At 39.1% G+C, this 144,179-nt stretch overlaps 2 protein-coding genes across 2 annotated transcripts; one reads left to right on the top strand and one right to left on the bottom strand.

Annotated features, from left to right (window-relative positions):
• Positions 1–28,367: 28,367 nt before the first annotated feature.
• Positions 28,368–105,826, bottom strand: HS2ST1 (heparan sulfate 2-O-sulfotransferase 1). Its single transcript, XM_038143780.1, has 7 exons — positions 105,480–105,826; positions 49,184–49,422; positions 42,953–43,038; positions 39,300–39,438; positions 35,756–35,853; positions 34,529–34,686; positions 28,368–32,984 (listed from the first exon to the last, which is right to left on the bottom strand). The coding sequence occupies exons 1-7, from the start codon at positions 105,601–105,603 to the stop codon at positions 32,758–32,760; spliced, it is 1,071 nt and encodes a 356-aa protein (XP_037999708.1). The 5' UTR covers positions 105,604–105,826; the 3' UTR covers positions 28,368–32,757.
• A 420-nt stretch (positions 105,827–106,246) lies between these two features.
• On the top strand, positions 106,247–130,822 carry SELENOF (selenoprotein F). The gene is made up of 5 exons (XM_038144077.1): positions 106,247–106,567; positions 109,498–109,665; positions 120,473–120,536; positions 128,098–128,147; positions 129,823–130,822. The coding sequence occupies exons 1-5, from the start codon at positions 106,403–106,405 to the stop codon at positions 129,952–129,954; spliced, it is 579 nt and encodes a 192-aa protein (XP_038000005.1). The 5' UTR covers positions 106,247–106,402; the 3' UTR covers positions 129,955–130,822.
• Positions 130,823–144,179: the final 13,357 nt, after the last annotated feature.

The following is a 144,179-nucleotide window of genomic DNA, read 5'->3' as shown; positions in this document are numbered from 1 at the left end:
GCTTGGCCCAAGATGTTATTTGTTAAAATTAACTTTCAGATCAGGCTGGAGTCAGTGTACTTGGCAAGGAGGAGAGGAAGGAAGACTGCAAGGGAGGGAACAGCTTCAGGAGGCAAAGAGGGAAGCTGTAGCCCAAGAAGGGTTTTGGGGAGCAGAACAGGCCACAGCAGCACTGCAGCAGGACACAGAACTGAAGCCAATTTTGCCCCCAGTTTTGTCACTGCCACTTCAGCATTATGCTGTCCCCAAGTCCCTTGTTCAGGGCCACACAAAGGTTTCTCTTACACCTGCCCCCAGCGCCCTGGGCTGCAGCCAGGCAGGGCTGAGCTCTGCTCCTGCCTTGGTGGGGGCACCCAACATGACTGCTCCCATGACATGCTTTGTTTCAGCAAAATTCTTCTGAAGTTCAGCTGTGGGCAATGCTGAACAGCCACACATTGCAAAATGAATGGAGTCACGCTGAGGGAAGATGGATAGACTATGGTAATAATGCAAGACATTTTTTTCCCCTCATAAACCAAATTTCCCATACATTTCTGGAAGATTAATTTAGATTTAGGGAGGTTTCAACTGAAATACTGGAAAAAAGACTCTAAATGCAAGGTTGGTTTCTACCTGACCTTAACTACTACAACAGCTACCACTGCTCCAGCACATTTATATATAAAATAGTCTGGCATTTCAGCTTAATTACTTAAGGACTCTATGAAAGAAAGCCTTTAAAATGCTTTAATTGCAAATTTAGTCTTTCTGAGTACACAGCAGTGGTATCATCCATTGAATAATTAACCACGTATTTAAAGAAAAAATAAAATAACTCTCAGCTACATGGACACAGTCCTGCTTGTCTTAAGTAGATGATGCATGTAAATATGTGCACATACAGAATTAAGTAGTAATTTCAGTTTGCTGGATTTTGTTTTTCCTTTGAGACTGGTGTAAATGTAACATTAGATTTATTTTCAAGTTTATCCTCAAACTCTATTGTAACAAGGAAGGGATTGTAGAGTGGGGTGAAAATCCTAAAAGAAAAAGTTTGTGAAGCTTTCTTACTGCTGTAGCACAAAAGGACTGCTATGTTTCCAAGTGGGAGGGTCAGCTGACTCTTCCATTTGGACACAAATCTCCTCTCCCTCTCTCTCATTCCTTTAACCTTCATTTGCACTCACCTACTAAATGCAGCACGGACTCTCTCCTCCTCTGTTGCAGCCTGCAGATTGCCTCTGATGGGACCTTGCTGCTGAGGTGCAAGTGGGTGGTGCCAGCTGCTGGCAGGGCAGTTTGCTGTGCTGGCACTGCAGCCCCAGTGGGACCACAGAGCAACACACAATAAGAGCAGAGCTGCTTCAGCTCAGCAGCACGCTGGCCATCCAGCAAGGGTGCTTACATAAAAGCCAAGGGTTTGGGAAGTCTTTCATCTTTCCAGAATCAAACCCTTTTTTACACACACTCATGACAGCTGGTTATGATGAACAAATTAAAACTAATTTAAAAGTTACTCTCGGGCACAATTGTCAGGCTTTCATTCAGGAAACTCTCTAAACAAGCACTTAAGTTTAAGCAGGTGCTTAAATCCCACTGAACACGGCAGGATTTATACACCTGTTTTAGTGCTTTCCGGGGCAGGGACGGCCCTCAGCAAGCAGTATGTTTATTCCACGAGTCCCAAAGTCCAGGTGTCTTATTCTCATCCAGGTTTAATTGCCAGTGCCCAGGCAGCATTGGGATAACACCACTCCTAACCGGATTTTTATTTTAGTGCACATCCTGCTATACTACAAACCTGCTGCAGCCCCACAGGCAGCTCTCCTGTTAATGAGCTGCAGCACAGAAATCTGAGCATGAGAGCCATCTAAGAAGGTTCACAGCCACAAACTGCCACTCTGGATGGCAATGCTGTTCTTTCAAGCCATGAATAGTGCATTGAGCCATTCCTTGAAGTTGCAGCTGGGGCTTTTCTTCCTTTTTTACTCTTCTGAGGACCATCATTGCAATCAGCCGGGATAGCACTGGGAGCACCAGAAGTCCTCTCCTACCAGAGAAGCAGAGTGTGGTGAGGGTGCTCCTTTTTACAATATACAAATGACCCTGCTCAGTGGCAAGATTAGCATGCTGGGAACAACTCTTCTCACCCTAAAGAAGCAAACTGCAGAGCTGGTGGGAGGAGAAGGGAAAGGAAAACAGGAGTCTGGCAATATGACAAGTACTGTGAAGTATTTTTTTTGAGCATTAACACTGACCTAGGCAAGACACAAAGTTGAAAAGTTGCAAGCATTTTCAATGAAAACCCCACCACGTATCCTAAACTTTGAGTTATTCTTGTTACTTAATTGAAAAACAAACCCTGAGTTTTCATTTCTCTTTCTCTCTCTCCATGCTGGCAAGAGGAGGATGGGAAAGGAAACAGAGAAAGAAAGGGTCACCACTAAGATTTCTAAGGTCTTTCCTTTTGATACTGTGACTTGGTTTTGGTTATTTTTTCATTACTTATTTTCACTGAAGTAGAAGGTCTCCAGGAAAGCATTTGCTTCGGTTAAAATCAAAATTAAATCTGACCTATCATTGAGAGAAAAAACCAACTGAATCTAAAGAAGACAAACTCTGTATCAGTGTGCTCATATATTAAAGGGGGCATGTGCGAGTCAAATTGCACTGACAGACCAGCATAGGTCAGATCTGTGGGAAAAAAAAAGGAAGAAAAAAGAGGATTTTTAACAATCTTTCAGCCCTCTCTTTATTAGACCTTAATTAAATCAATGGGTCAAAGCAACAGAGGGAAAAAATAGTTCAGCTAGGGGACACTAATCAACCCCTTTCAGTGGACTGAAAAATATCTTAAGCAAGAAGTAAGCTTTAAATCAACATCTGCCTTATGTAACACATAAATATAGACATTACTGCTTAAGAAAAGAAGCATTTGTAGGACCTTTTCTTGAAAATAGAAAACATGTATAAAAGAAAATATTGCTCATAACCACTAGGTAGATCAGTGAGCATGCTTGAATGCGGACAGCCAGGCGAATCCTTTGGGGTTTGGCTGAACAGCATCCTTACACATGTTGTGAATTTTAGGGAACGCAGAACTGAACTGAGGAGCAGCTCCTGAGTCATCGGTTGGTGCTCTTGCAATCAGACAATGACATGGCTGTGTTGACCATCAGACCTCTGAGTAGCAACTGAACCATTTAACTTGATTAATACCAAGTCTGGACTTGCCCTTTTTTATCCCCACAAATTTTGGCTAGAAACCTGAACACTAAGACCCCACTCACATGCATGGCAGACGGTACAAATTCAGTTACATCAATGCAACCTCAGTAGCATTAGGAAAACAAAAGGGCTTCATCCCTGTTACTGACGCTGGCTCTTGAGCCACCATGGCCAACATGACTGACAGAGTGAATGCTGGCAATGCTCAGCAACAGAGTCTGGTCTCCAAACTAGCATGGAACCCCCTGCAAGAGCTGTACTGCAAACAGACAACGCAGAGAATATACTAAAAGAAAAGGCTAAGATGAGCATTCTTCCTTGAAGACATAAATTATTATATTTAAGGATATTCAGCACAAAACCACATTTCCTGATCTTCACAGAATATGTACTGTGTGCTTGCACTGCAGGAGCCAAGCCAAGTGGTGAGACTGAGCCAGCATGCAGCATGGCTGTATCCCTCTGTCCCAGCACAAGCCCAGGGGAAGGAAATATGACTCAGAGCTGGAGGTTTTTCCCCTACTCACTCCTGGCCGGGGAAGCTGAATTCCCGCGTGCTTGGGTTGTGGCTGGGGATGAGGAACACCTCCCTGCTTCTCACCCTTCTGCTAGGTTTTGCGCAGATTGGGTCATCTTGAATACGTTTCTTGTCTGGTTTCAGGAAGCTTCTGTTATGGCCCCACAAAAGACAAGATAGATTTTGCCATCTTGATCTATGCTACATTAAGACATAATCTTACATTCTAAAGATGAAATAGTAGTTTCAACTAAAGTATAGCAAACAGTAATGAACAAAGTCTGATTTGCAATATTTACCTATTAAATAACATATAATACTTCAAATTAGCTTAAAATTGCAAATATGCTGGTTCAGATTTTATTGGTCATAGCTGAGTAGGTAACATTACTAAGGGAATCACTTTACCTGAAGAGTGTTTGGAGCCACACTCCCTGTACCATTTAGCCAAGGAGAGTGATCTCTCCAAACATGACTGGCTCTGTGCAGTTTTCATGACAGGCTGCATCCAAGAACTACCACCGAGTTGCTATATAATATCTTGCTTATTATAATAATTATTCGTCTCTACTGCTTAAACCACTGTTGCATGAGAAAGTTAATATTTCCAAGGCTCTGGGTGGAATACCTTTCCCAGAAAACATGCTCTCAACAGGAAACCCAAACACAGTGCTAGAGAGTTATCTTAAGCAGATTTAAATAATTAAATCCAAAATTCTCAAACCACTTGCTGTTTCAAATTTATTTCTTTAATAACATGCTTGTTTCAGCAACACACTGGATTAGGGTTTCATTTATTTAAAATTTAAAGTCTGTCCCATTCTGAGTGTTATTTTAAGTATTTAGGGGAATTTTGTGCTTGTGAAAACGAAGAGATTGTTGCATTATAAATTCATTTCCTCTGTTATTGCACAGGCCATGCACAGTGCAGCTGTGAAAGCGCTGTAAGAGCCCCGGTAATGTCCTCAAGCTCATAGTAGATGGCCGAGCCTTTGTTTTTGCACAAAGAGGAGCTGGTCCTTTCTTATGTCGTCAGCTACAGGTACTTCCTAAACAGCATTGCTGACTCTGGCAGCCGTGCCAAACAAAGAGAAGGCGTTCAGTGACAGCAATGACTATCCACGTTGCCCACGGGCCAGCTGCCAAGAGCCATTTTTGTGCAGGACTTGCAAAAGAGGTTGAGCCCAGTGGCCACAGCCCCGCACCAATCAGTGCAAGCAGCTCCTGTAGCAGGTGTTACCTCTTAAGGAAGGGCTCGGTGGCGGTTGCTGTCCACACCAGCAATTTTACAAACAAGCAAGTTTCTTATGTGTTCTCCATCACCTCCAGGCATTCATATTCTTTTTAAGTACAGGAACATTAATTAGATTTTGACCACAGACCCCAGATTTGACTTACGCTGACAGGGTTTCCATTAGTGTAATCTGTAGGGGAATTCACTGTTTCAACATCTGTGTGCCTAAGGCCTATCTCACATTTACTGCCGCTGCCTGAAAAGCCTCCCTTGTACGGCTGTGTGTTTCTTCATGCTCCCAATTTCACAGAAGTCATTTCAGCACCAAACGGTAATTAGCAAAGGGATGGGCCTCGGCTGACATGAATGCAATTTATTGTTTTCCACAAGGCCCTGAACAGAGCAAACAAAGAACGCAGTCTTGCTGTCTGGCATTTTATTAACTTGTATTGTGTGATGTACCTTACTGAAGGGAGATCTCCCACTAAATGCAGCAGCGAGGATCCAGTAACATGCGTGCTTTTGAAGAATATTAATTTTGGTTCAATTAGGCAAGTTTTGTGGGACCTCAGCCTCTAAAATAGGACAGCCACTTTTATAATTATCTTCTGTATTAACTTTATCACCACCCGACTTTTTACATAAATGCAACCTTTCATCTTTAAAATGCCAACACTTCTTCAATTTTGGCAACCGTACAGCATTGCTAATTATTTGCTCATTATGTGTGGTTAACTGATGAATCATTAATAAATGAATGAATGGCTAATATATTTTTATGGTAATTGGAGATATAACTGATTGCAGACTTCCTTTGCTTCTCAGAACTGCCCTGAATGAGCAGTAGCTGCTTAATTGTTTACAGATGATATTTATGCCACTGACAAGCTCTTCCTATAGCCCTGTGTCTGAGAGGTGAGCCCTCCCTGTGCCCCACGGTGGGCATGGCGGGGTGATGCTCTCTCTCCCCCACAGGCACAGTGGATGGGCAGGCACACGCATTTCGGACAGGTTTCCCAGCAGCTCCCTACAATGGCTGGGAGCAGGACTACTGACACTTCCCAGTTACTGCAGGCATTCCCCAGTAACACCAGACCCTGACATGGAAATGACACCTTTCTGCAAGTGTTCTCCTGCAGTCTGGGTGTCTGCAGTGAGTACCACAGATAGCAAAGGGAAATCAGGCTCCAGTGACATTTTGTTTAACTCCATACTGTGCATTACAGTAAATGGCTTACACAACCTCTCGCTGCCAGTGCACAGTTAATGAATTCAGAGATAATTGCAGGGTTGATTTCTTTCTTTCTGCTTTTTTTTTTAATAACCTATCTTTCCATAAATCATTCTATAGGGTGCACAGTTCCAAAACACATAAATTACATCTGCTTGACAATTCAAATCAAAAACAAAAGAAGTAAGATGTCCAAACAAGGCTCCTTTAGCTATGCACACGCATCCTGAAGATCAAGTTAAAAATGCAAAGGAGATTACCAATTCTTAATTATAATTATTTAACCAGGTGGGTAGTTTCTCTAATGAACATTTCTATGAAAACAGAATAACTAATGATGGTCTTAAAGAAGTCTTTGTCTTCCCATGTACTAATGATCACATTTATAAATATGCAGGAAGGCCCCCATGTACATTGCTAATGATAAGTAATTAAGCACCAGGCGTCAAAAGCTATAGAAAAGGGTCAGGGTAATGCAAGAGAAAATTAAAAATGCAATAAAATAAGTTGTGGAGCAAAATTAAATTTCTGGCTTCAGCAGACCTGGCTGTAAAGAAATCTTTTCCCTTTCAGTATAAACCATGGCTGCTGTGGGGTATCCAAACAAAATCTACTAAGCACTTTCATTAGATTTTACTTGCCTCTGTGCTTGTTCTCATATTAAAACCAAGTGAACCACCAGCCATTTAAAACAGACGCTATATTCAGTAAAGCTGCAGTTTCTCTCAATGTTTATGAGAAATCTCTGTGGCTGAGATTATGACTATCACCAGCCTCCTCAGAAGCATTTCAGAGCTTCCGATGAAAGAAAACAGGGATGTGTTAAACTTGAAACCTGCTTTTGTGATTATATTTTTAATGTGGAGGTCAATTCATGAAGGGCCTTCAATTCAATCCCTGTCAGGATCTCCACCAAGACGACTCAGACCCAGGAGGCCCAGAGGGCTGGCTCAAGCCCACACCTTCAGTTCAGCTGTGGAACCCACATCATAGACCATTGCAAAGCATTAAAGGCAGTGTCCAAATTAAATGAAATGGGTTGTCTTTGGTAGGAAAGACATGTTATTCTCTCTAAATAAAAATTGTTAAATTAGTTCATCCTGACACTCTTTCCTGGAGCCTCAGCACAGGGCCGTGGGAGCCTGGAGGTCCCTATGCTCCTGCTGGCTGCCGCATTGCCCCTCGCTGACCTCCCACCAGCATCCCACACCATGGACCCATGCCATGGCTAATGCCCCTGCACCAAAATCCCACTTTCTGCTGCTGCAGTTTGGAGTTCAGTAAGACAAAGCTTGGGTCTGACGGGAATAATAATATATTATTATTATTATTATTATTATTATTATTATTACTTCTCACTGAAAGCTGGATTACACTTGTTTGTAAAATCATGGTGAGGAAACAGTAAAAAGTAGAGAGAGGGAGTGACAGAGTAGGGGGACACAAACAAGTGCCATCCCTCTACCTCACAAAATGGTGTTTCAGTGGCTGATGGAACCCTGCCGCGCTGCAGAGCCATGGCCTGCCTCAGGGCAGCAAATACAAAGATTTCTTGGCCTGATTTCAAGTTTTACCAACAGGTTAGATCAAAGCACACACAGTTTTTGTATTTAGAGATTGTGGGCATTGTGGCACTAATTGCAAATAATGCTGTGGCATTCTTTTCAGGTGAAACCAGTGACTCTCCTACATTTCTAGCCTTTCAGGACTTTTTGAAAACGATTTTAACATTTACTTCCAAACTGACCTTTCATTGCCTCACACTGGCTATTTCCACCACCACCTTTAGCTCAGCCATGGCCCTGGCTCTCACACGAAGCACCAGGAGCGTAAGCCCCGCCGGGCCAGGCGACGCCCGCTGACAAGGCAGCACGGTTTCCACTTTTATGGGCCGTGCAGCCAGCCTGCCTGCTCGAGCTGTTTCATTTTGTCTGCAGCCGAAACTCAAATAACCTGGAGTAAAGCTGTGACGGTGAGACACTGGTGTAGTGAACACATTTGGCCCTGACAGTGGAGCGTGTGCTGCTGAGTGGCGGCGGGCGGCCAAGCCCCACCGGGGGCCCAAATCCACCCTCCAGGGGTAACTTTTCCTGCAAAATACCTAAGGGGACATCTCTGAAAGAGACAGTCTTAGGGAGTTTATGTCTGCCACCTTGTCCCTCGGGTTGGTGAGCCCATGCCTGGGGCTGCACTCGCTCTCTGGATGCTGTGTGGCCCCAGATGGCTCCGCATGCCTGGGACAGCCCACGAGGGACAGCCTGCACCACCGTAGGACTGCTGCCATGGCCAGGTTCTGGGGACAAGGGATGAGTGTCTGTGTTGCTGCTTGCAACAACTAAAATAAAAGAAGGGTAGGAAAAGCAGGTATTGGGTTACAGTTATCTTCAATTAAAAAACTGTTTATCTTTGAAAATACGTATCTGTTACTGACAAGCTCTGAAAACTACCACTCCAAGTCTGTCAGTAAAACCAAATGTTAAATGGAAAATATTTGCCAGGATTTAAAATTAGACCTACACATTACTTACAGATGTTTCAATGAAAAACACTTGAAACTCAACCACATAGAGTAATAAACCCCACAATGGTCTATTTTTTTTATGCTCCAAGTTAATTTTTATTATATAAGTAGCCATACGAAGAAGCCATTGCATACTGCTTAAATTAAATGTGGAGGAATGAAATCAGCAGTATCCCTTTACAGCATATGGTCCAGCAAATCAAATTATAAAGCTTTCCACATCTCATTAACTGCAATGAGTAGAGTGAGATTTCTAATAAGTCACTTCTTTTTCATGTGAGAGGTGAGCAGTGACTTATTGTAACTATTCTCACAGGATGACCCTTGTGCTGAAATTAAGAACTAATCTAAAATGGGAAAGGTCATTTGGTCAAGTCTGATCATAACATTTCCTCGTTATTGTTTTAGTTGGCATTGAAGCACATGCTTTCCCAGTGCATCAGCTGAAAAATGCCTTTGATAATTTCACTGACAGCAAGTAACCCACACACTGCCATTTAATGAGTTTGGGCTGGATTAGCTGACAATAAAGAATACAGTATAAATGCTTTTATAGAATGAGTTTTTCAGCAGGAAAATTTCATGCATGCGTACTTAACTAATTTATTTGCATTTACCACTGAGATGTCAGTCCAAGTACCACTCTGGTGAAAATTTCTGGTCCCCAGTTAGACAGCAGCCTCACCAATCTCTGCCTCTCCTTGGAAGGAACCTGCTCCAGGCCCCCTCTCACGGGCCACCTGTAGCCACAGCTTCAGTTGCAGCAAGCATGCCAAGGAGAGAACTGCATTCAAAGGCTCACTTCCTCCTCTGCACAGAAAATCAAATCAACATACAATTGTTCATCATGTGGCTTTGCTTTATGTGGATTCCTGATTTAGTGGCAGATCTGATTCAGGAACTGAGGCATTCCTGGCTCCCTGTCCTGGGCTCAAATCTCTAACCTGAATCCAATCTCCCTTCCGCCATCAGCCTGAAATTGTTTGCTAGAGGATATATTGACCATAAAAATACAGTACAGTGCACAATGAGAGAAACATCTCAAGACAGTGGAAAAGAGAAAGCTCAGCCAGGCCAGCTGAAACACTTGGGAGGAAAATCAACAGGCTGTTTTTAGCAATTACAAAGTTGTTGGCTGATCTGATCTAGCTGGGCAGGAAATTCCATAGTTTTTGGAAACCATTGACAAAAATGTTCTGGCAGTTCTATTCTCCATTTTGTACTTCAAGAAGAGTTAATGCACTTTGCCCAAGAAGTTCAGTTTGCAAAGCAAAATGGGAGAAAGCTTTGCAACTGAATATGGAGACACATTGTCTTCCACAGTAGCAGAAAAATCGTGTGATTTACTTGAAATCTACTGATGCACCATTGTAATGACTGGGCAGTAGTAAGAATGTGATCATTCCTGCCAGGACATTTCACTTGGTTATTAACCTCACGGAAAAATCTGGAGGACTGTAAACCAATCCTCAAAGGATGTATTTCTTATTTGCTCTAAAAACACTGCCTTACTTTTGTGCAGCCACTACTGAGAAGTCTGAAACCTAGCTACTGTTTAGATTAATTTAATTTCCCCTTAATGTTCATTAAATACTAAGTTGTTAGTTTAGGGCACCTCAAGAGGAGTTGTTAGAGCTAATTTTCGGAAAAAGTAGTGTTTGAGTGCAAAACACAGCATGCAGGGGATGTTCATGTCATTTCCTTTGGGCTATTTTAAGCATTTTAGCAATGAATCAGTCCAGAAGACCTGATGTCCTCTGGCCCATGAGAGGGGACCAGCAGGCACCTGAAGCCATCCCAAGCCCCAGGAAGAAGGGGACAAGGTCTCTGAGCACCTCCATCAGATGGCAGCCAGCCATGGGCTTGCCTGCGTGGGTGCTAGGCCTGGGATCAGCAGCAGCAAGGAGACCAGGAGAGGGAGGATGGGCACCATGAGGCTGTCTGGTCCCACTGCCCCACAGCCACACTGTGAGGCACCAGCTCCACTGTCAGCCTGTGCTTTCCATGTCCCCTGTGCAACAGCCAAGCCTGCTCTCACTCTGCTTCCTAAAACATTCTCTGGGTTGGATAGTATTTTTTTTCAATTGCATATGAAAATTCAGAGGGTGGAGAAACCTTAAAAACACAAGTTGGAACAGTGACACTCAGACTGCAGAATGCTTGAAATAACAATTTTTTTTGGCAAACATGGAGAACTCTCACATCTCACTAGAATTAACTTTTGACCTCCAGACCTTAGAGAGTCGGAGTTTCAAAAAATGCAGCTTTGCACAATGTGCACTGAATTACTACAGTTCTCATGTGCATACAATCGGGTAATTATGTATGCAAAAGTTTAAATTAAGGCCAGAAGAGACAATGTACTTTAAAATACTCCGAATTTAAAAAGTGCGTGTTGCTTTGTTGCAGTGAGTTAACCTGAATGCAACAAAGGGTTTACCAAATAAAAGCTCTGCCTCTTCCTTTGTGCAATGATTACACTGTCCAAAGTACAGTCCTTGACACCCCCAGTAATACACCGCTGCCTTTAGCATCTGATGAAGATCCACTGCAGAAGGAGGGCAGTGCATTTTGGGACAGTTGCAGGGCCTTCAGTGAAAAAGGATCTCATTTAAGAGGGCATTTGCAACTCCCCACTGGATTCATCAGATTCTCTTGATAATGCCTAGTTACTAGATTTATCTAACCACACATTGATATTCTGGGTATATGGGAAAAAACCTGGGAAAAGCCAAAGTGATGATACACTTAAGCACAGCACCCTGCAGCTGTTCTGGAGGGATTAATTTTCAAAATATGGAGTGAGGCCTTAGAAACTTGTAATTCCTACTTTGAGAACTTGGACAGGCTGGTCTGGATGAAGGTTCAGGGTGTATGGCACAGACATGAGGTCACCCTCCCAGGCTCATTAGACCCACGACTAAGCAAAGCTATCACTTTTCAAACAGCAAATGTGGGCAATTGCTATTAGCATTTCCATGCATGTTTTACTTTAAATAGTCACTACTTGCTCATCCTTCTCTTAGCTGAAAATTACCTATTTACCTAAATGCATATACTTGTTATGTGTCTGTATATATTTATTTTAAAATAGCTTATGCATATATAACACAAAGACACAAAAGTTCTCTGATGCTTGCTCCTGGAGGGGTAATAACACAGAAATATTTAAGATGATTCAACAGTGGACGGCTCAGCAGATGTCTCCAGCATGGTGCAAGACATTAACGTCTGCTGACTCATCATAGCAGTTAATTCATCCCTGGCTCATGTTCCCGTCATCTCAGCAGCAATTTAGTACTTGGTGAATTTTCTCTCATCAGGAGTAAATGTTATCACAGACTTGTGATTATGTGCTATTTGAAACTGGTAGAGCTAAAGCCATGTGTGATAATAAAAGGTAATTGTTTACCTTTGAAGTTGATATCTATGGCCTTCTCAGCACTCTGCAGGAAATTGGGCCAGTCCATGACTGCTCGGGCAGTCAGGCTGCGTCTGACACCCCTCTCCAGGGCGTGAAAATGAGGTGGGTGTGCATGCAGAAGTTAAAACAAGCTAGTGGCACTTTTATAGACTTGTTTTCCCCTACTGAGTGAAGCTGAACACACTGAAGAATTCAGTAAGGGAAAGGTTCCCCTTCTATTTAATGTGATGACATTGCTGGCTAGAGTGGAGTAATCGAATTTCCTTCCAGTGGAAGGACAAGCAATGCAATGCCAGCTATGTGCCCGTAAGCACACCTGAGCATAGGCCCAGGTGTCGCAGACACAGTGGAAGGCAGGGGAGTGTGTCAGCCTGGGGGTGCTCAGTGGCTCGAGGCCAGCCCTCAGCCAGCAGCACAGCCGCCCGCACGGGGCTGGCCACACTCTCTGCAAGCAGCGCCTGAACACCTGAGGCCACCACGCCCTGGGACATGGCACAGCCAGCACCACCTCCATGTCTGGGACTTGATGCACATCAGCTGATGGATAACCTGCAGAAGACAGCATTTTGGGTGCTTCAGGGGCAATTTTTCCTTCAGCAGCCAGAAGCTGGGTGCAATTTCATGCCGTCCTTAGGAAGCAGATCCATAAGTGCCCAAACCTGATTCTGCAGTTACTGGCTTGGCAGACACAAACTGCATTTACCATGAATTCCCTGATCTAAGAAATAGAGAAAGGTGTAAATCAGGAGTACCAGTTGGAGGGATTTAGTGTTTGTAACATATGCTTTTTACATACTGTTAGCTTTCACTACTCATTTTCAGTGGATTATAACTACCCCTAACAGAAATGGCCAGAGAGATGAAGAGGTCTCAACATTTTTGCCTGCTTTTCCTTTTTCCATCTTATCCTCCCAAACAATCCACATTGGAATTCATAAATAAAGACATATGCACATTTGGAGCATATTCAGATCAATTATCCCACATAATATTTTTGGAGCTGGGAAGAAGGTATATTGCCTAAACGGTAATGCCTATGGATCTTTAATATTAATGCGATGCTCAAGAGATAATTACTTCTCATGAACCGGAATGAGTCTGGCCAAAAAGGTTGAACACATCCAAAATTCAGCTGATTTGAGTGCAGCTAATTCTGGCTGAGTTTTTTCCCCCCCTTTCTGGACACACTGCCAGATGTAATAGAAATAAACCCCATTGAAACTGGCTGAGGATACGTATCATATTCTGATTGGTAACAGATTTGCAGATTATGGGACAGGGGAGGAGAATTTACTAAAATACAAAAGTCAGTTAAAATACCATCATGGTTCAAGTATAGCCCCTCCAAAAAGTAAGAGTCTTTCCCAAGTGGAATCCTCACATGGAACCATAGCTTCTGCCCTGGCACAGGGTCCCAGAAGGAAGAGAAAGGAAACCATTTGCTGCAACCCTGCCCATGGACAAATGCGAGAAAACTCTGGTGCCAATATGATGGAAATGGACTTCTGGAAAAAGAAGAAAAGATTAGGTTTGGATTGAACTACAACCTAGGAGTGTCAGACCTGCGGCAGGATGCTTAGTGGGTAACCTATAGAGAATGGCAAGATTCAAAGCCTGAGTAAATAAAAGCTGCCTCCGTCACTTTACAGAAGGAAAAGCATCTCTGTCTCTTGTATGGGAAAGGTATGAGAGCCCTTGCATACCTGCCCTGCAAAGCAACTCTGAGCCCAGCTGACACAAGCACAAGTTAATTCCTGCAGCCTGGAGAACTGCTCCTCTGCATAGGACTGCCTTCCAGAAAGCTGCCCGAAACAGGGCTGGCGAGTAAGGAAAGCAGCTCCTGGGCAGCCCAGCTCTGCCCTGGCTCCTCCGTCCTGCTGCGGATGAGTCATGTACAGAGCCGGAAAGGAAATAAATGCAAACACATGGCAGTCAAAATGGCTTTCACAGAAAAGAAAACATTGGGCTGGAGCTGCTGTGGGTGTGCAGCATGGAGCTGGCCCTTGTGGGACGGGCACCTCTCAGTGTGCAGCTTTGTGCAGCCATCTGCCATGGCACAGGCAGCTACCAACATTTCCCAACTTGCTAAAGCTGTTCGCCAAGGTCAGGTTAAATACATAATTTCTTCATAACTGAGTTTTAAATGTTTAATTTATGTGGTACTGTTTGACATAAAAAAGCCTGGAAGAGGGAAAAAGGGGCAGCAGAGCAAAGGAAAAAGCCAGCAACCCTGGATACAGCAGGAATGGAGGGACGTAAGGGGAAAAATCTATCTGGAAAGAATACATCTGACTACTTCTAGTATTAAATACAAGCATACTCTTAAACATATAGGTTACACATTCAAATATAGAAATACCATATATTTATCCCATGCCACTTTTATTTTACTTCCTCACACAAGGACTGTTTAATGGTTTTTAATTGCACTACCATGTCCTCACCTCTCCATAGCACCTCCTTGCAAAGGCAGGTGACAGATGAACGGTGGTGTAGCAGATCCCTCCTGCAGGAACCCCTTTTCTTTGCTTTGGAAGAAGGATTTTAGCTGTGCTTTTTTTATGGCTGGTACTTCTCCTCAAGAAGCTCTTGCAGCTCTTGCTGAGCTTTCTGCTCTAACAGGAGTGTAAAAGAATCTATTAAACACCCCCATCATTTTTATTTTGGTGGTCTGACAGAATTTTCCAAATAAATTAAAGGCAAAAGACAACTACATTTTTAAGAAAAGGTCCCAAAATTTGATAATGGGAAAAAAAAAAAAAAGTACTGTCCTGGCAAACTTTGTCTAGTCTTGCACCCAGAATGATGTGACTTTTTACAAACCATGTGTCAGTACTTCAGCTTCCTAAGAAGTTTATCTCTAAACACAGTCAACATAATGATTTTTACCAGTCTCCTCTACCAACACAGAATGGACCTTGCTATGTGTTCTTGGGCCTTTTTCCTTTTACCATCTGGGAAGACCTTTCCATAAAGAAAGAAGATGCTCTGTTTTAACAACACAATGTGTCTCCAAAGTTTGAGAAAACACTCATGATTAAAGATGCTCACAGATAAGGGCCATGACTTTTTAAATGCCTGAGAAACAACATAATTCAACCCATTAATATTACTGCTACAAAATTGAGAGGATTTCAGTAGTTCTCACCAGAAACACTTTTCATGTATATCATGGATCTCAGGTTCCTATTTTCCAATGAATACCCACATACATGTCAGGTGTAAAGGCATAAGAGAACAGCCAGCCATGGCATGTTTTGTTAGCATGAGGCGAGACGCTCGGCTCAGCTTTTGCATAACTATCCAGCCATGATTTTAAGGATTCAATTCTACTTGTATGACTTCTTAAAATTCCCTGCAATATAATTATACTGATGGGAATGCAGAAAGATAATTGCTTTTAGAGAAAAGTTTCTCTTTTGTTTCACATTCATCTGGCTTCCATAAATAGAACAGGAGACCTTGAACAGCAGCAATATGCATTCATGTGTCTCTAGCTATTTATTTACAAAGCTAGACCTTGACAAATCTAATTTGTTCAATAAAATTATAAAGTATGCACAATAATTCATTTAGACAAAAAGGCTTGAAAAGGAATGTCACTGGGAGCATGTCTCATCACTGGAAGTGATCAGCTGATTCCTGAAGAATTGGCAGGTGCTCTCCTTTTGGAAAGCAGCAGCGAGGTAGTACTTAGGAGAGGAAAAAAGTGAGCTAGGAATCAGAGTAGTTCTTTATTCAGACAATAATTATACAAATTAGATCCATGAAAGCCAGAGAATGACTGTGCCTTGAACCCTGTCTGTGTGCATAGAACAATGGAGAAATTAATAATTAAATCTATTACATATGCTCAAAACTCAGCACAAAAGATACTTCACTGGCTCAAACAATTTTGCATTTTCATTTGAATAAAGCTTTCACACATTTTTTCTCATTATATATATGTATTATATTTTAAATTTAACAGCTTATTTTGTTGCCTTTATGCCTTAAATTAATAAGGCTACACTTTAATGCACTAATGTTGAATAGCATTAGCATGCTTTACAGTCATTACTTGGGGGGGGGCAAAAAAAATCCCAAGTTTCCCAGTGGTGAAATCAATTTGCCCATAACTTCCTGTCTCTCATAACCTCTGCTAGCATAGCTTGAAACTTTGCGCTGCTTTTCGTACCAGAAGACTTGTTTATATGTTCTGGCTGCGGCTGGGGCAGGATCTGAAGGTAACACTATTCCGTTAAGTTTGCACAAACAGCTCAGGAACAGACTGAAATCTTTTCAGCCAGTTAAAGCAATTAGCAGCCCGATACACCGACCTAATGCTATTTCCTTTGTAAGAAATAATTTAGCCTCAGAAACACAGATGGCTCAGTGAGTTTTGACCCAGAATTATTTTCCTTTGGCCGGGCGGGGGGACGCAGACACACAAGGGGGGCTGGTGGGGGCGCAGAGCAGGGCGGCGGCTGGAGGACCAGCCGACTTCACCCTTCCCAGCTGGAAAGAAGGACTGGCTGCGGCATCTGAATGCCGAGGGTGGAGGGAAGAGGATATGGGGGAGAGAAACCACTGAGAGACTTCAGATGTAAAAATTACTGAGAGTTCCTCCAAAGTCCTCTTCCTAGATGGAGGCTGACTCCGGGCCCTCACAGCCTACAGCCCACGCAGGCCCTCCGACGGCTGCCAAGTCAAATAACGCTAATTGCATTACAGATTGCAAGCAGAATTCGCTGTTCTTTTCAGCTAAACCCAAGACTTTCCATTTCCACTTTGTTTGGGGAATTTAAGTGGAGTGCATATTCCTACTGCCAGCCAGGATATGGGGTTAGGAAAGGGGTGGCAATCGCTCACTCAGAGACCAAAAGCAGATCTGTAAAGTTGAGAAACCAGAGAGAGTAACTGAAGGCGCAGGCTAGAGACTGACAGCTGTGGGAACTGGAGCCTTGGTGGAGGCTGGCTGCCCCTCACACACCCTGGGCAGCGCCGCCCGACGGGAGTGGTTGGACCCTGGTCCAGTGTGGGGAGAGCAGACGCTGCTGTGCCTTGCCACAGGGGCCCACAAACCTCCTGCTCTCCAACAAGGGGCACCCACACCCACGCTCCCTGTGCCACTACTATGGGGGGCATCAGTGGAGTCATCCTGTGGGGGACACTGAGCCACAGATTATCCCTCAGCCATCTCCCAGAAACAGGAATGTGGGACAAGCAGTGCTGAGGCTGCTCCCTGAGCACCAGAAGGGAAACAACCCATCTCAGGGGGCAGAACCACAGCTAGTGGTGCTTCCCATAGCAGTACACAGGGGAGCGACTTTCAGCATCACAGCATAAAATCCTCCCACTTCTCCATAACTTTTTGAGTAAATTTAAAAAGGTTAAAAAACTTCTGTAGGAAAACCAGATGCCCATATTTAACTTAAAAACCTTACATCATCCTATTATTTCCTTAGAAATCTGTAATACAAAAATGCATGCATGTGTCCTGTCTCTTTTTGCTTAGTTGCACATTGCATTCAAGATCCCTAACACTACTCAGTAATAAAGTACTTTGCAATTATTAGGATGGCTCCCATTGTCTGGCAGCCTCCAAGGAGAAATGAACTCCAATTTTTGGAGTGAACAGAAATTCTGACAAACCCTCCCATCAGTCATTGAACATGGGAAGACTCCAGTCCTCTTGAAAACCTCCTCAGGATTGGTCACCCAGTCCATCAGCTGCAATGTAATACACATTTCACACTGCAGCATCCTTCTCAGTGGCATTTCAGCTGAACAGAGATGTTAGACTGTCATGCCTATTTAAGCAGAAGGGTTATCACTGTTCCTTCACACAATACTATATAGCTCAAAGGTGCCATAAGAAGCCCCAGATATATACCAAAAAGGTTTGTGAAAATAAACAACGTAAATTTGCTCCTTTAAGTATCATCATGACAAATTTACCGGGAGGCTGGAGAGATAAAATGCAGCACTTTAAATACCTAAACTAATCAATAGAGAGAGCCAAGCATGCAATCCATTTTCTGAGAAGGGCAACCTTTTAAGGTTAATTCTTCATTCATATAAATACAATGCCAGGATCATTATTTAACTTGAAGCAGCCCTTCATTAAACTATAATATTGGGCTCAATTTAGCACTGAAATGAGCCACCCCAAGCAGCCGCCTTCCTGCAAACGCGGGCCGAGCGCGGGAAGGCCGCCCGAGGGCCGCGCTGTGGCGGAGCTGCGGCGGGCGGCCCGGCGCGGCATGCCCGCTCCTCGGGCGCCATCTCGCGGCCGTTGGGGTTAGGGGTCGGCTCAGGATTAGGCTTGGGCCCTTAGGGTTAGAGTTAGGGTCAGGGTTAGGGTTATGGTTAGGGGTTAGGCTCAGGATTAGGGTTAGGCCCTTAGGGTTAGAGTTAGGGTCAGGGTTAGGGTTAGGATTAGGCTCAGGATTAGGGTTAGGCCCTTAGGGTTAGGGTTAGAGTTAGGGTCAGGGTTAGGTCCTTAGGGTCTAAACATTTTTGAACGTTTCCAGGGAGGGTGGTTCTACCACTTCAGAGCCTCACCACCATTGAATTCAGCAGCTACTGGTTAATCTGTCCTCAGATTCGCCTCAGAGCCTCATATGGTTAAAGACTAGGCTTTTTCACGATACAAGTGATAAAAAGCACAAATGATCTTTGTGATTACCAGCCATGTCACCACCACTTTGCAACTGCCACGTCCTAACTCGGGCAGGGGGACGGCGAGCGGCCTGCTCACACAGCAGCCGGCTTCCACACGGCCTCTGCCCACGGCCCGAGCTCGCTCTGCAGCTCAGCACGGACACTGCCCCGGCTCCTGCTGCTGCCCGGCCTCGGGCGGCCGGTCCAAGTCCCTGTTGGCAGAGGGGGTGTGAGCTGGGAGGCCAGGGCCACATCCTGCTCAGACACCACCCTCCAGGGCTCTCTGGCAGCACAGGACTTCAGTCATTTGTTTCCCAGATCATTCCATACGTTAGCGCTAACAAAAATATTTCCTGTCACACCTTGAGGAAGCCGCTGGATCTTGCCATGCCTTACTTTCCCCCTTTATAAACCAGAGCTACATACTTCTTTTAACTGCATAGTAGTACTGTAAAAACCCAGTGCTGTTTCCATCTCTGAATATCCCTCCTTTTGTAACACATTATCTAATTTCTGTCCCCTAATTAACTCTACTGCTACTCCATCACTCTTTGAATATTGCTTGAAGAAGGAAACAAAGCCTCTCTGACTAAACAAGTAAGCTTTTCTCTCATCTTTCTCTCAAAAATTGTCCACTGTGATCAAAGTGACACTGAGGAGCACTGGTATCATCACCATCTGCTGAGGTAGAGCACCCAAACGGGGACAGCTACAACCACCCCCACAGTCCTGGGACAGATACTGCTTTGGCAGCCACTGGCCTGCCACACAGTCGGTGTTCAGGCACAGTCAACTTCACAAGAAGGAAAAGGATTAGCAGCACTTCTGGTCAAAGCAAAGGAGATAGCACGAGTTCAAAATGACTTTCCCGTGACCACACAGGAAATCTGCAGTGAGATGGAGGGTATGACCGGAGACTTGTGACCACGGCTCATGCTGGGCACGGCAAGGGGCCGCCCCTTCAGCACTGGTGGAAAGGCACACGCACATGCTTCTGAGATATGGATACAGAGTGAGCTTAAAGCCTTTCCTTGGCATAATCCATCTGCAATGTGCTGCAACTGGCCTAAGAGGGGAATTAAAAGTGCACTCTCTCTCGGCACTTGCATGGGATTTCTTTGCTTTGGACTTCATTTTTCAGAGGCAGAGCATTACTTAAATCTAGTGAACTGAATTTTAAAAAGAAAATAAATCCTTATACCTATTAGAGAAAAAAACCAACCCAAACATGAAACGGGTCTTCTGCCTTTTGTGAGAGTCATCTGCAACACACAGCCACGGAGGGTCTGTCCCCTGTGTGTACTGAGCACTGGTGGCAGCCAGCAGCAGCTCCTGGCAGGAACTGATTTCACTGGTTTCCCAAAGGTAAGTGCATTAGCACAGATCTCTGCCTAAGACAACAGAGGGCAAACACAGGAGACACACATCTTCAACAAGAAGGCCAAAGGTGGCAGCAGAGCCGTGGGACTCGGCTGGGTTGGCAGGGTGGGGATTACTCAGAAGTGGGGGTAATGGCAGCATGTTCCTGGTGAGCACCACAGATGTCACATGCCCTGGACACAAAGATACTTCCATCCCCATAAAAATGGAAATACTTATTTTGAACGTCGGGGGAGGGGAGCAGAGAGATGTAGAAACAAACGGGTTCACACAAAGTTTTATGAGGAGAGCTGGAGTGCACTCAGCCTGTAAAACAGCCCATGGTAGTGTCAGGCCACCACTGGGCAAAGGTACTTCATGATGGTGTATAACCAGGTTTTATGAGAGGGATACCACTGTTAACAGGTGATTGAATGGCTTTTTGCATGATGGGCCTTGCCAGGGATCAGGAGGGGGAAGGACAGAGACGGTCATTTACCTTGACATGCTTCTTCCACACAAGCCAAACTAATTGCACACGTCAAAAGGAAAAGGCAATGCATGGCTTTCATCCGCTCCTGATAACGATCAGATAGGGCTCTTCCTGTCTTCTCCAGCAGCCCTTCCTCCAGCATAGCATGCAGAGGAGGAACAAAATACAGCTTTGAAGGTCAGGTAATGGCCTAATTAAAGCAGAATTCCAACTCCAACGCTGTGGCCCTGCCCTTTTAAAGCACAGCGCTGGGTCAGGCTGTCAGTTGTGGTTTAGTGCACTGGTGCTGTTAGCACACCCCTAGTAATATGCTCTTTGGCTTAACGTGGGTCATTTGACAAGGAGGTTTCTAAATAATTGCAGCAAGTGCAAAAAGACATGTGTTAATTTTAAAGCAGTTACTGCCCTGTGAAGGGTGCCTACCCCCAGCCCTGCTGGAGATGGGGAGAGTTTTCAGAGGCCATGAGAGCAGGTCTCACCTTCAAAAACCGAAGCACAGAGTGGGTAGTCAGGGATGGGGAGGTGGCTACAGAGGCCTTCGCAGCAATAGTCGGTCAGTGTTTAAATCTGTTACATGCCTAGAGCTCCAAAAAAGTGTGCAGTGGTCCTGCAAGTATGGAAAGCCCGAGGAGCTCTGCTCTCTAAAAAAGATATGATGTTCTACCCCTCAATTTGCACAGGCATGAATTTATGGCCCGCTGGTATTTCTTTGGAGTGTAGGGGGAAGTAATATTCCTTTTGACAGCATTACTGCCTGGCAAGGGCACAGGTGGGCTTGCTTTTTTCTTGGGCTTGTTTTCAGTTAGACACAGACCTGAATGTATAGTGAAAAGTGAAAAGGTTTTTTTGGCATGATCTCAATCCAATATCCTCATGCTTTCATTTTGTATGACTAGTCCTTGCTAGGGCAGGGAAAGATGCTTGCTTTCTTTTCAAAATGAAGTAAAATAACCTCTTTTTACCCTATTAACTATTAATGGAGTTTGGGCAAGAGGGATGTCGATCTGGGAACAAAGTGTGCAAGTTCTATATAGTAAGCTGCTTTCTGTGTCTCCCGAATTCCTTCCACCAGCTGCATACTTCACCACAAGGCTAGCCCAAGACAGGGCTCTGAAACACCACTGTTTCCAACAGCTACAGCTGTCCAAAAGGATCAGATCACCTTCTCTGATATTTTTCTCCTTGTTTTTTAAAGTGGTTAATACAGCAGGCAAACAAAGAAGGTAATCGTGACATTTCTTTTCAAATCTTCAGAAGCAAGAATCAGACCTAGGGTGAGAAAAGCAGGTGCAATTGCTGCTCCGTAATTCACTAATGCTGCCAGCACAGACAGCTTTTCCTGTTCTGACTCTTTTCCAAATCAATCAAACAAGTTAGTTGCAACTTTCAAAACATAGTTTTATGTTGCTTTATTTCCCACTTCAGGGCCTAGGATTAATTCTGGAGTCCCAAATAATACCTTGTTTTCCTGTTACGGCCAACAACAGCAAGTTTGAGGGATTCATAACTCATGAGCAGTGCTGCAAATACAGCGCTCCCTGACACCTACACCTGTTTTTTGACCCTTCATGGTGCCTGAAACATGACAGGCAAGTACAAAAATTAAATTCTGTATTAAGACATAAATTATTACTTTATTATATGAAAATGCTAGAGGTTAGTACACATTAATTGGGAACATTAGTCATGCCAAGGTAGAAAGTCATACGGGAAGATTAACGAAAAGGCACAGGAGCAGCCTGTGCAGGGCTCAGGAGGTCTGAATTCCTGGCTCCTCCACAATGTTCTTGCCTAGCTGTAGGCAACCCACATATATCAACACCAGTGCTATATTTGCAGACACCACACTCTTGGCTTAGGAGTGCAGTGAAAAACCCAATCTTGCTGTTATCTCAGCACACATCAGTATCAAAACAGCTCAGCAGGCAGACCCACCAGGCCTAGTCCTCGTTCCTCCAAACTGTTCCAGGCTGCTGTACCTGACAGCTGGCAGCAGAGACGGGAATCCAGCGAGCCATTCCCTCCCAGGCACAGGGCAGCCCTGCTGAGGCACCAGCCCACCAAGCTGTAGGTGGGCGAGGCTGCACATAGGCAGCAGCAGCCATCATCAGAAGATGCAGCTTCTCAAGACAGGTGAACCTCACGAGAGTTTCAGTGCCTTACTTCTGACACAGGACAACAGTACCAGATTTTCTAACCAAAACATTGTAAAGGATAAGGGGACTTTATTCAGTACTATCCAGTAATAAACAGATATTCTGGCAGCCACATGGCAATACCTCTGACCAACACAGGCTTCCTTTGGATCTGCAGCACTACTGCTGTATGTGCCAATAAAAATATTTCTGTGCAGTAATACTAACACAGCTCTTTATCTAATTTATCTAATTGATCTACAAAGAACAAGCATCTATACTGCCCCAAAACAGTTAAAGAAAGCACTTACCTGATGGAGGGACTTTTCTCTGCTGGACAGATGATGATTACAACAGGTGCCCAGAGATGAGTGGGAAGATGAGATGTGCCAGATGCAGCAATTCATCTCTGGGACCTGTGTTTGTCTACTTGCTTTGCACGTGCAGGGTGAAACATCTGTCTCTGATGAGTAACTGTGGGGAAGTTACTGAAACTTCTCAGTTATGCTCTGTGTCATCTAAAAGACTGGAAAATCGTAATTCCTAAAACCTGACACCAATATCCACAACTAACCCTTCTCCTGCCTTTCAACAGCCAAGTCTTCAGCCAGCAGTTTTTACCATCTCTTGGATATTCTACACAGGGATTAGAGACACCAACAAATGCTAATAAATCTCATTATTTGATGCATTTATTGAGAGTTGATGCATCAGCAGAGGAAGCCTAGAAAACAATCTGCAGAACCCTAAGAAACTAAAACTAAAAAACCCTCCACAGCTGAAAGGACATTCAGAGTGGAATCGTATCAATTTTGAAGTGATGTGGGTAAGGATTTGTACCAGCTTTAGGCACGCTGAAAATTTGGCTTTGTTTTTAATTTACATTGTTTAAACTTTGTTTCTCAAAAATCCTTTAAGATTCTATTGATGGCCTGTTTTTTGTGGTGGCAACATCACATGAAAACCAGCTATTTATTCCTCGAGGGTTCTCCCTGCCCCCACCTGATTTGGGAAGAACAGCAGTATGGGGTTTTTTGATTTATATGGAAAGAGGAAACCACCCTGGGCAAAAAAGTCTACAGTCAGCAGAAGCAGCACTTTGTCTTCAAAGACTTAGACACAAGGCTCCCAAATGATTAATGTTTCTAACTCACATTTTTCTTGCAGATGTGATTACAGAAGAGAATATGAAGAGGAAATTATTTTTAAAAAAATTGTTAGAAATGTATATATGTATTTTCATAACAAGGCATGAAACAACAGAAACCAATTTTCTGGCTGGTTTTAAAAGAATTAAGTCAACAATTACAAACTCAGATGCCAGAGTGTTGCAATGTCAACACCTTGTCACAAACATAGATATTATGCTTTCCTAGAAAGTTACAATACTTGCTCAACCTGAAAGAAAACAACCCATGAACAATTTATTACATAACTACATATTAACATAAATAGCTAAAGTCAGGCTCCACACTTGAAAAAATTGACAAATATTGTCAAATATTACAACATTTAGTTTGCATTGCTTTTAGTTATGGAGTATCACAGACTTCAAGAAACTTTAGAACATCCAGTATGGCTGTGGTACCCAGGTCCCCATTTCCTACTCTTCTGCAGTACTGTTGGAACTTGACAGGAAGACTTCCAGTCTTCAATCATTATTTGAATTTGGATAAACAAAATGAGATTGGCATAGGAGAGAGTCTATTTTGGATTTTAAACACATCTTTTTCATGCATATGATAAAGGACAAAAGGGTTTAAATTACCACACACAAAGCAGACATGAAATGATGCAATTTGAACAATCCTCTGTGAACATCTATGATAAACCATGATGACATCAGGGTTTCGCCCTCCTCTCTCAGTCACAAGGTATACAATTGCCTGGGAAAACATAATTATCAAAGGAGCAACAAGCTTTAACATTAGGATCTTTAATTGCAGAAAACTCTTTTAAACTTGTTTCCTAGGTACTTGAACTGAGTACAGCCCCAACTGTACTCAGATGCTGAGACACACAAGGAAGCTGGGTTTTGAAAGCACATTCACGCATCTGCCTGTGCCTCTGACTACTTACAAGGTTTTCAACCTTGTCTTCAAAAGCTGCCTTTGGCCTTGTAATTCACTCTTCATTTGTCTCGAACATTCCTGGTTGGGTGAGCTGGGGAGGAGGGAGTATAGAACCAAAGATAGACATAAGCTTACTGCAAAGCTTTGCTCAATAAAACCTGTCGATTGCAGCCCTGATTCTCATCTTGTCAGGCACTTTTCCTGCACAAAGTTTAAAATAAGAAAAAATATCCCCCCCAGGTTAAGTATCCTTGCCAGATAAAGGGGTAGATGTATCCAAAGTGTCCTAGGCACTGGCAGCAGCACACAAAAGCACTGCCCCCACACACAGGACAGGGACCTTCACTGCCACCAGGCTCTCAAAGGTGACCCTGAGTAAACACCAAGTTTGATAAACTCCACACTGGAGTGTGATCTCATGTCCCACAACAATACCTGCAAGATAAGACTTGTCCTTTTGAAGGCTTGTGAAGGAACAAAAACTAGCACGCTATCTCATAGAGCCAGCTGAGAAAAGGGAGAGAATGAACACAGATGTCATACACTCAGACTTATTTTTCCACACACTTGGGGGATAAAAAAATAAAAGGACACTAACAAAGAATGTTTGCTGATGTGGGGAGGGCACTGACATGTTCCTGTTTTGCTCTGTTTTAAGGGGAAAACTCCCTGTTTGCATTAAAAAAAACCCTCAAAAACCTTGTTGAAAAGTTTTGTGGAAAACATTTACAGCCATTTATGCTGACAGTAAAACTCATGTTTCCAACCATCTCTCTGAAGTAGCCTTTAGTATTAACAGATGTCTTGCTGGAGTCTGCCTGAGCCAGTGAACTCATTCTGACTGGACCAAAAAAAAAGTGCAGCATTTTTGCTCCACATATCCTGAACATTAATTTGCTTTCTCACAGATTTTATGGATTTGACTTCTACCATGCAATTATTATTTTATCTTCAAGAAGCAAAGACCTCAGATGCAGAGCACATGAGCCTACCAGTCAATGTAATTTACTTTTCCAGATCTATAGCTTAGCTGTCAGTAGCACTGGAGCAAAGTGTGGGAAGTAGGTATATGGTCTGGGCTATAAATAGGAGACATTTCATTTGGTGGTGTACAGGCCTTGCTTATAATAGCAGCAGCTTCGATGGCTGCAGCTTTAAGTTCATTAATTCAGTCAGGAGAAGGCACTGAAGATTCAAATCAGATAATTAGGCCAGAGACAGCCATCATAGCTGTTAATTTAAGCAATTACTGCAATATATAGTGGTTTATATTTCTGCCTGTACTTTCCTCTGTTCTTTACAGACTGCCTTCACAGATATAAATACACCCTTCCTTCCATATCGACCGCTTTGCGTGATGTTTGTCTGTATTTACACCCATTGTTACACACTGCTGCGAGGCAGTCTTGACAAAGCCAGCCTGTAACAGCACAAGTCTCTAGCATTCCTTCTCCTCTTGCCAATTCTCCAAGTCATACAACATTTTTAAAGTTATTAAATTCTAAATAAAGAAGATTAAGGATTCCAAATTCTATTCTGTGCTAAAAACAGCAATCAATAATTGTCAAGACTGTAATAGTGCCTTTAGGCCCTCTAGGCCATTATTCTCTACACTAGCTTTTCTCTTTTTTTGGTAAAGAGTCAGTTTGTAATATTTTCCAGTAACTGCTGCATCAAACTCAGAGTTCTCGTAGAGTTAGAGCACTCAAGTTATCATACCAAATTAGGTATGTTTCTCTTTCAAAACAGAACAAGGTTTTTCATTATTAATAATGAAACTCTGTTTGAAATAACACATACATGTATACAGCACAGTAGTGAATAATTTCTTAAATCATCAGAGGAATGTAATACCTTGAACTATAACCACAATTCCCATGAATCACCATTTTAACCTATTTTGTTCCCAGATCTTAATTTTTTTTCAATAGGAAGATTATTCTCTGTGCAATTATTTTGACAGTCATATTTATTACGAAAGGTTAATGTCTGTGTGTAGCAAATGTGAGAATGGAATCAGGATCAGCCTTGTAAGTGTGCAGAAAAGGGGCAGAGAATGTTTATCACAGTATTTTCCATTTTTATGAGGATGCAGTTGGTTATTATGACAAGGTTAAAGGTCTCAAAGCCTTCATTTTTAGGCCACAGGTGTTCTTTGTAGAGGTTTTTTTTAATAAAGAAAATTATTAGTCCTTTAAATTAGCTCTTATTGAAAGTTACCACATCTGCGTTATGTGGTAATGAAGCTGGGGGAGGAGGTCATAGCAGGGGACTTGTGCTTGAAGAAAACATCTGGGTATTGCTTTGACATTCACTAGCAACTTTTTTTATTTTATTAAAAAGTAAGGAAATTATACTGAAATCAATTGCAAGATGCAAACAATAAATAAAATGAAAATACAGGATCTGAAAAAAAAAAATTGGCTGGAACAAAAACCACCTTTCTCTTCTATTGCTCCCCTCCCATGAATTCCAACTGCTGAGATTAATTACCTGGGCGAATAGCAGCATCAGTTAAAAAATGGTTCAACCAATACCTACCACATACACTAGTCATTCTGTCTTTCAGAGGAGGAGCTACTGTCATTTTAAATAAAGCTTTTTGTTGTATTGCAACTTACTTTGGCTGTCATTCTATTTACTACATCATTTCAGAAACAGGTACAGTGACCTTAGGAAGTCCTCTATACAGGCATTTTTTTCCTCCACTTCCCCCAGCTGATAAAAGCAGAGAGACTCCTGTGCACAATTACACCTATCACTTCCATTCACAGGAGGAAGGAAAAGTCTATTTTCAACAAAAGGGGGATTAAAAGCCATCAAAATCCTCGAGTGGAAGTTGCTGAGTAATTCCACGATGGTTCTTAATCGTCAAGGCTGATAACTACATATTTAGGAACTCTGCATTAAGAAACTTGCCAGGGTCAGATGATATTCAGCTCCATAGCACACACAGCCAGAGATGTTTATAGGGCAGTGGTTACAGTATGCCTCAGAAATCCTAAACAGCAGCATACCCATGCTCACTGTTTTTTCTTGTTCTAAGTCCTTGCTTACAAATGCAAATGACATTTCTAGTCTGCTCAAGTCCTTACACCACTGTCAGCACTGCAGTAACTGAGGCTGTTCCCATACCACAGCAATTGGTAAGTCATTTTTTTCCTCAGGCAGGGAAGCACAAAGGTATAAATCCTCTGTTTTAATGCCAGTTTTCTGTTCTTACAAATCTTGGCTTTGATATCAAGAACTTTTCATTGACACCTTCAAGCACAGTCTATAGCCCCTACAAACTTAAAACCTATCTGGTCACAAAGCCCATGCAAGTTCTAAGGGCCTCTAGATATGTTTGGTTATAGCTGTATGAAATTATTACAGACGAGCTACACTCCAGCTTGTCTCTCCCCGCCAAAATCACAATAGCTGCCAACAAAGTTCACAATACTGTATAACAACATGCTCCAGAAAAAAAAGCATTTGATGTGAATGTGACATGCAAATATTAAGACAGGACACCAGACTTCTTTTCTTTCCCCTTCCCAATGGGTGTTTTATTTTATAGCATTTGCATTAGGTAATCAACTGAAACACTTAAACAACAGAAAGCTGGCAGCACAGTGAGGAAAAATGGAGATTATTTCTCAAACAGCTGTGACAAAATTGTTTCAAGTTGGAATAGTATTGCACAAATGAATCAATTTACAGAGGGTGAGTGGGAGCAAGCATCTTCAACATGGATTGTGAGGAAAAAAGGCACTATTTAGCTGTGTGTGTGTTTAAAAATAAAAAGGTCATGAAGCACAATCCATGTTTTTCAAAATTACATTCAGTACTGCTTTAGAAATGCTCACAAACCTGTCTCTTTTGCAGAAGCTACGGAAAGCTGCTGATGTAAGTATCAGACAGTACAAGTGTACGAACATTTATAATTATGCTCCAGAAAAGTCTCAGGAAGAGAGGCTCTTTCTATAAATACTGCTGCACAGGTTACACAGTTGCATAGGCTTACAGTAAAGGAAGCATCCATCCAACTAAGCAGCCTTAAACTTTCTTTAAGTTTAATCTCTAGTAGTCATAAAATATGCTCTAATTTTGAAGAGCTAGATTGGCAGTGCACTTGAATCAGGCTTTTCCACTGACTGCTTAAGCAGCACAGTTCAGACAGTATCATCCACACACCTTTTTGTCACATACTCCTTTAAGTATACATATACACATTAAGCCAAGTAAGCTTAATGGAAAATTTTAACAGAAGTGTAAAAGAAAATAACTGAATTTTTCCCAGTATAAGATAGAATTACTCTGAGATCATCAATAAGCAAAAGTTTATTCTGGTAATGTAAAAATAGCTAGGTATCTTCAGAAAAACTAAATACCCAGAAAAGGCATTTCAAATGATCAGGATGGGCTGGCTCTCCATCGCCTATATTGTATAGCTATAAATTTTAATGTGTGTTTGAAAATGAAGCCATGATCAGCATACCAATAAAAGAGAGACTGCTAGAAAATCCACCCTGAACAAGCAGGAATGTGCATAGAGAACATTCTGCATTCTAGCCTTGGGTCTGCTTATAGATGCACTAACAAAATAAAAGTGAAATTCTTGTTGTGTGGCTGCAGAATCATTAAGGGAAGGAGCTAAAAGCACTGTTGCTCTCCTGCCAGCACTGCCCAGAGTATCACAAGTGCCTCAGGCATGCTGTGGGCACGGCTGTGTAATCACCTGTACAGCAGGACATTGCACCACAGGCTGACATCAGGAGCTTCAACAGGGCTGGAGTTTTGCACAAAATCTGGGTGGTACTTTTGTACAGAAAGTACAGAACAGTGTCACAAAATCTACTCTCAAGTATATGTAGATATATGAGCATTTCAGCACCTTTCAAAAGAACTTAGCCCTGCAAAAAGCCAATCTCACTCTACAGAGTACAGTGACTCTAGTTAAAAGATCTGTGTTCAGGAGGCTGCATAATAGTTTACTGATCATACAACCTGCAAAAACAAAACTTCACATATTGCTGCTTTCCTCTATGAGTCATTAAGGGAAAATACATGAGATAAATCATATTTATATGCTGTAAAATATTTTTAATGGCAACATCTTAGATTGTTTCTGTTTCCAAACAGAAAACAAATAGAACAGGTTATTAAAAATCTGTAAAGCTCCTTTTCCTAACCTGTCTTTTAGGAAATCCAATTTGATAGCACTAAATTTAAATAATTTTAAGTTCACAGTTGTCCTTAATGGTTGCACTAGATATAAAAGTAGACAGTCTTGGTTCCTTCTGTGTTCAACAGATGATCACATTTTCTGAGTATATCTGAAATGAGTACCGCTCCAATTGTTGTTAGCATTTCTAAAAAGTATTCCTAAAATTCTTGTTTGTCTCAACCTTCACAGTTCACAGCAAAGAACAGGAAATGATATCTGATTAAATAAAATGTGTTATCTTACATGAACTATGAAAAATATATTGCTCTTTCAAAAGTAAAAAAAATTGCATTGTTCTATTGGTTTTGTTATTGGATACTCGTAAGTAAGAAATTCTAAGTCCTGGAAGGAAAAAAAAGAAACATAACTTTCAAAACTGCTTACAGAATAGAAGATGTTTCTGTAGACCCTACTGAAATCAGCAGAAGTTTTGTCTATTGTTTTCTTGCCAATAGAGAAGCATTTGTACATACCTACTTAGATGAATATTTTGCATTTTCACTTAGCAAGCTCTTCAGCTCTCTTGGAGGTGCTCTGCTGAAAATTCTGAAGGAGATTCAAGAAGATAAACTAATCTGAATTAGAACAACATAGTAAAAAAATCTAACATAAAACTATTACTGAGCGGAAATCCTTCCTGGGACTATAAATATTTATTTTAGTTTTTAAAAAAAGTGTCTGCTTTTCAATGAAAACTTTTAGATCTCCATTAACTACTTTTTGTGTATGACTCCTCAGTTCCTTTCATTAGCTAGGAAACATGTCTTCATGTGTGACCTAACACATCCTATATCCAAACATGTTGGCATTATAATTGATGTCAACAGACAAGAACAAGAACAGGAAGTCTTATGCATGGTTCATGGTATATAAATGGTAACTTATGAGAAGGAACTTCCCCGATTATTTGGGAAGAACAAAGAGAGATCTATTTTTAAAATCAGAAGGGAAAAATCTAAGAAAACAAAGAAACTGCAAGATGTACTTGATAGTCTCTCGTTATCCTCTCTGTAATTGGGCTGTTGCTTTTGGCTGCAGACATCCACTTTACAGACCATTTTCCATTTCCTTTGTTTTCATTACAAGAACAGGCTGGTTAAAGAAACTCCACTCGGTAATTTTAAACTAAACTTTCAGCATCATACCTGAAGAATTTAAACCTTTCCCACCATTCCTTTCTTTGTCTCCTCAGTGCCTTCCCAATCAAATCTTGTGAAAAGCACCTTTAAGAAAAGGCAGGTGGAAGTTATGTAAATACTCGTATCTTTAAGAAAATTCAATAGGAAAAGTTCTTCCACGGCCATTTGCCATAATGCAGTGGCCTCAAACATCTGTTCTCAAATTTCAATTTACTTCATTTGCCAGGTGTTTCACATTGTTAATAATTGCAACTCACAAGTTTACAACAGTCACGTAAGGCAGGTACATAAATACAATTACGTCAATCAAGCTCACTGCACCTTCCCCAACCAGACTGCATATGACAACTTTCTTCTTGTTCTCTTACCCTAAAAAAAGAATGAAGACTACTCTTCTGAAAAGAGAATCCCTGGAAAACATTCTGGTATTGAAGTCAGAGAGGTCACTGAAGTGTGTTTCAGCAATGTCCAACAGTTAACTCAACCAAGAAGTAGATGTGATGTTTTTCACTTCACACGTAACAGAACTGGTGCAAAAAACCCAACTTTAAACTAATCACTTTCAACCTTTTGGTCCAAATACATAAAATAAGCAGTATTTACAGCATTTTACTCCTTTTGTAAATGTAATGCTTTAAAACACGTTATAAAGCACCTCAGTAAAAATATTCTACAGATAAAAGTATTGAAGTAGTAGGAAAACCCTAGCCATACCACAGCTCACTAGTAGAGTCATAATATGGATTCACCAATACCTCAGTTAACAATTATTACAAAGAATCCATGGAGAAACTTACTGAATTTACATTTTATACCACTGTGTAAGGATCAACTAGAATTGCAGACAAGAACAAATCTCTTTGTAGTTTTCCCAACCTCAGTCAGTGGTGGTGATGATCAAAAAAAACCAAAAATAAAAAACCCACTGCTCTGATTCTTTGACTTTTTACAATGTTAATGTGAAAATGACATTTTAACACCAATGAGTAGTTGTAATTTTTTAATAAAACCACATATATAAATATGGGCAATTCCAGCAGCAGCAGCATTTCTCAGCAGAACATGAGTAACCATCCCAATTAATATCATGTGACATGATTCACTAAAACAAAGCACAGATGTCAACCAGTTATTAGGACTACTCATACTGTATACAACCAAAATTTCCATGTTGAAAGCTGGGGAAAAATTATTTCCTCTTCACAGAAGTATAAATGAAAATAAATTGCTCTGAAAATTAAAAAGAGCATCAACAGAAGTGGGTTTTTGATTGTTTACATTTCCCAATAGAACTGTTGTGTATTAATTGCTCTGAATTACAGTGTAGATTTCTTCAGGTTAAGGATATTGACTCCCTCTGAAAATATTAGTTAGATAAAAGAAATGAAGCCTTTGCTTCTGGATTACCAACACAGCTATATCCAAAGCCCTGGAGGTGATCCACAACCCACTTTTCTCGTATAAAGAAATGTCTTGGAGGTCTACAAGCAATCTAGTTTCCATGGCTGAGGACTAAGATGATGATGTGGCCAAGGATTTAGGTCCATAAATCTAACAGTATAGCATTCTTAGATTGATTTAGGGTAAATCTTTTCATAGAAAAAGTTTTGAGCCAGAATATACAATTCTCCATCTTTTTCCCGAACTGCATGTGCTCTGACAAACTGAAATTGCTCCAGTGCAAATTCATAGAACTCATTCTCCATTTTCCAGATTTCAGACTGCTGTAGCTTGGCAATAGTTTCTTTTGTGGGAAGTTTTTTCTCAGTTGTTTTTCTAAGGTGCGACTTCTTTCCTAGATGCAAAATGAAAGCAATAACTTCACTTTCAAGTTCACGTGCTCAAAAAATATTTACAGTCCTTTGCTATTTACAGAGTTTTTATACTCTCAGTGTGCTGATAAACTGCATTAGAAGGAGCAGGCTTTAATCCAAAATTTATTAACACAACATGAAGAGTTGGAAAACTGCAGCCTCTCTCACTAAATGTTTATGAATTTTGCACCCATTCTTTCAATTCTTTCTGTTTGCTCTAATAAACCCAGGGAATGAACATTCATTTAAGGAATAAGATTACTCCATCTAATCTGCCTGGAGCAAAACTGGTCTTTCCAAATTAATTTTTTAGGTGTTAATCTGGTATCAAATGTTAAGAATTTTAGAAATTGCAGAGACTTCTTTCATAGAATCATAGAAACATTTATGTTGGAAAAGACATTTAAGATCATTGAGTCCAACCACAAACCTAACACTGCCAAGTCCCAGTCAGCCATGTCTCCGAGGGCCACACCTACACGTCTTTTAAATACCTCCACCACTTCTACACATCTTTTAAATACCTCCAGGGAAGGTTATATTCAATTCAGACTACCAAGAACCTCCCTGTTCTGGTGTAGCTCTCTGTAGCTCTCCATAAAAGAGAAAAAAAATCTTGGTTTTGCATGATTTCAATTGTCTATTTCTAATCAAAATATAATCTCTACTAATAGCATTTAAACCATTATGCTCCCATCTAAATAGGACACTGTAGTTTTGTCATAAACGATACATAAGCCACATCCCTGTTGCAGAGTTTCTGAAACAAAGATGACCAAAATGATGACCAGGTTTTCCCCAAGGACTGTTGTTGCTTTGTAATTAACTTGTTAATACTACATATCTAGGCTCTGTATATCAGATCCTTTTCTCCCTTTATTTGCAGTTAGAAGCCCTGCTAAGATAGATCTTTTCTTCATCATAAATTGCATGGCCAGCTCCTAGAAACTGAGCTACTTCTTGTAGCTAGGAGCCCAGGAAGATAAACATCTACTTGGGTCTCTGCATCCCTCAGGCTTTATTGCTCAGCCAACCAGCTGCATTGAGCACAGTTAATTCCAGCACGGCTTCTGAGGAAATGGAAATCTGCCACATCAGCCACTTTAAAAAACTGAACCCACTGTAAAACCTTAAAAAAATATTCTGTTACAAATCCATCACAATGTTACATGCAGTATACCTCCACACCTACATTTACCCCAGCCTTAAATATTTATAAGTTGTGTAAGGCAGAAGGATACTTGGACTAACATCACCCCCGAGAGAGAGAAAGAGAGAAAGAGAGCAAGAGAGAGAGCAAGAGAGAGAGAAAGAGAGAGAGAAAGAGAGCAAGAGAGAGAGCAAGAGAGAGAGCAAGAGAGAGAGAAAGAGAGAGAGAAAAGAAGTTGGTTTCTTCTATAGGAGCATCATCCAGCTGAGAGGCAAACCTGGTAGAGATTCAAAACTATTCATCTAGATCTAAAGAATTCACACTAAAAAAGGCAAAAAATGGTTGAAAACTCCATGAAATCAACTATTTTAATACCTGTCCGGTACAGTTCTGTGGCACCCCTGAAGAACCGGGGCAAAGCTGCCTCCAATAACATGATAAAGTCTTCAAGCTCTTCAGTAACTCCCACTAGGAAGTATTCATTAATCAGATTGTATTTGGCTTGTTCCAAAGCCCATCTGCTTCCCACATTCCTAAAATGACAGAGAACAATTATATCAAGTTCTGATGTCAGCCAACAATCCTTAGTCCCTAGATGGAGATTACTTCACAACAGGACATTTGTATAGGAAAGGCAAGACTTATTCCAAGTTATAACCATTCCTAACTTCATTTCCCTTTCCAGTTCCTCTCATTTGTGTTCTTACCTAAAAATGTGACTCCTCTACTTATAAAATAGTCTAAACAAAAATACCCAGTGTGTGTGTAATATGATTAATGGCTCTATTCAAGCAATTTTTTGAGGATTTACATTGTCTCAATATTAACACTCTGTCTCTACTTTCACATTAGATACCAGAAATCTGGCAAGAACATACCTTCCCTTTTGCACCTTCTTTCTTTCTCTGCTTCTCCACATAGCCAGAGAGTAGACAGGTCTGAACAACAGGCACTGAAAGAGGAGCTCCCAAGTGGCCATTTACTTTGCTTATGTTTGAATGAACAAAACCTTTGACAAATAATTGCCCTTGCTATCACTCAGAATCTTTCAAAAACTCTATGGGATTTTTTTTGGTTTTGTTTTTTTTTGCTAAAGAGCTTTTTAAACACCTTTGCCATTATTATAAAGTATTTTGCATTGACAGATGGACACTATTTGCTTTTGTTTCAGTTTCTGCTAAGTAGCATTGACTACTGGATATCTGGCAAATGTTAAAAAGATAAATTTATCATGATCTCAATTATTGTGTACTTCCCAGGAACTTTAGGAGCTTGAACTAGAATATCTCCATTCCAAAAGGACGATACTGTAGTCTGACATAAAAGAAAAATGTCAAGACTCTAAATCTGCAAAAATGATTTTTAAAACTGAAGACATGTTTTCCCTCATAGCACTGCTGATACAGTGTTGTAACATACTGCTAGTTTAAAGAACTGCAGAACTGTTTCAGTAAATCCATCTTCAACAGAAAACACTCAAGTATCCACTGCTTCCTGTTCAGTCCCTCACACTTCTATCAACAGAACTACATATTGAAATTTGTTAATGTTTAGATTTCAGCACTGATGTACTTGACAAAAAAGCTGCATTTATCTCCCTACCAGCATTCTGAGCTGTGGCCACAGAAGAATGGAATTTGAAGCCAAAGTTTCTCTGGAGCACAGTCGGAACCTCCAGCTGCCACACATTCATCAAAGGTCTGGAACAAAGACAAAATTGAGCTGAGCTTTAAAATCTCATATATGTATCAAACACCTCAAACTGGTTAGTTGCTAAATGTAGTGGGGACAGAAAAACACACACATGATGTTCTAGAAAAGAAATGTCAAGCCTTGCTTTCACAGTGTTATTAGGATGATCTGCTGTCTCAGCTACATAGTACTTGGACAGTCCTTAATGGTTACAACTAACGAAGAATTGATCTTACCTGATACATTGATAGACCTTACATATAACTTTAGCAAAGACTATTTGTCAAAACAAGCAAAAATAGTCAGTAAGTGTTGGAGTGTTGGTATAATTATTTTCCCCTATAAAAGAAGTCACTAAAGATCCAGTATTAAATGCCATAAGGAGTTGTATGATCCTGCGACAGCTGGATCCTTTCTAACACAGAACATTGTGCATTTTGTGTTTTAAATTAAACAAGCTTCTATTACATTTGAATAATGACAAATAACTGCCACTTCAGAGGGTAATTTTGTTTTGGCAATCAGAAGAACTGAAAAGAAGCTTTCCACAGTGTAACAGAATACTCCATACAATATTGCTCTCGATGTGGATACACTGCTGTAGGAACAGAGTTTCAACTGCAGTAACACAGTTACAATAGGAACTCCATTAGCACTGCAGGGAATTTGTAAATGCTTTACTGTGTCGCCATAAAGGAAGTATTTATGGTATTTCTAATCAAGATATAAGGTCTGTATCTAGGATATATGAAAAAAATAATAGATTCCATGGACAACTTTTTAGATTGCTTCTTCAGTATAATTACAAGTTTCTGTTCAAAGCAACTATGTAAAAACATTTGTGTAATTATTTGGGGTTAAGAACAAGGACAACATAATTTGCTTCTATTTTGAGGTAAAGTTTATGAGATAATCTCAAAAAATTATTGATACTATGCCAAAGCAGGGAGTAAACTGTGGTGCCTTGGTTCACATTGAACTCTGAGTTTAGAATAGCTTGTACATGTTAAACATCATAGATAAAAATGCAGCTTAAGCAGGAAAACAAGACATTGGTATGCTTTCCCTAGCATAGTTCTCTAGGGAAATTCTGCTCTGATCTATTGTTAAATGCACCTCCTAAATTATGAATGTTTATAATAAAAATGAACTGGCATCTGTGCAAAGAAAGATTTCTTTGCTTATACCTGCAGGTTTTTTACAGTTAATAAGCAAGAGGAAGCAAGCCATTTTCTAAGTAAGCTGAAATAGGACAGACTTCCTTCCACACTTCCTCTTATGCACCTACCTTGGCTGCTCCATCCAGAGATTTTATTATAAGAAACCCCTGCCTCTACAGACTCTGCATTTGGAGACAAGCTAACTATGACTGGAAGCACAGGGATACAGAAAACAACCTAGTTTAGAATTCTTCAATACAGATGTCATGAAATGGACTAGGAGGGGACAGGAATATAAAATACACTGAGATTCCTTTCCACTAATGAAGAAACAATTGAGTTTCACTAGAGGTAATTTCTGATCTTCCCTACTTTTCACCTGAAAAGCTTTTCATCAAGCTACTGTAACACACACTAGAATAAAGACACTGCAATTGGCTCAATCCATTTTTGAGCTTACTGAATTTTATAACTAATATATGCAAAACTTACATCATCTATACCTGGACAGTTTCCCAAGAGACACTTTAGAAAAATAGTACTACCTGACTTACATGAAAGAAGCCAGAAACTTGATACAGCAAATCAATTTCACTTCAAATGAAATGCTTACAGAACATGTTAAATCTGTACAACAACAACAAAGTCTCTCAGACCTAAAGAAAGTAGTATCGTAGTGACAAAATAGAAAAAAGCACTTTCAATAGAAAAACATAAAATTAATAATCCAATATATTGCAAGCATTAAAAACAGAAATGCATATGACCTTTTCCCCAGCAAATCAAAGCTTATAGTGCAGTCTACCAAGCAGCAACACTAAGGATTTTTGGCATGTTTCCCAGTGAGTACCTAACCATGTTGTTTGGATTATAATTCAAAATTAAACAACACTGTTAAATTTCACTCTTTTTAGTGAGTTTTATGTCCTAGAAGCAGCTCAGACTTAGCAGCATGCTCAGCTTTCCAAGTCACTGATCTCCAACAGGAAAGAGGAAGACAGGCTACAAAAGATGATATCCTATCTCTCTTTTTTAAAAGGCCTTCATGATATCATATCATATCACCTGTTCACCTGTTTAGCCAGTTCTATAAAGACAATTTTTAAGCTTCATTTCAATTTATTCTTGAAGCTTTCCTCTTCCTATGCTGCTGTGCTTCAGGATACCTGGACAAACTGAAATGCAGGAACTGAAGATGGCGCTAAAGCCTAAATAACAGGACCAGTTAGTTCCCAACTGGAAAGAAAAGAGGAATGGTTTGCTCTGAATATTTAAGAAGCACTATTTGGATGGGGGCAGCACACACAATGATTACTCACGATTATTCGTTGTTATGGTGTTTATACACTAAGCTTTATATTTTGTGCGACTTTTGCTTGTTTTTTCAATGTCTCTTGGTACCCACACAGCACTACACTAAATTGTCAACATTATAGAAAAACAGCATCAGCTTAAGAAAATATCATCACTGAAACAGTATAAAGTGTTTGGCTCTGAAAAGTACAAAAATTCCTTACATTTTATAGGATTACACACTGTTCAAGCTACAGTTTTGGAAAGCATACTCATATATTTAATATCCTGCTTTTCTTCCCAATGTAAGAAAAATCCAAACCAGCATGCCCAGAAAGGTCATACTGCAAACCATGACAGTGGATGTATAGATTCTTTCCTGAACAAATCCATTATGGAGCCTGAATGATGCTGCCATCCTGAAACTGTATTAGTAGTCAATGTTTCAATGTGCTAACCTGAACTTGTCTACAGCCACCATAGGGCAAGGAGGAAGTACAGAAATTTATGTGTCATATCCCACAGTTGCCAAAAAGACATTGCAATGTTTACATTTTTAAAAAATAGAATAAATTGGGTTGTTAATTATATGAAAATAATCAACAAAATAATCAACAAACTACTGATGCCAAAGCATCAGCAGTTCTACAGCTTTTGCTGAAAAAATATATCTCAGTCTTCAACAAGAAAAGGTGTAGCCTCTTACAAAGGAGGATAAGCCTAATGTGATAATTATAATTCTGGATACCTAATAACAATTAAAGAATATTTTATTTAATTTTTTAACAAACTGCAACATACAGTGAATTTATAAGGGTACAGAGAACCTAATAATGTCATGCTCTGTTCCAGTATGAACAGGAAATGGAGACTATAACTTACAAAGCCACCATTATCACCAAGGCTGATAAAATAATAATTTGGCTTTTATCAGGGCATTTAAAAAATTGTTTTCACATTGATTTTTGTAAGTTCAGCATATATTATTAGGTATACTTTACCTTTTTATCCCCCTGCTTTCGCCTCCGTAGCCCTGGTCTGTAATCATCTCCAAAGCGCAGAAAGTAATAATAAGAAACTAGGCGTTCTATAGGGTCTCTTATGACATTTATGTAAATTGGTTTCTTTTTAACACCAAATCTGAAGTAAAAGAGGAAAAAACATCTTTCAAAGGACAAATCAAGGCTTCTCATCTAATTTGTAAAAGCCTGTCTTTATTGCTACAACTGAAATCCATACACAGAATACATGATACTGAGAGGAAGCGTAATGATCACTTCTTTTCATTCTCACACTCAGTGCATTACATGGATGTGAAAGTAAGTTCAATTTCAGTCTGCCTAAGATTATGATTTTATGGGCTTATTATTAAAGAAACAAACAAAACAGACATATTGTCACAGAAATAGATACTAAAAATGTTTACACAACCATCCTGACTCTAGAAATGCTTTAACTAGTTTAGCAGCCACATACATGTTTATAGTAAGTACAAGGAAGTTTGATATTGAGTTCCTGCCCTTGTGAACTGGGCTTGGCAATGCTGTGAGTGGTTTTACTGGCAGGTCTCCAGCTGTCAGAGACATTAACTCTAACAGCAGGAAGACAGAGCTCAGAGCCCATCCATTGCCTGGGCTGAATGCATACAGCTATGCTTATTAAATAGAAGTCTAAGATAGTATCTGTAACCATATTAACTTTTCTATCTAAAGATATTAAATTTTTCATAGGCATTTACCCTAAGCAAATTTTGATGCACTCCACTACAAACAGAAGCCTGATGAAATGAGGTGGTAAGCTCATATGACACAGGAGAAAAATTTAAACCACCAAACTGTTTCGTGCAAATGCTACCTTTCAGTGATCTATGTTCAAGTCTGCTTTTACAATACATTTCTCAGTTTTATTTTCTTTTCCATATGAGACATGCTGTGGCAAATAATTATGGTCTCAAAATATTAAAGAGTTTATATCACAATGGAAACTGCAAGTGTGTCAAGTGCCCTGAAGTAAAGTAGAAGCTGGAAAAAAAAGTTCTCTTCTGTTCCTATGCAAACTGGGAAAGTGTTCTCTATCAAAAGAGGGCCATTCATGCCTCCTAGCTTGGCTAAAACATAGCTTTAAGATGCAGTACCATGATTTTTAAAGGAGTAAATTTTACTGCCAGATACTGTGCATATGAGGAATGTTAAGTTGAAAAGCTGAAGAACAGAAATGTAGCAAAAGTAGCAGAAAGGAGGGAGTTAGAAAAAAACCCAATTAACAGGCATCGCTTTTGCCAAAAACAAGCACTACAGACAGAGAAATTGTTAAAGGCTACAGAAAGAGCAATTGATTCTCCAGTGCTGCCAGTAGAGTACCAATGATTCAGACTGGAGCACTCTAAGGCAGAACTGCTGACATCTGTCTGCATGCCAGCTCTGACTGCCCAGAGTCTGCAGAGTACAGAGGGGGTGAATATTTCAACCATTCTGACGCCAAGGCCAGGCTTTGAACTTCACCCTCTTTAAGCTCCACTGAAGTGCCTGAGACACGCAGGTGTCCCCTTCCACAGACTACTGCAAATGCTGAGGAAGCTGCAACAAACCATTTCCACAGAGCAGCAGGCTCAGCCAATGAACAGCGCACATCTGTGGGTTCAATGCAGATGTCCAAGTCCTTAGAAATGCTAGTGCTGGATTGTACAATCGAAGCTTGAAGAACTAGTTTCAGTTACAGTAACATAAACCTACCAGTAACCTAAGTTATTACTGTAACTTTATTAATAATGAAAATGAATTGGCAATTGCATTGTCAAAGAACTTTTTTCCCAACTATTTAACAGAGAAAATAGAGAATAATAAGTGGATAAGTAACTTTAAAGACAAAAAGAAAAGGGAAAAAATTTAAACTTTTATTAGCATAATTTCTACATGGATGGATTACAATAACCTGTCCTTAATACTGTGAGTTATCAATGGAATCCAGTACTTTAATTTTCAGCATATTTTAAGAGGTACTTCTGATATTTGAGAGTGGGCCTAAGTCTGAAGTCCATGTATAAGGAAGCATTGATTCTTCTGAACTATTTTACACTTCTTAACTACAAGAATGTTCATTACAAGAACATACCTCACAGCCTTAAAGGTGTGGGCCTTGCCAAGCACAACCAGCGTATTCAAGATATTATTTTAATAATGAAAACCCAAAGTATGAGAAAGCAGGCTGTTGTGGGGAAAAAAAAAATCACTCAGGTGAAAGGATAACAAACAACAAAGACAAGGATAACACAGTCCCGGAGGGAAGGTGCAGATGAAAGAAATCTGTGAAATTGCTTAGATGCTTTCTAGATGTAAAATATTTTAGTTTTAAGAATTCCAGTATCTGAAAATGTTTTCAGCTTTATGAACTAATGTATAAAATAACATTCAGCTTTACTGCACCAGCACGCTGTTACTCAGTTCAAGTATTTATTAATGTTGAAGCATTTTAATTTTAAAAAGGCAGAAAGGAAACTAATGAATTTTGATGTATTTTATTTGATTGACTGATTTGTCAGTAACATTTTTTGCCTGTTACTTTTTGTAAACTTGGTGCCACTGCTCATTTTCAGCAACTACTGTAGCTTTTAGCATTTTCTGATAATGTACTATATTGGGAATCTGCACAGGTCTCACTTCCCCATCTCATTCTTTGTAATAAAAAGTCCATATTAAAAATCAGTGTACATGACAGAATGAGTAATTAAAGGAATGACTAAACAAAAGGAATTATTACATACAAAAAAGAATTCAAATAAATACTTCAATGCACAGAAACATAGAAACACTGAGTGACCATCAGCAAGAGGTAAAAGTAGTGGTTACTATCATTTGTGCAGTCAAATGTAATGAGATCTGAAAATTCCACTTTCAATTTTAAATCATTTTCCACATGCTCCAAGTGCAAGATGAAGCACTGCCTAGTAAGCATCTTAAGCAAAACTGACTTGTCAGTTCAAGGGGAGGTTTCATAAGACTGAGCTACTGAGGATCACAGCTTTAGATCCAGAAGCAAAAATAAGACAAGAAAAGAAACATATGAAAGTGGGAATAAAGATATGATCCTGAACCTTTGAAGTCAGTGGGATGATTTTTAAGATATTTTATTTAATTTAATTTTAGAGGTAGCAGCATTTAACTTCACAAGAATTATTTCAATGCTTTTCCTAGCAAATCAAACTATTATAGACCAGAAAACTACTTCAAAAGATAACTTTTCGTATCTCGATAAAGTGTAAATGGATATTAAGGTAGAGAAGAATTACATCACTTAAGAGGCAGGCGGTGTTACTCTTTATACGAAGCATTTTTGAGAACAGGTATGTTAAACTTCCCCGAATGGGGAGCCAATCCTAAAATAGAACTGCCAATGTTTCAGAGAAAAGCCATGATTTTCAGCAAAAAAAAGCTAGGAATTTAGACAAGGAATACTAATCCCAGCATATAAACCTTTTCTTTTTAAAATGAGACTCGGCTACATTTTATCGTGCAAGAAAAGAAGAGAAATCGGTGAAGATCAACCCCAAATTCCGGCGCTCTGGGAAGGCAGGGCGCGCGTTTCCCCAGCTGCAGTTCCCAGGCTGCGAGCGCTAGAGGGCGCCGGCAGCCCGGCCGCAGCCGCCGCGGGAACGTACTTGGCGAAGTCCAGGTACGAGACGTGGCCGTGGTAAAAGCCCGGCTTCATCTCCTTCCACGAAGTCACGTTCTTCACAAACCGCACCTGTGAAAGCGGGCAACAAAAAGCGTTTCTGTACGGCTCGTGACATTGACCCATACAAGGTGTTTCCTGGCTTTTATCTTATAACGCATTAGATTAAAAAGTCTATTTTGAGTATATAAAAAAAAAATGTGCCCCCTAAAATAGATTTTCCTGCAGCATACAGATGACTGATTTCAGGTGATCAGAATTTAATGATCAGAAACTAACAACAGAGAAGGACAGTCCAAGGAAACCTATCACAAAAACATCAGCAAAACAGACATTTATATTTTTGTCAGTCCATTTTATTTAAAGTTGGAAAGGAATGCAGAATTCTTTCAGTAGAAATGCAAGTACATATTTTATAGAATTGTCTGATCTGTATTCAGTGCCTCAAATAAAAGTGTACCAGATTTACAGCATGTTCTTAGACCTATTTTATTGGGATATAAGAAACAAATCTGATGGTTCATTTGCTCCTCCATCCCAAAATACAACGCACAAGTAATCCAGGAATGTTATAAATGCATGCAATGTAAATCAGATCTATAGTTTGCTATTTTGAATAGTCATCTTAAGGCTAACATTTCAGTGAAACTTGCATGCTAAAGCATGAAGTAGCCCTTGAATGAGGGCTGATAGAGCACTTCTTGGCAAACTTCACAAAAATGGGAATAGCTTTACATTTCAAAGAACAAAATAAGACACATGCCCCAAACCAGAGACTGTGATCAAATTAAGTGGGACATGCAAATCCTGATAGAGCTTGGCTTTACTAGATGAACAGAATATTTTTAACATCAAAGCATGTAACTGAAAGTTATTCCAAAACTAGTGAATTGGATAATAAAGAGAGGATGATAAATTTGTACTGCCTGAGCTGTCTGACAAAGATATGCCATTTCTGAGGCTGTGAATTAAAAGATAGTGTTCTCTGCACATCTGTAATATCTTTTCTGTTAAACAGACAAACAGATAACCACAAAGACTCTAAGGTGAGATAAGAGAGACCAAAAAGCAAAGTTTGAGAGCTCAAGACAACACAGTAACTACCATTCTGTAAGGTCAAGTGTATTCAGAGTGTCCTGAAGCATAATATTTACTACTTATTACAACCTACCAGTTGAAGATTTTAGGAGGTGAGACTGGCCTGCTGCTGTTTCTTCCATTGTGCAAAACTCATGGTCTGATTTAAGAGGTTGGTAACCTTATTTCTTTAAACACTGGCTCTTGGACTCTCAGATAACAGAAATTTATACTAATTTTTAATAACAGGCAACATTAATTCTTTTAGTGTACAAGTTTCACAGTCTGTGGCATTACAAAATTTAAAGCATATACTGCACATTAAAATGGTGGCAAATCTAGCTGAGAAGCACTGCACAATGTTACACAACGGTGTTTCATAAACTGCACTGGATTTCTGGCTGGTTTTGTCCATAGCACACACTGATAAAATGGGACTTTGAATCCAGTCGAACAACCTTTACCTTTACAGCCACAGAAATAAACCACAATTCCATTCATTGTATCTTGCCAAGATTAATGCCAAGATATTTCCAGTGGAGAGCCTCAGCTATAAACAGTTCTTTACCTGGCAAAGATATTTCCTAAATACAAAATATCAGTCATCTTTCCTTCCTTCACCCACAAACCCCAAAATGTCATGGTTGGTTGATATAACTCTGCAAATAAACCAGTTATGCTATTTAGACTGTGGAGAGCAGCCCACGTATTAATGTGTACATTTATGTTTCCATGAATGAGCTTTTTGAAATCTTATATCATCTAGATTTCAGTTTCTAATAGACTTGTACTAGACATAAGGTAATGTTAAGCACAAAATCCCAAGTTTTTTGTTTTAGATCCCAATGCTAGGCATCTGGCATCAAATTCTAGATGTTTAAGTAACAGCTACAAAAATCCTTTATTGCCTTTGTCTTACAGAGTTATTGTCTGCTATGGAAATAATTTTTATGAACATAGGATGGATAGTCTAGCCTCTAACACCAGCCAAGCTAAGAGAAGGCTAGGAAGGTTTTATAATACACCTTTACATCTGTCTTAAGATGGACCTAAAACATGCTGAGCCCCTGAGAACTACAGATTTTAATACCTATAACTAGCCTGCAGGCAAAAGATTTTTTTTTTCTCCCACAATTTGCAGCATTCTAAAAGCCAGAATTGTTCCAGGTCACAGACAGCCTAATGAGTCTGGATTCATACATTTTAGGTCAGAGATGACTATTGCTCACTGCTTCATATTGTTAAATATGATCAATTTACTTTTCAGGGCTTAGCAGATACTGTAGCTTTCAAGAGACAGAGCAAGCTTCTCCATCTGAGCCCAATTGAATAAAATTTGAGGTGACTTTAAAAGTTCAGATAGACGTGAACGGAATTCCTGTGAAGTTGTTTCACATTGCTTTTATATAATCAGCTACAAAGTTGCTTCACAGCCTTCAGTAAGTGGGAAATCAGCTGAGGTTCACTGAATTAAAAAGCCCGATCAAAGGTACTCCAGGGGCATAAGATGTCCTGAAAGGTAAGTTAAACACATTCAGTTTCTAGGACAGTAGGAATTTAAAACAAGTCCCAGTGAGCCAAAAGAAGGAAAAACCCAACCAGCATACCTGGTCTGAGAAAAAGCCATGTGTGCAAACTAAAGTGATGCTGTAAGTTCTGATCTCTGTCCATTAACTGCAGCCATCAGTGCCTCTTCTGCAGAGTCTGACTGCACACTCTCACAAGAACTCACACACTCAGGCACACTGACAGTCACACACACACTCACACACGCACACAGCCGCATGCACACACACGTGTGCGTGCACAAGCGTGCATGTGTGATTGTGAGTGTGTCTGAGTGTATCTGACAGTGGGAGCATGTGACTGTGCTTGTGTTGCACTGGGAGAGTGTCTGAGTGTGCAAGAGCGTGTGCCTGTGCTAGTGTGCAAGAATGTGCCTGAGTGTGCGTGAGCGTGTCTGAGTTAGCTCTGAACCAGAGGGTTTGGAGTGCTGGAAACAGGCAAGCAGCACACCTTTGGCTGCATGCCATGAATAGTCATAAGCAAGCTCAAGGCAAGGACAGCTGAGAATCAATTTTGTGAGATGGTGAAACAATTGAGTTCACCAGTTCAGCCACAGTACAGCCAGGATACCTGCCTTGCAGTAAAAGCTCTTTCTCAGAAGGAAAAGTACAATTGGCACACATGCAGCACTTGTACTCAGTAGACCATCTAACTCCAAAAGAAAAATTCTTAAATGTTCACAAGCACATGACAGTACTTCCACTTCTAGCAGAGCTGCTGCAGGCTTTCCACTTGTTCCACTTTTGACAGCCACTGACACCTGCACTAGCAGAGGAAATAAGCACCACTAAAGCCACTATGACTGTGCTGTCCTCTGAGAGACCAACTGCTTTAGAATGCATTTGGAAGCAAGATAATATATTTTCATGTAGCTCTTTTGAGAAAAATTGAGAGAGAACCTGAAGGAGAAAAAACCCAAGAAACAGACACCAGCAAGCTGGGGGGCTGAAACACTGGATAATTGTAGCATTCATACCAGTACAGAGAATGTTCTCACACCACTTTTTAAATAATATATCCAGAATACATGCTGTAACGCAGAACAGTAATTTAATTTTAAGTGTTTTCAATGACAACTTCACCGTGTAACAAAAGCAATAAAGTTTGTGTGACTGGTATGCCATCCTGATAGCTGTAACACAGGCATTCTTGTATGGACAAAGTGTCACTGCTGAAACACGCAAGCAGCAAGTAAAACTCAACCAAACAACTACTTTGACTTAATTAAGAAAAGCACACAGGTCAGAAATGCAACATGAGCAACACGGCACTCAGCTTGCTGCAAAGAAAAGGCCCAACCTGGGGGAAGAGGGGCAGCTCCCAGAATCCTGCTGCCAGAGATGCTGCAAAAGAAAGGAGGGCTGCTGGAACAAGTTACACCTGAAACTAAAACGGGTGTTAGGAACTCTTATCGGATTATCTCACATCAGATACAGACTATATTCGGAGTAGATTTTAAATATCATTTTTTTCATACTGCATTCAAGAAGTAAAGGTTTCACATATGGGCTGAGAACTTAGAATCTGTTACAGAATTACAGTAGTTTGGAAAAGGTACAGCAGAAAAACTGCACAAAAGAACACTCACTAATTTACAAGTTTCTGCCCGGCCCGAAGCAATCTTCACCTTACCTAGGGAGATTTGCTTTAACAAACAGTATCACTAACAGAACAATTTTGTCTCTATGACATGTTTATGTATTTTACTACTGGCACATATACACCTAATGCACCCAAATTAGCTCTGCTGGTGAAGGTGACATATGAATATGTCATGCTAATCGAAGCCCACGCAAAGTAAACATCATCAGCTACCACTCAGCACCCCTGCCATCTCTTGAATGATGCACTACGACTTACAATGGCAAGGTGTTATCTCCATGTATTGAAGATGAATTATTATTTCTGCATCTTTGAACAATTCAGCAATATATGAAGTTCTTCACTGTCAGCATCCCCCAGTTGATAGCCACCAAGAAATAGTATGAAGTGTCTAATTAAGCTACATCATTTACCACCTTGGACAAGAGCATAGTATCAAATGAAGGTAGGACTGACAGTATTGTGGACATGCTCAGCACAGACAGATTTTCATTTTTCAATAGATTATTATTAGAAGGAAGATGAAGAGTTTCTATTTTATAAAACTAAGCCAACAAAGCACAAATTTTATTTGAATTAAGTTCAAACAGAAGTAGAAATTTAAGGTAGCCTGTGTTTAATTTATATCTACTCAATGACTAGCTCTCCTATCCTCTAGGACAGACCTCCATTTCAAGAGACACCTTGACAGAAAAGGAATTTGGTGGGAAGTGCAGTACTAGGTATACCTGACTTGAGTATGATTTTTAATTAATAATTAATAGGCTTATTAAATCTTTTGAAAAATCACACTGCTTTTAGTGCACAGGTCTTTAGTACTTGTTCTATGCAGTGGACAGGACTAGAGTGAGAACTACCAGACTTTATAATCAAAGTAAACATGTATGACAGTACCACCTTCATATGCAGGAAACAATTTTACAGCAGGAAATACTCCACAGTACACAACTCCACTATCACAAAACAGATTCCAGTATCACCCAAGTCCATTATCTCCTCTGCACAGAGATCCCTACCTCAACCACTCTCCCAATTACAGAACTGGAAGTGGAGGGCCTTTAGCATCTGCTTCCCCTGCCCCGGTCCAGCTGTGCTGAGCTGCTTCAGCCTGCAGACATGCACTTAGAGGAGCTGGAAGGCTCAGTGCTGACATGCTGCAATGCAGAGCAGCTCCTGCCTCTGCTGCATATCAACTTAAGTGATCAGCATACAACTGGCAGCAGAGAGTTCAGAAACATTTGTTCTACACGCAGGGATGGTGGCAGTGATGTTTCAGATCTATAACCTGGATTTTCTGCAAGTGCACTCATGACAGCCAAGGAAATAATAATGAAAATAAACCAATAAACCTACTTCCTCACCCAGCCTAATAAAAAACACAGCACTGAACCCTCACCATCTTTTTAAAATACAGTAGCCATGGTCATTTCTAGTCTGGTACTACAGTGATTTTAGTGAGAATTTTAATGGATGCAAAGTGACCCGTCCTTTGCAGAGCAAGCTATTTACAAGCACTTTTCTGTGTGTTTTTTATCACCTGTGAGACCTGACCAGCCCCAGTACCAAAGACACAAGTCTAGCCCTGACAGCATGGCATAGTGCCTGCACTACTCAGAGAGCAAATTGCCTAAGACTGCATTCACTGCAGATGGAGATGACAGGCAAGTTGTATTACACAGCCAAAACAGTTATAACAACAGAGGTCATTTCTACTCCAGTCATGCGCCTTTTTAGCTTTGTTTTTGTCCAATAAACAGACATTTACCAACTCCAGTAGCCAAGCAAAAACCTCAACCTATTAAGAAATAATATTAGTTCTCTACAAAGAAAATATGAAAACATTAGATTTTGTTTATATTGGAATATGTGACGAAGAAGTTAAATAGATCAGATCACCCAAGTTTACAATTGCAAACTTTTTTCCTGTGCTCTTGCCTGGTTTCATAAAGACATCCCGAATTCAGCAGCCTACCTGATCTTGCAGAGACATAACAGGGTTATTTTTGGTTGTATTGATATGTAGCACATGGTATTTGTTCTTTGCACAGAGATCATAAGCAATATTTGTGAAGGATGTGCTGGCAGTCTTGGGTACTCTGTTGTAAATAATCACCACATCATCTTCTTCATCCAGTGTCACATCTTGTCGGGGACCATCGACTGTGTGACGTTGCTCTATTTCTCTGACTTCATGCCTTGCAATAGCCCTTTCTGTTAAGGAAGAAAAACATAAAATTTCAGTCCAAGTCTCACCAGTTGTGAAGTTCAAACCTTAGAACACAATCTGGTGAAAAGCAGTAACTCCTGAGCAATAAAGGAAACACTAGCTGTACTATGTATTTCTGACATATCTGAACAAAACTTCATCAATAAAAATGAAGGGAAGATAGTCCAACACAGAACACAAAGCCTAAAAAACAATATGCTTAGGGAACATGGACCATACTCTGTGACTCACACTGATGTCATTGTCTTTAGAGCCATCCTCTCTAAAGGAAAGTCTATAATGCACTATGAAAATAGTGACATCCCTGAAATATCCCACATGGTTTCTACAATACTCCTAGTTTAAAATTATAATGGAAGAAGATTTTATTAATTTGAAGTTTGACAGGAATAGAAGCAAGAGGTGCTTACAAAACAGGTAACAGACTCAGGTTTTTTTCTGTTCCAGACAAGTATGTATTTTAGTACCATTTGTAATACAGATGTCAAAGCACTTTTTCTCATTCATGCATGGTGATACTGCCTTTAATAATGTATTCAAAGAAATCTGCATTTATCAACAGTGTAAGCTGAAGTTGATATCACAAGAGTAACCTGTAATTCTCTGTATTATTTTCTTTTACAGGGTATAGCTCTTTATGGATGACACAGTTTTAACAGCAGTAGCAGCTCTTGACCTTTACTTCCCTTGATTCTTTAGCCCAGCTTCTTCTATTCTCTTTCACCGAATCTCTTTAATTATAACATAATATCACTTCTAAAGCAGAATCATCAAGCTGTGAATAGCCTACCCTGTAATTCCATGTAAATTGTCTTAAACCACAAACTTCCATCTGTCTGAAATGCTTCAAAGCTTAAACTCACTCACTCTCTCATATGCTCATATCTCACACCCCATAACTAAGTTACATCAGTAAGAAAATGTTTGTAGGAAATGCTTATTGAGTGTATCTCAATTTTCCACATGACATCTGTTGCTCCCCACTACATCAGTCACAGTTTTTGCTCCTTCCTTTCTCATTTGCTACCTCTCCCATCAATGCTGGCAAATGTCCTATTTTGGAAAGAGATGAGGCAACAGACTCAGGTTTCATCTCTCTGAGATGGCTACAGAAGAATGGGGCTGGCAACTCTCCCCCGCCTGCCAGTAACAGATTAGGAAGGAAGCATTCACACAGTTAACCATGTGGCTCCCCAAGGCTACATGGAGAGTGAACACCACCTAGAGAGGCTGAAATGAAACACATTTCGTTGGTATTTTCTACACCAGAGTAGTAGATCTAAGCCATATTTAATCATAGCTGCACAGAACCCCAGGGCTGCTAAGGCTTACATGGAAGAGAGAAACATTTGTGAGAAAGAGACATGATTTGCAAGAGAATTGATGAGAAGTATTCTCTAATGAGGTATTTTAAACCTTGATGATTCAAGAATTAGTGTGATAAGGGCACTTTTAAAGACCATACATAAGATATAAAAGCTGCATGATTGGATGCAACTAGCAGAAAGGCTATTGCATCCAACCACCCTCAGCTTCCCATTGCAAGGGGAAAAGCAAGAACTCAGGTAAGGAGCAGAAGCTTCACAAGCCTGATGTATACAGACAGTCCTATTACGAAAAAAAGGAGGCTTTAAATTTCAAACTAAACCAAAAACTGATCTTTAAGATGAAGCACTGAAATCAGCTTTTTGAAATAACTGCAATAGTTAAAAAACATAATCTGAAATGAAGTGAAGGATATAAACTGCTGAAGTGCAAGAAGAAGCACCTGGAAGTGTCTAACCTGGTCAGCCATCCCGAGGGTCTAGTTCATTCTAGTCTATGAGTAATACAGTAATGAAAATTGCAAATTTTGTAGAAGTGCACATTTTTTCCCAATCACAAACAGTTGGCAGTTTTTCCTGTGAAGTCAAGAAGCTCTTCTGCTACTTACTGAAAGTCAGTTTAACTCCTAAAGTGATGCATATAATTTTTTTTTATTTATAAGGTTAGTTAATTTATTATTTGGAGAGGGAAAGAGGTCCAGTAATGGTAAGATGCAACTGAGAATAGTCTTTGGGATACCTATGTAATCAGAAGTTAGAGAATTTGAGGAGTTAATGGGTATTTGTTTAATTACTTCATTTGTCATTCTATAAAATTTAAATAATCTTGGAAGTAGAAGCCCTGTAATGGCTGAAAAATGAACAATACTTGTATGTGTTTAGAAATATGATAGAAAATGCAATGCTTTAAAGACATTTTACATGTGGAAGAAAGGGAGGTGTATTTACTAAATACATTGTGTTTACCAAAACATCTCCTTAGATGACAGCCCTGCAAATATAACTTTGATTACACGAACCTGTCTACATAAGGTTGGAATGGTTTCACCGAAAACTATTTTTTAAAATTCTAAAAATCAGGATGGGTGATTTCTTTCCTCTCAGAGATTCAGTGGACAAAATGTCCTACAGTCTCATTGCTTTCGATGCATACTATTTAAAAGTTGTGTTGAAGGAAAAATACTTATGCAAAATTATTAAGAGCCAAATGCTTAAACAGGGTTAAGATGATACACTCTATAAATTTCACATTACATAACTACACCCATTTTAAAAGATATGTGGCATTTAAGTAAGTGATACCTTTGAGTACAAGACACATTTTCATAAAACTATAATACGGGATAATTTTAAGGCATAAAATATTCTGTCTCACACTTTTTTATTATTGCTTGTTGAATTTTCCCAATTGTAATACACAATATAATTGCTATACCCTTGGGATAAATTCTGTCATCTGCAGCTGTCCTGCACGCAAACTTTCATCAACTGCAAGGACAGTCTGCACATAGCAGTACCGATATGATCAGTGTAATAACAACTGCTGAACTGATTATTTACCAGCAGACGAATTACTTGCAGAAAATCCTTAGTGGCTGAAGTAGCTGCTTTGTAAAGAAGCAGAACAAGTTTGTTTTCTCACCTATTTGTCTACATGTTCTTCTAAATCCTCCTTCATTCTATTTCTGTAACTCAGCCTCTTGGCATGACTTTCATTTCTTGAGCCATCCTCTTGTAGCAATAAACCACAAAATATCATGGCTAGCAACAAATTGGTTTGCCAGTCACATGCTACCAGAAAAACACATATAATGGGCAAGTTATGTCTTCTCCTTCAGCAGAAGCACTAATAGCAACATTTCATCCATATGCCATCACTTCAAGGTTACTGCCCTTTCAAGTCAAAGCAGTTTCTCAACAAGCTCAAAAGTTACTAACAAGAAACACTTGGAGAGAAATGGACAGGCCAAGGATCCCAACTAATAAAATCACTTGTGAAAATGCAGTGGATCTATACATACTTCTAAAATATTTGAAAACCCAGCTGAACCATATTTACATAATTACAGAAACAAATCACCCAAAGGAACAGTATTTAAATAATTGTAGAAACAAATGACTGGGATCATAAGCAGTTCTTAAGTCTACATTCCTTGCACATTCAAACAGATAAATGTCTTAGGTAAAACAAGCTTATTAGCATTTACTTCAAATCCAAGAATTAACTGCATAACTGCATACAAAATCTTCCCAAAGAAAATAGTGTGTCATGGATTCTAACAACTTAAAGATTAACAAAACCAAACATTTCAAATTCCTCACATTTTTCACAGAAGCATAAGAACCTCCTGGGATTTCTGAACAAAGAAATCTATCAAAATCAGAATTTCTTCTTCACCCTCTAACTTAGCACTTACCACTCTTGATGAAAGACACATTTAGAGCCTTGCTGGCTGTCAAAATCAAGTTCAAGTAACTGAAAGAATAATTCAGAGCATACAGCTCCACTGTCCCAAACTATGTACTTTGTCCTCTACATTTATTTTCCTTCTGTATGTATCTACAGATATTATTTACGCTCTCTCTTCAATCTGTCTTATGTGCCTGCCATGCCTCATTGTGAAAGCGCCCCCCCAGGTGAGGAAAGACTCAGTCTTAAAATAAATTTTAGCTCAGCAGCCTTTTAGTGTTGCCCAACAGAAGAAAAAGACGTGGATTCAAACTTCAATCACACTGGCTTGAAGTGAAGGAACTGGGCAGCTAGCCTTGATAGCACCACCCCTGAGCAAACTGTTGCTGTATATTTACACTACTGGACACACATTAAACCGATAGGCAGGCTTCTTGGAGTTGGGAGCAACAGGGAAGCCACCTGACTTGGTGTCTCAGCTTTCTTTCCACCGTTCTCCCAGGCCAATTAGGCAAGCAGCTGGTAGCCTGAGGCACAGAGCAGCTCTCAAGCTGTCTCCCTGCCCAAAAGCTTTGTTAAATGCATGATTGGCCTAAATGCTGAACCCGAGCAGGACTGCAAACCTACTCACTATGGACTACATGCTCCTCTCATGAAGAATGAAAACAACAGCTTAAAACCAAATCATAAATCTGTAGCAAAGTTGATGTTCAGAATCATTTTCAACACCCACCATATACACACAGCCTTTGCCCATCCCTGAAATGTGGTCTCCTCTGGGAGCTGCTTAGCAGCACTCGACTTACACACCAGAGTGCAGCTGTATGTAGATATCAATACTGCAGGGATGGAGAGAAGACGAGGAAGAATCAACGGTACTATGACAATTTATGGCCATGGAGGACTTGTGTCACTATACATCTCCAGCTCCAACTATAGCACTACCGCCATGACTCATGAATACTGCACACAATGCTAACTATAAAGTTAAAAACTTTAACTAAAAATCTATGGAAGCATAATGTTTAGGCACCATGATGTCGTCTATTTAAAAATAAGCATATGTCAAGCAGCTCCATAAGCTTTCCAACTTCAGATGTAACTGTTTTTCTTGACCCAAGTGTTGACTTCAAGCTGACGAATTAGCATGAGAACAAACACAACAGTCATCATTCATTTTTGTTTTCTCCCAGTCACTTGCAATTTCTTGTTTCCTTGGGACAAGTAAACAGATAGCTGTAAAGAGAAGGATGTAACCATACAAGGAAAAGGTTTGTGACTTTTCAGAATGCCAAAACTGTCAGTAAACTGTTACGAAGCAATGTGACTATGATAAGAGCAAAGAAAGATAAGTTGCAAACCAGGGATTTATTCTCTAAATAATAAACATCAGCTGAGTATATAACAGTAGGGTTTGCTGGTTTTTATAGTGCCTTAATGTCTTAATGCAGGTCTCCAGTGTTAGCAAGAGAAGTTAATGGAACTGTTTTCTACACACATACAGTTGTCACAAGCATTCCACTATACAAATATGCATGTCACTCCTTCAAGAAAAATCCAATTCAAATAGTGAAAAAAAGCACAATCAATAACGAGTGTCTGACTCTATTTAGTAAGGCAGCCTGGAGACTGGTGCTTATCTATATATATTTGTTATTTATATTACTACATGAGCTTTCTGCAGCCATACAATCATTTATTTTTTTAAAAGGGTATTGACTAGCAAAAAAGCAAAAACAATCACTAAACTACCTGTTAAAATCATTGGAAGGCCTATATGTAAGGACAATACTGTATTCCAGTACGTTGCATCAGGTTTAATAAAACTAATTGCTAAGACATACTGTTATTTGCAACATATTGCACTTATACCCCTGCTTGTCTTCACACATCTTGGCTAAACTAACCTAATCTGGAAAACAAGCTATTGCCATCTGGTCTAACAGCCAAAAAAAGGAAGACAGCAAACAGCACTGCCTTCTGATCAGAACGGCAGCTGACGTGGTTAAGGTAGAAGAGCTAAACATTTTACTAGGAATCTTAGGAAGTTAGAGTGCCAAGAATAACCCTACAAGAACTCTGTGTAGCACCAACAGATAGAGCGTGATATTTGCTGAATTGACACTGGCTATGTATAGATTAAGTATTTACAGTGATAAACATGATTTCTAACCTTAATGTTGTTATTGGAGTTCGTGTAAAACAGAAGTTTTGAAAGAAGTTTCAAAAAACCAGAAACGAGCCTGCGTGCTGCATAAGCCCCACGGTTGTTAAGTCATTACAGAATTAATTTTAATTACATTTTAAAAATACTGATTAGATAAGCTCTTGATTATATTTTTTGTTTTCTTTATGGAAACCATTTATCTTGGTCTTAGCTTAATTTAAGAACTTCAATTTAATTCTATACCCTGGTTGCTTTGTTCATAAATCAGAAGAAAGTTTTATTTTTCCCTCAAAAATGTGAATTGTTAATCAAGGTATTTCCTACTTCATGTAGCTACAATATCAACATAGATAAAAAATACTTTATCTTTTTTTCCAGTCTAAGGTTTGCAATCTAAAGACCTCATCTGCAAGATCAAAAAGATAAGCATGAATAAAGATAAGCTCTAACAACATGCAGACCACTTAAAAATTACATTTCAGGAACATCAAAGCCATTTTAAGTAAATGAAAGTACAAAAGCTCCCCTATTTTTAATTAAATGCTAGAATTACAACAAACACAAAATTAAAATGTTTTAATATCTCTGGAAAACTCTTTTTGCTGTATCCTTCCCCTCTTCACACTTAGGTCCAAGCCATTCTCAGGCCGAATTAGGAATAAAAATACAGGCAGTATCAACCTGGTTCCTTTATGAATAATCCACCTGCTTTAAGGGGAGCCCTTCCCCTTTGACTTTCAGAGGACTGAAAGGAGCAGAGGCCCTGTGCACTCAAGGAGTCCACAGAGAGACCATTACAAACTCCTCCCAACACATACCCCGCTGGCCGTAGCCTGAAGTTCAGCTGGACCTTCATGAGAGAAGCCCACATGAAATCCTCAGTATGAGTTTGAAACCAGCCTTGCATTATAGAGCATTTGTGACACAACTAGCAGCTAAGGCAAACCTTCCAGAATCATCTTCTCCATGCTAAGAAACAGTGGCAATCATATTTCAAATACTTGCATATCAACATCACAACTACAAATCTCATTGCAGAAGACATTGATTGGCAAAATCAAAATTATACAAGCAAGAGCTTGACCTCCTTTCATGTCAGTGTGATATAGAGCTCCTTGTGCTTGGTAAAAACAGAAAGAGTCCAGGCTAGTTATGTGTACAGTAAGGTGGTTTTGTACAAAAAACCTCACTCTGGCAGGAGAGCCAGCTGGCTCATTGAAAGCCCCTTGGTGTTAATCCTGATTTAGATTGGATTAAGCTTTTTAATTAAAAGGAATTCTTTTCCTACATGCATGAGAAATATTCTGATCTTCTCCCAGCTTTTTTTTGAACAAGAAGGACTATTTGATGAAAATTTAGCCAGAACAAAAGGGCAAACAGTTTCTTCAACTGCATCTCAGGTAGCTGTTATAAAAAGCTAAAAACAATTCCAGCCCCCTGCTCAGCACTTTGGTCCCACAGTAGTGAGGGATACAACAGATTTGTATCCATCAATCTCTACCAATGCTTCCTAACCACAATACAGCACAATTACTCATTTCAGAAGATATACCATCCATCACTGAACTTACTAAAAGTCAGAACTGCCAAATGTTGTGCTGGGTAAGGCAACGCCACTAAAATAAAAGACAAAAAGAACTCCCCCAGTAAGTCCAGAGAAAAAGAGGAATCAAGATTCTCTTTTGGTATTTCAAATTCATTAAAATACTCATTTTATGACTAGAAAGTGTATTTAGCTTTACATATTGCTTTGTTAGCAGTCAGAATTGCACAGTAGGCAAAGAGTTGACTGGCCTTGAGAAAAAAACCAAACCACCCCAAATCAAGCACTAGGAACACCCACAATTCGGTCAGATTATCTTTTGCAGACATTAAGACTTTCAGTGGTCAGATTTTATTTTATACAAGCAAAGTAATCTGCTTCCAACAATAGTCAATAGGCTAAAATCTAGCATTAACCCATTTCTAATAAGGCTGAAACCTGCAGAGCTCTATAAGGCAATAATCCTTTTGCTGCCTTTGAGAGCGGAAGTGTTTTGAACTGTCAATACCGAGGCACTGATGATATTTTAATTTGATTTTAAAGAAATATTACACAGTCAGCACAGCTATGAATAGCAATGCTAGAACTCTATTTTAAAGAAAATGTTTGTGGAAACTTCACTGCCCGAGCTCCCAAAGACACTGTGACATTGAGAAGTCTGTGTCCTCACCAGAGGTGCGGGTAGTGGTATGAACTCAGCTCTTCCCAGAGAAGCTGTACAGCCATAACACTTCTTCCTAAGCCAGTATGAAAACTACCAAATTAATCTAAAACATGTCATCTCTGTTCTTCACATCTGCATTCATGAACCCGAATTCTCCTGAGGTGCTTTTGGTTTAAGTCTCCATCCTCAAATTCCATAAGCCTCAATTATTACTTCTGCATATATGAATAGTAAGGTTCAAACCTTCATTTTTATGTTAACATGCTGCAACCATGTAGGGATGTATATGTATATTAATATTTGTTGGTAATTCTAATAAAGCATGTATGAAAAAACACACAAGTCTTCCCTTCTACTATATGAAATCAAAGTTACTATTTTAGAATTTTAAATCAGAAAGATATTTTAATCCAAGCCATTACTGGGGGAGGGCTACAAAACCACTACTATAAACTTCTGTGGGAGGATATACTGATTGATACATTCTTTTATAAGAAATGTATTATCTATCTGGGATACTTCAAAGTAAAAAATACCAGGGGTGAATTCTGATGACACATCACCTTCCAGATACATGTTAAATAGTGAACTCGCTCTTCAGACTGAGTAAGCAGAGGGAAACTTGAAAAGAACTTCTTTGTCATGATACAGACTCTCTGGCAACATTGTTAGATAAGGAGTAAAATAAAATAAATTTTAAAAATAAATTAATGGAAATAAAATAAATTGAACCTTGACTCATGATAATTGAACTTTCACTCATGTTACTCAGCAAATTTAATTGCAGTGGTTAAAGAGGGAACTACCCATGTGACAACAGTGCTCAGAAGACATCATATTATGGTAGGAACAATTCTTACACAAGTTTGGGCAGAAAAGACGGAGGTAAAGTCAAGAAGCAATAGTGCTCTATAGTATGACGTGGTGCAAAGGAAGTTCCATGATGAGTAAACACTGAAAATGTGCATACTCTCATCCTTCAACTCCTCAGTTACTGTTCTATATCTACTCCATCATTTTTATCTTCTGTTCCAATTCACAGTTTATCTTTAAAACGGCAGAAACACTATGGCTGTATATAAGTTGTAAACATCAACCTCCCTTGCGCATATTAAAATAATTTCTGAAGTCTTATTACTTCTACATTCCTAGATTAAAGTAACTTCTCTTAGTTTCCAAACAGCCACCTCAAAATATTTTCACACCTCTTCTGACACCTAGTTCATACCAACTTATCTTCTTCTCAGGAAGGCAAGGATTTCTTGGGCTGATATCTATATGCAGGCTTAAAATTGACTCAGGGTAAAAATTCTCACTACGTTTCATACATCACACTATCCATACGAAAGTGGGCCACTTTTCATCAAAGGGAAATTCTGTATCTAAATTCTTGTCGATCAGGACTTCACATCTCTGTACACTACTAGCCTACGACCAACTGAGAACTCTTAAGCAAGATACAGGGTGAACCGCAGTACATATGTATAGTGATTTTTTCAGCTATGTCAAATTTAAGAGTTTATTCTGTCCAAGTGGCCTCTCCTCTGTGTTCCCAAATGTGAACGTATTATCCCAACGGTAATTTGGTGAAAGTAGCAGCCATTTATTCCAGAGGCTGTGGAAAAGCCCCTCTCTGTAGTCAATGCCACAAGATGGCAACTACAATAGGTAGTAGAAATTTCACTTGACTTTACATGTGGCACTTAAAAAGTATCTGGAACTTCAGTAATTTTGTATGCCCCGTGAACTATTTTAACCTGTTCTTCTCTGAGGTACAATTTCTGTAATATATTGACTTCTAAAAACTGTATTTACAATTGTACAGAGTAAGTTTTATTTCACAACACGCTTCCTGCTGAACAAAAAAGCACAGAGCTGCCACAGCTCTGTTCTGCTCTTGAGCCCTCCAGAGGGGAAAAAAGAGTTGGTTTAGGTATTTTGAGGTTTTTAAATCATGCCTCTCAACACCTCGGAAGCAAAGGAGTTTCTCGCTGCTCCTCCCCGAGGAGGGCAGCAGGCTGTGCATCGGAGCCGGCGCAATCTCCCGCCAGCAGCGGGAGGCTGCCGCGCCGCGCCGGGACCGCCGGGGAACTGACACAGGCTCGGCCGCGGAGTCAGACTGGCTGTCTCTGCACATCTGCTGCGGATGGAAGCATTTGTGAACAATCCCCGCTTTCAGCCCAGATACAAACTCATCCAGTATATTCATCAAAAAAGCAGTTGAAGCCAATAGCTTACGTTTTCCAAAATGATAGAGACCCACTCCCTCATGACTACGAACGTGACTGGTTCCAGCTTCTGCACTCGAGATGGAATACCCCCAGCTCTCTGTGAAGGGTCACCCTGTGCAAAGCACACAGCCACAGGAGGCAAACCACAGGAAATCAGCTTACCCACTGAAAACAGCTCTGAATTGATGACAACTGAGCTGCAAAAACCAAAAAAAATCACATTCACGCCACTAAAACAACTGCAGCAAACTGTCTTGGTGACTGGAAATTCACCATGGACATGAAACGCATTTTCAGGAAGTGAGAGCTCTTGACAATAATTATTTAGGCTATTGCAAAGCTAAACCTCACTAGGCTGAGCACCATTCTGCCTCTGAGAAGAACTTCCAGCCCAATTTGGAAGCCACAGACAGCATCCTGGCTCATTTAACACACAATACAGCTGTCCTTAAATTAGCCCTAAACTGAAAAACATTTAAATTATTCATCATGTTAACTTTATTACTCAGATTATCATTACACGTGAAAGAAGGAAACTCTCAGGCAGTACAGGTATTTTAAGGTAATTTGATTGCAAAGTTTATAAAGAAAAGCAACAATAATTTACCATTTATCACAGAATAGTTTGGGTTGGAAGGAGCCTTGGAAGGTCATCTAGTCCAACTCCCCTGCAATGATTTACAGTCAGATGTGCAAAAATCAAGACTGATGTGATGAAGAGCATGAATAACAGAGGTAAGGTTTTTTTTATTCACTGTCTTTTTTTCTCACCATACTGGAACATGTGGGTCCCATTACCAAGTCCTTCCACCCAGCTGAGAAGGTGGAAATCTTCACTGTAAAACACACGCTGACATGCATCTTTCAAAAGCTAGAGTTTTAACGGTTTTATTAATTAGTCTAAACTACCTGAGTTCTCAGAATTAAAATTATATATTTTACAATAAATTCTCCCTAATCTAGTCATCACGAGCTGAGAAACACACTGCAGAGATCAAAGAAGTTTGCAACTAAAAAACATTTCAGCAATTTTCCTGTTTCTGTTGCCTACCTGAATCTAAGGATGTATTTTATTTTCTTATTTTACCATAGTACTACAACTATGCCAACCTTTCTTTTAAAAAATACTGTCACTAGAAAGATGAGACACTATCTTTGCTAATTAGTGGAAATTTTTGCATCAAGAAAGCTGTCTTTAAAATGAGTTCTGTGTCTTCAAAATTATATGAAGTACTAATTTACGAAAATAATTAGTATGTACAACAATCACTTGAAAGCCTATCTCCTGCTATAGGACATTTCCATTGGGCAGCAATCTGGACTGCATTATAAGACACTATTATACATGAACAGATGGAAATCATAAACTGATATTTAGCTACAGATTTCCTGTCAGAAACTTATATAAAAAGAAAAGAAAGAAATATGCTTAACATTTTCCATTAGCCAACATCAAATCACTGAAAAAAACAGAGGCGTCCTTGTAATGCCTATGAAACAGCAACCTATTTTAATCCATATCTTTTCATGTTCCTTACATATCAGATAATCTTATTTTTGCCCGTGTTTTTATCCTTAGGCACACAATATAGGATCAAAACCAATAAACTACCCACGAAAGAACACACACACATTTCAGCTACAGTTAAAAATTAAGACTTCTCAGGTTTGAATTCTTACTTTTGGCTGAAAATCAGTAGAAGCCATTGAAGAGCTACAGAGCTTCACAGCTTTGTCAGAACTGATTATTGTATCACAGGCCAAAAATGTATTAAACTTTCCCATTATAAGCTGTAATGAACTGTCTTGGCTAGAATAGCAAACACATTGTTTATATCATTCAGATATGAAAGAAAGTTGCAAAGAATAATGTCTATAACACCAAACTAGTATGAAAATAAACTGCTCCCTTCATTTAAGTGCAAAGTAATATCAGCTGTTGCAATCAATTTGACTGTTTTGAAATACAGTATTGTCTTGGATTACACTTAATCAGAACCTTCTGCTTCACTGCCAGGACTTAAAAAGAAAAGTATATATTAATGCCATTAAAACACAATACAGGGATCATCAGTTGCTGAACATGCCATCCAAGAGGAATGGGGAGTATGGGAGATAAAGTACAGCTGTCATCAGGGTCATGGGAGCTGTATTTCACAACTGATAAAATTGATAACTTCAGCCACCTGTAAACTAAAAAAATCTCCAAAATATTATTTCACAAAACCTCAGAACACATTAAGTACCACATTAATGTTTCCTTAGGTACCATGAATATTTCCTTCTGCGTGCAAGTCAATACTTACTTTTTAGTCTGCACATAGACTGAATTCGCTATTTTCTTCATGGATTTACCACTGAAAGCTTGTAATACTATTATTCTACACATTCAGCTCTTTAATTTCATTTTCTTTCTGCACAAACACAATACAAGCAAAGGAACATACAGACTTCCTTCTGTTTCAATAGTCTTAGAGACAAACCAACCTTCAAGATCAACGATGACCTCCAAAAGGATCTGAATAGAGGGCCTTACTATTAATTACTCCAGGCTAACAACAGTTAGGGCTTTAGGCACAACCAAGACAACATACTTAATTCCCCATTTCATGTGGTAAATTCACGAGGTCAAACTGCATTAAACGTGGGGAAGAAGGAAACTAATTTAAAAAGAAAAAATAATGCATAAGTTTGCTATCAATTAGAATATGTTGTGTTATTCCACACTCCACTAAAAAGCAAACACTGAATCCAGAATTTATTTGTATATAAATTCACATACAGTTGCATAAAAGTTCAAAAAGTCTGTGTTATTATTTACTGAGAGATGGGAATAGTCTACACAAAGTAAACCTGGCAGCTCACTGCTATCTCAAACTTACCCTTGGGAAGGGCACCAGAATTCTGCAATATTTGTCTGGACATAGCTAATAAGCCTAGTCATTCATAATTAACAATGTTCTCCTTTTATTTTACATTATGCAGCTGAGTAAGAACTTGTCTGTTAACCCAAACTGGAGAGAAGGACTCTGAAGGTTTACTGCATACCACCATTAAGATATAAACACAGTTCTAGCAAGTGAAGCTAAAATAAAATGAGCCACAAAAAAAAAACACTAAAAAAGGTGAGAAACCATCTTAAGGAGTAGAAAAACACACCCCTGTATACTACAATGAAAGAACACCAGGCACTCTTGATGGTTAACCAGATGGACTGGAGGTAAAGAAGTAGTTCTTCTTCCAAACAAACAAACAAACAAAAAAAAAATCCATCAGTTTCAAAAGCTTTTAATATTTTTTTTAGGTACCTTTTAATAGACTTGAATGGGAACACTCTGAGGCCAGAAAGCAGTGAGCAGCCTGAGGATCCCATCTTCCAACCATTAGGCTTACGCAATCTACTGCCTCAGCCTTTTTTCTATGGCTGCTTTATCAAAGAATAAACACAAATATTTGTTTATAAAGCCGCAGGAATTTGAGGGGAATGGACATGTGGCTTTCTCTATCAGAAGAATGATAGTCTTCATCTATCTTTGTATATGTAAGGCAGTTGAGATAATGTTAGGTCTTGTCCTAATGGATTTTGTTTTAGCATCTTCCAGCTAAGAGGTAATAGAACATGACATACGAAAGGCTTGTGAACAGGCTGAGAACACTGGGGACATCATTTCAGCTCCCCTTAAACTCCCTCCAAGCACAAACTTCTGCTCTACAGAACATACCTATTATTATAAAATTACTCAAGGTATTTCTTTGTCCATTTATTAGAGACTGAATAGGAACCAAGAATACAGAGCCACAGGTCTACTCAGAGAAGGTTTACTAGGATGCAGCAATACATCCAAGTGAGGAACCGGAGGATCTTCCAATACACTTGGCATTTGTGCTGGCAGCCACAAATAACAGTAAACAAGGTTTTTGATTGCAGACCTGTGAACTAAAGGGGAAGAATATATCATCCAAACCCTTTCTTCTCAAAGCTCTGTCACTGGGAAAACAGAGCACTTCTTGTAGGGGAAAAGGGACCTAGTACTCAATTGTAGTACACTCTAAAACAAATTCCAAACAAAATAAACCCACCCAAAGTAACTCCCTGCCACCAACACCAAAAACTGCTGATCAGTACATGATTATGCCAAGTACTTCGCAATGAAGTTCTCAGTTGTACTTTCCAGCTATGATGGCCCTACTTGCGTTCTGTTCACAGCTATCAGCGTCTTCTCAAACACACCTTGTCGCCTCTCACTGGTGTCATTTTAAGCACCAAGCCTGCAGCTGTTCAGTTTCCAGTGTCAATCTCCCCAGTACTTCCTAAACCCTCTGAAGCTCCTCTTCCTCTGTCTTAAACACACCCAAATGTTAAGATGCCCAAATACAAGTTGCTGTTGCCTACTTTCCATTAACAACTACAAATAAAGTAACAGGAATAAAGCAAAACCTTAGGAATAGAAACACTATTATTCTGATCTAAGGAAATCCACATTTATCAATTCATACAGAAACAGTCTCCAGATTAAGCCAATGGCAGTTGAAAGACAGTTCCCCCAGGTCAATCACACCTACAGAAAATAAACAAAAATTATTTTTTTATTTCAGTTAAGAGTTTTGTTCTAGTTTGTGTTTCACAACTTCTATCCCTTAGCCAAAATTTGCTACCTCAACTTTGTTAAAGTTTATTCTGCTTTAAAACCCAGCAGGAAAATGAAACCTCTTCAAGCCATCCCCTAACCCCTGCCTCCTGATAGTGGAGGAAACACTGGGAGAGATTATAAGATGCAATCACAATTTACTGAAAAATCACAATAACCACAACAATATTAATAAAAGTGTACAAAAGAGTGTTTTACCCCCAAAAAGGGATTCACCACAGAACATCCAAAACCGATTCCTGAAGAGAGCACCCAGTATGGTTTCCCAAAGGCAAGCTGGTGACTGGCCCCGTGTTGGGCCTGTGGTACATGGGAAAACAAAGGCTTAACCTCCCCCAGCCCCAAACCAGCAGGAAAACAGGGACAAGGCAGAACCTGGTGGGACCTGACAGGGCTCTGAACCAGTCAGCTGAGGCCTCTCCCAGGCCTGACTTTGTGGAGCAGGACTGGAACATTCGGTGTTCCGGCTGCAGCTCGGGCCTCACGCGGCTCCACTGGGCTCCGTGCCAGCCTCTCCCTTTCCTCCTGGTGGGAGCCACACCTTGGGCTCGCCAGCGCTGCCTTTCAGCACCAAACCACAAAACCTGCAGCTCAGAGGAGCAGGAAAAGGAGGCAACAGTTGTGGAGAGGGGCTTGGTCCGCCAGGCTGACCCAAAGCCGGCACAGCCCTCCCTCGAGCCCGACCTTTCCGCTTCCAGCTGCCTCCTGCAGACACCACACCCGCAGCAGTATGGAATTAAACAGCGCTAGAAACACCAGCCTTTTCTCTAGAACCACAAAAATGTTTCACAAGGTACTTACCTCTGGTAATCCATATACATTTCCTGAAAAAAACCTCACTTTCACCCTGAAGAAGCTCTGAACACTAGACAAACAGAAATCACTAGGAAGTATTTCTTCTTAATCTCTCTTATATATGTCAAAGTCTAGATAATCACTATGCTGTGGCAAATGAAACTATTTGGGTTTGTTTCAGTTGTGTTTGTTTTCTGTTCCATGGTGTATTTTTAGAGATTTATCTCTCAATCCAAGTTAGTCATAGGCATTTTTATACCTATATTTTGCTACAGAAAAAAAAGAAAAAGAGAATGAAAAACTCTTTTACAGAATAAAACATTGATATAGCAACATGAAGATGACTAATATACAGACTAGGTATTTGAAACTGCTTCTACTTCAATCATCATTTCCCTATTCAACTGTTCTGTAAAATGAAACCAACCCTTGACTGACAAAAAAAATTAAAAAATGTCAAATTGAAACATTTTTTCAAGTTCCAGATATGTAATATTCTGCTGCTTGTACTGGTGGTCTATAATTATGCAACACAGATATAGCATACTTATGCAAATGAAACTTACACTAAGGGATCAATTTCTCCAACCTTGAAGTGCAGACCCAGTAGAATATCTTATAGCACCAAAATCAGAACTTCGAGTGGAAAAAAATTGTCAGCAAAAAAATTTAAATATGCTCATGTATATTTGAAAGAACATGTTCAAGACACTAGAATTCTGATTTCAAAGTGAAAATAATCACTCTTCTGTCTCACAAGGAGAGCTCACTGTCAATATCTACTTTGGAAGCAATTATTATATATGAGCTAGCAATGCTCTTCCCAGCACTGAATAAACGCAAAGGTTCACAATAGGGAGTTCATGTCCTTTCAGAAAGAATCTGGACAATTAAAACATTGCTGTTCCTTCGCAAAACAAAGCACATCATCATATTCTCATTACATCAGCTAATATGTACACTTTGTACACCAGATAAACTCTCTGTAAAATCAAACCCAGTAATAATCTTTATTAAACCGGTCATTAAACTTGTGCTTTACCAGAAGAGAGTCTGCTTCCTTTGAAGTATTTATAGTAGAGGTGATAACAGATGTGTCCTGCTTTTGTTTAGCCTTCCTGAAATTCCAGATGCCAGTGCAGTATGTGTCAACTCCTTTGGCTTCTCAAGTACTGTACAGAAGAGCTCAGGTAGACACACAGCAGAGCCTGAGAAGTACCATCTTAACAGGAAAGAGGAATGGGCCATGTGTCTGCTTCTCCTCAGCCCTACTTCCCATCTTGTCACAAACCTATCTCCATCCGTGGCTTAAGCCAGTATGGTAAACCACAAACAGGTGACAGAGTTTTCAATGAAGACACAGCAAAGAACTGAAGGAAACCAAGGACTGATGCACATTTTCAATAGCCATATGAAAATACAGCAAAATTTACCTCCTAGGGACAAAGACTGATTCTCAGTTTGATCCTCTTATGATTTTTGCTTCATCTGGAAAGCAATGCGAGAGATTCTGGGAGAAAGGCATTTTGGCTAAATTCTCTGAAGCTATGGAAATGTCATAGTCATTGAGAAGAAAAGGCTGGGACAGTAAAAGTCAGACCACTATTTGTTTTGCATAAAGGCAGTTGAAAGAGCAATTGGTCTCTTCTCAGTAAATTCATGGGCTTTAACCAAACAATTCACAGGAATAAAGTCACTATATATGGATTAATATTACAAAGAGAAAGCAAGTTATCACTGTTTTGCTATTACTGGTATCAGTTCATTTTTTTCCTTGCTGTTGTCCTACAGCTGTACACACAGACATGCTATTTATCCAAAAGAAAATGAATTGTGCAAGGTTACCACAGATTAAAGGGTGCAATCCAATGGTCTGTGTTTTAACACTAGTAACAGATAGCTTACCTCAGTCAGAAGCTGATAGAAAACTGGTTTCTACCTGTGCAAACCAAGTTCAGGGACAGAATTGCTTGATACAGTCTGCTTATGAATTTTATGACAGTTGAACACTGGGAGACAGTTAACCGAGTACTGCATTAACTGAGCCCACAGGAATGGCACTGAAATTTCAAAGCAGGCCCAGCAGTACCGTTATGGGCATGGTCAGTGTGAAGGGATAAAAGATGCTGTCACAGGAGCAGGAAAGTGATCCTTTGGGGTTTTTTTAGTCTTACTTCTTTCTCCTATAGTCTCATCTTTCTCACTTTTCCATTCTATTTCTCTGTGCTCTACCACATCATCTTTTGGCCAAAACAATCCATGGCAGCCAATACATATTTCTCTTACCAGAAGATCTCCTCCAGAGACTCCAGAAAGGTGAATGCTAACTTTTGGGTGGTCAATTAATAAAACCAAGAAATAGATGACACTCTTGGAATACAAAGAGAAAAAACCCAACCAAAACACAAAAAAAGAACCCAGTGTAAAAAAACCCCACCAAAATTACACAGCCAATTCAGGTTGCCTGTGACTGACATTTTCTTTTTAATGAAGAATGTCACAAATTTTTTTCTTATGCGTACTTCCATAATTCTTTATACAAAATATCATTGCAAGGAACAGAGGCAGTGAAGAAATGAGGTCTGGCATCACCTTGTCTAAAAATAACTATTCTACCTCCATATATATTTCTCTGTTTCTCTTCAGCTTTAAGCTGACTAGGTTTCTAGTCAATGTTTTAACAATGGAGAGAGGAAACAAAACAAAACAAAACATCCCTTAGGATGCAAGTCAAAAATCTTCAATGATCTTTATAAGCACCTGTTACTTTATGGTTCCAAAGACAAGGTGGTACCAAACCAGCAGAACAGAATTATGACTCCATGAACAGCCAAAAATGGAAAGCGATCCTCTAAATTAAAAATGTTGAGAAAGATTAGGGAAAGTTCAGATAAGATTTATGTCTAGAGAGCTAGCAATCGGAATGAGTTATAAAATATCAATCTATAAAACATTGTAAAAGAACATTTAATATAGAACTTGTAGTAGGCATAGTTAACATCAGTTTTCACCATGACAGCAGCTTGTAGTTTAAACTAGTTGTTAAATTTGTGTTAGACGTGCACACAGTAAAAATTAAATTTAAGACCTGCCCTTTTCCAAATGTTAAGAACAAGTACTTGATTAACATTATGTAAATGCATTCCTATTTTGCTCATGACCAAGCAGAAAATGTTCATTAAGATGCAAACACAATATGCTGAGAAACTGTCAGTCCACCTCTTTTGCAAATTATTCATTAGGAGTCAGGCACTACATTAACACAAATTTCTATGACAATAAATACACATAGATCTGAAGCTTAATGTGGGATGAAATGATGGGAACACTCATCTTTTCAGTATTTTTAAATGTGTAACTTTAATACTCTGCTACATAAAGTTTCATGACTAGTGATGGCCTGATTTATATTTTGTGAAATAGCATATTTGCTAAGATAGAACTTTTTGGCTGTTCCCCACTAACACTATTAACTTAGTCAAAAGTTTGTAAAACACTCAGATAAAAACTCCTGCATATTTACATTTTTACACAATAAACAGTAAAACTACTACTGCTAGAGTTTAGTCCAACGTTTACTCTGCACTGAAAACAGAAATCAAAATTAGTGAATATGCTTATAAAGATTAAATAGACAATGTGCTTCTTCATAGCTTTAAATGAACATTAAAAGAAGAGAATGCCAGTTGCAGAACAGGTATTTCAAAATAACAGAAAAAATAAGTACAGGTTCCTGTTTGAAGTTGGTTCTTGTAAAAATCTTCATAGATGTGATCAGAGAAGCCATTTACCACATCAAAGGAATCTACATTAATACTTTTTAAAGCAGCTCCATGAGGATGGCACTAAGTTTTCATGTTTGGCCAACATAAAGCAGTGGTTCATTCCCTGCTCCTTCCTCCAGCTACTCTCCCAGATTCCACAACTGGGGGAATAACCAGAGGGAATGTACTTGGTTAGAACTTTACTCTCTGCAAAACAAATCTGAGTTTTGGATAGTTCAAAGGGCTTGATGAGCCTTTCAACATCTTCACAGCCTTCCTCTGGCCTCTTTCTAACAACATCTTTCTTATATTGTGGCACCCAACTGTGCTACTAAAAACATCTTTCCAAGTCTACAGTGATTCTTTTTTCCCCTTTTGGAGTACCACAAAGAGCTGGAATGTTCCAACAGAGCTGTTTTAAACACCCTGGAATCTGGTCTTGTTTCTTCTCTTTCACTTCTGTGAATTACGCCACACTTTAATTACCAAACTGAGAAATTAGAGCAACTATTTACTAAATTAATATTGTTCTCAAAGCCTGAATTCCTAGCAAGGAGAGTTTCTACTGTTGAACAGAGACTTTTTCATAGAACTAGTGAGAAAGAGTAATATTGCTGATACCAAGAAAATGTCATTGCATTTACCTATAGCTTTTGGATTCTAAGCTGAAGCACTCCTAAAAGGCAGTATTTTCTGTATGAAAGATTTTTAAAAGTAAAGAAAAAGAAGGAAATATTTCTGAAAAGTCTCTAAGTAGTATATACTGGTCCTTAAAGTAATCATTGCAATGTGACCTCTCAGATTTTTTCATCTGGTAATGCCTTCTTCTATCTTTGAAGTTTCTGGAATGACCACAATGACCACATCTACCATGAGACCTGCATGCCTCCAGAATTCATGGATTTAAACTCCAAAACTCCCTTGAGACTGGAAAACTGATTTCTCCATTTTATACACAAGGAAGCATAGAACAAAGAAGCCATTTGCCATGCACACACGCAGCCCCCAGCCAGAATTTAAAGCCAGACTGCATAAATCCTGGGCTCAGACCTCAATCGTAGTATCAGTATCACAGTTCTCTCTCTCTGTAGCCCTGACTGACACAAAAGAGCAGCTGATATTTCAAGAAGGGTGTCCTGAAATCTTATTCAAGTTTGTTTCTCAGAAGAAAGACTTCAGCTGCACACCAGAACATACAAATTTTATTTTCTACTTCTTCACCAGAATGTTTCCTCAAATAGCTACTTAGGATTTATTTTGCTGCAGCATCACCTTGTGCCCTACTCTGATACAAATGCAGTTGTCTAACATGCTTTAAATTACCTGTTTGGGCACTTGACACTGAGGTAGCTGTATTCAAAGCTGTTGTTAGGTTTGAATCTTGCATACTGCAGGGGGTCAAGATAGCAATGAATTATCTACTCAGGGTAGATAATTCAATTACATTATTGCATTAAGTACAATACCTTATCAAAATCTGTTTGGTCACCAGTGTCCTTTGAGAATGACAATAGACATACAACTATCAAGAAAGTAAAAATCAGCCGTTAAAAGTTTACCTTTCCCTACTCATTTCTCTGGTGTGTATCAAATTACACAGAATTATATACTTGGGGGTAAAAAACCAGGTGAGCAAGTATCCACTCCCTGCAGTATCAGGTCTGACAAGAAATGGCACTTTCCAAACTAATTACAGTTTAAGAGACTTGTGTTTAGTTAAACTCAACTGCTGTAATTCGGCCCCTTGAGAAAAAAGGGATAGCTGGCTTTCAGAGTATATTAGCATGGGACCAAGTTGCCAGTACCTGTATAAAGACACAGAAAGGCTGTTGCATATCTGTTCATGAAGGGCACTCCACCAAGCACGAATTTCATTCAACAAAACTTTAAATTGCAATTATCACATTTACCTTACCTAGACATCTTGTAGTTTGCCCTGAGAGTAAGTGATACCATCCTACACTGCAATTAGACATTATCCATTTATCTCAGTTATGTGAGAATTCATCCTCGTATTTTAATTCCACCATGGTTTCCATGTGGAAAAATGGAGTAGCAGACTACCTCAAATACACAGTTGCGACTGTACACATACCAAATGCATGTACTTTGATGTATTTTCTGAGGGCCCCTTGAGACGTGCAAGCTGTGCAAGGTCTGGCACCATGGCATGTTTATTGCTCTCCATCAGTCATGATTTAATAAAGTAGGTGAAAGAAGCTCTGGCAGATCCATTCAGATATGTGTCTCCCCTCCCATCCAATACAAGTACTAATTATATAATGACTTTTGTAGGTATTTTTAATTAGGAAGTATAAGACTGTAAGAGATTAACATTCTCTTCAACAGTAAATTTATTTTGCTTTTTAAAAGAGGAAGTTTTATTTCTCTGAAAGAAGTCCTTGTCAGGTAAAAGTCATGCCAAAATTCCAAAGGAAAATGTCAGCAGTGTTAGCCTCAAAAACAGATGCAGTGCTAAGTAAGAACCTGGCTATATTCCTCAGCCTGTTTTATGGACAACAACTAGTTTTGAAGAGGTAGGTTCACTGGCCTTTATAAGCATCCATTTTGTTAGACTTAAGCTCATTATTGCTTGGGTTTTCCACTTGTTAAAACTGATTTTAAAAACACTGCAGTCACTTCTTTGTGCTTTTGGAGATGAAAACAATTCTTTGCATCTTGTAGTTTCCATGCCTGACGATATGATCTGTTCTTTCTATCACTTATCCATTGTGATTTTTCTTCTTGAGTATAATAAATACTCAAAAATAATCATAAAAATGATTAAAATCATATTCGAAATATTACATGCATATAAAAAATAAACTCACATATCATTGTACATTCACCCACCACAGAATTAAGTACTGAATTAAGAGCTTTAATAAAAAAATTTAAAACGTGTTGAATACTGACCAAACTTTATCATCAATCAGTAAGTTTCTCCTGCTGACTAGAATCAGAAACCATCAATCTGTAATTTCATCTATCCAATGAATTATACAATACTAACTAATTAGACTCTCATAAAATGAAATCATAGAAGTTTAGGTTCTGGAACTACATGGTCTCTCTCTAGCTATGTATTTCACCACTCAAGATATTCCAGGGTCTAGTGATAGGAAGATAACCCCCTCCTGTTCCCAGCTTCCACATTCACTGCAGTGCCTCAGAAGCTGTGTAACCCTTCAGCTTTCTCAAACAATTACTGCTCTGAGAACAAGATAATCTAAATCACTGTTTGGAAACCACATGCCCCAAAAATAGATTTTTACCCTAATACTTCATATTTAGAGGAATGTACCAGTTTATACCAGTTTCCTCATTTTCAGGTTTTTCTACAATCCTGATAGGAAACATTTACAAGTAGGAATCAACAGGCCCACTGCAGACCCAATCAATGAGATGAAGGACTATAATTTATCTGCCTAAGAATCACCTTCTGTACCTGGCATTCTGCACATAATTACTCAACTGTTGTTTAAAACAAATACAGCATTACTGGAATGAATGCCATTAATCAGCAGGCAGCCCCTGCCTATACAAATCAGCTCCACTCGACTTCTAAGTACTATAGACAAATTATTTACATTAATTTTTTATTAAGAATTTAATGGTATTATAATGCACCATACCAACAAATCAGCACAACTAATATAATTGGAAATACCACTATAAACTCTACAGAACTTCTCTGGCAGCAAAAAGAAGCTGAGCTGGTAATGTCAATGTAAAAACCAGGCCTTAATTCACCACTACTCTCATGAGAAAATATTGTTATGACTAGTTTACTGTACATTTTCAAGTAACAGAAAATACCCCAAGGAAAACAGCCAGTGTTTTAGTGCAGCCCTATTGATGCACTGAAGAGCCTGCCAGTGTATTCTGGAATTTCATTAAAGTTTATAGTAAAACAGAAGGTCTCTCTTCTCATCTCATCTCATTTTGTGCAAGAGCCACCAAATTTAACTTTATAATCCAAAACTCTTTTAAGAATTTAAGTGTTACTCCACTGCAAATATGATCTTCTTCCCTCACATCAATAGAAAAAAACATATTTCCATTTATATTTGATAATAATTTTTTAAAACTTTTTTCCACATTTTCTAGGCAAATCAATTGTGAATGTGTCTGCAAGAAAAGCTGACATTCTAGTCACAGAAAACAATGAGAGAAAGCTGCAATAAGAGTCAGAAGTAAGAGGCCACTCATCTATTTGCAGCAAATATCCAGAATATCTCTTTTCTAGATATGTTTAAATCTAATTACTTTGCAGTGGCCAAGCAGCTCCTTACCAGGGATTTCCTGTTCACCATTGCAGTAGAAAGATAATTATAGCTGTAAACTGGAGTTGCTTCTTTCTTCCTTGTTTTCCATTATATTTTAAGGGTTGTTTTTCCCCAGAAAAATGATTTTTTTCAGTAGTTGCTCTGTCTCCCATATTGTTTCCTACCAATAGATGCATCAGAAATGTTCTGTGTTACAAGATGGGATGGGGAACTTTTTTCAATATCCTTTCTCTGGAGACTGAGGGAATCAGTTCATATGATTTTAAAAACATTAGTCAGAAATGCGATATCTAAAGAAAATGCAGAAAAGTAGTGATAAAAATGTAGCAAGCTTCAGCCAAGGGAAGATAAAGGTCAGGGACATTCTCATTATCAACATATTAAAGGTGAGGATTAAACCTAAAGCACTGTCCCACAAAAGCAGACACTATTTGCATCAGGCTATTTTCAGAATTTCTGTATCTTCATTCTTGTAACCAAATGTTGAGGGCCATTCTTTGCTATCATCACCCTAAACAGATGAAAACTGAGTAGCATTTGACTGCAAGCACAGAGGAAAACTTGAGTTAAGTAAAGCACACATTAAAACATCTTCAGGACAGCTAGGGCCAGTAATGAATAAGATTTACATTTTACCAGTAAAATACATTTACTATCCAGATGAACACACAGTACTCGGCAGCATCCTTTTACAGGTCAATGGGTTTTCTATAAAGCCAGTGTGGAGAAATATTTCTAAAGTACCTCCTCAAATACGCTTGTCTAAATCTGTATGTCCAACTGCACAAGTAAGCTGTCAGGCCATAAATAAAGCAGACTATTTGGCAAGCTATTTATTTATTTCCTCAGACACTGTTTGTACTGTTGCATTTCCTTTTGAAGTGCTTCAGTTGTAAAGGTATTTCAGGCTATCTAGGTAAGGATGTATCAACAGTTAAACCGGCTGTTTTCTTCCTCTACTGGCAGTCACAGTATTCATAGACCTTAGGGAATTTTGAAGCCTAAGAAAAGACTGACATCTGGTTTGAGGGTCTTGGCAGTGGGATGGGGAGAGTGTGTAAGGTGGTAAAAGCAAATGTGCATAAACAATCCATGAATATAATTTTAAGTAATGCAAGCAGCATCAGATACAATTCCTGTGCTCTTCTATTTTTATTGCTGTTAAACTGAAGGCTTTTTTATTAGTAAGTGCAGAACTTCAAATATTTTCAGAGGCTTAAAAAACAGTATGATTCTAATCATAAGTAATTGCAAGAGATTACCAGCTGAATGATGCAAAAAACCAACAACTAAGGAAATTCTGTTCAAGCTAGAAAAATATAAGATGGAGCAGATTTCAGTAAGCAAGGAAGCTAAAAAAGTTATGAATCCACAGAGACAGTTCAGGTCCATGTATCAAGACTTAGAAACAGCAGGATTCAGGCTCTCATGAATTAAGTAGGCTGCTAGTGTGCCTAGATATATTTCAATATATGCTCCATAAAGTCAGTCTTCGGGCATATGAAATGTCAGATAATCAAATATGAAGCAATTCCAAAAGAAAACTTGTAAATAATACAAAATATAGAGCATGTTAGTCTAGCAAGCCCAATTGCAACCATTTTCACTTGAAAATGCTGATTAGAGCAAAATGTCAGGCATAAAGTATGTAAAGAAAAAGTGTGCTATAGTAATCAAGTCTAAAGATGACAAAGACGGATGCCTGCAGTTTTGTTCAAATCCTTAAAGAAAAGCTGCAATCACTTGGCCAGCTGGAGACAAATATATTTTCCTGGCTACCCAGGCTATCCAAAGAACAAGCAGTAAATCTCTCACCACTCAGACTGCAGTGCACCTTCCCAACTGAAGGCCTTAGGCCTCCAAGTAAGCAGCCCAACTAATTCCTAAAAGCACTGAACCTTTTCCCCAAAACCATCACTGTCCTTAGTGAAGCTGAAGTGCACGCCAGCCAGCTTTCCAGCTCCATATCTTCTTCAGATACTGGGAAGAGAAAGAATGTTCATCCAACAGCTGGACAGGAAAGCTTTAGTAGAGCATCCCTACTGACTTCCCACAGAACACTTGCCATGGAAGATGCAGCTGTAGTAATGCAGCGAAATGTATGAAACCATTCCACAGATGAGGAAACAGGGACTATGGAATAACCCACATCTAACCTTGAAGGGAAAACATTGTAGCTCAATTAAGTCTTTTTCCCGAGTCCTGAACTGCAATCTTACAGCTTTCATGAGGTCTTGAATCCAGTGACTAACAACGTGACAACTTCAGTCAAAGGACAGCTAGAAAATAACATCAATCCTTGGTACTTTTCTATCCCCTCCACCTGCCACTCTTTACTCTTCCCTAGAACTCCTATACCATACACACCCTCTACCATGCTCCCCTTAGTTCAATTCTACATGGTGGTGAAGGGGAATCTGATCTTACAGAACATACATGCTTAAAATACTTTCAGGATATATATTTTTATCGTCTTCCTGCTGCCTCTTCTGTAAGATCAACTTTGTAATTTCCTGTTCCAATGTCCAGAAGCAACACTTCAGCAGCCAGCATCTATGTCCAAGTAACTATTTTAAGAGAAATAAAGGAGTGAAACAGAAATAACCAACCACCAATATACAGATATTTATACAATATCCACATTCTCCATGGCTCTTTCAGTCCTTACACCTCTGAGTACCAGTTCTGGCACATGGTAAAACAAGTCTGATTCACTTTACCTCTGTATCCCACAAAGATTATACAGATTTGGAACAAGCACTAAGGGAAGGAGTAGTGGGGTCTGTCTAAGTCAGCACTGCTGCCAGAAATAATGAATGTCAAAGAACATCCCTAAGACATCTAGAACATTGAGGAATGAATAAGTAATAGGTCTGGATTTTAGCCTGTTTTTCAGAAAAAGAAGCATTCTTCTCAAACCCTCTTCTCCCCCACTGCAACATTAAATACAACTTACTGGATACCTGGAAACGGAATATAATGAAGTTAAAATGTCTAACCAAAATTAATTAAAGCAAGCCAAACCAAACAAAACACAACTGCCCCCATGCCCAAAAAAAAAAAAAAAATCAAACAAAAAGTCTAAACCATGATTTAAAATAAAATTCTTGTGCATTTCAGTGTAATATGACTCAACTTTCAGGAAAAAATCTTACCAAAAGGTAAGGTTACTTCCTAACCAAAAGGTATGGTAATACTTATCTATTTCATAAGTGACAAACATTTTAATGGAAATGTAAGCAAATTTCATTTCTGTATTTCAACATTTTTGTAGTGTTACTTCCTAAAATTAGAAAAACTAAACCAGTAACATATAGCTAAATGCATTTTGCAAGCTACACCTATAGAAAAAAAAAGCTTTGTTCAGTTTTCCAGAAAGGGAGGAGAGCCCAGTTAGACAATACATTCACCACTATGCCCCAGGGGTTTAATTTTTAGACCTCTGTATCTAAGAGGGATAAACATCTAATCCTGTACTAGCGGACTACTAATGGCTCAGTTTCCAATTCAGTAAGATAATTAAGCAAGTGAATATTTCCACTCGTACAAGACTAGTCACATTTTAAATTATTTGTTACTGGAAATCTTAAAATTCTGGGCTTTTTTCAGGGGCACAACTTTTGTTAAATCTTGTATGATGGGGAGGTTCACATATCCTGTGCATCAAATAATGCTAATAATAACACAAAAAAATGTGTTAAGACCTTTTTAGGAAAACACTTTATAGAAGTTAAAGAATTTGCTTGCAAAATTAGGATAATTTTGTCCATCATTAACAAAGCAGACACCGATGTTTGATGTGTTTGCTCAAAACAAACAAAACCACCAATTTTTTGTCATAAATATTGATTATATAAACAGCAAAATTCACAAATATAACACTCAGAAGAGCTATGCCTTCGTTTGTTAAACATGTCAGTCAGCACCTGCTGACTCACTGAAGAGAAAACTAGACTTGAAAAATAATGCAATTTAACTCCTTTCTAATGAAGAAAATAATCAGATTATATCTGCCTAACCCTAATTTGCAGCCAGTTATTTCTATAGAAATTTAATTGGGTTGTTTACCTTGGGTCCTAAACTCATATTCACCTAAAAAACTCTACAGTTCTTGACTGCTGACCTCTATCAACTGTTACTCACTTCTTCTCCTCTGGAAAAATCACATTTAAGGTTTAAAAAACAACCTTAAGGGAAGTCCGGTGACTTAAGTCTTTTTAGTCTTTATCAGATGATTAAACTAGGAGCCTAAAACAGATGAGGAAGCATGTACATAATTATTTTCTGTCAAAGCAAAACAACAAGGGTAGCAACCCCCAGCTGAGCAGCAGCAGCAGCATCTTCTTTAAGCCCAGCTAGATCCAGAGAGGGACCCCTGTCCCAAGCCTTCTCCATTAGCTACATAAGCACCCAAAGACTGTTTAGTTCTACAGTTCAAGAAGGCCTGGCTACGAGTCTCAGACTGATTTGACTGAATCAGACTTCAGACTCTTTGACTGAAAAAAGTCAAAGGGTATAACAAGAAGCAATGTGTGTCCTTGCTTAAGGAAGGCTGCATCTTTCCAGTACTCATCCATCCCTTCTGAGCATGTAATCTTATGTATTTAGTCACTACCTTTCCCAGGGCAGAGCTTGCCTTCCCCACTTTCTTAATCAGAGCAGTAAAACTACGACTGTCTTGTGATTTATTCCATATTCAGCAGACTTTGTATTCTGCTTTTAATGGCAGAGCTTCTTAGTGACACCTACTGACACATACAAAGCCCTAGAATCTTACCCTGTGTGAAAACTGAAAGTTTAAAATAGCAATACAGTTCAAAGTAAAGAGCATCTGGTTAATTTATAAGGCACTTGTGATACCTACATATCTATTACTTCCTCTCCTCCGCCTCCACATGATTACACCTCATTGAAATAGCAAAAACACTTTCATGACAGGGCTCTAGCTCTTTTGGCTAGTTGCCCACAGAAGAACATCTATCCCTGTTACAGTAACTGCAGCTAGAATATATGCCCTATTCCTATACAAACATGCTGCAAAATCCTAAATACACTAGAGTGTGTAGGAATCAGTATTACAGCCAGTAATACTCCATATTTCTTAAGAGAGATATGTCATGCACAACTAAGAAAATTACACTTAGATTTAAGCTACACTTACACAATCTACCTGACAAGTACCTTTCTGTCATACTACTACTCCCAAGATTTAAGCTATTTTCTTGTGTTTATTCTGTATTAAAATAGGAAATCGTTTTTTCACCACACACCAGAAGTAACAATCAGATCTCAAACTCCTTTCATCACCTTTTTTTGCTCAAAGCTTTTGTACATCACTCGCTACTGCAAAGGAATGTTAATAATGCTGAATAATCCAACTAATAGCAATGGAAGTTTAACACTAAGGAATTTTTCCATATTCTTCTGGTTACTCTCATGTGGAGTAACCTCCTACAGCAGGCAGTACTCCCCACCTGGAGTGCCATGTTAAGCTCTGGGATGCCCAGCACAGGAAGGGCATCAATCTGTTGGAGCAAATCCAACGGAGGCCACCAAAATGACTAGAGGAATGAAGCACCTCTGCTATGAGGAAAGGCTGAGAATGGGGATCGTTCAGCCTGAAGAAGAAAAGGCTTCAGGGTGACCTAGTTGTGGCCATCTAGCACATGAAGGGGGCCTAAGGGAAAGATGGACAGAGGCTTTTTACAAGCACATGTAGTGACAGGACAAAGGGGAATGGCTTCAAACTGAGGTTAAGTTTAGATATTAGGAAGAAATTCTTTCCTGTGAGGGCAGTGAGGCACTGGAAAAGGTTGCCCAGAGAAGAGGTGGATGCTCCATCCCTGGAAGTGTTCAAGGCCAGGTTGGATGGGGCTCTGAGCAACCTGGTCTAGGGGAAGGTGTCCCTGCCCATGACAGGAGGGTTGGAATTGGATGATCTTTGAGGTTCCTTCCGATGCAAACCATTCTGTGACTCTATGATTCTATAATTCTGTGACATCTAGGACAACAGAGAATCTAGACACTTAAACCATCAGAAACAGATCTAATCTCCATGAAAATACCTGCACAATCTGAAAAGGTCATTAGGGAAATGTATCCTAAACTGAACTAAATATAAAAAATATTTCTTACAACTTCTGAAGTCAAAAAGCCACCCAAAACTAACTGAACACATCACAGTAAGCAAGAAACTCTGTTGAATATTCACCCAAACTCCTATTTACTAAATTGCATCAAGGGAGAAAATATAATCACAGTGAATTGATTATGCAATTATGATATGATTATGCTTCATTTTCCCTCTTGGTACAATTTAGTAAATGTATGTTTATGCAAATGTTAAGCAATATTCTGCAGGTAATGCAAGTTACACTTATATTTTAGTGGGAGTATCACCAAAAAAAGCAAGAGTCATGAGTGCACATTAATGCCTTAGTATAGCAGATTATTTCAAATATACACGACTGAGAGTGGAGATACTGCCTAAATTATTACTACGACATCTTAAAAGTTAAAATAAGCACAAACTTACTGTGTATGGTACATATTTTATTAGCCAGAAATTTAATAACAAAGGAAGACCACAGAAGCAGACATGAGAGGATGAGCTGGGTTGGATTTTTAGAAGAAACAAATACAAAAAATTTGGTTTGTTAATAAGTTGGTCTAGTGTACTTGCAGACTTAAATGCCTGTTTTACTCATCTCTTTGCTTCTAAAACCATAGATTTGTAAAGTCCTAAATCAGAAATTAAAAAGATATACGACATGAAGTCAGACACCATAGAATAGCATGAAATTTGAAAAGCACACTTCACATTTTCAATTTCTGCTCTGAAAGGAAGGGGAAATAATCTGGCAGAGAATTTTCAGGGTAACTTTTTTGCAATATCCTCCTTCCCAAATACTATTAATAGGAATCTCTTCTTTGCTCACAAGTACTTCTTTCCCCTACTAATTAATTAAACCACATTCTAGACTAGTCAAGGAAGGCTCAAACACTCCTCAGCCTGTGTTCATCTTCACTACTTTCTCCTGTTTCTTCTTGAACAGTCCTTATTTAAACTGATAATACCAGAGCTATGAATCCTTATGTTTTTTATGCAGGGGATCCTATGTCACAATGTGTTCATAAGTGATCCCAACGTTACACACAGAGCAGTTAGTTTTCAGTGGTTTAACTAATATCACAGAACCACAGAGAGGTTTGGTTGGAAGGGACCTTAACAATTATTTAGGTACTACCTCCGGCCATGGACAGGGACAGATTCCACTAGACCACACCACTCAAAGCTCCATCCAGTGTGGCTTCAGAGCATCAGTAGTTTTGAGGGTTTGCCGACAAAGCTGAAAGCTTCATTCAGTGTTCTCCACCAGGACATAAACTCACATGGCGTAAGGTTATGGTCAAGTTAGTGCATTATTTAGATGGTGACCACCACTGAAAACAACTCACAAAGCATAAAGTTGATCTTGATTGATCCAGACCATTGCTAGAAAACTCTTAATTTATCACTGCATTAAATATTTCATTATTCAAGCTTAGCTACAGGAAGCCCCAGGCTAATCTTGCCAAGATCAAATTGCTATTCAAAATCAGCATTAGATAATATAAGTATTCTAAGACATTTCTAAGTGTCTGTCCCATTCAGACTTCCAAATTCCAAAACAGAACTGGCAAGCTTGTACTGATTGTACCCGCCAATAATGAAGCAGTTAACCTACATCTCTGTAAAGGATTCTTTTTAGCAAAAAGCCGAAGATTACAACATTTATTTTTCCAGCTAGCTTACATCAACATGCAGCATTCATTGTATAAGTCTGTGTATTAGTAATTTTTTTTTTTCAATGGTTCACCTAACCTTGACTTGCTTTAAAAGTAATGAATCAGATTATCACCAGATTTCTGCTCAGGACTGAAGCTTGATGGACTTTACTGGAAGAATTCTTAGGAAGTTCCACACCATAAAAAAAATTTCTGTTCCTAGAAGTAATGTACCAAGCACCACGACCCCACTGTACAATGTGCTGGTTGGCAGAACTACATCAATACCAGCGATTTGATGTGTGAATGTCAGTTCTAAATAAGATTATAAATTGCATCTACTTAGATAACCAATAAATATGTTTGAATTATAAAACTACAGAAGAGAAAGCTTTGGTATTCTATTTATCTTTTAGTTTACAATGTTGAGTACAGGTCTAGAATTCACACATCCTCCATTTCTAAACCTCTAATGAACAAAAATATAGCTTGAATTTAAATTGTTTTGTCCAGACTTCACTAATGCTGATTAGAAAGATACAGATTCTAAATTTTAAAATAATTCCTCATGTTAAAGAACACCCTGAATGAGGATGTGGAAGGTTTAAGAGCTGTTCTCATTCACATTCTCCCCCAGGAAAAATAACTTTTTGGAATGTCTGAAAGCATTGGTAATTGAACACTGGAGTTGTTAAACAGTTGTATTTCCATAATTATAAATACCCAACCACCTCCAACCATTCCCTACACCCCCAAAAAAAAGGCCTCACAAAAATCATAGAAGGCTATGGAAGTCTTAGAGGTACAAAGAGCACTGGAATACATGGAATACATACATATCACACAGTCTGATACGCTGGAGTAGCGTAGAGAAACGCCTCAGAAAAGGGAAAATGCTGCATATACAGAACCCCAGGGATAGAAGGTTCGACCCAACACAGTAACTCAGTAACCCATCTATGCTTTCAGTGCTTAAATCCAATGTTAACAGTTTTGTCAATGCCAATAACTTCTTTCTTAGCAACCCTTCTCACTTGCGAGTTAGGCTGCATAAGAGGATTTGTCTCTTACTAATCAATGTTTTACTATTTAACAGAGATCTTTAAATTCTGTGTTTAAAGATTACTTTCAATGGATGTTTATCAATTATGCATTGTTTGCTAAAACAAAAGATAAGATATTCTCAAAAGACTTTTGATCTGCAAAACAGAGCCTGGGAAACCAGTCATGAAAAGTCCATTTTGAAATCTAGCAAAACTGAAAACAAAGAACAGAAAAAAATATGCTCTTTTATACAAGAATCTGCAGAATTGTGACAGATGATGGAGCCTGCACAATCTAAAACCCTGCATAACCCAGAAAACCTACACCTTTGCTGTGATGTGGTCTTATATACTTTACAGGAATTGAGGAATTTCACCTGGACCTGAAGGTAAAGAAAAATTGAAGTGAAAGATCATATTTTCCAGTGTACTGCTTCTGAAAATGGTATTTAAGAATTCTGCTTCGGTGACATTTATGTTCAGCCTGTGATACATTTGTAGCACTTAAGGAACCAGAAGAAAAATGTTTCATTTGGGTGGCACTTTTTCCAAGAGTGCCATCTACAAATTCGATTTCCAAACCTGATGCATGAGCCAAGACTTCAAAGACAGAAGTTAACATATATTTGCTTGTTTCAAGTAATAAAAAAAAATTAACCATAAATCCATGTGTCAGGAAATACAGGTCCATTTTTATATATGTCCCCAAAAGCAGCCTCACTTAAAAAGCCAACTCAGAGCTTCTGTGGCAATCTTCACCTATTATGTATTTTATGAAGAGGGGCGTCCTCACTGCTAACACAAAGCACTAGATTCAAGAACAGGGTTAAGTGACACTGTCCACAAACATTTTGCAAGTTGTGGAAAGCAGAAGAAAATCTGCTGCTAGGCTTTGGTAGTATTTTAATGATTTTCCTGTTTTTTCATTAATAGAGCTTTATTTATGAATTCATATTGTATTTGGAAATTCCTGACTGGTGAAATCTAGTCAGACACTTTACATGCCCATGCCCTGACTGTGAAGTCCTTCTTTAGCTCCCCCCCTAATCCCCTCAAACAAGCAGTCAGTGATGGAACTGCCCGGATGTGTCCGAGTGCCCAATCCAAAGCCTGCTGTTCCTTCAGCTGGGACTCTGCTTCTGCTCCAGCCTGAAGCTCATGTCCAGCCTTGACAAGTAGCCGTGCGAATGGCTCCATGAGCTGGTGCAAAGTCCCTTTACCGTCTGTGCCATGCAGCTCCACCTTGGGCAGATTGGAAAGTCAGGCCCGAGAGGCAGAGTATCAGTTAAACCAAGATAGCAAAATCTGGGAATATGAATCAGAGCTCTTTTATGAAGAGAGACACTGGATTTCTAAACACTTAGCTTCCATCCACTGTGCTAACACTGACTGCCAGCCACCACCAGCTCAGCTCTCATGTGGATTTATAACAGCACATTTGGAAAGGCTAAGTCGTATCACCAGGGGATTAAATTTTCTTGAATTAGTATTCCAGAAATATGATGATCAAACTCCATTACTGGCACTGAGATACATTAATATAGAAAAGCCAGAGCAGAAAAAAGGAACAGTTCTATTATTATACAGGCTGTCCCTGTAGAAAAGGTTTGAACTATTCAAATCAAAGTAATGGCAACGAGTTACAGTAATGGGTTTATAGAAAGTTCAATTACACTTTTAAGAGTTTTCATGAATTAAAAGTGTTACTTTTTAATTGGGGGGGTTGGGGCCTCTGTGGTGTCCTATAGCATCATTATTATCCTTCCTTTTTAAGTAATAGGGCTTTTAACTAGTTTTAAATTATAAAACAGGTAATATAAACATATTTTGATTAAATTGGAAACTAGCCAAAAAATGACTGGAAATATTTGCTTCAATAGGGTAAAATAAAGCTCCTCTGCTGGGTAGCCTGGAGGAAAGAAAATGACTTGCAGACAGATTTGCTTAATCCACATTTTATTTATCTCTGTGTCTGGATACTCAAAATAGGGTAAATAGTAACTAATCTCATTAAATTTCTGTTACATTATCAATCTAAAATCCAAACAAAATGGGAGTTAAGTGCAATAAATACACCACTGCAACCCTGTGTTTATACAGAACTCTCCATAGTTAGGATATTGGTTCACTCACTTTCAGTATCTTTACCGTCTGTGATCAAGATTCACTTTTCCTTTTTTGTGACATAAATAACTAGCATCAGAGAGAAGAAAAAATAAAATTCCACCTGACATGACCACAATATAGTGGCACTAGAGCTGAAAAGTTGAATAGCCAAATTTTTCCAGTAATCAACAGAGAGTCTTTGCACAGAAAGAGTCTGGTTATGAGTATTCATACAAACAATTCTGATCAGCAAAAGCCACAGGTCAAAGCCCTCATCATCTCTCACCCACAACATTAAAAACAGAAATCCTCCCATTTTCCATTTAAAATTCCTCTTTGCCAAGGTTGCATTACTTCTTAGTTTGCTATTCCCATCTGCAACATGTCAGACATCTCAATTAGATATCACAAAACCACTCTACTCCCATCAGTGTGTTTTGTAGGCAGGAGCTGGGAACAAGTGACACTCTTAAGTTCCAAGTGGATACAAACATAAATAGCACCTCCCTGCAGATCTATATGTGGATCCCAAAGCATCCCAGGAGTCAGGTTCCCAGACACTGAACTTTCACTGTGCATGACTGCTGTCTTTATGAAAAGAACTCTTTGGCTCAGCTACAGTTGTCATGGAGACAGCAACTTTGATTTTTAGATCTCTTGTATATGTGATATTTCAGCCATATGTTGCATACATTTAAGTTTTCTACCTATCCCTACTCTTTAAAACTGTGAGAAGTAAGAGAAACTGAATGATTTCAACATGAAAGTAAAATGCAAGCCATGTACTTCTCATTGTGGAGAAATATACTTGCAATCCAGAATAACCACAAATTTAGCCACATACTTGGTTGATGTTTTTTCCTCCAGCCCAAAGAGTTCCATTTATGACAAGATTTTACCTGAAAAATTAAGGCTCTGTTCTTCTGATAAAGCCACAAGACTGGCTTAATCTTGTTCATTAACACAGCAAACTGCTTGTTGTGCATTAGTCCTGCATTAACAATATGTGAGAGGTTCCAATTCCAATCACGCCAGGGGTACTACTGGGCAGACATCAGACTCTCAAATATCCCAACTGGTTTGCCTGTGTCTCTCTAAAGTCAGACCAGCAAGGTCCTTTACCACACCTTAGGAGGCACAGGAAATGCAGTCTCAGCCTCACAGAGTGGTGGTTGCTACAGTAAACATCAGACACACGTGCTCTTGTAAAAACCACCCTCAATACCCAGGGACAAAGGATTGAGCTATGGTCTGGACTCCAGAAAAACCAAAAACCCAAAGATCACAAAATACTGCTTAACTTTAACAAAACAGTTACATAAATAAAGCAGTGCAACTGCTCTCACATTTGGCATTACAACTGTGATTGTCTGTGTTTCTGTATTTTCAATTTCACAAAAAATGAACAGAAGTATAAGCTGCTCTACTTCATCATTCAACACATCTACATAGGAAACCAGAGGGACAAAGCATATCCACTTTTATCTCTCAGGGTCCTCAATACAGAGCCACAACTTCAGTCCAAGCAAAAAGCACTCCAACAATATTTCTTCATAAAAAAGCACATTATAACAAGCTGGCAATTATTTTCTAAGCTGCATTCAAGCTCTTGATTTTAAAGCTAGGAGCACAGATAGCTCACCAATAATTCTAAAAGTTTACATCTGAAGCAACAATAGACAGCAACTTGCTTTGCCATGGGAACAATTCTTAAAATTTAAAAGAGCTCACTTCTCAAATATAAATATTAGTGTAAAGCAGCTGCTACAATACATAACTTGTTTTCAATGTAGAGATATTACCACAAGGGTTTCCAATCTCTAATGTGAGACAATACCAGCTATGGAACAGAAATACAAGCTACAAACAACTCCAGCTTAAGCACATCACAAAAAGAAATCAAAACACTGAGGCAGGAAAGTAACTTGCTCTCCTCTCAAGAAGAAATTACGTTTCAAATATTTAATGTAGTCAAACATCAGAAATATGACTGGTCAATTATAAAATCTAAAAAGCCTCAGTACTTTCTCAAGGAAAAATAAGGAAAACAGTTTTCCCTATAGCAATTTGAAGAAAAAAATCAAAACCTGAGAGATAAAAATGTGAGCTGCTTTCTCTTCCACTGTACAACTGCAAGAAATAAAGAAACATGTTATCTTAATATATTATTTATTCCACCAGTACACTAAGAATGTAATCCATCACTCATCCCAAAACATGTTCTATCACGTTTCATACCATTTTAACACTGGGAATTATGCAGTGTATACATTCACACACATTTAAACACACTCCAAATACTACTTAGACCTTTAAAATTAAGTGCTGGGTTTTTTCCTGATTTGCCCTCTATACAGAAATCCTTCTGAATCCCTGAGTATCACCTGGACAAACCTGAAAACAGCTCAAAAATAAAAGCAGCACAGTTGAACAAAAATGGCTCCATGCCTGATAAACTATAGCTTGGACTGAAACTAGAAACTCCATGTTAAATATATTCACTGTATTTGATAGATGGTAGATGCTAGATTTTCCTACCAGTAAAATAAATCATTAAAAACTGCAAGTATCAACTCTTCAAAGAGTTTGGTGGTTACAGCTATACTATTATCTCCATACAATAAAAGCTCTGTATCTTAATTACAAATTAAGTTGCTACTATCTAGCAAATAAATTGAAGGCAAATATTTGTTGGCATTTTTAGTTTGGAGATAATGTGATAAATTCCCTGCTCTCAATTTCATATAATGCTGCTATCAGAGTTCTATCTGCTATTCGATTTCAGTAAAAACTGGGAAATGTCAGAACATGGCACCTTGCTAACACAAGCAGCCACTTCAGCTGTATCAGCAGCTACAGAAGCAATCACAAACAGCATCCACTGATGGGTCAGGAAGGCAAAACAGAGGAAAAACACTGAAGTACATGGCAGGGAGGAGCCTGCAGCTGAAACATTCCACACAATTTTTGTCCATACTTTAAAGTGGATGGTGGAAAACTATGACGGAGCCGAAGAGCCATAAAAATGATTCAAGAATCAGAAAGGTACCTTACAACGAGAGGCTTAGGGAATTCAATGTGTTTAGTTTTTTCAGAGAGGTTGAGAAGTGAGATGACTAGAGGATGTAAGTACCTTCAGAGAGGAAAAATACTGCAGGGTTGTAAGGAGGGAATGTAGAAAACACGGTAAGATCCAGTAGCTTTAACACGAGACCAACCATATCCAGATTTTAAGAAACTGTGACTTTATTTCAAAATACTGAAAGGTTCCAAATGAACAAGGAAAATGCCCCCTTTCTTCATGCCATTTTCAAAGCAAAACTACATGTCTTCCTGGAAGAAACGGATTGACAAAACTTTTCCTAAACCTGACTTGAAATTTAAGTGACTAATGATAAACAAAAGTCTTTATATGCCTTCAGAAGAGGTAAAAGCTATAAATCTACACAATGCTGAAGAGCTGTCAGTCATACCCTGAAAAGGATGAATGGGGACATTAAGGGACACATGGTATTTTAGGGGAAGTGTCCTGGTGCATACATTACCTGAAGGGCTTCACTAGTTCAGACCAAGGTTCTAACACCCTGTTTCTGACAAAGGCCAACTGACATCTGGAGAAGACAAAAAGAGGTCAAGCACAAGGTTATATGCTCCTGATGTACTTAACATCACCCACATACTTGCAACTTATTAATGAATTTTCAGATGAATTATTTTTCTACTCCTAGTTCTTCTAAGCATTTCAGTGATCATTTCATGCTGTGGCATTGTGTTCTACAGTTCACCAGTTTGTTTCAGCATTTTTGAGGCTATCAAGCAATACTTAACTTTTGATTGTTTCCTACTACTTGTATAATATGGATTCCTTGCTCACTTTATCCATAGTTACAGGCTCCTACCATTCCTTTCCTCAGATGTTTTCCCAAGTCTGGTGACCCTTGGTCTACTTTATCATTCCCTAAATAGGGAAAAGCTTCATTTCTTTAATTATTCTCAGCAGTCACAGATCTTTTCCAAGTCTGCTATAACCTCTTCCATGATGAAGGGCAAGAAAGGCCAACACAGCAGAACTGCTGCATCCAATAGAAAACAAAATATTCTCACGTGGTTCATAATTTGTTTTTAACATGCATTTTTGACCATTTTTGAGAACTGATCAGCAGTTTCCATAGAGGTAACTTCTGTAACCCCAAAAACTCCTGCCTCAGTGAGGACAGCCAAATCAGAATTTAACATATGTAAACTTGGGATTGTTTTTCTCTTAATACATTTAGACATGACAAGTTTCACCTGCCATTAACCAGTCATCTGGTATTGTGAGATTCTTCCCCTGAAAAGCTCATTATCATCAAACAATGCACAATAATCTCATAACAAACAGGAAAGTAGATATCACAAGTTCAAACTACGAATTAATGTTCAGTAAAATATACGACTAACAATTCAAATCACAGTCTTAAAAAGATTCAGATTTTTCCATGCTAATTAACAACCTAGAAACACTTTTAAAAAACATTATAAATCTCATTCAGCTACCATTCAGCCCTCTCTCTAAAGCATTAGAAGGAGCAGAAATCAGATGTAAATGAGGAGACACCTGCAGAGGTCACACTATGTGGTTATTTTTCAAAATCCCACACAGCCCCAGCATTCAATGACTTAAACTCTGCTATTCAAAATACATTAAAACTGTTCAAACAATAGCACCTTTTTTGGGTTGGTTTTTTTAACAGACTGCTTCAGAATTTAAGTTTAAAAGTGCACATACACTTGAATAAAATGCAAAAGCATTCCCTGGGTACCACTGTATCCAGTGTGACTGTATTAGAAACTTAAGAAATCTAATTGCAGAAGGATACTCCAGATAATCAGTTTCACTATCAACAACAGTCTACTCCTCACAAGACACTAAACACCCCAGATTTAATCCAACCCTACCATGTGGCTTTACTGAAGACTGGTCAAGCAACAGGGTTTTTTTACAGCTGAAACTATAGCTGGAAAAGCTTTTACTATGTGGTGCTACAATTTTGAGACCATTCCGTTTCAGTCAGCGTGGCACCAACACTGTCCTCCTCAGCGAAAGTGCTGTGAAACCATACAGTAACAATTTCTTTTGGGATGAACACAGCAACAGCACAAAGGCAATGGGAAGGAATATCAAATTCATTGTCCAGCTCCTATCTCATTTCAGTAAAGCTGTGCCGAACTTGACTTTATAATTTGTATGCAACAATACATCTGTTTAGTGTTTTATGTTCTCCTGATAATACCACTTTCTGCAAGAATTTATGATACACAAGAGTGCATCATCCTGAACTCATTTTCTTCCCAACCATTTGTGAAATTATTAACCAACTGGTTTTTGTGTGCACTGGATAAGAACAACCATTTTGCACATTTAAAGTTTTCAAAACTTCAAGCAGAGTTTTTCATAATGGGTTTTCTGTTTATTTGTTTGATTGGAGGCCCATTTTCCTGGCATAAATTTCACTACAGTAGAATTTAAAAACATTGTTCATGCAGACAGGACTACAATTATATTATTTGTTGATTTAATGTTCAATTTATATTGTGTAGTTCCCAAAACATAAAAATTTGTTCGGAGACTGTAAATTTAACAGGCTCTAAATTACTTGGAGCTAGTGAGTTCCTATTCTTCCTAAAGCCAAGCTTGCACAGACTCTTGGCATCTTTCAGTTGTCTATCCTCACCCTGCAGGTTGTTATGTCTAAAAATACAGTAATTGTATTACTGCATATACAGTGCTGTGTTTGAGTGCCCAGGCCAAATTAGCTTAAGATGGTATTTGTGACTGGAACTCATTTCCTCTGAGGGATTCAAACACTCTGCCATGTTCTGAAGCAACAGGTTCATGACAGTAGAGTTAAAAGGACAAGTGAGACTGGAAAGCATCAAAAATTCTACACTGTTATTCTAACCTTCTGTACTTCCTTTGTTTTCAGAACCAGATATTGAAAAAAATCACCCTAACCCTTTTTGTATGTTTTCTTATGAAATTTTTCACTCCAGTTTTTTCAGAGAGTGGGAAAAGTTCTCCCATTAATTTTAAGTCCTGACTTTATTAAATTTACAACATTTTTAGAGAGGCAGTAAGGCTTTGCAACAACCCCAACATAGTTATCATGTGGAATAATTAATACACAGCAGCTTTTAATTTCATTATCTGGCAAAGGGAGCAGGAGAGAAGGAGAAATTGTCTCTTGTTCTGAGATAAATTCCTTATATTTATCATTATTAAGAAGCCTAAAGTTGCACTAACAAGAAGTGTGTTCATTAGTTGGCCTGTGATAAGTGGAGCATCAGACCAAAAAGAAATCACAAAAATCTGTATTCATTCATACAGGATTATTCAGAATCTCTCCTCTCCCATCACTTTATTCTGAAGCAAGCTGGCAGTATGCTTCCATGAATCATGTCTACAAAGGTCTGCTATCCATTCACACAGATGCCAGTGAAGTATTTCATTTGCAGTATCTCATAAGGGGCTTTTAGTGAAGTCCCTCCCTGGCTGGTCCACAAATTCCAGTAACAGAAATACTGCAGCAAGATTTCCACTTAAACATAAGGCCATATATTGTCATTAGAAAAGGAACACTGTTAAAATATGATCAATTTCAGTTCTGTGGTTTCAGATCAATACAGCAAGTCTTCAACGAAGAAATAAGACTCCTTGAAAGACTACATTTCATATTTGCATGGGGGGGATAAAAAATATGGGAAAAATCAATATATGAGAGGTTGTTTTCAAGAATGTTATGAAATGTTATCATCTCACAAGCAATTTTACATGCCTTTTCTGTTACCAGCAACATTTACTGTACGCTGCTCTCCTAAGCTGATTTTATTTTACTTACTGCTGAGTAAGTGGCATTGAAGTTGCTCCCAGGAAAAAGCCATGGAAGTGTCAAAAGGAAGTTAAATTCTTGAAATAGTGAGCTCCTAAGACTGACAGACTACTGCTTATTTGAGGAGTAGAATAACAAAGCATAACCTATCTGTCCATACACATATTAAACATTGGAAAGTCTTTAATAGCATGACTTTAATATGAGGTACTGTACAGAAATTATACACCGTCCCCAAAACAGTCATCAGTCTTCTCAACATACACTCTCCTCTGAAATGTTAGTTTAATAAGCTTACTTCCAATCAAAATAAAAAGTACCTAACTCTATAAAGGTTTCATTTCAATGCATACTGAACATAATTTATTAAATAATTAACAATCCATATGGACTAATAACTAAAAATATGTCATTAAATCATTTAAGCCAAACTATAAAGGTTCTCTCAGCAGAAGGATGGCTACAGGATTTCAAGGGAAGAAATTTCTGCTTTATTTAATGTGAAGTGGAACAAATGACACAGAAATAAGACCTGTAAATCTTTATTTGTAGTCACTTCAGGACAACAACACACATCATGAACAGACTCATGCTTAAACCAACATCATAAATGCAATGCTTCAGAAATGCAAGTGAGCTGTGGATCAAAAGCTGGTCAGAAACAGGCTTAGAGAAGCCAAGCTCATGCCCCCAGAGAGGCTACAGTGGCCTGAGTAAGCACCCTCATTCATGTAGCTTTAGCAGGGTAAGAGAGACAAAGCAGGTCTCCATCAGGTGGCACAAGGATACCAATATAGTTTATTCTCCACAGCAACATTTATCAAATTCTGTGAAGAATTACCAAGTTTAAACTCAAATATAAATATGAACAGTGGCTTTTTGTACATATACAAGTTTGTAATGTTGCATACCTGCAAGGCACTTGTGAAGGACGTGGATCAAACACATAGACTGTATTGTTTCTGTATTAGGATGGCTCTTTTGGGTATTTTAAAAATACAAAGACTTGGTCATTTCCACACACACACACAAGCTGATCAGCTACATCCTTGTGACTGCACAGAGAGGGGAGTAGAGGCAGAAGAGCTACTGAAGGCTTCCATGCTTGATGGCCTATAGTGACCCACGGCATCAGTAGTAACCTCCTGCCATCACATCATTGCTTGTCTTGCTATGAATCATCCCAAGGCCTGCAGCCCCAACCTTCCCCTGCTTCACGTACAGACTATTTAAAACATGGGAAAATTACTCTGCCCAACAGACTCTGTTTTATTTAATTGTTACTCCATGTTAAAGGCTGCCCTTTACAGTCTGTAAAAGTTGTCCTGTTCAGTCAGTGGTTCACGAATCAACCTGTAAAATGGCAAAAAGCTCAATAAAATTGTTTTTCATTCTAGCATCGTAGCCAAGGCTCATAAAGCATAAAAAGGAAAATTTCCACAAAACACACAAACAAGGAAAGTCAAGTGCACTTTGTTGATCCAGTGGTTGTCAGACCACTCAAGGCAAGAAAAGAAAATGTCACTTCAGCAGCTGGTATTAGCAAATGTTCATCTTGGATGTCCATGTAAAAAACCCAGAAATAACGTACCCCCCCCCCACCCCACAAAAACAACCCCAAAACCAAAAACCAAACCAAACAGCCATTTCTACACAAAGTTTAGCTCTTTATCAACTAATCATAAAAGAGAGTGTCACTGCATAGTTTTATTCCAACTATTAGAAAATAATACCCCCTAGTCACAAGACTGCCACTAGAATCTGCAATATGTGCATTTACCACACACAATTCTCAAGTACAAGACATTTACACTGACATTTTCTGGTCACAACCATCCCTTTATTAAAAAAAAAAACCAAAAACAAAAAAAAAAACCCAAAGTATTCTAAATTCACCTGAAATAAGCCTGCAGATCAAACAAGCAAACAAGCCTACCTCAAAATCAAATTTAGAATACTAAGAATCCTGTTAGTGCTTTAACTACTACCCCATACAAAATGTGAGTGATTCTAGTTTGGAAACACAACTGCTTCATGTAACAAGCACTCTGTGATGAGTACTGGAGGTTACAGTGACAGAATGCTTACTGAGTACTGATGTGCAATTTAGGAAGATTGTTTTAGATCAGCTATTTTTTATGAAAAAAAAAATGAAAGCCTAACCAACTTGTACCTTTGTAAGATCACTGCTGCTGTCAAGGAGCAGTGTACAATAAAATAATAGCACTAAGATATGCAATGATTGCAATAAGCTTAGTCATAGTTTGGAAAAGAGTAAACTTACTTGTTTTCTAAATAAATTGTTAGAGAAAAACAGCTACACTTACCAAGAATGCTTTTGGCAACTAATTGACATGCTCTTTGACACTCGCTAACAATTCTTGGATGACAGGAAAACTCCTAAAAACTTTGCATTTGGTGATAATTTAAGTGCCACACTTTTCAAGGAATATTGCGATACTTTTAGATAACTTTGACCACACACTTAGCTCAAACAGGAAGCAGTGATAAACTTAAGAATATAATTATCCTCAAATCATTATGTTCTTTCTACCTACAAATTTCCCCAAACCAAGATCCTTTGCTCTGAAAGCAAAGTGAACACTGAAAACCTCTACGAGGGTCCCCCTGGGACAAAGGGACATGGACAACTCATTAGCCTACACCACATTCCCATATTCCATCTTAGCACGCAGTTGCTTAAAATCAAATTGCCATCTGTATTACATAGCACAGGAAAATGATGAAGGATGCAACTGAAATTACACAATAGAACAAGATTAGACAGATTTTTAAATCAATGTATTTTGATTATTAAACATCACAGGCTTTTTAGCTCCTCAAATTCATTGTAACAAGGTTTTGACCAAATGAAAAAGAACAATTTCTTTTTATGGTTTTATATCTCTACTTAGTTAACTGTTATCCACTGGTAAAACTTTAAACTACCTGGTAGCTCTGCCTGATGTGTATTTGTAAGAACTAGGTCTTTTTCTGTAGAAAAGCTAATTTAGGTTCCTATTTAATTGTGGAACCTGTTACAGCAAAGGTTGAAGGGTTTTAACAGAATTTGCAGAGTTTATAGACAAGCAATTCCATCAAGGCCAGAAAACTGATCCAACTCAATTCCTGGATATCTGAGAGGATGTTCATATACATTTCTTTTGCATGGTAATTATCTCTAGACTGCCATATCATGTTTATATTTACATGCAAATACTTAATATATATTAAGTACAAGAGATATAGGAACAATCACTTTATTTCATATTCCTGCTGCTATATGAATACTTGACAGATTTTGTTGCCTAAGTGTCATGTTGTCAGACATTCAGTAGGTTTTCTCATATTTAAAAAGCACATTATTTGTTATTTTTATTTCCACATTGTTTTAAGATATATGAGAAGAAGCAAGTCTAAAAAAAGTTTACTGTTTTCCTAGATTCATTCTTGAAAACTAAAATTTCAATCTCACTTAATATTTAAAACCTTTTCTCATCATTTCCATCAAAACAACTATCTTGTATGAATATTTTATAGCACCAGTTAAAGAAATTTATTACATATCATTACTTACTGCAAAACAATATGTGTTTTCAACTGCAACCTTGACACAAGCTTCCATCCCCAAGCGTGCACACATTTAAAACCTCCACAAAATCACCACCAATGCTCCTTAATCACTCAGTTTCCAAGGGCTTTTTATTATGGATTAAAACAAGGAAAAAAACCTTGTATTAATTAAAATATCTTCATTCTTCCTTCACACACTTTTTTTTTTCTTTAAACTTGATATGTAAATCATTTATAATCTATTTCTCTTTCTTAATTCTCCTATTAAGACTGCCTTGACATCTGCACTACGCAATCACACTTAAGTAGGCACATAAAAATCAGCAGAAACAATGTTCTGGGTTGCTCCAGCAACCACAAATGTTTAGAAAAATGCCCCCACAAGCATGTCAGTGAGACCATATTTTTCAAAGTATGGTTTGGAAAGCACAGACAGGAAAACCAGAAGAGGATACGTTTCAATGTTTTGCTGTTTGATTTATCATTTCTTTGTGCTAAACCAATACCTCAGTTTTATGCTGGTTTTTCTTATCAAGGAGAGAAGGGTTTAATGGCATTGTAGAGGGTAAATGACAAAGCAATAGGAATCAGAAGCAAGTACATTTTTAGAGTGTTAAACTAGAGAAGCCAGCCTTGAAAATAAGCATATTCCCCAATACTCACTGGCTTTCTGTTGGGATCAGTAAGACTGTGGGCAGCTCACAAATGCAAAGGTTGTACTGATCCTCACATACACCTCCTTTCTTCTTCTCCTACACTCTCCAGAAGGTAATTTTTAATATTCTCCTCTATGTCTGACCATGTGACTACAAGATGAATTTGCCCTTAGTTCAAATTCACTTATCACACACCTCAGGAACAGCCATGAAGCCTGACTTTTTTTTCAGGGCTGGACAAAGGGATGGCTGTCCCTTCCAGTCCAGAAGCAAACATATGCCATCTCCGCAGCCTAAGGCCCAAAGCATTAAACTCGAATAAAATCAAGAGTGCTGTAACTTCATGCTCCAAGCTCTGATTCCTGCTGGTGGAGGAGCTGGGTACAGCTCTGGTTGCTACCCTGGCTGTCACTGGGGTGATATTCTCCCACCAGAGTGCCAGGCACACTGCTGAGAGAGCACTTCACACATCCTCTGCTAACTTGGATAGCTCTTCTGAGACTTCACCAGCCCTCCTATGCCCCTCCATGACTGCTAGAAATTTTACTTCATTAATCATTCCAAAATCTTTCCTCAAAATGCAAATTTTTTTTAATAAAAGCAGCTCCACCTGAATTCTGTGTAGGTTTTAGATAACCCTAACTGCTTTGGCCATTGAATAGGTTCAAAGATGAAATTCAAGATTGTACCAGACATGACAGGTCATAAACACTGCTGTGTTTAAGTGTAAGCTTAGACGGGTATTTCTGGTCATTCAGCCTGTGCTTTTGGCTCACAATGCATTTCTGTGGGGCAGTTCAAGGACCAGAATGAATATTACTAGCCCAACTAGAAAGGAAGGCATTCTGGCACTTTTAGCCAAAACCACCTAGACTACTGCATACACATTCAACACAGACAATAAGCCCTTGTTTACAGGTATAAATGAAGCAGCATGCCAGAAATTTTATAAGGTGCTTTTTATAGCTTGATCAAACAAAAATATTAAAGACACTCCTGCTGAAGTTAACCTTAAACCTAAAGAGGCTCTGATAAAACACCAGAGCAAGTTTTGCCCTCACTCAAACCGCCAGCAGCAGTGCAATTAGCACATAGGATAACAATGTGGACAGCAAAAGGAGAGACACCCAGAAGTATATTTAAAAATATTTGTTTTCATAAAAATAGAAAGACAGTTAATTTAGAAAACATTCCAATTCCTATTAAATGCTCATACATCAAAAGGCCATTTTTTATGACAGGAAGTCTTCAAACAGCAAATACACAGCTACTCTTGAAATGCTATCTTTGAAAGTTCAAAAACATACTCAGTCCAATCCCACTATACACAGTCTGAAGTCATCAAATTGGACATCAAGATCTAAGCACTTCATCATAAAACAGCAAACTATTTATTAGGTACTTATCTTCAAAAGCTTGCCTTGTTAGCAGAATCAACAAATTTAATACAAAATAGCTGCTCTGATTAAAAATCTATTAAAACAGTCTAAATTATTCTCAGATAAGGACAAAGGCTTTGTAAGGGTCTTTTATTTGGTTTAAATTAAAAAAAAAAAAGGAGGGGAGAAGAGGGGCAAACTCTAAGGCATTCCATATTCCCAAAGGCACTAAATTTGATTACAGGAAAGCATTTTAGTGCTATGGTCATCTCAGTTCATAGGATAATGCATCAAGAATATTGTTATATTGTAGGTATTCTGCCAGGAAAAGATCTTTTCACAATTTTTAGGAGTGCACACTGCTGAAGGTTTTCTGACAAATGAGATGCTGAAAAACCTTGGCTCTGAATTTCTCACTGGGAGTGCAGCTGAAATAAGATTTTACCAATGAAACACTTCACTCAACACCAGGATACAAAAACCCTGACATTATGGCTTTGTTTCAAAAAATTCAGATCCTCATACAAGCTATTTTGTGTGCCACGTACAAAACCACATCTTCAGAAAGTGATCATACACTTGTGCTCGAGTGTTTTGGTCAGGAGACAGGGTATAGGGTTTTTGTCCTTCAGCTTGGGAATAAAACCCTGGGAGATATTAGTTTGACTGCAAACAATGGGAGGACATGGCTGGACTCAACTTTTGTAAATATTAATCCCCTTTTCTTGAAAGAATAAAAACTTTTAAATCACATCGTCAAAAAAAAAAATCTTCTCCCCAATTTATGTCTGTCACTCAAACGCTGAAGGAGCCAAAATCTTAGTGCTTTGTTTCATAAGGAAGGCAATTTTTTGTCTATTTGATGTGTCAGAATAAGATTCCATCATTTTCACATTCTATCTTTTGGTTTTTACTCTAAATTTCTAAACCCTTTTTAGAATTAGTGAAATCTTTTGCTTAGAATGAATGATCAATATCAACTCTAATATAATGAATTGTTGATTAAAATTTAGTATATTTAAATCCATTGCAAATTCCATGTTTTGCAAAAAGAGACTTCACTTTCCTCCCAAGCTCTCCACAGAATTAATGCACAGAAATGGAAATATTTCAATGAAAATACAGATATGCTATTTATGCAATCATCCTGAATATGTTCAACAACAAAATATCCAGAAAGAAAGATAATAGAAATATTGAAAGAGGAAAGAGATACAGGGAAAAATTCAAGGGGAAAAAATAATCAAACTGGATTTCTCCCTTGATTTTGCAGAAAGTGAGATGCATAAGCATAATCTCCGTCCAATTGCTTGTCTTTTTGCACCTTTTTCAAACTGAAATGAAATGGACAGCCTTTCAATTTGCTGTCCAAGAAAGATCAGTCCTATATTACAACATCAGAAAATATAGACAATGAGGGTGAGTAATATATATATAGATCATATTTATATTTCATAGGACTATATGTATGATAAATTTGTATACTTCATACTCTCTCTCACCTATGTATTTATATATATATTAGAAAAAAAGAAGAAGAAAATAAGATCATCTGAGAGAAAAGCCTATACAGAAGTAAATGGAGAATATATGCATTTTAATTTAAGGAACCTAAGAACCCATCCCCACACTCTTTACAGCTTTACAGCAATTATGCACAAGGTTTGCATAAACACTTCAAAATCATCAAAAGCTGTTTTATCAAAACAGCACTTAAGTTTTACATATGTTTCAACACAAATCAGTATTCAGAATTAAACAGAAAACTGATGAAAAAAAAAAGGATGTCAGCTGTCATTTTAAACTCTAACCAGATACAGAAAGTGGACATGAAGAAGGGAAGAAAGACTGGGCCAAAGTGATAGAAAGGTTCTTTCCGAATACTTCTTGTAATTTAATTATCTTATTAATTCTTTCACTGCCCTGGACTTCTAGCTACTCACGATGAATTTTATCAGTACCAGAAAACTTGAATAACAATTATTACAGCAGTAATGTTATTGAAACCACTATGACACAAGGATATTGCAAAGTAAGGACAGCAATAATATGCTGAATACTAGAGACAATAAAAACACACGTGGATGCAGCTGGGTTCTCTGCAGACACATCTGCAAACAATACCTGTATGGTAAAAGCATGCTCTTACTTCATAGCCATAAAAGCTTTAACTATAGCAATGAAATAATCCCTTGGTAACAAGCAGACACTCAATATGAAGCCAGTCCCTGACACTCACAGGCACATCCTGCAGTAACACTCATGTCCTGATTGTCAGCATATTCCCAACACAGAGCCATACAAATCTGTGCCACAGGAATGCTTCCATGAGTATTGACACTTGGAATCTTTAGGGAAGTGCCTGGGCATACCAACCTTAATAAGCATTAGAAGTTATTTTGATAAAGGCAATTAGTGATAGGAATGCCAAATGGAGGGACTTGAGTTCTCCAGAACTCAAAAGGTCAAGTGGGGAGGAGCTGGGGGTGAATAAAGAACCAGCTAGGCAATTTCAGCAAGGAAAGAGATTTGCTTTTCTCTCCTAAGTGGGTGAAGACTTCTCTGAATGCCACTGTTCTCAAGATGCTGGGCTTTGAACACAACCACTTCACAGAGCCACAGTTTTCAGGGGAGTGAACAATTCCAACACAATGGATGGGCTTGAGCACCACATGAAGCTGAGGGTTTGAAAAAGATACTGCCTATCCCTCAGATTGCAGCTAAGTATGTACATATTTATGAAAGGCTGCAGCCAGCTGTCCAAATTTCAGATACCTCTCTCAACACTGGAGTCCTTTCACTCAGTCTTTTATCTTTTATTTCCAGTTGAAAAAATAATGCAAATACACGTACTAGTTCAGCTATTTTTCTACAGCATGGAACTCTCATTATGCTTGCCAGGCTAGTATTTCAGATTCATAAACAGATTTCAAGCAAAGCTCTTACCACTATTTTAATACTGCTTTGACAAGGTTTAAATACACTTTAGATAAGTGACAAAACTACAGATTGCACCCAGTTACACAAAAAAGTCTGCCTTTTGATCCATTGAAGTGATAATACATGGAGGATTCCATATGCAAAAGCCATCTTTTTCCTAAGGAAAAGCAAGAACTCGAGAGAAGGCGCTCATTATTAGAAGACAAGACCAGTCTGGCCAGAGTAAGTCTAGCAGTGAGTGACTCATGGTTGCCAGTCAGTAGATATGGAAATTATTTCTTCATGAACTGCTCTAATGTCCCTAACTTCAACACCCAGGGGCAATACAAAGCTATGCAAAGAAAAAAAATCCAGTTTCAAATATGTTGGTTTTCTGAAATACAGAAGAAAAAGAATTTCTACAATTTCTTCCACTTCACATGTATATAGAACCATAGAATGGCTTGGGTTAGAAGGGACTTCAACATCCCACCATGGGCAGGGACATCTTTCATTAGTTCAGGTTGCTCAGAGAGGCATCGAACTGCCCTTAAACACTCCGAGGGATGGGGCATTCCTTTGACTGTCCACAAGCCTTTTCTGTCCTAAAGAGGTGATTGCAAACATGTCTCTTTTCCAGGATTTCCATGGAGAATGGTATTGTAGTTCTATGTGCTCTTCAACTTAAATTTGTGCTTTACTAAGTAACATAGATATGTACTAGCCCAAATCTGGCCTTTTTCAATGGAGAGCCCAGAAAGATAGAGTGCCTTACCTGGTGATTACTTCATCTGCTGCCCATGGCTGGAGGGGCTGGAGGTGCTTTATCTGTTTTCTCAAGTTCACTTAATCTCTCACAACAGCCCTCAAAATATCTCTAACAAAAATATCTCCCTGCCAGATCACCAATTTTCCCAAGTTATTTCACTAAAAGCACAATGCTTGCAAAGTAGGTCCAACAATATTGTAGTTTCTCACATGCAGCCTTTCAGAAGGAGAAAGATATTTTAGAAAGTTATGCCTCTTATTTCCACTGTTAGAACCAGCTGTTGGGGTACCAGCAGAAGGGGGTGAGATCAAGTCACAAACCCTATCAGCAAGTCTGAGCTGCCTTGATGTGTGCTTGGGAATGTGCACAGTTTTGTACTAGTCAAAGTTCACACACTACCAATTTCACAGAAAATAGAACACCAACAGCTGCAACATTTATTCCCCAAAAAGCTATAAAGAAATATAAAACCCACAAACAACATAAATAAAAAGCAGAACAAAATTTACACAATTTCTCAATAACACCGTTTTCAATGGGAAGTACAACTGTAGTATGGAGCAGTTTAAAATTTATTCTTAAACTGTCTGGGACAACCAGAGGCATGGTGAAAGGGAACAGTAAGAGGGAACCAAGTGAAAAAGTGTGATAAAACCAGCAAGACAAAGTGCAAGAAATGGATGGGGATGGACTAAGGAAGCAGCATTACAATTCTTATTTCAGGAAACCCAGTATACAATAAAACAGCTTCTGAAGGAATGCCCTGGGCTACTCAGCAGCAAATAGCAAATAATAACTACTGTGTAACAGGGCAATATTTAGAAAAAAAATCTAGGAAATTATTTGCATAGCTGTGTGGCCAGACCTGCCAACAATCACAGACTCCTCTTTATAATGTTCTATGTCCCTCGTTATAAATGCTCAATTACAAAAAGAACAATGTGCTAAAGAACCACGCGTGCTATACTAGAACAGACAACTTAATACATTTTCTGAGGGATTTCCCAACAACATGCAAAAGGCAGGCCTACCGACAGGAGATTTTTTATTTCTAAATAAAGGAAACATGAAATGCCTATCATTTCATCATCCCAAAGTCTTTTATGTCCATAAAGCATAAGACTTAATCATTGGGAAGTTAAACCCTTTAACTTCAAGGGAACAGTGGTTTATTAGGCAGACAGTGCTTAGAAAGATATTACCCCATCAAGGGTCACATACGCTAGGAAGCTACCTTAATTTTTTTTTTTTTTTTTTTAAATCTGGCAATAAATCATCAATAAAATTTTCTTTCCTGGGCTAACAAGAAGAGCTTAGCCTCTCAAATTATATAAGGATTTTTAAACAAAAAAAAAGGAAAAAGTAAAATATTAAGTATTTCTTTTAAATGACACACTTCAATACTCTGAATTCAAGGTGCTGAATTAACAGATATTATTAACAGAGCCATTATTTTGTTTATCACTTAACAGAAGAAACACTCCCACATTACAGCTATGAAGTTTTTCAACATGATCTGAAGCAGGTTCGATCCTTGCTTTCCTTGTTATAGTAAATCCTGTTTCTCGGACAAAGAGAAATGCAATGCAATATGGAAACACCATCACAAAGAGAAATGCAATGCAATATGGAAACATCACTAAAGTGCTAAAAAGCAGCATTATTGTTTCATTTCCCCCCATCAAAGAGCAATCCTTCTCCACCTCCTACCCTCACCTTCTCTCACCAATCCTACAGACTTCAATCCTCAAATGAGACACCATCTTGTCCCATTTCCCTGGCCAAACCTGAAGTGCTTCTGGTGCTTGGGGCTGTAAAACACTATTATTTAAACTGAAGAACTAGAACACATAAGAACTCCCTTCTTCCTTCTCCCCACCAAGAGATTACAAAATCTTGGGGAGAGAAGATAGGGATGGATTATAGCCAGCTGGATCATTTTTTTGATCCAACTCACCACAAATACTAATGACAATGCAGGAGATGGCATGGTACACATTAAACATGTTAAATGCTTGGTCAATTTACACCAAAAGCAGAGCTGCACTCAGTAGGATTCCAAAACTCAAAAGGGGCAGCCAGACATTATTTCTGTTCTTCTGTTTCAGGAACAAAAGTGAAACCTCAACATTTGCCTTTCATGTGCAACATTCTCTATTAGGGCTGTGCATTCCTAGAGCTAACAGGCACATACCTACACCAGGCTTAAATAAAAACATTAAAGTTCTCACTGGCAATTAGGGTCAGCTTAGTCTGGAGAGCATGCTAATTTATCATGTAAACCTGGAAATAATATGAAAGCTTAATAGCTGTAGGTAGAAATCTCACAAAAAACATATTCCAAATTGTTCACACTCTGCTTGTGATCTCACCACTACAAACTACCTGTAGAGAGTTGCAAAGAAGTCAATAATTTGATTTACCTTTTTTAATTAGGAAGTTATTTTTCATATGAAAAAGCCCATAGGTTTATAAATACCATTTTAAAGGATCATAGCAATTTTGTCACAAAAAGCAGCAGCAGCATTTGTGATGGTCATTTGCTTATATGTCCTCTACTTCTCAAATAAGAAGCCTGCCAGGGTGACCAAGTTTACCCATATAAAGTCATACAGAAAAAAAGGAAGTTCCCATTCTTTTTTCACCCAGAAACACGCTCCAATTTCACTTTACAGGCATGATATTTGAAATTATTAAACTGAAATTAAAGCCCGCAACTGTTCACTACAGAATTTGGAGTTGCTCATATGTGAAGGATTTGGATAAAGTCCTTTCTGTCTGAAAGTACAGTTGAACATTTTTAGAACTGCTGATAAGACTGCACAATTATTTTGTTATCAAATCTGAAGTAATTTAGTTTTCCTAGCCAATGCCTAACTCTTACAAGAACTTTCCAAGATGACAGTTTATCATATAATGTATCAACGTAAACACATGGCACAGCTCAAAACTCAGTCCCCAAACACCATGTAGCAAGACTTCTGACATAAAGCACCCCCTGAAACACACCTGAAAGACCAAAAGAGCTACTTTGTCCTTACCCTCAAATCATAGTATCGCTCCACACACACCCACAGCATTCTTTTAGGGGGCAGGGAGGAAAACTGGCATTCAAGTGCATTAGGCCAATTAAATACTTGGATCTGGAAAAAAACATTTTCCATAATGCAGCTCAGCAGAATTCTAACCAATCATGTTGGTAAAAAAACAGCTGTAATGAAATCTTAATATTTGCTAGTCATAAAATACATACCAAACATGTGACAGGGGAGACATTCAGACAGCTAGAAGCTTTTTAACAAAGTACACTCTTAGACTAAAAACTGGAATATGAGTCCAAAGCTGCTGCAGAAAGTCCTTTTACCCCTCCTTCCACAGGTTTTGGAGAGCCACCAGTAAGCTACACACAAAGCAAATCTTTCCATCTTACTTTTAAGAAACTTCACAATAGTTTTCCCCTTTCTTCAAGAAATAAAATCAGCAGAAGATAGTAATTAGATCCCAAAGCAGTTTGAGTATTTTAATCCTCTAAATATGTAAGTTAAACATGTCCACTGTGTATATATTAGGGAGGAAGAAGTTTTACCAGCAAAATTCTTTATTCTCACATACATTTTGTTATTCTTTAAATGCCAGGAGGTAGATTTCCCTAAAGTAACACACACTGTCAGCAACAGAAGCATTGAAGCCATGGCTATGAGCCACTTTAAAGCAGATGTATACAAAGTACCACTGAACCTTCAGCACTATGGCAACACTTGTTTGCTTTATCTTCCAATTTCATTAATTTTCTTCTTGAAATGTTTGTTTACAGTTATTGAGACCTTGCAAAAAAAAAAAAAAAGCCTCGATTATAAGTGATAAGAACTTTCAGCTGAAATGCATGCAGAGTAAGGGCCTCCCTCAGCTCAAGCAGTCAACCCCTGCCATTTCCAGGGTCCTAATCACTAATATGCAGTTCAGAGAGAACGGAGTGGGAACGAAATGCTGTGAAGTAAAACCCCAATGGCATTCATACAGCTCAACATTAAGTTATGTGGACTCTGTTAAAAACTCAGTCTTAAACTTCCCAGGTCACTCAAATCCACTTGTACTGTTAACACCAGAAGGAACACGATGTGCACTTCTCTTCCTACAAACTTAAATTTACACTATTACCAACTGTTAATAATGTAAATATTTTAGTATAGTCAAATAATAGGAGAAAGCAAATCCACAACGTTTGCAAACCAGTTCCTTATCTTGTGTACACCAGAAGTCTCAGTGCCCTGTTTTCACAGCTCCTAGGCACCACAAACTAGGTTGAGAATGGGGTTTTTTCACATCCAGGAGAGCCTTAATTAAGCAATGTAAAATCTTTACAAGTTCTGCAGCCTTCTGTACAACAGACAAAGTAGTAAGATGTTGCCCACTAGGCAGATATTACTCCAAAAATATCCTTTTAAGGCAGGAAAAGTAGAAGAAATTTTACACAAGAGATTTCTAGTTCACCGCTATTCACGGAAGTATAGCTCAGTGACAGCCTAGGAAATCACTAACTACACTCAGTAAATGCAGAAAATAACATCCTACATTAACTGAGAGGTAAACAGATTTCCCATGTGTCATTAAGAGCAGTGTCTGTAGCTTTCTTTTCTTTACACCGTGCTTTCCATTACAGTGCCAAGCGTAGGTAAAACGTCTGAATTAGAAATCAGATGTGAAGAAGATGGCAATTCGCTGCAGCAGCACCGGCCTCAGTTAGGGCACCGCGGCTGCCGCTCTCCTCCCTCGCCAGGTGCCCGAGGAGGCAGGGGCAGGCCGGCCGCCGCTGCCCACGGCCGCGAGCCCCGCGGCTCCGGCAAACCCCTTCGGACACGACAGACGCGTTTGTCCTGCCGGCACTGACCTCCCACAGGTCCCCCGATCTCGCAGAACAAACGAATGAACTCGGAGGCCGAGGCTGCCGCTGACAGCCCCTCCCGCGGAGCGGCCCGCACCGACCGGGTCCCGCGGCGCCGGGGCACGGCAGCGCACGGAGCCGGGGGCAGCGCCCGGCGGGGCTCCCCCGGCCCGGCCGCGCTCCCTCAGCCCCGGCGCTGCCGCCCCCCGCGCCTCGCCCGGCCGCGCCCGCCGCCGCTCACCCAGCTTGCCGCGGGACTCCTCCAGCTTCTGGATCTGGTTCTCCAGGAACAGCACGGCCACCCCGAAGACCAGCACCGCCAGCAGCTGCAACTTGGGCGGCAGCATAATCCTGAGCAGCCCCATGAGCAGCAGCAGCAGCGCCGCCCGCCCGGGATCACGACATAACGCGGGGCCCGGCCCGCGGGGGCCGGCGGGAGCCGCGGGGACGGCGCGGGCGAGGAGGGACGGAGGGAGCGCGGCCGGGGCGCGGACAGGGCCCGGCGCCGCCGCTCTCACATCGCCGCGCGCACGGCCCGCAGCGCGCCCGCCCCGCCCGCGCGGCCCGGCCCGGCCCGGCCCCCTCCGCGCCCCGCCCGCCCTGCGCGCGCTGCTCGGCAACCGAACGCCCGGCCGCGCGCCCGCCCCCGCCCCTGCCGCCGCCGCCGGGCCCCACGGTGGGCCCCGCCCCGCGCCCCGCCATTGGGCGGTGCTGCCGCGGCCCCGCCCCTTGCGCGGTCCGATTGGCCCGGCGCGGGAATCGCTCCGCCTCCTCCGCCGCGCTGAGCCGCCGGAGCGGGGCCATGTCCCGCCTACATGCGTCCCTTCCTGATTGGAAGGCGCCGCTTGAAGTCCCGCCCGTCCGCCTATCCTCATTGGGCACAGCCCTCCCCGCCCGTGGGGAAAGCACAATACTATTGGTCGGACCGGCTGTCAGTCACCGGGCTGGGGGCCGATGTGCCGGTTGGCAGTTTCCGAGAAAGGGGAAAGGGCTTTATTCGGGGTTGTTTCCGCAATGCCGGACCAGCGTTGGGGAACGGCAGTTCCTGCAGCCCCGCTGCGAAGCACTGCTCTGAACAGACTAAAATGTCTTTGCTCTAGAATTCCAGAATATATTCTGGGTTAGCAGTTTCTGCTTGCAGTGCCGGGGGCTGGGAGCAAGTCTATGCTCTCCCGCATCAGGCGCTGCGTCGGTCACCCGCCACGGGTGAGGTCCTTCCGCGGCCCGCGGCTTTGCTGGCACGGGCGCTCCGGCACCAAGATGGCGGCGGCGGCCGAGCTGGGGGCGCTGGGGCGGCGCTGGCTCTGCTGGCTCCTGGGGTTGCAGGCGGTGAGAGCCGATCCGGCGCGTTCGCGCTCGGGGCTGAGCGCGGCTGCAGCTCCTGACAGAGGGAGCGGGTGTGAGGGCGGGGAAGGCGGCGTAAGACGTGTCCCGGGGCGGGAGGCGCGGGCGTTTCCTCCCGCTCCTGCGGCCGTGGCCGCCTCTTTTGCTTTCCATGTCGGAGATTGGTCTCTACTTCTGCCTTCTTCCTAAAACAGTTTGTATTGGTGCTGCCTTTTTTTTAAATACAGTAAATTATTTGGTGTGAAAACAAAACAACAGTGTAGCCTGTATTTGGAGGCAAAGCTTTGAAGGAGAAAACGCTGATGGAATGAAGCGCATCTCTTGCTAAGTGTCTGAATTTACCTTGTTCTGATGGGAATTTGCTTTCTGGAGTGTGAGGGATTTTTTCCAGTCCCAGAGAGATGTATTATGATTAGTGATTTATTTTTTCAGGAAAATATGATAGTTAAGATACTGAAAATTGAGTAAAAATATTAGGGATTGAGACTTTCTTCTCTTTATTTTTCCTTTTACCTCTCTGTACTTTTATTAAGGTGTTTTGAGCTTGATATGTAACCAAAACTGCTTGAGTGAGGAATTATCATGTAGTGGACCCTTTCCTTGCTTTCATACACTGTTAGTGTTTTGGTTGGTTCTTTCTCACACACACATAACCCCAAAAAGAATTCTCAGGAGAGCATTGGCCTTGCGTTCATGGATTGTTTAGGGGTCTGCTGGGCGAAGGTGTCAGGAGAGAGGCTGCTGGAAGCCAAGTGACAATGCCGGCAGCCCTGGTACTGCCCCGAGGGCAGCAGATGCAGCAGTGACAGTGAAGTGAAAACATGGCAGTAAAGCATCAAAGGGGTGGAGAGCAAGCAGCAAGGTGCAAGAAGATGGTTTTAGTTACTACCATCATTAATACATGAGCCATAATTAAAATGTAGCTCCAGCAGAGTTTGGAATGCTCCTTGGGGGCTTTTTATACTACTGTGTCACTGTTGTGTTTCTTATTGCCAGTATTCCTCAGAAAAGATAAATACTTGAAGAAAGTAAATACTACTTTGAAAACTAAATACTTTAGTAAAAATCCTATAAAAGGCTAAATTATTCCAGTAGAACAGGTTCCAGTTTTGCTTGCCTGAGTGCCCTGTAGGAAGCAGAAAAATATCTTTCTGCCTGATAGAACAGTGATTTCAGAATAGCTTTATTGTGTATTATACTTCTCTGTTTATGCTTTAACTCTTACTTTTTAGCAGATACAGAGAATAATGAGGCACCTATTATATTTTCTACCAATCCTCAGTCCATAATGTTTTCTATCTGTCACAAACGTGACATGTCTTTCCTTCAGCTGCAGGTTGGCCATTTCAGCAGAGGAAATGGGTTTTGTCTCTATCTAACTTGGATGTGCTGCATGGATTAGATGGCGTGTGAATGTGAGGAGTATCTGTTTTGCTGAATGACAAACTTAGTTTTCCTTCTGTACTTCTCTGTTTGGCCCAGCATGGCTCTTCTGGGTCTTGGCCTGTTACCATCCAGTTGAGTTTGCTGGTGCCCTGTCACTCAGCTCTGAGCACACTGCTGAGTGCTTTGGGTGTAGCAGGTTTTGCTTGGGGTGTTTTACCCAGACTGAAAAGCATCTGGGAGAGCCATCTTCTATCTCTCCATTCTTAATTTCCTCTCTCAGTTTTTCCCCTCCAAAGCAGGCAGCTGGAAGGGAAGGTTTTAAGCCAAGGTGTGAGGGAATCTATGTGTAGAAAAGTGGGAATGTGAATTTGCTACAAGAAAGACATTGAGGGGCTGGATTGAGCCCAGAGAAGGTCAGGGGAGCTGGGGAAGGGTCTGGAGCACAGGTTCTGTGAGGAGCAGCTGGGGGAGCTCATCCAGGAGAAAAGGACGTTCAGGGGGAACTTATCAGTCTCTACAACCACCTGCGAGTGTAGCCACATGGGGGTTGGCCTCTTCTCCCAGGTAGCAAGTGAGAGAAGATGGCTTCAGCTTGCACAAGGGGAGGTTTAGATAGGATATTAGGAATAATTTTGTCACTGAAAAGGTGGTCAGGCACTGGAATGGGCTGCCCAGGGAAGGGGTGGAATCACCATCCCTGGGAGCATTCAAAAGGCACATGGATGTGGCACTGGGGCCAGGGTCTGGGGCTGAACACTGTAGTGCTGGGTTAATGACTGGGCTCGGTGATGATCTTAGAGGTCTTTTCCAACCTTAGTGATTCTATGACAACAAAACCCAAATATCATTTAAGTGTTGTGATTGGTTGCATTATTATTGCTGCCCATAAAAAGCAGAACTGGTGTTTTACGTAGAAGCCACGTAATTGAATGGCCTGTTGTAAAGCAAGCTTTGTAAAGCTGATAAATCAGAATAGCAGGTTTTTATCTGCACTTCCACTTAATAGTATGTGTAATTTTCCTGTAACATCAATGCAAACATGAAATTAAAATCCTACCTGTATGTCTTGTTGAGCACTTTAGTGAATTTTATCACTTCCTGGTTGTGTTTTTCCTGAGCTTAGCTGTTGCATTACTTTCCATGAGTGTTTTCAGTGATCTGAAACTCTCTGAAATTCTTTTTGAAGAGGAGGCTTTGGAAAGCTGTAACCATGTGCATTTCAGCTGATTCATTACCTTTGGGTTTCCTTCTTAACTTGAAGTTAGCAGTAGGAAAGCAGTAGAGCTATCAGAAGTGTATTTTGGCAAGGTCTGATACCTTGAAATGTAGATATGATGAGTGTGTGGAATTCCCTGGTAGGTTAGGAGCCTCTTTCTCAATAGGGTGGTGTTTTGAACCCTTGGGCTGACCATTTAGGCATTGCTGTAAAACAGTCACAAGAGACTAACTCATTCTTTCTAATCATTACAGCATTTAAAACCATCTTTTAAAGAAATTAATACTAAGTGTGACATTGTATTGACTTTCAGGTAAGTGTTTATGGAGCACAGTTGTCATCAGAAGCTTGCAGAGAGCTGGGTTTCTCCAGTAACTTGCTGTGCAGTTCTTGCAACCTTCTTGGGCAGTTCAATCTGAATCAGCTGGATCCGTTCTGCAGGGAGTGCTGCCAAGAAGAAGCTCAGCTGGAAACTAGAAAGGTGAGTTTTGAACCAAATCCCTTGTGGAATGATTTAACATCAATTTTCATATTTATGAAACTTTGCATTTAAAAAAAACCATGAGAACCTGGGTTATCATTTCAAGAGGAAAATGCAGCAGTTATTCCTAGCCCAATATACACGTACAGGGTCTGGATTTGCAGACTTGCCATGCTGGTGTGAAATAATGTCCCTGTACCAACAGGGGAATCTCGGGTTCTTTGCAGCCCTTTCTGGTGCTGCCAGACATGGTCATATGGCGTGACATGACCAAATTTGGGAACTATATCCAGCTTCTTTTAAAAGGAAGATACATGGCATTGGAAGAGGGCAGAAGAGGACATGGAGAGTGGTGCTTGGTGGCAGCTCCTGCTTGGTCACTGACCCATAGCACAATGGCCGAGATAGATGAGTTCAGTCGCAGGCTACAAAGGGCTGCTGCAGCCTCCAGGTCAGTTCCTGGCGTGGCACAAACCTGATAGAAGCAGGACTGCTCAATTCCATCCTGCAGCAGGACAGCTGGATATTTTGGGAATGATCTCTCTAAGATCTCATGCTGGGCTTTGATCAGTTTAAGGCAAAACTTTTCCTTTATCTGTTGTAAATAAATATCTGTGTTCCTTATGGTATGTTATCAATGAAGAATTTTTAAGAGTTCTTGAAAAGAATACATGTTTTCTAATATGTGGTAGTTTAAGAGTGTTCTAGAATGTAGTGAAGACAAATTAATCATCAAGAAAGTAGAGGTTTCAAGGATGAGAGGTGCTGAAATTATTTTAATGGCTAGGAGATAGTGAAATAACTGACATAATGAAATTAATGAGCAAATCTAGCAGGTTTTTCCTGTCAATTAAATTCAGCCTAATATTTAAAAAAGAAAGTCTGCCTTTAATTTTTAATAAAACCACTGATTACAGTGTTAGGTACAATATATTAAGTATCAAGAAGCATATGTTTGAGATTGGCAGAGAATTCATAGTTTAATTAGTAGCTTCCTAATATTGACAGACTTTAAGTTGTAAATTTTATGCATTAACAAAGTAATATTTCAATACAATCCTTATGGGACTTGATATGTAAGGCTTTTTCATTGCTAGATGTATGAACCTTATAAAGGAAAGTTTGTCTCTGGGGAAAGCTCCAGTTCTTTTACATGTGTATACATATATATAAGTATGTGCATATCTATACATATGCAAACACAAAACCTGAAGTTTCAGAATGAAGTCTAAGAAAAGGTACTAGCAGGGAGTGGCAGAATAGAAAGGGTCTCCAGCATGCTCAGTAACAGTTGTGCTGGCAGCAGCAGTGAGGCTTCGTGTCCTCATGTAAAGAGAGGATGCTTATATTTGCTCAGGTAATAATCTTAAGAGTTTTGCCTCTGTGCACAACATGCAGCACAAGAACTTATGGAACAGGACAATTTCTGTTGTCATTTGGTAGGAAAATAAGCTAGAGGAACTATGTTGCTTTTCTGTCAATGTAACTTCTGAGAAAAATGTCTTAGTTTATCAATAACATACTTAAGGATGTAAGTTAGTTTGTACTGTGAACATTGTATTAATAGAATTTGCATCAAATAACAGAAATTAAATTAATAGAGAGTCTTCTTAATTTCCTGAATCAGACCTAGATTTTATTGTGTGGATAATTAACACTTTCTGTGCAAGGATAAGCAAATGCCATTTTGTGGTCAGGACTTCACATTGTAAATATTATTAGTCTGAAAACTTTTTTTTTTTATTTTAGTCATGATCAATAAAGTAAAATAAATAGCACAGAGCTGGACAGGGTCTCGAGGGTATTTGACAAATTCCTTCATAGTGGAGCAGATTTCCTTGTATATCACAGGAAGCAAGAAATTGTATCTTATAAGTTGTTGGCTTTTTAATCTATTTGTGTTTTACCCGGTTTCATTTTCTTGGGGTTGGGCTTTGTAGTAAATGTGAACAATGTAGATTTTGATTTTTGCTTTATCATTCCTTATTTCTGTGATATTTCTGAAGAAATGTAATACAAATGATATTTGAGATTTGGAGCTAATATGGTAAGCGTCAGCTTGAAGTATGGGAGTGATTAGGATAGTATTTCCATACATTTTTGTATCTGAGTTTGAATGCAGGCTTTCCATATTCTGTGCATGAATGGAAATATTGGATTGTTCTAACATTATGATTTATCATAGCATCATTTCTAATTTTCTTATGAATGCTGTTTCAGAAAGTGGAAATTTTTATACTGGTACTACTGTTTAGATATGTATATTTCAGATTTGGTGATTGTTTGGAGGTTTTACTTTTTTTTTTAAACTCATACTCAGTAATTTCTCTTGAAGACTAGCCAATGGAAAATTAGTGTTTGGAGACTGTTAATATTATCTTAACAGATTGTATTCAGAATCATCACATTTTGAATTGACTTGTGTTTCAATATAGTGCTGGTTGTAACAGATGTCTGTAATTGAGCTTGAGATTTTACTGTTACATAAAAGTTAACAATATAATTTTTAGTAGCTTCTTGCTGAACAAGAATTTTCATGTGCAGAATATGAAAACTGAATGCTGCCTTTTGCTATAGTTTTTCCTTTTCCATGTTTTTTTTTCCCAGTTACCACAGAAATCTTCTTTCTAATGAAAATTTGATAGTAAAGAGTGAATGAATATTGAAAGTTCGTAAAGGCTTTTTTTTCCTACCCTCCTGCTTGTAGAATTTTTCATCTTACTCTGAAAACCTGCATCTCAGTGTAAGATGTTTGACTTTCTGATTAGCAGCCTGGCATGCTGCTGAGTTCAGGGCAGGGCTGCTCTGGATTTTGCTGAAGCTGTGACTTTGTGCTGGAGCATCCTCCAAGTGCAGGAATCGCCCCTCTGAGCCACAGTCCCAGTGTGGGACACAGCTCGCTCCTCACCCGAGCAGCTGCTGCTTCCCGGGAGGTGGCACAGCACCGTGGCTGGCTGTGCTACAAACAGCCTTGGCAGCTACTGGAGTTCCAGGACGTGCTTCAGGATTTTAATTTTACTGCCTTTGCAGTCATGTGGCAAATATCAGAAATAGGCAAAGCGAGAGTTAGTTTCTTGCATAACATATTCCTGAGTTTTAAATGAGAATTTAAAATTAAAGGTAATAGCACATCTATCTGAGAATTTTTACATAAATTGCTGCTTTTCACAAATGGTCTGTAAAATAATCTCAGGCCTAAAATTATTTCATGCTGCATAATATCAGTGCAGCCTCAAATGAGATGTTTACAGATTTGAACTGTTTCATAGCCTTGAAAGAAGTGTATTTATTAATCCTGCTCTTGTTATTGGTCCAGTAGTTTGTGAATTGACATTGTGGAAAATAGCTGTGAGATATTCTTGTTGCACAAAATTTGTCTTGCTCTGAACTTCTGCTGACACCTGTCCAGTGAAATATTTTAATTACTTCATAATTGGACTGTGGGTAAAATGAAAATTGTTTTGGTTATTTTCTCCTCCTCTAGAGATTATGTATGCAGTCTGACACTAATTCAGAAGCCAGCTTAAACAGTATTGCTTTAGACAGCTGCAAGTTTTAAGGCTCAGTCTGTCAGATGCAGAGTACTGCTGGTGTGTAAAACAGAGAAGGATGAAATGGAGGTGAAGCTAACTGTGCGTGAAATTGTAGTAGCAGGAGAGATTGTCCATATTTTGCAGTAGCTGAAAATAGCTGCACTCCATCTGCAGCTTCACACAGGCTGTGTGATCATTTCAGACATAGCTGTAAGCATATTCCATTAATTGTTTATTATAATCTTAGATTTATCTCAATAATATATGTGTGTCAAAATCCAAATTGATTTTAAAAATCAACTCTGTGATAAAATTTGCAATATATTTTATAGTCGCACTGTGCAGGATTTCTACAACCCATAAAAGTTATCAATATATCTAAATGGAGCTTTGAAAAATATTTTTTGCTCACTAATATGTGTTGAACCTCAGCATTTTTAATTTCTACTGTGAAGTGTTTGCCATATTGCAATGTTAAAGTGTTTGGTGACTTAAAAAACATGACACCAGGTGTAATGACTAGATGCTTCTTCTATTAAAAAAAAACAACAAAACAAATTGAAAGCTTTCTTAAAACTCCACCCTTTTACATGTGCAGAATTCTTAAATGTGCTCTCATGAATTATAAGGAGGAATAAGGTGGCATTCTTGTTCAGACTTACTTTTTAAAACTCAAAAAATAGTTAATAAAACTCACAATAATTGCTGGAAGTAGAATAACTTGAAGTGCTTTTAATGCTTCTGGTTACGCCTGTGTGACCCAATTTACATTTATTTTTGAGGTTTGTTTTTTTTTTTCTTTTCATTACACTAATTAGAGTGTTACACTCAAATTGCTGTTGACTACTTTCTTGTTCTGCCGAGGCTCTTAACATGAATAGGTCTTCTCTCATTGGAACTTCTGTTTTTCAACTCAGTGGTTAAAAACAGAGAACTACTTAGAATTCATTGACATTTTAGAGATGTAAAGTAAGTGTAAGTCATATTAATACTTACAGAAATTAATTAGAATTTTAGTTTACTTCTTCTAGCTGTTTCTCAAAACACACATCTTTTTCTGTCTTTTGATGTGTCCTGTAAAGTCTCTTCGATACTTTGTAAAAAATCAAATTTTGTTTTTACCTAACTGTAACTTCCTTCTAACATGTAACACAAAAATGGTTCAAAATCATTGGTTTTCTAGCAAGTGTGACTTCAACAGTGGTGTGATCCAATGACAGGGTATTTTATTTAACATTCAAGTAAATAATTAGAACTTTGTAATTAAGGCTAGTATGTCGTATGATCTCCTTTCAAAGTTTGCTGTTAACTACGTGTCCCATACAGTTCATACAGGAATGATTTTATAGGCTATATTGATAGGGAGGTGAGGGGATCTGAGATGACACTGTTCTCTCTAATTGAGAAAGTCTCTTACCAGTACTGTTGCTTCAAAATATTATTCACAACCATTCCTTGTATTAAAAGTGTGCTGCAATGGATGTCCTTCTCAAGAACTTCACCATGTACGCTCTTTTCCTTCCCTCTGTACATGATGTTACTGGCAATGAAAATTAATGTTGACAAGTAGTCCTAGATAAGGAAAGTGCAGCTAAGTTGTCAATGCCTAAGACAGAAATTTACTGCCTTTTGTTTGGTTCAGATTCACCAAATGTTCATCTCTGTCAGGTAAACTAAGATAAAATACATTATCTCTCTGTAATAGGGTAAGCCTTACCCATGGAACAGCTCTATCTGATCTTACCAGTAGAAAAAAAATGGTTAGGGACACTATAAATGTGAATTTGCTAAATGTGAGTTTCAGTTGTTGATGTCCATCTGTGCTGGTCAATGAAATAGCTTTAGTTAATTAAGGCTGACCTTCATCTAGATAAAGTACTGGCATTTGACTCTATATTTGTTGAAGAAAATTAAAAAAAAGTAAAAGTCTCAAAATTAGTGAAATGCACTAGGTCAAATAAATATCTCATGAAAGTTGTTCTCAGTGTTTTCTTTTCATCTCTAAGATGCTTTGTTTATTAACAAAAGTGCAGAGAATAAAAGAGATGTTCAGGGGTTCTACTTCTAGAGGTAAGTAGGTGCTTAGACAGAATCAGAGGGTATAGTCCAGAGTTGAAACCTGACCTGTTAACTTCCTGTCTGTACTCTTTGGCTTGCATTATTCTGACTAGGTCTAAGTGAGAGCCTGTACGTAGGAGCCCTTTTTCTGCAGCCCTTCTCTATTCCACTCAAACTGGCTATTCACACCGCCTAATCCAAGCCACAGCTCCAGAGGTCTAAAGTTGGTGCTTGCTCAGCTTCTCCATTTTCTCTCTTACCCTTGTGCCAGATCTCTTGCTCACATGAACTTACACCAAACATTGCAGAGACCAAAGTTAATAAAAACAGGCTGCCAGGAGCAGAAGCTGGTTTGGAATTTTTTCAGTGGTTACTGGATTTAAACAGCAAAAATGTTTATAGAATCCTGCAAGGAGGGTATCATTTACCACCAAAAGTAGTGGTGGATGACACATTTCCATTTATGCTGAAGAATGGAATAGTAATACACTATATTGTGTGTAGAATAAAAAGTCTCTTTTGAGTCTTCTCCTCAAAGCAGAATTGAAAGTTCTGAGGATCTCCAAGAATGCAGATTATACAGTCTTCCTTAGTAAATTCCTCAGTGCTTAAACACCATCATTGTGACTTTTTTTCACCCTTACACTCAGTCGGAATTTCCTTCCCCACAAATAAATGAGAGCTTAGATTCTGCTCAGCTTTGTTCAGAACAATTTGCCTGTAATACATATCACTAATCACAGGAGTAGCACTGATTCACATAACTTGTTTTTGACTGTTAGACTCTGTTTCCACTCTCTTATTTAGAGTTAGGCATCTTCCTTCACAGGATAATGAGCTGTCAGTGGTAGAAGTTGCTTTGTTGCTAAATTTACTGATGACATCAGTTCAGAATGATGTGAGTGTGTAGCAATGACTTTCTTGGCTTGCTGTATTATAGAGCAGTAATTCATAATGTTCCTGGCAGTGAGGCTTTCTGACTGCTCCCTGTTAACCCACAGATTCTTACTCATGTTCTGCCTCCAGGAAAAGGAAAGACAAGAGGGATTTTGAAAATCTTGAGCTGTCCATATAAGTGCATTCTTTCCCATAGAAAATATTTTATAGTTTGTATCTCAATGTATGTTCTTTTGAAGGTTTCTAGTTTAGAAGACTAGTTTTCTAGTAAAAGTCACTAATGAGCTGCTAGTTATAAAAGTTTAGTAAAAAATCAAAAGAAAGTTTCATTAAAATAATTTTTGTTGTAAATTTCTAGGAAGAACAAATATTAATTAACCTGGTTTGCTTTCTGTATGTTTGTGGATGGAACACAGTAAAAATTAAGTTGCATGCTTTCATAAGAGATAATTTACCCTATTTTTCAGCAGTACCATTTTGCATATACTAAGGAATTTTGGCCATTAAGAATAGCAACATCAATATTTTTCCTGAATTTTTTTAAGTCAATAGGAGATGAGGAGCTGTCTTCTGCAGACCTGCTTATATCATAATATGAAATTAGAATTGCAGTGAATTTCATACAAACAGTGTTTACATTGGGAAGAGAGTTGTTACTAAAGATTTAGTGGCAAGTAAATCTTTGTACTTGAGGCAAGTGAAAATTCTAGAGGTTTAGCTCTAGTCATAAGTTTGCTTTTCTGCTCATTCTCAGAACTTAACTATATTTTGGAAACTGTTTGATATTAAGGGAGGACAGTATGCACATATTGGAGAGAATCCAGGTACCATAAAGTAGCTGTTACCCCTTTTGTGGCTCCACCTTGACAGCCTGTTTCATTTCATGTTTTAAGACATGCTAGTATTGTCAGCTGATTACACACAGCTGTACAAATCCAGCCTGAATGACACTTTGTAACCTGTGTCAGGCAGGTCACCTCAAATTAATAATTAGAAGAAAGCAGTGTGCAAAATATCAATGTCATAGAAATAAAATTAGGTGTAAATTGCTGTATTTTATTTAATTTTTTTGTCACCTTTGATCTAACAGAATTTTATTACAATCAAGGAGTAATCTCTGTTCAATACCACTTTTTGCAGTTTAGTTTGGTCTGAATTCCTGTTTGTAAACATTAATGGTTATGTAGCAGGAATGTCACTTTTCTTCTGGAGTCTTCACCATGACTAACTGTGATAACAATACCATATCAATGTATAAATGAAGCACTGCTGGAATTGTGTCTTGCAGAAATTGCTTCAATTCTCTTCCTAATAGCAGGTGAAAAGTTTTCTTTCATATAAGTTAAAGTTCCTTATTTTTACAATGCATATTTTTAACTTGCACAATCCTTATGCAAAAAATGTGTTATTCTGCTATAATTAGCACTCTCCTTCATAATTAAAGCAGACATAACCAATAATGTGGTTTGTCTCTTTTCATTTGTGAAGAGCCATCCTGATTGCATCAGTATGGACTGTTACAAGAGTTTCAGGTGCTCTCCAAAAATTTTTGAAATAAACTGAACTCAAGCCGATACTTTGGAAAAGATGAGGAAAAAGTTCAAATATTGTCACAGTAACTTTAGAAAACGTGCTATTAGAATGTTGTAAAAGAAGCTACGTTCTTTTTATAGATGCAGACATGAATCAGCACTTGTTTTGGATTTTAACATGGACACCAGTAGTAGTTTAGAATGTCTTTATTTCATTGCTTCTAGTACTAAATTCACTTTCATGAGCACTAAAACAAGTGAAGCATTACTTTAAAATGAGCTAACTCATGAGTTAAGCATTGTGTAGTGAACTGACTCAAGATGTTTGTGTGCCTCCATGTGATACATGTCATTCTTATTAATACTTGAACACAGTGACTGCCTTCACAAGGAAATTTGGAGAACATCTGCTCTGGACACAATGAGATGGTAGATATTAACAACTAGGCTTTTGTGGTGGGCCAAGTGATGCAAATAAACCTGGGTTTTTTGCAAAAGACACCTTTGTTTAGAGTTATAAATGAAGCCAGTTGAGTCTTCTTTTTATTCTGGTCTAGCCATCGAGAAAGCAGCTGTTATTCCCAGCATGAATCTAAACCTTTTTGTCTGAGAACATTTGGGTTTCAATTATGGCAGAATTACAAGCTCAAAATTTAGACATCAATGATTGAGCTGTTTTCTTTGTTAAATTTCTATAAGATATTGGCCAGGAGTTACAAACTGTGAGTAGTGGGGTATTACAAAATGTCTTACATATTTTAGATTTCTGCAGTGATTTTGTTCCATAAAAATTCATGTGTGGAAGGAAAAAGACTAAGAATAATTTGCAGTAATAAGAATTCAAAAATGTTCATTTACTGTTGTCCTAAATTTGAGTGTACTTAGCTTGTGATAGACTTACATAAAATTGTTAATTAATTAGATAGAAGGTTATTTATTCCTTTGTCTACTTCTTTATACTGACTTCTTGATAGAAGAATGCAGATAGCTGTGAGTATCAGAGAAATCAGAAATGTTCAGTGGATTTGTGAGTATGCAAAGGAATATCTAAATCTGATAGAATTGTTGATTTTTTTTTTTTAAGAGAGACAAGGTAAGTGAAGTTTATGAGCCCTGTGCTATGTTTCTCCATCTTTGTAATTACTTCATGTTTTATATCCAGAGAAATTTTAATTATGCAAGCTAGTATCTGAGCTGTTTATCACTGCCTTTTTTAATTAAAACCTTGAGTTGGGTGGTGAAAAAGTTTTTAAAAAGTCTAGTATTGATGATCTCTTGAGTATTGTTTCATGGTATTTCTGGGTTTTAACAGTCAAATCTTAGGGTTTTATCTTAAATACAATATTTAGTTGAAAATGTATCTGTAGCTAGGCAAATTTCTGAGATGCTGTTCTGAACAGATAATGCAGTCTAACATTCTCTTTCCAGGTTCCCATGGAAGTAATGGTTATTGATTAGTTCACACCAAGAGAGAAGTTGCAATTTCCCTGCAAATGATTAGAGTATTTGTTATGTTCTAATTCATAGTATTTAAGCAAATACTGAGTTGGCCCTGAATCAGAATTTGAATATTCAGAAATGAACATGTATTTTTGGCTGTCTATAATGCCTCCATGCGATAGGTGGTGGAATGTTAATAAAATTGTCCTGGGAATTTCTGTTATATCATGTGTGGTTTGCTTTTTCAGAGGGGGTTCATGAAGGTTAGTTTTAATTACTTGCATTCACAGTTCATATTTTAAGTGAAACATGAATTTATGTAATTTCAGTAAGGTTATATTTTCTGTACTCAGACTTGCACGTTTGTTATGAAAACACTGTCTAAAAGAGCATGAAAGCAGAGGTTTTGTCTATGAAAGGTAATTAACTAAATTAAAAATTTTTAAATTAAACTCATTCTGTCTGCTGATCTATAACAGTGGGGTTTAAGGCTTAGAAATATTAAAATGCCTTACTTTGGAGTATGAGGTTCTATTTTAGTAGCTGGAAAGTATGTTGTCAATTTATTTAAGATTCACCAAACTATAGAATCATTTGCATGTTGCAAAAAGAATCACAAAATAGTCTAAAAATAAGACAGTATGCAAGACAATTGGGTGAACAGTTTTTATAGATATTATATAAAATTTAACTTATATTTTAAGGAGACTGAATCTGAGTATCTTCCATAGCAGACAGAAGTGATTGACATCTAAGTGCAAGTATCAAAGTTAGCCCAGCCTGTACATATTACTTCACCTGAGGCCTGTTAATATGATCTGTCCTCTTTCTGTAAACACAATGAACTAAAATCAACCAGTAGCCTAAACAGGAAATTTAAAATTACTGCCTTATCTTTATCATAAGTATTTCACTGTCCAAGTTAGGTTTAAAGTGAAAACTAAAATTTCATTTAATGAGATTGTGTTAGTATCTTTGGGAAGGAAGGAATAGTTTTCCTAATACTTACCCATAATTCCTGTTGTAACTTGTCCAGTTGCTTCTTTTTAAATGAAACTTTGCTTACATCAACAGTATATCTCAAATTATCTTTTTCTTTTTGTTTTTGTTTTTACATTTTTAGTATAATGAATGAAAATTATCCTGTATCCTGAGTGAACGGTCAGTTGTTGCATAATCAGAGACAGGTCTGGAACTGTGATTCTGTCTAGGATCTTACTTGTAATTAGCATCAACAGAGTAGCATATTGTCACCTCAGAGAGAAATAGTTCAACAGATAACACACTATAAATAAACTAGTAATTTAGATTACTTTTGTCTTTAACAGCTTCTGTTTATTATTACAGCTTTATGCAGGAGCTGTCCTAGAAGTATGTGGATGAAAACTGGGAAGGTTCCCTCAAGTCCAGGGTAAGTAAAGCCACTAGTATTCCTTCAAATACTGAAATACTGTCACAGCAGAATGACAGGAGGTACTTTTAAGTACATTACAAGTAGTCCTAAATTCAGTATATTACATCAGTAAAGTTGCATTGACCTGAAACCCATAGAACTGGTCTCCAGTAACTGATAGATGAAATTATATTGTGCACTTATGGAACGATTTTATTTTCACAGATCCTGCCATATAATTGTTTTATCAGTGGATAATGACAGTCAACTAACAGGAAAGAAATACAGTAGAGCAAAAGGAAAGTCAGTACCATCAGTGTCTGGTGGGAGGAAACTGCAGGAAAAGAATCTGAGAAATTTCAAACTGGACTTTTCTTATAAATTAGGGAAGAGAGCTTAGGTGATAGCAGTACTATGGTTTATTTTGGGGTTTTTTCCTGTAATGAGGACCCTAATAACATATTCCCTAATGCTGTACTTTGGACATAGTTGGACAGAAGTCCTAATCTAGCTTTAGAATTTAAAATTGCACAAACAGCATGTCTCCATTTACTGTGGGAAGTATTAATACCTGCCTGTTTGAAGCCTGGCTGACAAAGTGGGAAAAAAAAAGGTTTTAAAACAGGTATAATTTACATAAGTTGTACTGCATTATATCCTTTCCTGCCACCTCTGCCCACACAGTTGAGTTGAATGACAAGGCTAGAGCAAAGCTCTTTTCTCTTTTCCACAGTATAAAATGTCCAAATGAGAATTCTTTAAGTGGCTTGTCATACTGAGGGGCATGAGGAGATAACTTCGTTCGCGCAGGAGTCCGTATTATCTCCATGACCGTTCAAATTCAGCAAACATAAAAACATTCTCTGCTGTTGCTGCCCACTCACTCAGCTGCTTTATGGTTCTGGATTTGTAACAGTTAAGTCCTCATTGGAGCCATAGGTTTGAAGGAGAAGGTTAAGCTGTTAGCCTGGCTCCAGCCTGCACTGTGTCCTCAGTTATCTTCATGTGTAGGTCCTTGAAGGGAATGGCCCTCAATTCCTGCTGTCTGCACACTTTGAAATGTGTTCCAAAGACTTGGAATGGTGCAAAAGGAAAAACTTGAAAATTGTGACTAGTTGTTTTTTCCCTTTCAATTCTTGGTTAACTAAACCTCCTCAAATACTTACATTCCATTTAGCATATAGGTTACTTTTTAAAGTGGCTGGATACATTTAATTGTTTTTTGAAAAGGATCTCTGTTTTGACCACCGGTTTTGATTTGGTACAGTAAGAATTAAAAAAGGACTGAGTAGTGCACTTAAATTTCTTTTTTGTGTTTTCATCACCAATTTCTGCAGCTACACAATTTAAACCAAATTTACAGCTAGGGTATTAGAAGAGGTTGGAAGATAGGATATGTATTAGAAGCATACTTAGAAATTTTTAAAAGCAGTATAATATATTCTTTCAGCTGGTATTTGTCTTCTGACCCAGATTTTATCCTTTAGATAATTAATCTCAGAATACCCAGATTTTCTCCTTTATTTTAACTTCTAACAGAAACAAACAGTGTTTAATGTCTCCATCTTAAGACATTTACATTCAAGAAGTGTATTTCAGCTTTTCACTTGGACATTTGCTATGGAAGTGACATTAGCCTGTCACTGACGGTGTCTCATCACAAATAACTGAATCCTTTTCCATAGCTTCTTTGAGGGTTTTGTTAGAGTTTGTTTAGATGTGTTTGCTCTTTCTCCCCAGAATATACACAAAATGGCATTGTTAATTGCAGGACTTTGTATATATTAGAATTACATGGATTAGTGTATGTAGAATACTACTGTATTCTTACATTAATAACTGTGAAGTCTTGACCTCTAAGTACCTGTGTAAATTGTTTTGTCACTTGGCTTAGTCCCACAGACTTAATATGTCTCAGGCTACATCTGGATTATGTTTTAGTTGGCTAAGGGATGAGCAGTGTTGTTTTGTTGGGTTTTTGTTGGGGTTGGATATTTTATTATGAGATTCACATATTAAAATAGTTACGGATTGAAATCAGTTGAATTAATAAAGGTTTGTAAAAGTTACACAGTTGGAAGAAACTGTGGGTTGCTCGGTCCTTCTCTGTCAAAGTTTCTTTCAGAATTACTGGTTATATAATCTTTAGCTATAAACAGTTGCTCAGTCCACCTGTGTGCCTGAAATGTGAGAATCATTACATATGGAATATATTTGTGTGTACTAGGAAAGCAAAGGAGTGAGAAGTGATGATAAAAATCTAGTCCTCAACAAGAGGATGGATAAGTCTGGTCTTCAGCAAGTTATCTCAGTCTTGAACTGGATGTTACTGTTTGTAGTGTCACATCAAACTACTAAATTTGGCATTTGTGAATGTGGCCAAGCATGTCTCTTAGGTTTTTCAGATACAGTTTCTTGTGATAAGTCTGATAACAGACCATATTTCTGTATGCCTCATTTAAATTCAGTACTGAAATATTCTTATTGATAAGTTTCCCTTAAAAGTAAAGTGCTTTATTATAAATGCTGTACTCTAAAATTAATTCCTATATTATATATATTTTGAAATTGTTCTGTGTAAAACTGTTCTTAAATAGTTGTCATTTAAAAGCACTCCATCAAATAGAATATTAAAAATCTAAGTGACAACATTCATAGATGAAGCAATATCTTAATATACCAGGTAACACAACAACAGGTTTTGGCAGACATCCATAAAGCTGAGTCTCTGGAACAGAATAATGAATTAGCTGGGTCAGTGATTAATCTTGCATATTTCTTTTAAGTTGACTTTTCAGTGGCAGCTGTTTTCTGTTCACCATGAGATAGGGGATCAGTGTTTAGACTCCTACATTCTCTCCAGTTTGTTTAAAAAACTGAATTAGACTGGGTTTTTTCATTGAACATTCCTTTCATATTTCTCTCCATTCTTTTTCTTTTTTCAATAAAATAACTCTCACCTCTCCTTGTGAGGTAAGAAATGGACGTAGTCCCAGCAAATCTGTTCTAGAAACAAGGTCCTTAATCCTTGCACTCATGCTGAGTGCAGCTACATTAAATCCTCTGACTTCAGAGTCAGTCAGCACTATTGTATCACCCAACTTCTCCAAGTGTTAAGGGAATTCTTTTAGCTACTTAAATGTAATTTCTTATGGGATTGTATTTTATGAGGTAAGATCACTTATTTCCTAGTTATTTTAATCTGCAATTCATAAGTATTGACAAAAGAAAGTTAGAAAATTTTACTAACCCTAAATCTTGTACAGATAAAAGCATTACTAAAACTCTTGCTAAGAAAAATGGATATTGTAGTGGAAGACTTGCATTGCTTTATCGTAATCTTTTGCAAATAGATGACACACAAATTAAAACAGTAATTCCCTTCAGATTTACAAATGTCTCTTGCCCAACTGCTTATACGAAGTACCATATCTGGGATTTTTTGAAGTTTCTTCTTTAGGCTTGATTGGATCTCTGTCTTGGATTCATTTCTGAAAGCATGTGGTGCTTTTTATAAAATCATGGACAGCTGCATTGTAACTTGATTAAGAGACTACAACTAGTAGTTACTGATGTGCCATATAAATTCTTAAATTTAAATTTTTATCTCAAACTGAGGTCCCCAAAAGGTACAGAGCTCTAGTCATTAAAATTTAAGTAAGTGCTTGTTTTGTGCTGTAGTTCAGTCTTTTTGCTCAGCTTTCATGGTAACTTTTGAAGGAGACTTATACCACCTTCAGAACTGCAGAGCATGTATTTGTCCCCAAAACAAATGTCTGAGGGAAGACATTAATGCTTTTGTCTTGCCCAGTGATTTACATCTTCACATTTCTAGCAAGTACTGCCAATTGTCTCAACAATGCTCTACTATTGGTGGCATTATTAAATGTTGGAATTTCCTGTCTTCATAAAATGTCCCTCTCTTACTCTACATTCTGCTTTGGTTTCTTTTCATTTTCACAGATTTAACACTTGATAATTGGCAATGCCTCCATAAAATGTTTTTTAATTCAAGTTCATTTCAGGTACAAAATTGTCAAGTCTGTATGGTCAAGTCCTTTGTGCCTTTTTTATGTAAAATTTTGCAACGTTATGCACTAACTTATGTCTCCAGTAAAATTTCTTACTTTCAAATGGCTGGTGTCTAATAATTCACAGCCAAGTAAGCAGACTGCCCTTTAGCTTATCTGAAGTAACATTACACTTGCTTTCTGTTTATTCAGGTTAACTCAGAACAACAGTTTGTTCTGCTTGGGGAGATGTTTCATGTCCATTTTGGGTCAGGAAGTTCTCTTATGCTGTGTCCTGCTGCACCTCAGAGAATAGTGCAGGTCTGTGCAAATACACAGGCTTGCCCTTTTGGCCACAGTGATTCTTAGAGTCCTATAGTCTCCACTTAGGGCTCTGGGATTTAATTCCAACAAACTAGTTTTCAGACTTTCTTATTACACCTCTACGTTTTGTATCAAAACAAATGGACATTCTAACAATAGCAGTGAGTTCTCCAATCTGCTGTGTTCATAGGTAAAGGCTGCTTTTAGGTCTTTAAAAGCACTGTTCAGTGGAGGCCAGGCTTTAAAATGCTCCTACACACTTGATCCTTCTCTGACCCTGTAGCTGTAGTTGATTGTGGGGCAGTCCTGTCTGCTCTTCAGGAGTGCCTTCCAACAGCAGTGCTTTGGTACTGCTCATCATTTACCACAGCATAAGGTGAAGAGGTTCTGCAAAGCTCTCTCTGTCTGGAGAACAGCTCTGACTTCTGCTCTGGGGTTTAATTCACCAGAACGTGGTGTCATGGCACCCAGCTCAGGCTTCATCTTACAGAAGTCACGGTGGAAAATGCCTCTCCTGCTCATCCACAGATAGCTTAGAGAAAGGTTTGTTTCTCTGTGGTGTGTGATTTCTAAAGCTGCTACAGGGAGAAGCAAATGGGGAGATAGCTTGAACAGGATTTAGTATTAAACACCAAACTACTCAGTAATGGTGTATAGATGGTGTGCAAGTACCATTTAGAGATAGAACCATAAGAAGCAATGTTGATGTCAGGGTATAGAGGGGAAACTGTTGGAGCAATGTGAAGGTGGAGCATATGCACCACATCCCATGATAAGCAAGCAGTCATATGTCCCTAAATGTGCACTGTAGCTGCTGTAGCTGCATCTGCTAATTCAACTCAAGGACTGATTTTGTGGAAAGAGAAAAAAAAAGCATTTGATGAGATAATCTGTGTTTTTAATGCATGTCAGTATTTGAGTTTCTCATTTTAGCTTCCAAAATTCAGAATATACAAATTAAGTTATTTGTACATTGAGTGTTTTTCTTTGTTGCATTGCAAATTCAAGTGAGTGAAGCAGAAAGTCACTATGATCAGCATTAGAAATAAATATGCCATAACAGAAACTAATTTTGTTCCAGCTGTCTAAAATTTCAGGAAAAGCATTCTGTAGTGCTTCAGCTTTCAGAAGATTTAGACATTTGACATTGATACAAGTGTGTAATAGCTACTTTTAATGTGGCAGAATGTAATGCTGCCTATAGAATACTTTCTTCTTCCACCTAATGCTGTTTCTACTTTATGTGAGCTTGTTCAGTCCAACACTGCAGCCAGAGAACAGCCTCTCGTGTCCAAATAAGCTTTCATCTATCACTCAAGTAACAAATCCTCACACCTGTTACAAGCTTGAAGTGCTGAAACCTGAGGTTCCTCCCAAAGGCAATCTTTTATTACAATCACGTTCCAGAGTTCAGATTTGCTTCAGAAACTTTATCCATTTTACTGTGCTCTCTTACCATTTTGCAATTAGTCACCCACTGTACTGACTGCTTATTACAACCTTCTTTTCATATAAAGCTCTAGAGACTGGTTTCAGCTTTACATATAAGAAAAATGTGGAAAAATTCCTCTAGAAACACTTCAACAGTCCGTGGACTTAACAAATAATAAGAAATGTCTTTGCAGCTTTTTTGCACATTATTTTTGATGACAACCAAGACAACAAGTCACAAGGGATGGGAAACGTTGAAGTTGAAAATACATTTTTGAGTTTAAATCAGAATCGAACTGCAGTATGTGAGCAAGTACTGGTTATTTTGTGCTATTTGAAGTTGTTATACACAGCTTACAATGACATCAGTGCATAGTCTGTAGAAGGAATAAAGACAATTTGAATGAGACAACTCATTTTCTTCAGGGGCCTGGTACATCTGGCAGCTCCATGGGCCATTGGTATTTTTTGAACTTGTTTATATTGTGTAGTAGTTGGTGCAACAAGCAGTGTATATGATTTTTATCTGTACTGGGAGCTCAGTGAAAGAGGGAAGAAAGTAAGTGCCACTCTGTATAACCATGCTGAGAAAGTGTTAAGGTAACTGTCTGCAGTAATGTAAAGATAGGTATAAAGATGCCAGGGGATATCTCTGCAATTACTGAGGAAAGCACTGCACTTTGTCAAGCAGTATGAAATATTAGTCCTGAGGTTGCACTCATCTCCATGCACCAGCTGGATGCACTGCAATTTGTGAGAGATTCATTGTTGTCTAACCTTGAAAAAGCAGCTTTAACGTGCAGCTGGCACCCTTGTAGGAGTCAGTCTGTACTGACAGGGTTCATCCTTGGGGAGATGCTACTGACATACTACAGGAGCATCCTGAATTCACTTAATCTCAATACAGATACTAAATTCAGCTTTTAGCATGTGAAAAGGAAGAATGAGAACTGTTATTTTCTAAATAAATTTCAAATCTTTCTAGAAGTCATTCATTAGGGTGAAGTGCTAGGAAGTGGGGGATTATGCTCACACTTTTTCCTGAAATAATTCATATTGTCTTTTCGGAGTTAAGGTTAATGCAAGGCCTGGGTTGTGCTGTAGGGATGCAGGGCCTGTGCTGCTGTTAATATCTGCTGACAGGTGAGGAGTGGTGCAGCAGCAGCCCACCTCAGACCTGCCTTCTCTCCATATCAGCCCATGGAGCCTTGCTGCCAACTGCCTTCAGGAGGGTCAAGAGGAAATACGAGCTTCTCTTCCTGTTTTCTACCTTTGTTTTCTTGCTGGTTTTCAACACATAATCTCAGAGATCTCTGCAAGACAAGATTGACTGTCTTGTTCACCAGAATAACAGCTCTCCCCACAGCTTCCTGTGTGCCCTGGCCCCCACAGAGCTGCAGCGTGGGGAGTGTGCTGATGAGATGGGTGTCACATTCAGCCTCCCTCCCAGAGCTGATCCTCAGCCAGATTCTGATCGCTCCAACGCTTTTCCTCACGTTGGCGTAGCAGCAGCATATGGGCCAGTCTGCTGAAGGCTGTCAGTTGTGCATGCAGATAAACTGCCTTACACTGTTGCACTAGTGTTCAAGGAAAATCCAAGCAGACAGAATTCCTCTTTGGATTACTAGCAAAAATAAGTGTTCCTTTGGCAGAATAAGTTTAGTATTATTAATTTTGTGAGGGTAGTACAATTTTAACATTAAAATATCTTTTAAAGCATAATTTAAAAAAATATGGGGAATAGTAACTCGACATAAATCTACTTTATGCAAGTAGAGAATAATTTAATTTCCTTTCTTTTCTCAAAACTGTAGCTTTCGTCAGGAGTGATAAGCCAAAACTCTTCAGGGGGTTGCAAATCAAGGTAAGTAGTAGCCTAACTTTTTTGTTTGCTATGTTAAGAAGAACTGTGTTTGGTGGAGACAGTCCTGTGAATTGTTCCCTATTTGCTGATCAAGTAAGCTTTTAGTAGAGGACATATATTTGCGTTGCCAGTGTGAATCTTTACAAGTTCCTGCTAGTAATGTTGATTTGTTTACTGCTCAGTAAATTAATTAAAAATAATAAAAAGTACGAATTCTTTGGTGGTGGTGAGGTTCTGGTTTATTTTATTGTTGTTTGGTTGGTTTTGAACCAAGAAAAAATTTTTATTATAGCAGATGGGAAAAGGATCTGAGGAATGTTTATATTCTGTTCTTGCTTTATAGATATGTTGAATTTACTCAAGCTATTCTGTTATGGTTTCTCCTGTTTTGTTCTCCCCTAGTTTTCTTACGGAGATGCCATTTCCATACATTCAGTGATTTTTGGATTTTTCTTCTCCCTCTCAGAATTCCCTTGCTGTGTTCTACTGTGCTGGTTTTTCTTTATATATTTCAGCCATCCAGCTTTATAAAAATACATATACTGAACGGTGTTTCTTATGACTTGCATATATGTAAAGTTGCATAAGCTGCACTGCCTTAAGCTCCAACAATTCTTTGGTTTCAAGATCTAATCTAAGACTTCACCTTCCTCTTAAAATCCTGCGTGAATTACTTCAAAGATACACATCTTGATTCTCACATCTTGTGCCTGCCATCTCCGTTGCCCAAATGGCACCATCTGGAATCACTTCATAGCTATGCATGGCTGCAATAAGTGATTTGTCCTCTCAGCAGCAGATTCTATGTAAAACAGATTTCCTCTGTCTGTCTCACGCATTCATGTCTCCGTGTCCTCCAGTTTCTTTCAAAAGCTTTCTCTCCTTCTGTACGTCTGTTTCTTTTTTTTTTAACTTTGTAGATGTATTGAACATAAAGCAGTCTAGACTACAACTGGTATCAAGTATTACCAGAAAAAAAATGCACAAGTGAATGTGTTTATTTCACAGGACTTTTGGAAAACTCCATAGAGGTGCCACTAGCTTCATTAAGTAAAACCAACTAGGTTAGCTCAGCTGAGCAAAGTGGGGAACTCACTAACTCCTGGGGAAATCTTTCCATGAACCTGAATGGTCAGAGCTTTCTGATCCTGTTAAAAGCTTTTATTTGCATTGCTTAATTTGGAACTTAGTGAGTTTGAGAAGCGCTGAAGAATTATGTTATTAGCAAAAAGCATAGTAGGCACAGATACAACACAGCAAGAAAGAATGTGATTACATTAGAAATTAATAGTAGAACTTTGACCTGTTAAAGTGACGCAGAATTTCTAAAATGGTAAAAAGGCTGTTGATCATATAAGAAAAATCATTCATCATCAAAAGTATAGCTTTGGTAACTTGAAACAGTTGGAGTAAATACCCTCCTTCAAAGCCAGGCCAATGGCCGTGTCCCTCTGCACAGGCATTAACTGCTGTGGTGCACCAAGGAGAACAAGGAGAGGTTTCTGACACCCACCTCCACCCCCCTTCATTTGACTTGTTCCTCCACTTTGCTCTCTCTGACATTAAATGCAAGTCAGAAGCCTGAACTGATTTAAATCACTAGAGAGCAGGGGCAGTGTGAGTATGGAGAATACATTTGCCAGCCAGGGTAACTGACTTTTCTTCTTTCCCCCAGTATGTGCGTGGTTCTGACCCTGTACTGAAGCTGCTGGACGACAGTGGGAACATTGCAGAAGAACTGAGCATCCTCAAGTGGAATACAGATAGTGTGGAAGAATTTCTAAGTGAAAAATTAGAACGTCTATAAATCATTGCTTTCTGTCCTCTTTCCTTTTCATATTTTGTCATGGTAATCTTCTCAGATGAAGTGCACTACAATTGAAGAAACATTCCAGCATCTTTATTAATTTTAAAATATCTGTTGTGCTGTACTACATCTTGTAATTAGAAGGGAAGCTTCAGCACACATATCTGACAAGTTGACAAACAATAGCTTGTCTTAACATTATTATTTCAGCTCTTAATGCATTTATCACTAAGAATGCTTTGTTTCAAAGTTAATTATGCAAATCTCAGTTTGTTATAATCAGGTCTGTTTTTACAAATGCTCTTAAAACTGAAGAGCTTCAAATAAGAGAAATTATTACCATGCTTTCTGTCTGCTGCTCTTTCTTAAGGAAGTTAGAACCAAATGCAATCTATCTCCCAAAGAAACTTGGCTACTAATGCCCTTTTTTATTTGTATTTGAACTGTCCTTTTATAGAAGCCTTGTTTACAGTGAGTACCTAATTCACAGGTTTGAAAGCTGATGGAGGAACTCATGCTCTGATACTGTGAAACATTTGTTAAGTACACTTTAGTGAAGACTACATAGAAAACCTCTGAGGTGTATGAAGTCAGATGTCAGGTGTGCTTTACATCAAGTGTTTTGCTTCAGAAAACATGAGCTATAACTCTTGAAAAAGCTTTCCTTCCAACTTTCAGAAGTTTATTGGAATTTTGTTGTTTATGAAATTAATTTAGAAACTGTTCTTTTAAAATGTGTATTTTTCTTTCTCAGTTGAAATTTATATGAACAGGGAATATAGACAGTATGTATGGTAATGAGTCAAATCCATTAAGACTTGTTGGGTTTTTTCCACTTAGAGTCAATAAATATGGTAATCAAGAATAATGTGGGTGGGTTTTTTTTAAGTCCAATTAGCAAATAAGTGTTCGCTGTAATTACTTCATGCTCACCAGATTTTGGTTGGATGGGTGTTACGCTATGACCTGAAGTGGTACACAGTTTTTGTCTTGATATATAATTTTATATCTCAAAAATTTCTCAATAATTTACAGACTTTATTCCCAGCTTTTGAGAAGAAATCATCAGATTCATAGGAGAACAATAAATCTGGGACTGAGACCATACTGAACTATCAGAAGTAATGCCCTATGGTTATTCTTCAGGCATTTGGAGTTTTTATTCCCAAAATATTCCTATAAACTCATAGAGATTGTGTGCAGCTGACTCTCATTCTTGTGAATATGCTCCTGATCTTCCAGGTGACTCAGTGTGAGACAGCTACAATAGTGGTCACCACTGTCTTGGAGAAACATGATCTGTACATAAAAAGCACAAATCTTTGCAGCTGGTGCTGACTTACCAGAGTCAAACATAGATTTGTTCTTGGGACACATGATGTGTTAGTCAGCAGATGAGCTACAGCCAAAACATGTGGCATGACAACCCTGTAACCTGGTAGTCAAAACATGCTGCCATCCACTGGTCTTTTAATATACTGACTATAGCCAGTACTTGCCCTTCCTGTGTTTGCCAACAGTTTTTGTATTGATGACTTACCACATTGTTTCAGCAGGATATTTTTAACCTCGTTCTTCTCTCCAGCTTTAGGTACTCTTTACCATTCCTCACTGAGATTGTTTGCTTCATTTGATGTCTATCAAATACTTCTCTTTGCTTTCCTCATTTCTTTCCACTTCCTCCTTAACATGACAGCCAGTGGTTTTCTGACCTTCTGCCTCCCTTTTATTTCCATGTCTTCCTACTGCCAACGCAGTACTTCACAGATTTTGTCTTCCTACACCAGATTCTTCATGGCTGCTCTTACTTGTCTTTCAGAGAAGCAAGGAACTCACTCTTGTACCAGGAGATGACCTTCCCAGAGTGGAGAAGGATGACAGGCCAAAGAATTTGTCCTCTAGCATAATTGAGTTTTACAACAGAGTCCCAGTGCTGTTTCTGCAATTCTGACCTTTTCCAATATTGGTTCTCAAGTATTTCTATTAAGGACACTGGAAATAAGCCTTTCTCCCAGTTCTCTCCTAGGCTCCTGATTTGCTGATTCCTATTCCACATACTAATCTGACCTTGGATTCAAATTCCGTTAGTTTAAAAGCATGCACAAGGTACATTCCTGTAATTCCCTATATACAGGGACATGTTCAGAGTTCTCCCTGATTCTGTTCCTGGGCTGCTGAGCTCTGATCCTACTTAGTCTGCAGCTTTTAGCAAAAGCTAATTACCTACACTTCCTGACCTGTTGGCTGTGCTCTGTGCTGCTCTAAAGTGTGGAATTCATACTGTCCTGCCTTTATTCTTTCACATTCTGTCCTTTAGATGATACTCAGGTTCTTGGCTCTACCAACCTGTTAAAAACATTTCACATTCTGGCATAAATGAGCTGGGCTTTGTGCTAAAAGAGGCAATTAGAGTGGGGAATAATTTCTTTTGGAAATTCTTAAGTTTCTATTTATTGGTGAGAGGTTTTTTCCTCCAGTCTGCAGCTGTGAAAATTCATAGAGCTCAAAAGGTTATTTTGGTTGTTGGCAATTAACCACACAGAATACAAGGTTGAAAGCTCCATTTTAAAAAGGAAGTGATTCATTTTTACTTATAGCCATGATAAGTACCCAGTACTTCATGAAAGGCATTCACTCAGACTTATGTAAGAATTATTTAATCTTATATAATGCTCTTGTTGTGCCAAATCTTCAGAGTTAATGAAAGGACAAATAAAAGCAGCAAGCATGCATGACTGATTTGGAACATGAACTGTCCATCTACTACTCCTGTCTTTTAAGAAAGAAAAAAGCAATCTTTTTGCAGGAGAGAATATCTGTGCTTTTAAGAAAAAAGTGTGTTGTACACTCCATTTTACACATATATATGATATGTAGAGGAACTTGAACAAACCACTTGGAAGGGTTTCCTGGGTACTTGCTTAGTCATGGATTCCTGTAATGTGAACCTGAATGACATGATTGTAGCAAGCAAAAATCTGTTTCAGAGCTAAGGGAAACCTTCCAGCAGACATTAAAATCATGGGAAGAAAACAAGTATTCCACTCTGTACTTGTTTTATTGTTTCAGCCGACGGATAGAGCAAGAAGAGATAGCTAACGTAATGAAAAGCACACACAAAAAAACTGTTCAGAAGCCTGAGCCCCTGTTGAGAACGTCTCTGGTTTTGAACTTGAGCTTTCAGAAGCAGAATATATCTTCTGGTGTTCAGCCAGGGAGATTAGACACCACACCTCATGTAAAAAAAAAAAAAAGAGGAAAAAACAAAAAATGTTTTAGGTGTCATTCTACTTCATTAGCATGGATGCTGGATTGTAAGAGCTGCAGTAGAATTTCTCTACATTCTCTGCATAAAGGCAAGCAGGCTCAAATCTAACAAGATGGTTTTCAATAGTGCCTTGCAAGGAGCACTGGCATTTGCCAGTTCTTGGAGTGTGTAAGGAAGGTCAGACAAAGCATTACATTTTCTTTGCTAGGGATGCTTTGGTGACTTAAAGTAAATGGAAATTTGTCAACTGTGCCTGAGAAGGGTCCATGAAATGCTAAATCACAAGAGTATGTCTGTACAAAACAGCTAAAGATAACTTCCTGAACTTGTGTGATTTCCCTTAAGTTGTTTACTGTTAATGCTCAATACAATTACTTTGAAACAATTTTACTGTGATGTCTTAAGAAGAAGAACCCAAGGGAGAAAGGGAGAAGATAGCCAAAAACAGACAGAGAACAGCCAGCCTGCTGCTATGTTACTGAACACTGGTTCAGAACACCAGCTTCACTCCTAAACGCACTGTTATAAAAAGTCTAAGCAGAAGGTAGTGGAGAATATCATCAGTAATTTTTTCCTATCACTGGTCATGAAGGATGGATAGAAGGCAGTGCATTATGAAATTACTCACTAATGAGCTCTGACAGGAGACAGACTACAGAAGTGATCAGAGTATTCTAGTATTTATTGATTTAAACTGGAACCATAGCACCAAGTGAACACAGACTGTCTCAAAGAGTACCTGATTGTCTGTTGTTCTGAAATAGGCTGCCTTCATCTTCAGGAAAGCCCATCAGCTTTGTTGCTGTCCGAGAAATAAGGTATCTAACAACATGTTGCCCCTTGCAGAGTGAAAGCCTGACTTCAGCATGTGTGTCCACCAGTGTGCAAATTAAAGTGTCTAAACCCTAGGACATGGAAGAGTTCTCTCAGCACTTCCCACTACTAAGGCAACTGTGATCAAAAGAGTTGACCATTATTTACTCTTGCATCAAGCCAGCACTGCTTTTGAGTCATAGTCCATTTTGTCTGCTCTCTGGCTGTGTTGTCAAGTTGTCACAGTTTAAGCCCAGCTGGCAGCTGAAGTACAACATGGCCTCCCGCTCACTCCCTTTCCACACTGGGATGGGAGGAGAATCAGGAAAGATGCTCTGGGATGTTCTCTTGACAATGATCTTTTGGCTTTAACTAGGTTAGTTAGGCACCTTTCTGTCTCTTCCCTTAAAAATTGAAGTGAGACTTGTAGGACAGACTAAAGCATTCTTCATCTTAAAGATGAGCACAGTAAAACTTCCACTTTTTTTCTGCTGCAGAATGTATGTCATTTCAAGGCAGGATGTGTGTCAAACCTATCTCTTGGCTACTGTTCCTGACTAGGAAATTCCATGGGCAAACACAGATGTTTGGTGCAGGATAAGCACAGAGCAGGATCATTAGAGAATATTTTTGCTCTGCCTTTTCCCCCTGCATTCAATGACCTGGTTTCTCAGTGTTACTCTAGATTTTAGGCCACCTGACCCAGTTTTTGGTAAAGCACTGATCTTTGATAAGGAAAAGTATTGATGACACATCTTCAAGCAACAGGCTGCACCATGGTAAAATACCTCAGAGCCTCTGTTCTCAGTGCAGGTAGGCTCCAACCTGTGGAGTTTCCAGTCATATTGTGATTTCTAGTAATGCCAGGTTGTTTTTTCCCCTCCTGGGTCTGACAGCAGAGCTGTAACAAGATGACAATCACAGCTTCCCTCCACTCTCAGCAGTAAGGAAACACCCACATCCATGCTGCAACAACCATGCTCAGCCAGGGGTGCCCCAGCTGAAGCAGCTGTTCTCCAGAGTGGAGTCCTGCTAATGCTTTATTCAATTATCTCTATCAGTCACACAGTATCAAGTTTTATGACCTGTCATTTCTGAACTCCAGGGCCCCCTGTGCCACACGCCTCCCTGGGAGCCTGGCCAGGCTATGCTCACACAGCACACTTGGCCTCCCTGTGGAGGGGCACTATGTGCAGCAAGACCCAAGAGCACTGGCCACGTGCCACCTTCGACCTTTCCAAAAGGTTGCTGAAGGAACTGTGACAAAAAAGATCCACAACGTGATTTTCCTGGTTTCATGGAGTAATCAGAGGTGTGTCACTAGCCACGGGACAGTCTCCCCATGACCCCTCAGCTCAGCCTGGAACTCTGACCCCAGAGCAGCATCTCCCTCTGGAGCTGGGACTGGTTCCCCATTCCTGTCACACCAGAGGCAACAGCCCACCAGAACAGCAAATGCAGAGAAATTAAACCAAAACAGAGCTTTTACTTCCTAATCCCGGTGGCAAAGATTCAGGTTTCCTGAAGAAAAGCATGGCAGCTGTCACCAGACCTCAAAACAGATTTGCCAGGCCAAGAAATAAGCCTTACAGATCATTTCTGCATCACTGGAACAAAAGGCAGATCCTGCCATCAGGCAATGCACTTACTGCTGTCAGACAAACTGGGGGACGTGTGACAGCCACCCGAGGAGCTGTGTGTAGGTGTGAAGGGAGAGCAGAGCTGTTCTCCACGCCCTGCTGCCCAGAGACGTCCTGGCTGCCCCCACTCTGCCGCAGCACTGACCACTGCAGAGGGACCAGTCTCCAGTGCAGCAGAGGGTGGGCACCAATGTCAGGACTGCACTGAAGTGTTTTCCTAAGGGGACCTGAGAAACACAGTCATGTCAGGAAGGGTGTAAGAGTGGGCTTTTCTTACTTTATGTCTTTTGAATAAAATAAGGTGAGTTTCCTTGTCCTATGTTCACACCTGTGCACTGGTCCAGCTCTATCCAATGTAGCCTCCCTGGCTCACCCTCTTCCTCGTTTGCTGACAGATTCTCCACCATGAATACGTGCTTGCCATTTATCATCGTAATAGCTAGGGATTGCCATCAATTATTTTTGTCTAAGTGAAACACGGCCCTGGGCCTAACATGAGCAATGCTGCTGTTCACCATTCACACAGGTACAAGCAGTGGAAGGTCACAGAATTTAGTAACACTAAGAGCATTTGTTACCCAATTTCTCACCTTTTCTGGGACTGTGCCCTGGCCATGTCTGCTCAGGAAGGGAATGTGGTGACAAGGACCAACTCTGCTGTCAGCAGAACACAGGCTGCCAGCTGCTGCTTGTCTCACAGAGCCAGTGCCAGGGCTCTGCTCTCACGGGTTCTCTGAGCCTGAGTGTGTTTGTTTTAAGATACACCTAGTCATATCTCCCCGTAGGCACAGAGTTTGTGATAATTGGGGTGGGGCTGCGGCTGAGCCTCATCCCCAATGGGCTGCAGCTGTGAGAAGCAGGTGAGGCAGCACTGAAAGCAGCGAGACACAGCCCAGGTGCACTGACCAACCACCAAAGGGAACAGAGGGCACACAGGTGCAATGCATGAACATGAGAGGTATAAAATGCTGGGCTGCAGAACATGAGGGGCAGACGCTTGCAGCTGTCTGAAGCGGTACAGTGTTACTCTGTACATCATGGCTGTCTCAACTGTGACATCTCCCTTCCTTTTTAACAGAATTATTCATTTAAAATGTAAGGAATTCAACAAGGACTACCACTTACACACTGTAAATCTGTATTCAGTGAGAAATTTTACCCCAGTTTTATTTTGCATCTTTGGTTACAAAATCAGAGGGACAGCATCACTTCATCAATTCACCCCATGTTGAGCACTAAGTTGAAACCTGGACTAGAGAAAAGTCACGTGAACCATGAAGATCACACGTGTGTGACAGATACCATGTCTGCCCCACAGCAGCATCGTTACAGGCATCTTCCATGGGTTATTGTGATGGCAGTGTTGGTGTATGAACTGCATTGAAACAGACCCTGAAAAACTCGGGATGAAGTTCTGTGGCAGAGTAAAGTGATTTCATGTGATCTAAATTTCATCACCCAGGTAAGAACTGCTGTTATTAGCAGACAGATTCTCCATGTAGAAAGGCCCCACAGTGAAGTGTCAGTGACAAGTGAATGACAAGTTCCCTATTAGCAACCTCCTCTTGTTCAGGCACTGAGCAACACCCAGAAGTCCCACGCCAATGGACAAGGCTCCATGTGGCATAGGAGCACTGTGTGAAGACACTGGCAGTTTCAGTGGGTTTCCAATGCATTACTAGTGATAATAGCCTTGAGGAGAAGGGAGGCTCTTTCCCTATGTGCAGAAAGCCAAGGCTTGTGAGACAAGCAGAAGTGATTTTTCTTAAAGCAGCATCATTACAAGAATGACTTAAAAACTCAGGTAAAAACCTTCAGCTAAGCTCAGAATGCTGCGAGACTTTCTGAAGAGTTGCCATTGCTTTGGTGTCTCTGACCTCCAGTCTACACAAGTGCGGCACAGAGTGGAGGTGTACAGAACAAAAGAGCTGGTGCTGAAAATCCAACATTTTAGGATAGCACATTCTAGGTGTTTTCCTAGGAAACATCTCCCACTAAAGGAATCTGGACTGCCTACTAAGAACACAGTGACACAAACCAATGCACACTAAGCAAGGACAAGTGTGAGGTTCACATCAAAAGCACACAAAACACTAATGCAGGCAATCAAACTGCCAACTCCACAGTCCAAGACTCCCTTCCCTGAGCCCAGACATTTGACAAAGAATCTTGCCTGATCCCTTCAGTCGTACATTTAAGGAAGGACACGATTGTTCAGGACCCTACTGTGAGGATTTAAAAGTATAATTACCATATTTGTTACTGATATTTGCTGAGGATTGACTGGATGACAAACAACTACAGTAATCATCATTGAGACAGACTCAGCACTTGGCAGCAGGGCCAGAGTGGCTAAAATAACACTGTTCTCCACTTATTTTTTTATCCAGATGGCTCTGCTGCAAGGCAGCTGGCATTTAATTCCACCTTACAAATGCACATAATCTGGAGGTACAACTATCCCACTCACAAAGGCACATTTAAAAGGTCTGCTGGACTCAGACTAGTAATGCTGTCCCTTGCAAGTGCAAAGAAGAGATACCAGTGTTCTTTTAAACTAGAGCAAATAAAGGTTAGCTTCAAAACGTACAGGATTTTGCATAAGCTGAGAGCAGTTCAGTGGAGCACAGACATTAACGCCACTGCTCCAGTCCTCTGCAGCCAGAGAAGCAGTAGGGCTAGAAAAGGGGCTGTTGGGCCACAAAGTGTCTGGCAGTGTGCAGTCTAGGGAGAGCTGCTGTCCAGGCAAGTCTCATACACAGCAATCAAAGGTGCTGTGAGAATTAAATGAAGCTTCCTGCACACCTGCTCAAAAGTCATTTGGCACTAAATCTTAAATAGCTCTCCAGCCAACTGTACAATGCTTTAAAGATAGTAAGTTTCCAATCTAGCCTATCACAGTTATCTAAGAACTCACAAAGCCTCCCCTCATCTCTAAACAGTCTCCTTATTTATGCCAAATTTAGCTGATAACTATTTATCCTTAGGCATGTCTTTAAATTATATAATTAAGAAAAGGAGAGAAAAAATATGTGTGATCTACACTTTTTTACAGGATTTACATAATCATTGAAACGCTTTAGGTCCTTCCCTTGGTAGCAGTGATTTCTCCAAAGCTCTCAGCTTATTAGTGAACACATGCTACCTAACGGCCCCAGTTGGGATTGCAACTGGAACCACAGAGTTTCTGCTGTACCCTGACAGCTGGGCATTTTTGTTTTCCAATCAGTAATTTCCCACCACCCATAGCCCTACAACCTCTTACCTTCTTGCTCATGAATATTGGCAGGGTTTGAGCCTGTCTGGGAAGCTGGAGGAAAGAAGAATCTCCTCTTCTGAGAGAAAGTCTCCTGTGGCACACATGGGGCAGGGAAACTTCAGGCTGTGGTCATGAGCAGTGCAGCAGCTCTGGAGGCAAGACTGGCCTGAGGTCAGCCAAGGGTGACTTGCAAAACCCTTAGAGTAGCCATAGTAACTTCACCTGATGCACCACAGTCACTGTTTGCTGCTTCGGAGTGAAACACTCTTGCCTCCCTAAGTATCTTAATATTAAAATCTAAAGATCTAGAAAGCTTTGAATTGACAAAGAAAATCCTTATTAAGTTGACACCAGCAGTGATTCTATTAACACAGGGCAAAAATCTGTCTGACCTGATCCAGGTTGGACTCTGTGTGTTTCTGTACTCCCTTGAGTGGCTGCCAGACCTTCTCACAACTGGTGCTAAACAAAACAACAGAGCAGAATGAAAGTTTAGGGAAATTATAAAGTAATACTAGGGCCTCTTTTCATTCCAACAAGTGAGAAAGAATTCTATCTAAAGTAATTTTTTCTTCTTGCTATGAATATAAAATGTGAGAAGAGCCCTTGAGAGGTGATGTCTGAGCCAGCCTTTACAGGAGGATATGATTAAGGCACAAGCCATCAGGAAAACAGCAGCCTCAATCACCAGATCACTAAGATGATGTGGACGAATCATTCCCATTTCTGTGCTGCACATTCTCCCAGGTAAACAGAGACAATGACATTCACCTTTGTGAGGGAAGTTTGTGATCAGAAATATGGAGGCAATAAACTGAAAATAATGAATAGTTTCCCTGCACAAGGAGCAGGATTAGAGACCTAAAAATTCTCCTAGATGCTCAATACTCACAATGGAGAAAAACCACTGCTTTTCCCGTTGGAAGGCACATAAAGGTTGATGTGGGGAAACATGAAATTAAGCCTCAGTGACACGTGCCCTTCCCTTTTCCAAAGATAGATAAAACATAACTCCCCAATATCTCCAAAAAGGGGATTTGAACATTTTCAATACTTTTAACATACAAAACCTTCCTGGTTTTGTGAGACTCCCAATGTATACAAATATCACTGCTGAGCATCTAAAATTAAAAGCAATTTAATTCAGAAGTAAAACTGCAAGATTTCTTGTTTCAAATGTTTCTCTGTAGGAACAATTTCCTCCTTCATTACTCCATTTCCAGTACTTTTGCTTCTGTCTATAACTATGTAAAGGCATTTTAAAGCTTTAATTAGTTCTGCAATTCCAAATAGCTTTCCTTAATTGCTCATGTCAAACATCTATTTCATGTATTTAAAAATGTATAAAACAATTCTGTGCTGACAAAGTTTAGATTATTAATTGCATGTAAGCTCCCCATGCTAATGTATTTCCTGTCATTCACTTCTAGCAGGAAACTTTTAAAAAGGCCTAACATTCAGTGTTTGCCTTCATGGTACATTTTCCTGCCATTCCCCCACCTAAGGTACAGAATTCATCAAGTTACCCAGCTTGGAGGGGTTTCTCACCCCCAGATGCACCCTGAATGCTCCATGTCACGGCTCAATGGTAAGGACAGCAGCACAGAAGACAACTGAGGCTGTCTGTCAGCTTGACTGATGTTCTTTGCACCCTCACTAAACACAAATTTGCATGGCCAAACTAACAAGCTTGCAGTGTACTGCCTTGTACTTCCATTGATAGCTGTGTGATTAATTGGTTACAGCCCATTATATTAGAACAAACACAGCCAGAAATTCTGCTTAAAGAAAATGAATCAGGATTGGGCTGCAGGCCGAGTTTAGCAAGGATTTTCATCAGTTCATAAATTCTTAAGGTGAATGAAATGGAAGAATAAAACGGTTTCAAGGAGGTTTGAGATAGAGGGATTCAACACCAGCCTCACAGGACTCAGTAGTATGAGCCTAAGTAAATACATACCTTTGGCAGTCCATGGAAAATAAGGCAGCCTAATTCTGCAGTCCTTGTTTAGGCAGGATTTAGAGCCACGGTGCCACAGAGGCAGTGACTAATTTCCCATCACCTCTTATAGAGTACAAACTCTCACAGGAGTTCTTGTTACACAGGATTCCAGAACTTTATTTATGGCTCATGGGGCTTCAAACCCTTATTCTCTTTCCCAGAAGTATTTATTTCAGACAAAATGACTACCTGGCCCTCTGAAATACCAGCTTTGAATGGGGATAGAGGAAGCCACAAATATAACTACTGATAAGGCATTTAAACACTAAATCCTTTTGCTCTGAGTCTGATGTGGCGTTGCATGGTAACGTAGAGAAACTCCAAAAATTCTGAAAGAAGGATTAAAAGGTAGCATGTTGCACTGCAGAATTTCACACAGCCTCACCACCTTCCATTGACAATTTCAGTCTACATTTTTGGGGAACTGAAAATCTATGCTCAAGTATTTTACACTGAATACATATGGGAATATTTATGCCTGTTCATTCTGGGTGGAAGCATAAAGATTACTTACGGAACTCCTGCCAGAAACTTCAGTCAGAGAAGTAATACGGTGGTTTTTGAATAAAGAAATTTGCTTCATAAGCCTTTAATCTTTGTGGATTGTCACAAGTGCCTTTCTATCTACAACACTGAAATGGTGAATTCTTGGGCCTTCTAAAATGCAAGCAGAAGAAGTAGCCCGTTGCTATTCCCCTACAACTTCACAGGACTGCAGTACCTGGCTAAAGTCCAGACCAAAGATCCATTACACAATGCCAGTTTTTAAGCCCCCCAGCTTTCAATGTAGAATGAGGCACAGTTCAGCTATTCCAATCAATACTGATGATATTATGTGGACACCAGTACCAAAATTTTTTACAGTGAATAATACCTTTGGCTCCGAAATCCCAGACAAGGTGTGTACACAGCACAGACACGGCCAGTACAAGTCCTGACAAGTTTTACATTTCTTCTTCTGTTTTCTGAATTGCAATATTCTTGGTATGTTGTAACAATCAGAAAGTCCATGGCAGCTTCTTGTAAAATTTGAAGCATGCCACAAAATACAAGATGAGGCCAATCCTGCCCAATTTGCTTTTTAAAATCATCACGTATAAATCCCTGGCTATGATGTCACCTGCACGAGTAAAGACAGATATCAGTAGGCTACCAGGGCTCTTCAGCCCTCACCAAAGCTGAAAGGAGCCCTTTAATTTACAGCAAACTAAGCCTGAAATGAGTTTTTCCTCTATGTTTGACCTACAGACCTGTATACACAGAGGAGACTGTATCCTGCACCAGTGGAGAATTTCCTAGACAATGCAAGAAAAAATGTATCAGTCCCATATCTCTGATTGGTGTGTGTGCCCTCCGTAAAAAAGTCTCCAACAGATTGTACTCAGGCTTTCTTCCAATACTGGACTCTTTAGGAATTAGCAATTCCTGCCTTCTGAAGCTACTTATTTACTCCTAAATACTTTAATTCATTTCTGGGGGGAAGCATTCTGAAAGCCTTGATGGCCAGTTTCATAGCAGGAGTCAGCCTTGGGAATAAGCTAAAAAAGGAAGAGAAAATAAAAATTCAAGGCAAGCCTATATTCAGCACTGCCAGATATAAAGAAAATCAGAATTATCTTAAGACAAATGAGATGGTGTGGTCAGACTAATTCCTAATAACTGAGATGCTGGCCACCACTGATCTACAAGCATGCCCCTAATTTAGTTCTGTTCAATATGTGGTGTCTTAAATGTATCTTTCAGTGATTACTGGCATTATGCTATAAAGGTTCTACTCAAAGGAGAGTTCTTGTCATATTAAACCTCAAATTTTAGCATTGTATCTTAACGCTGGAAAATATAATGACTCCTGAAGAAAACTAAACCTTCACAAAGCAACCCATTTCCCCAGTGAGTTCTGCTGGGGTACCTTCATAGTGCTCTGTATTTAACAGCACTGGCATTGGCACTTGTTGGAGTCAACACAAATTCTCAAATGCCTGTGCTTGAAAGAGAACATCATTATTGACATGACTTTGTGGTGTTGTCAAGTCAAAAAGCCAAACAGAGAGACTGCTGACAGCAGAAACTTGCTACAAAAACCAAGCAATAAACATCATCATTTTCTGACAAAAGTAGCTACATATGTTGTACTTGCTATGTTTATGTTGTGGCATGACTGAGTGAGACAATAGCAAAAAGCATTGTCATGGAATATTAAAATGATAATTGATCTTTGAAGTGGCTCTATGTATGCTCTGGTACAAGTATTAAGGGTGAGCAAAAACCATTTGTCAAACTCCCAGACTGAACTTTGATGAAGCTGCTTGGTAGAAAGCATTCTTTTAGGAGGAGACTGGAAAGCCCAGATATAACACATGAAAGCCCACATTCTACACAGTTACACTGGAGTTGCCTGTGGTTCACTGAGCTTTTGCATTGCTAGTTATTTTGAACCACTACAGAGGCAAATTAACTGTTTTTCTATATATTATCACACCTGGGCTCCTAGAATATACCTCAGGTAACTCTGACACAACTTTTCAAGGACTGAGTTCAGATCCAAGAGGCCATTATTCAATGCTGATAATCAAATTAATTGACTTCTATTTAATATAATGACTTACAATTAATTCCCAGATTAAACTCTAAATGTGTTATTGATATGAGAACCAAAACAGTTTTAATGTTACCTCTTTCCCTGGACCAGATTTAAAAGTGAAACTGTCATTTATGTTTCTTCTACTGAGAACAACACAGCAAAATGCAATTATGAAGATGCCTTTTGTGGCCAAACTTAGGGCTCAATTGTACAGCTACCTGCATGAAAAGAAAAAAATCAAGCTACAACTACCAGATGTAAAAATTTAATCTAGATCACTCTTATCATTTACTCTGCCAATGTAAATGTTCCAGAATACACCTATGCATTTTCATTGGTTATATATATGGTGAGCCCCATACTAAGCATATACATCAACTCCCAATTATTTGCATGGTTTTGTCAAAATGTCTTTAGGTGTCAGATTTGGGCATTTCCCACTTTGTCTCTCTTCCAAAAACATCAGAACCATCTTTTGGTAGCTTTTGATGGACATGGACTTGATGGTCATTGCCTAAACAGCGTGTAAGCAATTCTCTCGAGTTCATTTGAGCAGAGAACCTACAGTTATTAAACTTCATATGCTTGCTTTAGTCTACTGCTACAGCATCTGCATGCTAACAAGACACTCTCCCTAAAGTGTTCCTCGAAGGTATGGGATA

This window comes from Motacilla alba, chromosome 8 (assembly GCF_015832195.1).
Source record: "Motacilla alba alba isolate MOTALB_02 chromosome 8, Motacilla_alba_V1.0_pri, whole genome shotgun sequence".
NCBI lineage: Eukaryota > Metazoa > Chordata > Aves > Passeriformes > Motacillidae > Motacilla > Motacilla alba.
This window is presented reverse-complemented; position numbering and strand designations above follow the sequence as displayed.

What these genes read in the sequence shown, in the direction of transcription:
- HS2ST1 (XM_038143780.1), bottom strand. Translation starts at nt 105,603, where the DNA reads ATGGGGCTGCTCAGGATTATGCTGCCGCCCAAGTTGCAGCTGCTGGCG. An exon ending in TTATGTCTCTGCAAGATCAG is followed by an intron (nt 43,039 to 49,183) that starts GTAGGCTGCTGA and finishes CCGCTTTCACAG; the next exon opens with GTGCGGTTTGTGAAGAACGT. An exon ending in GGCCACAGCTCAGAATGCTG is followed by an intron (nt 34,687 to 35,755) that starts GTAGGGAGATAA and finishes CTGTCATTTTAG; the next exon opens with GAATGTGGGAAGCAGATGGG.